Consider the following 143,826-nt stretch of genomic DNA (forward strand, 5'->3'; position numbering starts at 1 on the left):
GCTGTAGTGAATGGTTTTGCACGTAAAAATGCAGGAGGAAGTGCAAAAACCACTCACAGGACCTTCCAGCCATACTAAACAGCAAGAAAGACTAACTGCAATGGGCGACATCTGACTCTGTAAGTTATGCCACTATGGCGTTTATAGACACTACGTAAGCGCTTCACGCAACAAAGATATGCGCCCCGTGGAGACCATCTTCGAAGTGAGTGGCGAAAGAGCAATGACCATCTCAAGCCACGACCCACAAGCTCAAATTACAGCAAGCAGCAGCGAAACCAGCCACGTTCAAGCACTGTTCTATCTTCGCAGCTTTTTACAGGCCGCTATCTTTGTGGTGATAACATTCGTGGTGGGACTGCCCTCGCCAGCTGAATTTCCTGCGGCTGCACAAGCAAGCGAAGCTCTTCGGCTGTCGGTTATCTCCTGGGCTACTTTACCACTGGCGACATCCGCCGATTTGTGCCTCTGGCACCGCCAAACATCGCTATAAATAAGGAGACATCGACGACGGCGCTTCACTCACAGCGGAACCAGCTATACGCTCCAACACATTTCATTCTGTCTTCGCGGGTAAGTCTACTTATTGTACAAACCTATTCCTCACTTTTTGCGCTTCTTTGCCGTCGCTTCTGACACATAGTCATTTCTGTAGTGTCATGGTTACTGATATAGTGCGTTGTCATGAAGTAGTAAATGAGAGTCGCTCTAATCCCCTTATATCTAGCTGACAGTAACACTGTGCTCCAGTCAGGCTCGTAGCCTGAAATTTTTTTCGGGAAGAGCCGAAGGTAACATTTTCTGTAGCGCAGGTGAGCATGCTGGGCGGTACGTGCCCAAAACGAGCACCACCAAGAGAAACGAGGAACTGAAGGGAGGGGAAGGTTCTTGCGACATACTTCCTGTGCACGCAAATGTGCGTGTTCTTTTCTCTTTATTTTTCTCGTTTTCATTTGCACCTGTAGCTCACCTTTGTTTTAAAGCGAGATTTGCTCGTCATTCATCACTACAAGGTGCTGTGTGTCAGTGCCTTTCATGTGCCCTCCAATGCAGTCGTGCCCGGATATATCGAACACGCTTGTTTCGAATTATTATCTATATCTAGCACACAGATTTTCGCATTCAAAATCATCAGTAAAAGTGTAGAAAAGTCGCACTGCATATCGAATTACAATTTTGCTGGTCGTTCTCTATATCGAACTGCGCACCACGTCCCTGCAAGCGGCGCTTCTCTTCCGTTACATTCCGTGCGCTGAGACGAGTCGTCTGTGTGTTCTTGGGCACCTGCTGGCAGCGCTAGCGCTATGAAACCCCGCGACTTGGGAACGTGGGGTGCGCTTTACGGGGGCCTTTGGTCTCTTGCGTTTATTTTAAACGTCGCCTCGCTCTCATGTGGTGAAGCCAATTTAACTAACTAAAGACAGCGCTGGTTCTCGCGAGGCGTGCTTCGTGCTGCCGAAGGTGTTGCGGAAAACAGCTGTACCTTGATTTTAATGAGTGATTATTCTCTTCATAGCGTACCGGTAACAGAGTTAGATATCTAATGGTATGCAGTGGATAGTTCTAAAGCCCTCTGTGCAGCAGCTTCGATGCGAAGCAGGTTAGACCTAGCAACCAATGCTTAACGAGCGGTGCTCTGCCAGGGCACCGGCGGGCGGCACGTCGCTCCAAGAAGTGCGCCACTAGCGTGGGTGCAATGTATTCTCGCTTCCAGGTTAGAGATAAGCCTATCTACTGCCGTTTTCCGTGTACCGAATTACCGATATATCGAACTATGCTCCGATCCCTTGCGAGTTCGATATATCCGCTTTGGACTTTATTTGGCGGAAGGCGAAGTTTTGTTGCTGTTTATTTCAGGCATATGTCAGCCTGAGTGCAGATTCACTCTACGGACTACGTCTGGCTTCGCGCTATTTTTATCTATCTGCTAAGTGAATGCTGTTGGCAGGCCGCCGACAATAGTTACCAACATGCCTTCATTCATTCAACGACTATCTCCTGGTGAGCGTTTATGACAAATCCTGCCTCTTGTTTTGTCCGGGCGACGATTTCGACCTGACGCCTAGTCGAATTTATTTCCCATGGATCCAACGTAAACAGCCTCTTGTGCAACAGCATCACTTCGACCCTGTGTATTAGTGGCTGCTTGCGCGATCAACCGCACAAACAGGGACTGAGCGCCGATCATCACGCAAGACCTTTTGTTTATGCTGTGCCTTCGGACTCCCCTTTCCTGTTTATTTCGGGTCACGGCCAGAACCAAGATTTTGGGGTCATCTTCCCAGCGATTCGAGCAATTAGCGCGATCGCGGCAGCAGCCTGTTCCCAGGGGCTACCCAAGTAGCACAGACAATCGGCCCAGTATTGGAAATGGATGGTTGCACTCTGGTCCCTTGTAGGAGACTGGCCTTTGCCAACACATTTCCAATATTGGGCCGATTAGCTGTGCTGCTGGAGTGGAGGCCACCTCTGCAGAGCTCCAATCTCTCGGATCACAAAAACACACCCGCACGAAGGTCCCGTTTGGCTCCGGCGGGTCACCCGATTTTCTTCTCCGGCTACGTCATGCGACAAGCCCTGGCATAATGTGGGGACAAGGGAAGACATAATGTGGTGACATTTCCTGTCTTTATACAGGGCACCACTGTCTTCCTGAATGCGCAGCATATAAACTTCGTGTATCAAGCTGTTTCTTCTCCTGCAACTTCGCATCTATGCTGCCCCGTGAACAACGTCAAACCAGAGAACCCGACAACATCGCTGCCCCAGTCCCAACAACAGTGCGTGACGCTGGGATCAGCCAGCATAAGATATCCTGGTGTGGTGAGTGCCGCGTGCTTTATTCTCAATTCGCCACACTTCTCCAGCGCAGACTCTTGTTAGCTGAGTTTGGCTCTGTTAGGTTATTGCTCAAAATTTTGTTGTCACAGGCTAAGAATTGGGTTGTTTTTGCATGAAGTTGAGCTGAGGACAAACGACACAAGGTGCGGGGTCAGAAGAGGCAAGTTCCTTTCCACGCGAGTTCTCATCTCTGTCTCCTCGCGCACGACACCAAGCTTGAGACCCCGACAATGGCGCTATACCGAGCACCCACAGCCTACAACAAGCTGCTTACTGTAAAAATGCGCATCACGACCAGTGCGTGGTTTTTCACACTGAATATACTCCTGCATATTCCATGGTGTAATACACTTTGAACAACATAAAATGTTTGTCGACATCTTAGAGGATATATAGCCAAAGATGGAGTGATCTGGAATGCAAAAAGCCATTCTTTCCCCTTAGCCATCGCCTACAGTTGAGGCTCCGGGTAGCAGAATGAGTGGCTGTGCATTGTAGCATTTAACATTTATTTTGAGTGGTATAATGAAGCCAAACTTCACCCTAACTGCTATTTCAACTCTGAAAATGTGTTGCTGCTCCTTTAAGTAGCCACAGAAATCTCACCAGTTGAGAGAAATAGTGCCAAGAACCTCAATTTCCTCCGAAGGCGCACCATTTGGCAGCGGCGTAACTTTTTGGCCTCCGTGCTACTACGAAACCTGTGACGTTGGAAAGCGCCAATTGGCCCTGCGAGTATTTTCCTGCCTGGAAACTGGTGGATGCTCCAGATGACTGTCGCTCACGAATGGGCTAAGTTGGACAGCTCTCGCATAAAAGTGAATGGGCAACTCTGGTTTTACTATTCTGGTATTCATGCAGAGTCAAAAATTTGAAACGACACCTTGCACGATATAGGCAGAACCATTCCCATTTCCAGAACTGGAAATTCCCTTCGGTTTAACTGGGCATCGGCGCCACACTGCTCCCTTTGAAAGAGGGTAGCAGGAGGGCCCGGCGTAGGCCGAAATATTAGCCGCTACCTAGTCCTTCGACAATGTGCCGAATTTATGGTAGAGTCACTGGGTAACTTTTCAGAGTACCGCGAAACTTCTTTCTCAGCCACCATATTTGGAAACTTCATGGCTGGCACTAACATTCCTCGCACTGCAATCACATCCGTGAATCCCTGTGTATCCGCCTTCGCAACGCCGTTACGATAAGGGACAGGTTAAACTTCTGCGTAGTTGGCACAGCCTACTTTTGAGACAACGTGAATGAACGCCAAGAATAGATGGTTGGCAATAATTTTTGGAACACTTTAAAGCGACATCTTGAGCACGTATGCGGGTCCTAGAGGAAAGCCCAGAGGATTTGGAAACCTGCTGCTTTATGAGAAGCCCCTGCAAATCATGGTGTCCACTGTTTTGTCAACACTGAGCGTCGGCTGCCATGATCCTTGCAAGATCGGCGGCGCGAGGAAGAGAAACAAGGTACTCTGAAAACTTAACCAGTGACTCTAATTTGCGGTTGCTAAGAGCGTCCCCTTCCGAAACGGGCTGATGGCGGCTGCCACCAGGCTCGGTACCTATTTACAACGCAGCAATTTGTAGATAATGACTGCTGTATCCGTCGGCGTTGCCGTAGTAGCACAGTGAGTCACGTCACCAGCCGTGATCAGGTGACTAGCGCCTGACGTCATACGAGCGAGCGCTCCACATAACCGCGACGGCAGCGTGACCAAACGCTGTGACATCAACACAAATGAATCCGTCTGGCGCTGAACTTTCTCAGTCACCACGTAACCTCCGCGGCATGAAGTACCCGCGAGCATGCAATCGAAAAGAAGACGAGGAGCAATAGGAAATTCGGAACTCACCAAATCATAAATCGCAAAAGCATACAGCTGTTCTGTATATAGATTTGTAATCGTCCACGCCCTTTCTTTCTCTGTGTGTTTGTTCCAATTTTCTAAAATTGAAAAGCCAAATTTTTAAATTTACCCTTCTTAAATACAAATTCCACTTACTTCAGCATATACCGACTCGAATCCTGAACTTCTATCTTTAGGTCACTGCCCTGCTTTTAAACCGCGAATGCTCCGACCGCTTCTAACTGACGTTTGCTGCGGATGCGTTAACAGCAAAACTCTATAGCTACAGCGCACTGCACATGAGTAATCACCTTGGGCAGTTTTTTTTTTATCTGCGCGGGACCTCGTCCATCTGTGCCGCCTGTAGAGTGTAACACAAAGGTGCTCTCGTGCAGTCTGTGCGCAACCGATCCCCATGTCGCATAAAAGCCTTGCCAGACGACGCAGCTCTTTAGTAGGCGGTATTTAAGCGAACCATACCTCGAAGTATCTCTCAGGAGCCTAGAAAAAGCGGACACGTGTATACATGACGCACGTGTATGCATGCGTGGGGAAGGTCTTCGGCACTGTTTTCCCCACAAATATAGCAGAAGAAGAAGCCAGTGTGTGTGAAACGAGCGCATCATGCTTTGGTTTCTCTTCCTCTCTTCTTTCCGTTCTCTTTTTTTTATCGAGTGTAAATGCATATATATATATATATATATATATATATATATATATATATATATATATATATATATATATATATATATATATATATATATCAAAAATTATTTCTTGGCAGCTGATTGATTAATATAAGATGAAGTCACCATAAATTGAAAAACATAACAAGATTTAATTCACGACGTTTCGGCTGGAGGACCAGCCTTTTTCGAATACTGTAATACACTCGAAAAAGGCTGGTCCTCCAGCCGAAACGTCGTGAATTAAATCTTGTTGTTTTTCAATTTCTGGTGACTTTATCTCACACACACACACACACACACACACACACACACACGCACGCACGCACACGCACACGCACACGCACACGCGCACGCGCACGCGCACGCACACGCACACGCACACGCACGCACGCACACACGCACACACGCACACACACACACACATCAGTTATATTTATACGATAACATATTCAGTAATATTCCCCATTGATCAACACCACAAAGTAGATAAATATTAAAAAAAAATCCCCTGTGTTCCCTTGGTTTCTGTGGCTGTTGGCTTCTCTCATATGTATAACGAACCTCTCATTCCCCTTCCCTTGTCTGATATATATATATATATATATATATATATATATATATATATATATATATATATATATATATATATATATATATATATATATATATAAAGCAGTGGTGTTAAGACCAGCCATTGCAGGCTGTTTCTGCTTACTCTTCACTGGTTCGAAGTAATTCGAGGTAGCAAAGGCTTATTCTTTCTTCACCTTGCTTGTGTTGGTGGATCCGCCGCGGTGGCTCATTTGATTTGGAGTTCCAGTCCAGAGGGATCGAATCCCGGACACGGTAGGCGCATTTCGCTGGGGGCGAAATGCAAGAAACGCCCGTGTGCTGTGCGACGTCAGCGCACGTTAAAAAGACCACAGGTGGTTAAATTATTCAGGAGAATTCTACTACGGCGTCCCTCGATTCTAGCCCATACCGCATACCCAAAGAAAACAGCGCGTAAAACAAGGGCACAGGGAAAAAGAGACGCGCACGAGCGCTGACTAACAAGTTAAATTTTATTTCGGAACAAGGCTTATAAATAGGCCTTAGGAAGGGGTGGAAAGAAAATGTGGATTGCGGCGCGTTCGCCGGTAATCAGTGCAGTCAAGTCACAAAGTAAGAAGAGTACAAATCAGGGCGCACAACTGAACGTAAAAGCGAATGGAACCGACTGTGTGAAGGGCTTTGGCAAGTGAAAAATTTTCAAGCAAGTAAAAGCCGGTATAAACGATAAAACACGTGGCCAAAAGGCTGTGTTAAAGCGTTAAACTCATACAGGCACCAAGCAGAATAAAAAAGGGAACATCGTGGGCAAAGAAAAGGGATTGAACGCCATTAGAGGAACAGGAGACCAGCATAGATGGACATGTGGAAAAGATTAAGCATTTGCCGTTCCATCCAGGAATTCCAGCTCCTTCAGAGACACACAGAGGGAGGGTGTGCTTATACTTTGGTGATTGGCATGATGAATCTCGAGTGCTTCTATGAATTCCAGGGAGAGTTTCTTTTCTTCGTCCTTTGCCCATAATGACGCAAAGATCAAAATTGGGAGTGTAGCTCTTTTCCGATTTTAAGCGCTGCGTCATGCGTAGCTACGAATAGCTACTGCGAACCTGAGGTGTCATGTGCAGCCAGTATCGGAGGGCTGTTATACGGGCGATGTTCAGAACTCGCGCGCCTGCCAACGACAAATGGATTCACATAGCAAAAACATTTTCACACACAAAAAAATTTGTTGCATCTGTTGATGCTCTACAACTTTCTTACAGAAACATTTCGCGTACTGGATGATTGCAATTGTTAATTACCGTCTACAAAAAGAAAAACACCATGCGGGTTTCCTGAAATTCTTCCAGCGACATCGACACTCCTCAGGTTTGGTTCTAACATTTGTAATTAAATACTCAGTTACTTTCCTGATTTCATCAAACAAGACAAGCAATGGTAATCAAAACTAAAAACACCTATTTTCCTATGCTTTCCACGTTGTCAGTGACTGTTGGATGGTGTCAATCGCTGCTTCTGTATTCACTCACTCACTCACTCACTCACTCACTCACTCACTCACTCACTCACTCACTCACTCACTCACTCACTCACTCACTCACTCACTCACTCACTCACTCACTCACTCACTCACTCACTCACTCAGTCAGTCAGTCAGTCAGTCAGTCAGAGAAGTCGAGGTCCGAGACCGAAGCGGTACCTGACGATAGAATCAAGAGAAGGCGCGAATTTTCTGACACATCCGGAGTTTCAGGGTTCAATAAAAAAATATAAAAGCAAGGAAAAAAAAATAAGCAAGAGCAGCCACCGGAGTAAATGTGGCAAGACAGCGCTAGCAGGAAGCCTACAGGCTAGCTACAACTACCGCCATCTCTGAGCAACTTCTGTAGATTGTAAAGTTTTTCTCCTTTGTCTAGTAGATGGCGCCACGAGTTCTACGCTTTGCTGTGTTTAACATGTCTGGCGCGTGCAGTTCACGATAGCACATTAAAAAAAAGAAGGATGCCAGTGCTCGGCAGCGAGCATGCCGCAAGTATAGTTACAGCCCACTGATGTCGCAGAAGTGAATGAGAGAGTGCAGGGTCGTCCACCTGTAAGGTAAACAGAGGAGCACGCGGTTTAGCTAAATCGCGGCTTTTTCGCATTATTGCGTGCCTGCAAGAAGCGTGAAAACCATGTCAGTTCTCCACACTGCGCCTGCACGTTATTTCGCAGCTATCTAACATTTGGCGCTCACGTGTTCACCTTATAAGAGGCCGATCCTGAACGTCTCCAAGCGTTAAAGAGTATGTTCATATGTGACGCAAAAAAAAAAAAAATATGGTCGATTTGCGTAGTTTGGCTACAGGCGGAAAATTTCTTTCGCTTCGCACTAAGTAACCAGTCCTGTAATCTGCTACCTCGATGTGCTCGTAACTTAACCAGCAGACTATAACTATATAGCATTTGCTCCGCCTGCGCTTCTGCCCCTATTACTGAATCGCGGGTATACGTACTGGGAATCGATCTAGTACCAGGCACAATAAGCATATCACCGAGCAGAACATCATCATAATCATCAGCCTGACTGCGCTTACTGCAGGGCAAAGAACTCTCCCATGCCTCTCCAATTAACCCTGTCCTTTGCCCGCTGCGGTCACCGTATCCCCACAAACTTCTTAATCTAATCCGGCCACCTAACTTTCTGCCGCCCCCTGCTACGCTTGCCTCCTCTTGAAATCCACTCCGTTACCGTTAAGGGCCAGCGGTTATCTTGCCTTCGCATTTCATCCCCTGCCTAAGCCCATTTCTTCCTCTTGATTTCGACTAGGAAGTCATTAACCTGCGTGTGTTCCCCCACCCACTCTGCTCGCTTCCGGTCTCTTAACGTTACATCTATAATATTTATTTCCATAACTCGCTGCGTTGTCCTTAAAGGGCCACTGACCAGGGTCCGGACATTTTTGAAAAACAAGCCCACTGCATAGATGAGGCATCGAAGATAACCTCTGCAAAATACTAGAGCCATGCGCGCCCCGAAAAGCTGCGAAAATTCAAATCAAAGCCCGTTCGTTCTTTCCTTCCTTCAAAAACGGGCCCGGCCCACTACTCTGCACCCCGCTGACGTCAGGGGGGGCTACTTTCGCTAAAGGCACTCCATTGGTGCATCGTTCTGACTGACGGGAGAAGGTTGGGCGTAGCCTTGGCGTCGCGTCGTCTGCACAACGCTTTCCGCAGCGCCTTCTGTTCTGGCTCATGCCTACAAACCCGCATGAAGGAACAAAAAAAAAAAAACTGCGGAGGGAGCGTGCGGCGACAGCCTTGAACCCTAGCCATAAAAAGTAAAAAAACAGTAAAACTGAGGGAGTTGGCTCGCCCCCCCCCCTCCCCCCCCCCCCCCCCCCCGCCCCCCCGCCGTGATCCCGTCACGAGACGCTCTGCGTGCGCGCTCCCTTCTCAGTTTCTTTTCTTCTATGCGAGCCCCCCAAAACAAGGTTTTAATTAGTAGTGCAGCAGAGCCTTTCCCTCGCTCGCCCACTTTACCGCTCCGCACACATACCGCTTATCTTTCGTGCATCTTGCGTACGCCTTGACTCCAATGAATGACATATGCTTTGGAGCGGAGAAAAGACACAAACACACAGAACACAAACACGCATGGAGAAAAGCAAACGGGCGGTTGCCGGGTCCGCGCTTCGCCGTGTGTTTCGAACACAACCGACTTCCGCCCCTCCGCTCGTGAAACGGTGGGGAGGCCTAAAAGAAAATGAAAAGGTGGCTCGTTAACTGGGAATGACAAACAGATGTATGAAAGGATGCGCTCGCTAACAAGTCTAGGTGGTCGAGCCGATCGCGCCTCTCGATCGTTCAGTGTGCGGAGAAAATGCAAAAACCAAGAAAAGAATTCTATTGAAGGCGGGGCCATGACGTCGCCCTGTGACGCACTCCACAGACACCACGCCTCCGGCTTACACCGGAGAAGGAAGGGGTGATTTTGCCTTGCCGAGCCTACTCGACGAGGAGCGGGAGAGGAAAATTTCGAGGAGGGAATGGAAGGAGAGGAGGCTCGCTGAAAGAGAGGTAGAGAGTGTCTGCTGAGCTGGGGTGGTCCGTGGCCCTTTAACTTAAGGTGAACCCTTTTCGTTAGCCTCCACGTTCTTGCGCTATAGAAGAGTACTGGTAAGATATACAGCTGTTGTATACTTTTCTCTTGAGGGTTATCGGTAAACTGCCATTCATGATCTGAGAGAACCTGCCATAAGCGCTTCTCCCTATTCTTACTCTTCTAGTCATTTACCTCTCATGATCCGGATCAGCGGCCACTACCTGCCCTGAGTAGACGTATTCCCTTACCACTTTCAGCACCTCGCTACCAATTGTGAACTGCTGTTCCCTTGCGAGGGTGCTGACAATTACTTTGGTTTTCTTCATGTTATCTTTAAGACCTAACTGCCTGTCTAACTCATTGATCATGCTTTGCACCGCATCTCCTGAGTGACTTAGCAAGGCAGTGGCATCAGCGAATCGCAAATTACTTAAGTGTTCTCCATTAACTCTTATACCCAACTGTTAGCAATCCAGGCCTCGCAACACCTCCTGCAAACAGGTGGTGAACAGCATTGGCGACATCGTGTCTCCCAGCCTGACAGCCTTCCTAAGTGGAATTTTATTGCTGACTTTATGAAGGACTATGGTAGCTGTGCACTCGTTAGAGATATTTCCAGTATTTTCACATAAGGCTCTTCTACACCCTGATACCGCAGTGTCTCCTTCTCTGTCTTTGTCCTAGTTTTATGCGCTAGTCTTTTAATTAACTATGTCAAACCAACTAGCCCAGCTTTCCGCCTTGATCGCCTTGGTCTCCATGACTGCTGAGGTTTCCACTGAGTCAAATGCTTTCTCGTAATCAATGAACGCTATATACAGCGGTTGCTTATATTCTGCGCATTACTCTATCACCTGATTGATAGTGTGAATATGGTCTTTTGTCGAGTATCATTCACGAAAGCATGCCTGATCATTTGGTTGATTGAAGTCTGTGGGTGATTCCTCTGCGCGAGGACGCGCAGACAGCGACTCGAGCCAGGTCTGTGTAATAAAGTATTTTATCTCACATGGTTGGTGTCGCGGCAGGGGGGTCAGGCGTCGTTGAGGCAGAGGGTCAGAGGGTCTCCTGGGCAGGTGGTGAGCGGCGCGGGATTTGAGTGAGCCCGCGAGCGGGCCCTACAAGTCTAAGGTTGCCCTGATTCTATTGCGATTACCTTAGTAAATACCTTGTAGGTAACGGACAGTAAGCTGATCAGTTTGTGATTTTTCAAGTCTTTGACGTCCCGTTTCTTATGAATTAAGATGATGTTAGCGTTCTTCCAAGCTTCTGGTATGCTCGAGGCCATAAGGTATTGCGTATACAGGGTGGCTAGTTTTTCTACCACAATCTCCCCTCCGCTTCTCCAAGAGATCTGCTGTTGCCTGATCCTCACCGGCTGCTTTTCTCCTTTGCATTGCATGCAGAACAATAATAGGATGTCCATCACTTACATTCCTAGATTTTGCCTCACAGCAATGGGAAAAGCCATGCCAAATCTATTTCAGGCCTGCGCTGGTGCAGAGGTTATGGCCAGGTTCGCGAGTGTGCCGCATCGAAGACGAGATCCACCGAAATGCACGGGGCAGCGACCGGAAAGCCAGACGCCTGAACGAACTGCTTCCGGGTAAACGGCGAGGCTGTTTGGGCAGTTTGGGAAAGACTAGTCAAGCGCCCAGCCTGCAACTTTGTCTTCTCAAGAAAGTTCGCTTGCGTGGAGTTTAAACCTCCGCGGGTTCGAAGTTAGCGCAAGCTGAACGGACCTCGCTCAGCCGTCGTCAAAAGCGAGCATAGATGTAGCGCGCGCACTGAACCTCGACTGGAGAAAAGTGCTCGCCACAAGAAAAGCTTTAACGTTTATGAAGCGGACTTCTGCACAACGCAGAAAATCACATGAGCCTCATATGCATGCATGGAAATTGCCAGCAGTAATTTTGCAGTTTTCACGTTGCCACCTAAGACATGTGCAGTCTTTGTCAAAAGTATACAGCCCAAGGGGTCTGCTTCTGAGTCCTGTCCTGCATACCCAGGCACCCTGATCTCACGAAGGTGGGAGGAACTAAGTTTCTCAACCCTTCCAAGCTTAGGACAGTGAAATGTGCTTAGGAACCCCGCTATATGGCTGGGAAGCAAACCTCTTGGGCTGTATATTTTTGACAAAGACTGTGCGTGCCGTATACGGCAGCTCGTGTGCTCGTCGCTACTAAAACCATTGTCATGCAGGAAGAATCTGCGATGCTAAATGTTCAAGATTGTGTTATGACGTAGTGAGACATTCACAGCGCTCTCAAAAATTGCACAGGTCGGTGTCATGACGCCCGGCAGCGGCGGCTAGGGGACGCGACGGCCAGCAGAGATGAGAACTCAGTCGGTGCCTTCGCACTCCGGCTTAGTAAACAGCCTTGTTATCTCTTGGCACGTTCTGCTCGTATTTAAGGCAAGCTATCTCCAGTATTTGTGCTGACGGAAATTGTGTACCGACCTCTGAAGTGCGCAGCGGCTGGCATACTCGCCAGGGAACGAGCTTTCGCACCCGGAAAAACACGCATCTTACTGTGACCAGCACTCGACAGTAATACCTAAGAATTAAATCGCATATGTTAGCTTTCGCTTTCCCGGCGAATAAAATGGTCAACATCAAAATTTTAAGAATCTGCTTCATAGCCATGGCAAAATCAATAGTGCGTCAAATTTTTTAGGCCTAGTGCTACTGGCCCAACAGCGATGACCAAGCCGACGCCGCTCCTTCCGACGAGATGGCGTGCTCCACCACAATACATGGGGGAGGAGTAACCGCAAGTACGGAAGTGTGTATCAGCCACTTCTGGGCGAACACCGTCGTTTTTGTGGTGAGGACGAGAGAAGTGCCCTGCTTGCAGTTTTTCCCCATACATAGAGTTCAAACGTTCGCGGATTCGAGCCTGGCGCGACCCGAAGGGCCCCCGCTGAGCCACCGCCACAATAGTGCATTTGGAGCAGCGATGCAGCGTGCACTCAACTTCGAGTGGAGGGCATCATCTTGTCGTAAGAAAAGAAGCTTTCAAGTTGACGAAGCGGATTTCGGCACGGCAGAAAAGCAAATACGGTGGCTCGGAAATGGCAGGAGTAATTTTTCAATTTGCACGCTACGACCAAACGAATTAAGTGCGGCAAGCGGTGCAACTGGAGCAGTACACGGACTTTGTCATGCGCGTATAGCAGAACAATTGCTGCGCTCTCGAAGTGCGCGCATCGAACTCCGATCGCCCCATTCCGGGCAGGGGTCGTAAATATTCTTGAACCAACTTATTTGTAACTATCCGCGTACATGGTAAACCAAAGGAACGCAACGAGAACAAACTCGAGCAGACAGCCTAGCTAGCATGAAATGCCGGACTCTGAAAAACACGTTGGTCAGACCCGTCCTACTTAAGCCTCTTGCAATTCGTACTCTTGTAGTTCGTCCGACGTACTGGGGGAAAAAGTGTACAGTGTCCGCTTGACGTACGTTTAGCCACAGCCTTCAAGTAAATTAAGCAAGCGTAGGTGAGGCTATTGTTGAGACCCCTGCATGCATACGCACGTGTCGATTGCGTTGTGTGCATTTGTATGCAGGATGGAGGTAAAACTTTTTGCGGCTGGATTGCGTATGCCACATATTCCCAGTGTCAATACTAGGTCCCGGGGTATCTCATTCACAGCCAAATAACCTAACAACTTGCAGTACTTGCGAGGGATGCCCGTGGCAGCTCCTTGTTTTAGAGGTCCTGACACGTTAGCCAATGGATATTCCGTTCGGGTGATATTACGGACCTTTGCTTCAGTCACGTATTATTACATTTGCATAATGTTCGCGACAAAGATGGCACAGTGGACGCTTAATTTATAATAGAAGATATCTGTAACGTGGTGCGTTCACCTTCAATTTTTGTTGTGTAGTCACGGATTCATAATTGAATGAAATAATATTCTTTAACATGAAAGAGCCGCAGACTCTAAAAAGAGGGTCTTAGGTTTCGAGTAAATAAGCTCGTGGAAATTCTTCGTTCTGCGGATGTATGCGCAATATGTTTGTGTTGCATGACTTCTGGTTTGTAGCATTTCTATAGCCGATGTAGCCTGATGTGCGTTTCGTATGCGCTTGTAGTTAGACATGTTCGCTATGACAGCCTATAGTACTATGTAGATTTTACCCGTAAAAATGCCAGCACTGGGCAAAGGAACTCCGCGTTTTTAATTAGCTGTAGTTATTTCTTGACGTCTAAATCGCAGAGAATGTAAATTAAGCTTTAAGTATATTTTTCACGTGGACCGAGCAAGTTTTTTCTCTTGGACTCATTTGGACCCATAAAAATCACCGGTGAAATTTACTGTTATTTGACCAAGAACCAATATATATATAAGGACAAATAGATGTCTTTGTTAAGGCCTATGGATATTCTCGGGGACTTTCTACAGACCTCCCTTGGATATAGAGAATGCGGCTAAAAGAATTCTTGAGAGATGTCCAGGGGAGTTTCTCGCACTTCCTGGGAATATCCGCATGTCCTTTCAAGATTTCGCAGGGATGTCCCATGGATGTCAGTGTTGTCATTGGATTCTGTCTACGCAGCGTAGGAAAAACTTTCTTGCTATGCATGGACTGCTCCACACATGAGCTTTCAAGTGCGCTCTCAGATTAGTGTTCTAACCCTTGCGTTAATTGATGTTTCATTGTTTTGCCGATGCATCTGGTACCGTCATGGACAAAAGCTTGCGGGATGCGGATTTGCGGAAAATAAATTCCTCATTATCTCGATTGCTAGCTACTGACCTGGCATTCATGTCAGCAGATGGAGCACACTTGGTCCACCCCATCACGATTCAATGGTTTTCATTTACTGCTTTGGCAGAGCGCGCAAAAACACAATTATGTGCGCGAACAGATATCCTGTAAACTTTTCATTGTCCATGACTGCACTCTCGATTGCTCCTTTCATCCTGCCTGCAAGATGACATGAACGGTACAAATTCAAAGCTTTTGAGGCAGCTGCTCAAAAAAATGTCGTTTTATGTAATTGTTAAGATACAGACTGTTGCGAAATAAACGCGCGCAGTAGAATGCTTCTCTCAGCTATACCAGTGAATTATACTAGCTCAAATTGTGCACAGGAATTGCATTTGGTCGGCAAAATTGTTTTATGCTAACTTGTTTGAAGTAGTTGCCTGAATCGATAAAAAAAAAGTAGATATTGGCATCTTCTGCGGCGACGAGGAAAACAAAACCAGCCGTTAACTTAGCGATTGCATCGGTGACGCTACCTCGTTTTGGAGATTCGGCAATAGAGTGCGGTGTAGGCTGTTTTGCCAGAGGTTTGAAAACGATTTTTCAAATGCTTTATCAACGATGACAAAAACTTAGTTCGGCCAAAACACCACAAAATTTTGAGCTGTTGGTGAAGAGTCGTTTTCAAACCTCTGGCAAAACACCCTCCACCCGCTCCTTTGCCGTATCTCCACGGCCTAAAAGCGAGATGGCGCCACTGGTGCAGTCGCTATGATAACGGCTTGTTTCGTTTCGTCGTCGCCGCAGACGATGCGAATATCAGACTTCTTCTGATCGAATCAGACAAGCACCCAGACAAGATGTGGTATAAAACAATTCTGCTGACCAAATGCCATTTCTGAGCGAAATTTGATCGTAAACAATTTTCCCGTTTAGCTGAAAAAAGCATCCTACGGCGCGGGTTTATTTCCGCAATGGTTTGTAGTTCTACTCAAGTTGCGTTGTTAGACCCTAACTTATTAGTGAATCATTTCTTCGCTTCAATATTTACTAATCCCTTCGCAATCGCTACTCTCTTCAGGCATTACGCGGGAAACTGTGTCCTCACTGCGAATACCCTATTCAAGTTGCCTCGGCAGAGCTGCCACTGCCGTCTTTATTTTTTGGCTCCACTAACGCCTGAATACTGAGCTCAAACGTAACTTCGTTGATGCTCGACGCTTTCGCTCTAACTTCCATTTCGAACGTCCCTCAATGTCTTGCCAACGGTACTGCTCCTGCCACCTGCAGTAGGAAGGGTAAACTACCGAAAACACTTGGTGCCCTCCTTTCGTTGAGATGGCGCTGTCCTTTACATTTGAAACATCGGATATTCACGGATTTGAGCAACTTTGCTGATTACCGCAGAACTGATTATGACGCAGGAATTAGCTAGAGGTACTTGAATTGAGGTCCCCGTGGAAATGTGGTCGTCGGGATGGGCGCCGTCGGGGTGGACGCCGTCATCATGATCATCACCGTCCTTGTCGCCATCGGCCAGATTATGTGACCTGCAATTGGTCCTCTTCTGCGCGAGCTGGAGCGAACCTAACCCAGCCAATCTCTTAATCTAATCTTCTTACCTGACCTTCTTCCACCCTCGCATATATTTTCTTTCTCTTACTACCACGTCTGTTACCATAACGGGCCACTGTTTCTCGACCTCTAGTTCGCATTGCATGCATAGCCCAAGCTCGTTTCCTCTTGATTTCAGCTATGTCTTCATTAACTCGCGTTTGTTCTTTGTTCGAACATAGTGCACAGTCTGAGACGACATGCAAATATGCATTGGTTCTGCCCTTTAACCAAAACTTCAGCACTCTTGAAACCTATAATGTGTGCAAAAAGTGTGAAAAACGCAGAAAGCCTGGAACAAAATTATCGTCTACCACTAGCATAGTATTGTCACCCTGCTTCTGTCTTATTGATGCTAAGTGTGTGTGCCGGCCGGGAAGCCTGTGAGGTGACCGCGCGATGTAGGGGCTTTTGTAATCCTGTGTAATCGGGAGAATAAACATTGCTGGAACGGTACAAATGGCGACGAGCATAAAAACGTAAAGTTATCACCGCTTCCGACCCCCTGCCTCATTGTACCACTGTTACCAGTGCTGCTAAGTTCGCCTAAAACTGAGCACGTGTCACAGTGTCCGTGCTGCCGCATTTCCCGAGCATCACAGTCGATGAGGACATCGCATCTGCTGGCTCTCGCTGGCGTAAGTAGGTCGCCCATTTTGGAAACTTCCTGAGCCCGTGCAACGTCCAAGATCCGGCAAGATGCAAGGCAATGCTCCTTCATTACTCCGCGATGAAATCAGCGATATATACGACACATTACCCAGGACAGACGCAACCGCAATCTCATCTACGAGCACCGCCACCCCAAACGAATACACCACTGCACAAGCACAACTGACTCAGCACTTTGACCCACAAGACAACCGCGGAATTCAACGCTGTTTACTTCGTCAATAACGTTGGTCAAGTGAAGAAAACATGCCTTCCATGTTCATGTACGGAAAATGGCAATGTTATGCGGGTTCACGGACATCGACACTGAGATCAATTCACACCTCATCCAGACTTGTTCGTCAGCCACACACTAGTGGAACTACTGAAATTTGCCCACACTACAGAACTCGCGGAGATGTGAATTGTTAACGCGGGAGCGTTAGTACCACCATGTCGTCAAAAATTATCCGGCGTCGGCGTTGTCGACCGTTTAACGCCTCGCGGCCAGAGCGGCCGGAGCACACAGATGTAACGTGGCGCCTGACAAATAGGTCACGTAACCTTGCGACGTCATCACAGCTTGCCCACTGTGGAAGGTTGCAGTTAAATGAATGATTGGAAGAGCAACCTGCGTCTCACCAGCGCGATAAGTGGCTGTGCTTGAAACAGCCACCTGCGGGGGCAATGACGTTTCGTTTAACCGCTGCACCACAGCGCCAGGAGTGGTATGAAGACTCCCATTCATTTATGAATGGTAAGTAGATCAATTCCACATATATGGGCATTAACTCATTAACGCTATCGCGTCATACCCTTAAGGCGGAGTTTAACTATTCCGTCCAGTTATTTCTTGATCTTCAAGAACGTGTTCTGAAACATTTTTTCCCCATTAATTTGTACCTGGCTTCATAGCTTGCTACTCCTTTTTTCAGGCCTTTGTGTTTTGCATGGTAAATTGGTTGCATTTTTTAAAATTAATCCACCCTCAGGCTATCTGAAATAACTAACTAACTAAATAAATAAAAGTACAAAAAACGCACTTTCGGGTCTAGAGCCTGTAACGATGCATGTTCTTACCAACTGACCGCCATGCCCATGGGACAAGCCTATCGGGGACAGCAGAGACCATGTTTGCGCAATTTCGGGCGGTACATACCTGCACCGTTCCTCATTAAGCCCAGCGTAATGTTGGACCTGCCCCAATTGTGTAAAGATATACCATCTCACACGTGTGTGTAGATCCCAGAGACAACCTCAGCGGCAAAAATAGCTGACCAATGCCATCACAAGCAGTGCATCTTCAGACTGAGTTTTCCAGACTGCTAATCAAGGGAAGCACCTACCCTGGAGCAGCAGTCAACACAATGGGTGCCCGTGCATAAAACTCTCTCGCAAACAAACCTGACCTACAGTACTCTCCACATCAGGTATACTCATTTGGACATCTACAACCACTGCACATCCCTGGTGAATGCCGGGTGAAGTTGACCTACAAAGGCATCATCACCCAGAAAGTTTGTCATCAAGGAGAACCGTTGCTCGCTAGCGACACTGCTAAGCCGTGAACCAGCCACTGCCTTTTGACTGCTGCACATTACACACTTTCTCAGCACCGCTGACAAGTATCCAGAGCTGACAAAGGTAATTGGCAAACTGAAGGGAACCCTCGTGTACCTACATATCAAACCTGACGTAACCCCTGTACCCAGAAACCTCGCTGAGTGCCCTTCCACATCCAGCCGAAGGTAGAAGCTGGTATCAAAGGGCTCTTGGCTGCTGACATTATCGAATCTGTTGAAGTGCGAACGCATGGGTCATCCCAAACATACCTGTTCCGAAATCCTTTGATCCAGGGTAGGTTCGCATAGGTGTCGACATGCGATAAACGACACCCAACGCCCACCCCTCTTGACATTTCTGCAGGGTTGACACTGTCCAGGGTATTCTCCAAGACTGGCTTTAGAAATGGCTATTACCACATGGAACTCGAGGAAGTTTCTCCTATGATCAGTACCTTGACATCACCCTCTGGCCGGTAAAGACGAATTGTTTTTGGCATATAATCAGCAGTCGAAGTGTTCCAACGAGCTATTTCGCATATCATAGCAGACATACCTGACACCCTCAACACCACTGACGACAGCTCTAGTCCACGGTGCTACAACAGAAGAGCACGACCGAGCGCTAAGAGCCACATTTGAACGCGTCAAGTATTGTGGCTTAACAGTGAACCCTTCCAAATGCTCCTTTCACCGAAATAAGCTTGAGTCTTTTGACTTTATCTTTGGCGAGGAGGGTCTTAAAGGGAAACTGCATAGGTTTTAGAAATCAATGAGCTGAAGAGGGTCTAATGTGTGAAACTTGCAGGTAAAGCATGCGAAGTCTTTTTGGGCTAGTACTTAAAATAGTGAAGTAATCGCCGATTAAAATCCGCACGCCCTTCAAGCTTCTCCGCAGCGCACAACGCCAAGTGGGGGGCGCATGATGACGTCATCGAAGGGATCGGTACATTTCAAACGCACAAACGCCTGCCTTGAAAGAAAAAAAAACCAACGCCACCGAAGGCGAACCCTGCCGAGAGTTGTTTGGCAGCGTCTAACGAGTCAGGGCAGAGTGGGGCTGACGACAGCGGTAATTTGAAATCATACCTTCCCTGACGACACTCTGAGTTTCCCTGCACTTCTCCGGTGCATTGAGAAGAAGCGCAAAATTCAATCGTCGATTACGTCACTATTTTAAATGCTAGTGCAAAAAAACTTGGCATGCTTTACCTACAGCCTATATAGATTTCAATCCTTGAATATCGCGGAATCTTCAAAAAAGTGCTGCAGTTGCCCTTTAAAGTATCGCCGAGCAAACTGACAGCACTCCAGAAGGCAACGATACTGAATTCTGTCAAAGAAACCTGAAGTTTTCTTGACATTGCCGCCTACAGCTCTCCTTTAATTCTGAATTTCGCTTCCATCTGTGCACCTATCCTTTAACTGTTGCGGAGGAGAAGAGGGGGAGGAAAAATCTTTATTGAAGGACAGCACTAAGGCCCAGTGAAGAGCGCTTGCTCCGCTAAGGCCCGCTGATGATCTGCCGAGCCCCAGTGAAGCCAAGCACTCCAGGAAGGATGGGGAGGGTAAGCGAAATAAGGGGAAGTAATGGCAGTGTTACAAAAGTACAGAATCTGTTCCATGTCTGCTCTGATCTCTGGACAGTTGGGAAAGCTGTGTCATGCCATCCGAAGTTGTAGAGCATTAATGGGGTGAGGTAAGTGTTAGTTTTAACTTTGCGAAGGACGTGTGCTTGTTACGTGTTGAGTGACGGGTGAATTTGGGGTAAAATTGTGCGATCTTTCCCTGGTGAACTGGCAGTGTCCATCTATTTGCTCTTTGTATGTTGCGGCTTCTTCCACCGACGTTGGATTTGGCCAGGGGATCGTAGGCGCATGCATGTTGTTTCGCGGGGCCGTTGAAGAACCAACTCATCTCCTTAGATCCCAGCATGACCAGGCATCCAACGAAGGGCGATTGTAAGAATGCTGAGGGGCACTGGGATTAGCAAGATGCCTTCGACCGTATCAAGGAAGCTGTTATAGAAGTAAAAAAAAAATGATTGGCGATTACGGTACTCCCTAGCGCGAAATTTGAGCGCAACTTGATTTAGCGATATATTGGGGGAGAAAAATTGGGCGACGATTAAGCTACCCTTTAAGGGACTCTGATACAACTCCCGAGGAGAGCACATCAACTCGCTGAATCATTGCATTGTGTTGTCATCAATACCCGAGGTAAATAATACACTCCAACACGCAGTAGAGAACCCACAATCACGCGCGAAAGTTGGCGAGCCCACGTATGTGCTGGTTGACTGCTCGACCGCCTATTCATTGCTGACTCAGGTTGCGACAAGAAGTTTTGTGGTAGATCTTACGCAGATTACAACATAATCAGTCACTCACCTGTGCGACAATTAAGGGGCCCACAATCTTTGCGCAAGGAATCGCCTCACTTGGAGACGGCAGTGCGTCGTTTTTCACAAACCCTGCCATGGGTGCCGCCTGGAACGGAGGAGTTGTGGGGGTATTTTGCTGCTACCGCATCTACAGCAGTCGCTTATACACAGGTGTTTGCCGTGCACGTTCTAAGCATGACGGCTATCTAAGCGCGTTTAGGAAGTCATTACGCAACAGCCGGCGCCACTTGACTGCGACCTTTCTTGTCTGCCCGCGCAGTATACCCTCCTCCTCCACTTTTCATCTTGCGCTTCCGCCTTCCACCGCTGCCTCCTTCACCGCCTTATCATGCTGGCGCTCCCTTCATTATAGCCCTACTTTTATCCCCCGCTGTGCTCTTCTCTTTGCTATATCTCTGCCGGTTCGCTATGCTCTTCGCTTTGCTATAGTTTGGTTCATGGTTTATGGGGGTTTAAAGTCTCAAAGCGACGTAGGCTATGAGGGACGCCGTAGCGGAGTACTCCGGATATTTCGATCACATGGGGTTCATTAACGTGCACTGACATCGCACAGTACACGGGCCTCTTTTATTTCACCTCCATCGAAATGCGACCGCCACGGCTGGGATCGAACTCGCGTCCTTCGGGCCCCATAGCCATTGAGCCACCGCGGCGCTCGCTTTGCTATAGTTCTGCCGGTTACGCCAAGGTCAGTTTACATAGGTCGCGAAGAGGGAGTAGGATGTGGTTTAAAACCAGGAGCGAACGACATCCGCAAGGGTGTGGAATTGGAACGCCAAACTCAAAAGAGTTTTGAGTCATCGCCTCCAATATCAGGCATGACTGCAGGGTTTGTAGAATGTGGTTGAACCCTACCACGTCGCCCAGCCTTCGAGGCCATATGTCTGAGTATCATGAACGGCTCCCACGAATAGAGCGCCTCGCGGTCTATTCGGTCTATGGCGAAGTGTGCCCTGTTTGTGAAACAGCCGTTCAAAAAAAAAAAAAAACATAGGTGTGCCCGATTCGAACTTTGTGTCAGCTATTTGAAAACTGAAGATCGCATTCGATTCATTTCGAATAATTTTGAATGCGCATTAATTGATTCGTTGAGCCATTTGAAAAGGAGGATATTCGATTAGATATTCGAAAATTTTGAATATTGATCAGATTCTGACGAAGACTCGTGTCCAGTCGAAACGTCAATAAAGCACTGCTGTGTTTTTAAGCGTGTGTCAGTCTACTTTTTAAGCATATGCATACATGCGAGAAAAATAGAAGGTAAGGCCGGTCACAGAACGACTTATTGACGTTTCTGCCGCGGCAGAACATAAGTGAACAACCCAGGCCGGCCCACCGTCTCTGGCGTACGAGCGGTTATTACTAGGGGTGTGCGAATATCAAATTTTTCGAATACGAATCGAATACGAATAATTGGTTCCGAATATCGAATCGAAGATCGAATAATCAAGGACAGACGCATTTAACCACTACAAAACATTATTTGAGCACCCAAGAATATCACAGTTCAACTGTGAGTGATGAAATGTGCCCAAAAGATGTGTGTGGCTGCACAAAAAGCATCAAAGTCTCGAACATTAATCTTAGAGGAGTGGAAATATCAGAGAAGATGGCTAGTACTCAGAATTGGTTAAGGCTAGCTTGCCATAAGCAAAAAAGCGCGTTGCTGGGATGAACATAAAAGGTGGTCGTGATGGAAACCGGCTGCTCCACATGGTCAGGCAGAAGTAGTTAGTTCCCTTCTAGCTGAAGCGACTTCTCCAGCCACAAAAATGCCCTCTCACTTGGCTCTGGGCGCCGCCTTATCGTTATGTCTCTGTCGATAGGACTTGCGGACCGAAATGAACGCCAGTGCTCGCAGTAGAATATTCGGCTGGGTACGAATATTCGCGTCGGGTCGAATATTCGAAACAACACGAATACTTGGATTTCGAATCGAATACGAATAGTAAAAATATAATATTCGAATTATATTCGAAAATTTCGAATATTCGCACACCCTAGTTATTACTTAAAGCCTCTTGTTACGTCGGATCTCTCATTCATAACTTCCTTCCTGGTTCCTTTTTTTCCATAAAGATTCCACTTACTCCCTTACTGGTATCAAGGACCTTAATATCCCGTCTCGTTCTCTACTTGTCACGCTTGACGTTCTTTCGCTTTGTACGAATATATCGCTTGTAGATTGGGTTCAGTCAATGCATATGAAGAGCACTGCTTGAATAGACCCGATGATAGGTCCACTTTAGGAATCCTTTTGAGACTCCTACTTGAATTTAACAACGTTGAATTTAACAATGTACAGAGGGCAAAATGTTTGTCTAGAACACGTTCTGGACGTGTTTCGGGCTGAACACGCGATATATAGCGATAGCGTTTGGTTGAAAATGGTATGGATGTTAGCGTGTGCAGTTAGCCGCATAGGATTTCATTGTCATTTTTTGCCTTCCTGGTCGCAGCGGCTTTGGGAGCTGCGGAAAACACAGTTCGGTTGTTATGGACTTGTGTTTTTCCCTCTGTACTATCAGCACCAAATGAAACGCGAGAAAGAAATCCCAAAAGCCAACATAAAAACAAACATATTCTTTCCTGGAGACGATATAAGAAGTTAACACTTCTACAGGAGAGTATTTGCGCCTTTGAAGTGGAATGAACGTGCAGATAGTATTGAGCTTCCCTCGGCTAAGGTCTTCTCATTGCTGCTCGTGTTTCAATTGTCTTTTTCGCGTTTCGTTTGTTGCTGATGTTACACAGCGTTCAGATTAGTGGAACTTCTACGAGTGTCAAAATAGGGCCTATTTATGGCGATATTTCCCTAAAAAAATTCCTAATAGCCGCATTTTGAAAATGTTTTTTTTTAAAGACGATTTAGTGATGACATCTTCAATACCTGGCATCATGGTAATACCGGATTCAATTTATTGCAGAACTTAACACTTTCTATCCATCACTCTCACTTTCGTAGTCGTACTCCGCTTCAGCTCATGCTTTTGCTTTGCTGAGTCGTCTGCGCGTCTAGCGGCGATATTAGTTCAATAATAGCGAAGGGTGGTTCATTGGGACGTGGGAGGCGCCGGCGACGAATGTTCTTGCGCAAGTAATCGGTGAAGCAGCGGGGCGAGAGGTAGGATCACAAGGAGCAGTTCTCCAGTACGAGCGTCAGCCGGCCGCCTCAAGAGCTTCGTCGTCGCTGGCGCATGATCATCTCCATTCGAGCAATATTAGTCGAGGAAAACGGTGATGTGCAACGCACAGCCCCAGAGTGTGTGTACTAGTTCCATAGCAGTATTCGTTGATGAAGACGACCACGTGGAATGCACACAGCGAGAGTGTGTAGCAGTTTAACTCGAGGCGAGATCGGCTACGGTGATAGCATAGTGCTCTCGCGTAGTGGTCAGGGAAGCTGATCTCGCTCCACCGCGGGTTCGAATCCCCCTCACAGCAGTATTTATTCATTTATTTACAGTTTGGCCAAGGTCACCCTCAAGGTCAAGCTTCACACCAAACTCCGTGAGCCGATTTGACCTCGTGAAGTGGTGTTTCGCACTAAAAATGAAATGCAACTTCACCTCGACACAAAAAACGTAATCTGCCAACTGCAATGTTCCATCTGCACTTGCTGCCGCGGTGGCGCAGCGCTTACGGTGCTCGACTGCTGGCCTGAAAGACGCGAGTTCGATCCCGGCAGCGGCGGTCGCATTTGGGTGGAGGCGAAATGCTAGAGGCCCGTGTACTGTGCGATGCCAGTGCACTTTAGAGAGTTCAGGTGGTCGAAATTATATGGAACACTCGGCTATGGCGTCCATCAAAGCCCGAGACGCGTTGGGACGTTGAGCCCCATAAACCAACCAACCACCTGTACCCGCCGTGGTGGCTCATTGGCTTTGGCGTTGCTGATCTCTCGTTAGCGGAATTGAATTCCGGCTGCAGCGGCCGTGTTGTGTCTTCCTTTCTTTTTCTTCTTGGGGAACAGGGAGAGTGCGTCTTCCAAGAATGGCGTCGTTTAAACGAGCCTGAGTTTGTCGTCACCCGTGTGCCCTCCTTTACGTGTGTGTGTGTGTGTGTGTGTGTGTGTGTGTGTGTGTGTGTGTGTGTGTGTGTGTGTGTGTGTGTGTGTGCGTGCGTGCGTGCGTGTGCGTGTGCGTGTGCGTGTGCGTGTGCGTGTGTGTGTGTGTGTGTGTGTGTGTGTGTGTGTTTCCCTACGCCCGTGTGCGCGACGGGGGGCCAAAGGGGACCGGACAGTGCGGGGACGCTCCCTGTTTTGAGCGCTGGTTGCTGGCCCAGGATCGGGTTTCGTCAGCGGCGCCTGCGAGGCGAGTTTGAGCGCGAAACGGCCTGGGCAAGAAAGAACGGCCGGGCCCCCTCGGCAAGACAGTGGCCTCTTCGACGGCAAGGAAGAAAGACGTTTGTGTTGTGTGCTCCGTCCGACCACTCTTTGTGTATATGTCCGTAAAGTTAATTACAGTTTTACTTGTTTGTTTGCCAAAGAGTTCGTCTCCGTGTCTTCGCTGTCATCAATATTCACCGTCGCAGCCTTCGAGTCCTCTCACATTTCGCAATACATGGTGCCGAAACCCGGGACCGTGGCGCCACTCACTTTTTCCGTTACCGTCGTAGCCTGGTTCCAGTTTTCCGAAGTTCTCCGAGTCCTGGAGATCGCAGTTCCCTTGCTGCATTTCGATGGCGGCGAAATGCAAAAACCCTGGTGTGCTGTGCGATGTCAGTGTACGTTACAGAACTCCAGGTGGTCTAAAAAAATCCGATGTTAAACCCCACATACCATACCATACCATACCGTACCGTACCGTACCGTACCATACCATACCATACCATACCATACCATACCATACCATACCATACCATACCATACCATACCATACCATACCATACCATACCACATTCTATATATGCTAGTTTCAATATACAGGACAAACTACGACGTATTACAGATTGTTTTAAAAATCGCACTGCTTACGGAAGCATCCTTCCAAATCTGCCGTTATCGGAGCATGCAGGGAATGGGAAAATGAGGTGCTCGTTATGACATAAATATGAAGGAAGTCAAGAGTAGGCGAAACCAAGGAAAGTGCAGGGGGATGTTTCAATACTTTATTTTTGTGTTGTTGGTCAATGGGATGAATAGTGCAATTATATTTAGGCTGAACGATAATCGATTAGAACATAGAAGAAAAAACGACCACATGCCGCCAGTGGGATCCGAACCCACCACCTCCGATTTTCGTGTGCGGTGTTTTACCAACTGAACTACGGCGGCGGCTGTCCAATCTTCTACTTTCTCAGGTATTTGTGTTGCGTGTAACCTAACGTGTAACCTAACCTTCAGAGTGTCCACCAGAGCCACCCTCGTTCATAGAAAAAGGAAATCGGGAGGTCTCAACCGAATGCCCTTACCATCTTTCTGGCGACCTAAGAAAGGCCGAAAGCGAGTAAATGCGGAGGTGTTTCTTTCTTTTTTTCCATAATTGATCGTTGTAATTGAGTTTACAGAGTTTTCACAGCGTTATACGCTTCCGCAGATGGCCTTCTTCGGTACAGGATTATAAAAGCAGGGCTATTCAGTTCAGCATAACCAAATAGATAATGCAGGGATGTAAATAGCCCCATACGTTCGAGTACGTTTCGTTACGAGATCGTGATAAATCAGAGCAGCGAGGGCTGCGGCTGCTCCGGCGTTTGCAGCAAATGTTTTATCCTCATGTGAAGGTAACGTGTATAATATGCTTATGAACCGAATGGTGGCGTGACGTGATGGTGTCGTCTGATCAGGACATGGCGATAACTGGTCAACCACTTCGCTCGAGGCGCCGCTATCTACGTAGGCCTGCTCCTCACCTTGGGACCTTGAAAAAGCCGAGAGGGCGTCACCTTCTCACGAAAGCAGCCTTAAACGGTATTCATCTGTAACGCCAAGTACGCGTTCTGCCATGGCGTCCTTGAGGGCATCTCGATCGATATCAGTTTTCTTCGAAAACATCGTTACAGAGGAAAGCGTGAGAATACAATAGGCGAGCTGTAATTACAAAGCGTTTGCTTTTCCGTAGGCCCCGCTCGAGACATCCTGCTACGACGTCCGGGAAACGGAAGGCGGGCATGTGTCGACACCTTGCTTGTCGGGGAGGACCTTTCTGCGCCTTGAGTGGGCGCTTCTCAGAGTAAAAAAGCCGAGGCTGCAGTCTGCACGATGACTCTCTTGCTGTTGCTTGTTTGTGCGGCGTCGTCGCTCGCAGCAGGTAAGATATCAAATTTACAGTTAGACTTGATTGATGCACGTGGCGGTAAAATCTGCGTAGTTGGCAGTAGTAATATGCCAGCTGCTGCAGCTACCTTTCACGGCACAAGTTTTATTTTCCGCTAAAATAGTAGCCGTAAGCAGAGCGCATAGACTTATTGTGAAGAAGTGTCGCGTTCGCCGTGGTCGACTCTAAGTGAATATGTTTCTCCTGGCAGCGTGTGACCAAAATTTTGACTTTCTTTGTTCTGAGGACATATCTTTTTACCTGCACGGTGCACCAAAAATCTCACGGGCGTTTATTTAAATACCTGTCAGCACGAAATATTTAATCTCTAAGAGCATAAAAACACCTCACATTCTTGCAGCCCAAGTCCCATTGGAAGTCATATATTGCTCACTGTGCTCCCACGTAGTCACCTTTTCAAGATTTGTGCAGAAATAGCGGTTCTCTGAGTCGATTGCCTTCTAAGTTTGTTCCTTAGTCTAAATATACGCTTTCTGCTCTTAACGACCAAGTTACTCCCAAGTTTTTCGCGCTTCAGCGTGAAGTTATTTGTGTTATTGATACCGATATGCATTCTTGCATTGTGTACGCTGTTCTGTGTACTATATTCTTGTTGCGCTTGTTGTGTGTACCATAACGTCCTTGTTTTTATGTGCGCAGTATACTATGAAGATATGTCTGACCGACTCGCCCAACAACGCACTCTTTTAAACTATATTTTTTACTGTACAGCCCATTTATTTCAATTAATTTATCAGTAGCCATGACGGGTATAGTTCCAGGTGACTAATCGACGTTTCCTATGCTATTTAGTTTGAAATAAACAAAGTGAGCAGCCCCAGTATGCATCGTATGACGCTGCTGCATGCTTCTGAAGGCTTCCAGACTGGTAGCAAAGAGCGTAGAGAATGCTCGCAGAGAAACAGCTGTTGGACGTATGGCTGCAAACTTTACTGCGTACGTTCGTGGATGCGCCCGGACATGAGAAATGTATTTTGATTAACGCTGGAAAACTAACAAACCAAACAAAACGAGGTTTGAAGAGAATAGGAAAAAAATTCATTCTTGAAATGAGCTTTATTCCAATGAAAGGGACTCAGAAATGGTAAGCGGCCGAGTGCAGATGGGGTGTATATACGGAACAACTGATTTCCGGCGGGAAAAGCCAGCCAAAGCACAAAATGAGGAAAAACACTGCCGCCTTCCTTCGTCGTTTGCTCTTCCGCTTACTGTTTTACTGCATTGCTTTATTCCGGGAATCCTATGTGGGTTGTTTTTCTGGCATTTTCTTCCCTGCAGTGCTTCCTTTCTCTTGCCGCTGTTCGTGAATTCAATGCCTCCGTGATGTGTTTAATTTACCAGCGTCTCATAGCTGAGACCTTGGCTCGCCATTCCCCGCATTTAGCCGTTGTGTGTTTCTCTGCTCACCTGCCCATCAGGTGGCCTACCTGCCCAGGTTGTCCAGGCGTGCGTGTGTGCGTGCGTGCATATATATATATATATATATATATATATATATATATATATATATATATATATATATATATATATATATATATATATATATATAGAGGCTGCTCGGGAAGAGCAACCTGGGTAGCAACCGAAACCAAGCAACCCAAGCCTCACCGATGGCAGCACCTACCATAGAAGGGCAGTGGTGCATCGCTTAACCTCTGCACCACTGCGCCTGAAGGGGAAGAATACTCCCAGCGATCTATGAATGTAGAGAATGACCAATTCCGTAAATAAGGAGATTAACCCATTATCGCTATCCAAACAACTGTCCTCCGTGAACTGGACCTGAACACCTGAAGCGGAGTGAAAACCGAACTCCTAGCACACCTAATTCGAGTTTGGCCTAACTGCGCAAATCCACTACCATTTTTTTTTTACTTCCTCTCTTGCGCTGCCGGCTTTCAGTGGCTCGCTCTCGCTCAAGATATGGATACGTCATAAGTGCCGCACACTGTTTCCTTTTGTTTCAGAACGCTGAAAGTCTGTTTTTTTTTTTTGTACAGTGCGTGCACTGATAACGATGTGGCGTGAACACGGAAGTAAGCGATAGCACTGCGAACATTAATAAAGACTTTTAGCTTAGCGGAGACTTCCTAGCGCAGACGTATACCGGTTTACCCGGTAGGACGCCTCCTGCGCACTTGCAAGGTAGGGGTGGGGCCACTTCTCGTGGCCCCACGTGGCCTGTGTACATCTACCATAGTACGTCTCCGCTTCGCTCAAAGTGTCTAATGCCACTTAATGAATGGTGGATGTAGGGCTTGTGTTAAATGAAAAAAAGCTTAATATGGGTCTTCAGTTGGCAGGTTGATACGGCTTTGGTGGCAGACGGTTTTCACGTGGGGTCGTCTTTACATATGCAGTTTAGTTGTTTTTGTCGGTGTGTTAGAGGCCCGTGAGAGTTAAATACGGGGGCTGCTACATAGCTGAAATAGATGCTTTTCAAGGTTGCTCGTTTATCTTTTGAGGTGGTTTTGCAAAGAGAATAACATCACTGTCACCCACGAGACAGCTGCAGCTGCAAACGACGCCCGTCTGCTTTACTTGTTTTCTTTCCTGCTTGTGATTTCCGTGTCACCGGAACAATACGTTTCATGGATTCAGTACAACACGCGCATGCAGCGCGCTTGCTGTACTGAATATGTGCATATTTGACACTATATACTGTATTGCCTTGCTGCGCACCAAACCGACAAAAAAAGAAGGAAAAGGGAAGCTTGGACGCCAGAAAAGGCAGCGGCTAACTTCTCAATGACATTTTTCATGTTTTTTAAAAGCCCAAGACTCGAGCCAGGATCTCACTATCAGTGCGAACGAGCTCGTTGACCGCCTGCTTCAAGAGGCGAGGGAGAATGAGTTCATACGGGACAAGATTAACCCCGTGACAGTCAAGCATGTGGATCTCGACGACGGCAAGGGCTACGTGGAGGACATCACCATACGCGGCCTTCTTTCCCTGGCTCGCGAGGGCGACGTTAACGTCACTTTAGAATCCCTGCATTCACTTGGCATCATTGGGAAACTACGTGCAGAAGACGTAAGTGGAGGGTGTTCATGCGTTTGGCTGCGTTTCTTTGTATTTCCAATCGAGAAAAAAAATGAACACTCACGAGACGATATTAAAAAAAAGCCTATGAGCTTATTGCAGAACCGTCCTCTGTTTGGAAAGTGCTCAGTGCACAGCCAACATTCAAATCAGCTTGATTCCTCCGGCTTTAAATCGGCCGTGATATAACTCTGAACGGATTTGTGCGTTCGCTCATGGGGCGTGTCGTCCATACCGCATACTTTAGGTCCTACGGCGGAACAAGAGTATGATTTCAAAGAACACTAAAGTGGGAAAAGGAAGAAGATATGTACGTCCCTACACGCTGCTCGGGCGACAAAGGCTTTTGACTCGAACCCGGAAATAACATGACGTGCCTTGGTCTAAGGATACTTGAAGCATCCTTAGCCCATGGCACAAAAAAGGAAAACAAACCGAACCAAAATCAATGCAGGAGCTTTGGTCTTATAATTCCAGCAAGGGGCTCACATTCTGAGCTGTGGTCATCCACGCGGAAAAGCTGGAACCAACCTAGATTGAAGAGAGCTGCAGTCATTCCTGCTTAACTAACATGCAGGTCCTACTCGGTTCATTACTTATATCGCAGTTCTAACTTCATACCGACCGATTATAGCACTGGAAGAACATAAGCAGAAATTGTGAGCTTATTGCTTCACTTCTTTTACAAGCCAGCCATGAGGCCATGTCCAGCAATGCCATTTTCCTTTGCTGTCACTAGTTGGATCATGCTACTCCTCGTCTGAGGTAGCCGGCTTGAGGCCGATCAGCAGCCCCCATTAAATCAAACTATGGAACTGACAACGCTTACGGGACACGCCCCCCCCCCCCCCCCCCCTCACCTCCTATCGAGCCTTCTATCGAGCGTGTAATGTCCATAAATCTCGCCGTGCATGTCGCTTTCCCGAATGCTATGCCGCGCCCAAATGACAACGCTGCGTTGACCATCTGACTACGTAATACCACCTGCCCGCCTCCCTCTCCTTTACCGTATTCCTGCAGCTGCGCACGGAAGGTCGATACTTTTACCGACCGTCCCGGTTCTTCAGACTGCGCGGCCACATCGCCGCCACGCTCAGCTACATCGCCGTGGAAATCGGCATCGTGCTCGACACTGAGCACAAGAGAGGCAATGTTACAGTATTCAAGGTGAGCAGTCGGGCCAAGGCCTTTGTGCATGCACGCAAACCACGACACAGAATAAAAGAGGAACGTGGGCCGCAAAACGAGACACGCTGGATGCATTTTCTTTATTATGTCGCTGGGTTTTTAAATATAGGTGAGGAGCCTGTCTTCTATAATGGCTTTAACTGATGCGCCGTGTTCAATACGTTTGTGCACAGGGTAACGTTTTTTTACTGATATTTTACGCGGTGTTTTTCGGTGTGAATGGCGCTGTTCAATTGAACGGCATGTACGAGAAGGATGGAAGACGTCAGTAACTCCATAATTAAAATAGCGCAAGTGAGGAGGGCTGCAGTCCGATGCTATCCTTTCTACAGATGGACTTGTATTTCTGCTCGACCCTCACGAAGGCTCCATGTGTTAAAACTTTGGTTCAAGACGGTAGTCATCATCCGGTTTTGTCTATTTTTGTTCTGGCAGTTAAGCTATAACTACGGCGTGCTTTCCCATAGCAAAACAGCTGAATATATTACAGCTAATCTGTAAGTTTTAGCTGTAAAAATAACAATGTGAATGCCATGTGAAAAAATAAGTGCTGAAAACTTATCTCGATGAAGATTGTTTTAGTAATACCCATGTCATGCGCGAACTTAATGTGTCCATTAAATTTTCATTGTACTTTTCGAGCACTGTCGAAGCAACGCGCCTCTGCGCATTAATTTTAATGCTTATTGATAAGGCATACCTCGGGGCAGGTAATGCGCCGCTAAATTTGTCTCAACCAGGAAGATGTAGGTAAATGAAAATCCTGAAGGCATTGTAGCGCGCAAGTATTTAACACTATAATGTTATTTTTATTTCAACCATGAGTTGTACATCGCCGTCTGAGACGTGCGCAAGCTTAATGCTCATCAGCAACCGACTAAGCAATGTCAGCAAATCCTCCCATGAAAGGAAGGAAAGTTTTAATGTAGGATAATATATGTTTTGCTATCTGAAACATCTGAGGGCTTGTTTTTCTCTAACTTTCTTGTCCCCATTCTCTGTTTGCTTGGATGAGGTCGGAGGAGGCCGTTTAGCAGTGTTCGACCAGCAGCCGATTTGAACTTAACAGACTAAATCACGAACCGTCGATTGCGCCTGTGCTGCAGAGGTGTAAGCTTTGCAGTAGCGTGTAGTGCTGGTGTGGGGTCGTGTGGTATGGTATATGTGTACGGCTTTGGGTAAGTGGAGTTTAACATGCGAAAGTGACACATCAGTTGAGAAAGACACCGTAGCGGAGGGATCCGTATTAATTTCTACCGCATGGGGTTCTTTAACGTGTACTGTACAAGTTATCACCTGGCATCATCGAAATGCTACACGCTCCGCGGTGTGCGCTGTTATGGAGGTAATCCTCATCTCGGGCTTCATAAATGCATTAGCATTAGAAGCCCACCTGCAGCAATTTTTGTCCGGCGTTGGTCTTTGAAGCCTCTGAGAAAAGCCTTCGTGTGGCCTCGAGCGGGATTCGAACCAGCGGTGCCGTGAACAGATCAGCTGCGTTTGCCGCTGCTTTAGACAACTCGGTCATTGCCGCAGCCTATCTCCCCGCATGTTAAACTGCTTGCCTCTCGCGCTGTGGTTAGGATGTCGTGCATTTCATCAGCTTTAATCTGCACTTGAAGCAGTCCAAACGAGAGAGCACGAAGGCCCTTGCACGTCGGAGTCCAAGTTCGAACGTGCGGCCGGATTTGTGCGACCGCTTAGAAATCCAAGAGCACGCGGGCGCATGGACGCGCCAGCCAAAGTTCGAACGCGTGGCCTGTTTAAAGATTACGCTTGATGCCTACTGGACCTCTGATTTGAACAAATTGCACAGTGTTCTAAATTATTTAAAAGATTTGGAAAACATGCAAAGAAACAATTTGTCAGAACGAAACTTAAATTGGCATCGGTGGGAATCAATTCAATCAGTCAGTACAAATCGTTCACGTGGCTCGCAGCCGGCATGCTAACGCGTTCCCCTCCGCATGAATTGCATTGATTGCCCGTGAAATTTTTGTTGTATCGATCATCGCACCTTTTGATGGCCAAAAGCACACTTCTGACCATCGATTGTTGACCATTGACTAATATTTCTGGGAGCTGCTGAGCTTACCGTACTCAAATTCCCTTATTTGACACGATAACCCTGCAATAAGTAAAATGTATTTGCTCAGATTGGTCTGCATTCGAACTGTGCTCATTAAAAAATGTGTAGGCCTCGCCATACTACTTGACATGACTCAAGTCACTGCGGTCATATTTAGAATTACACAGAAAGAAAGCAGTCCCGTATTTCGATAACACTGCTCACATCGCATCCTAGGTTTATATTGCCCAAGAAGGCATAATGTTCTCCTTTTACTCAAGACAACTGCTTGAATTCTTGCCTAGCTGACAAAAGTAAACTGAGGTTTTGCGGTCGAAGGTGCGTATCATAGTAAATTGCTGTGCGTGTCGCATGTTCTTTGAAATTAACATCGGGTTATGTCCTCACAAAAAGGCTAATGATTGATGCTGCCAAAGAAAGCACAAGGAAACATGTTTTGGGTTTTGCTTTTGTGACCGCATAGTGTGAAACGCTGGATACACTAAGGCAAGCAACTGTGCAATGGTGTAGCGGGCATCCTGTAACTGCCAGGCCAATCTGAAACAAAGTGGAAGTGAGGGATTCGGTGCGCAATAGTGAGAGACGCTCATCGCTCTTCAAGAAATGAGTCGTAACGATAAAGACCATTTCTTATATTTTATACAATGAAGCAGGAGAAACATCACCAGAAAAAAACAAAGTCAGGGGTGCTTCGCAATAATTAGAATGCCTCTGTTGCCAGTGTTGCCGGCTTTTGCTTTTCATCTTGATCTGGTTTCGTAACAAAACGAAAAACATGCGATGGTAATGCAAGAGCGACATCCTGGATGATTCTTTCAGAGCCAACTTCTTGCTATAACAGGACATTGAATTTATCTGAGGGAGACAGACGGAAAGGCGCGTTTGGGTTTCAGAAGCCCACCACTGTTTCCCGGCCGTACAGCGGTACGCCTGGCTGCTCTAGATATGCGACGGACGCACGCGAGCACTTTGGCGCACATGTGCCCTGTTTAGATGTTTTGCTAGTGGCAAACTACAAAAGGTTACTTATAGTGACTTTTGCGCACAGTCCCGCACAATTCTTGCACATATTTTGCATAAGCGTGTGTGCGCTATTTTAAAACTCTCTAATGAGAGAACTAATGTTCTCTCTCCGGACACTACGTAAAAATTAATAATAAAACAGCAAGCAGTGCCGCGCGCAACTTTCAAGGTCCTTATGATATGCTGAAAATTTAGAAAATTGCTGTTTATGGAATGTCCAAGAGGAGATGAGACGCTGCATCAAACGTTGCATGGGCGACGTCTCGTGCAACTAATGCTGGTTTCATGAGTGTGCAATTTTTCGCAGGTCGCTGATGCTGGAAGAATCAAGGTCACGAGATTTACCGGGGCTTCGTTCGCCTTCAACTGGCTGGGAAAGTTTATCGTCAACAAAATACTCAATGGGCGGAGAGTCAGACTGTACGAACGGCTGGAAGAGAAAGGCAAAGAAGCTTTGAACCGGCTGCTGGAAGGACGGGAAATTTCGCTGAACTGAAACGTGAATCTTGTTTTGCACCGTGTAAATTCCCCACCTGCGTTTCAACCATTTTCCTATAGTCATATTCACCATAAGAAGGTCGAAAGTGCGTCCACTTTAGGACGTTCTTGCAGGCTTTTTGGTGCATAGTTTTGCCGGACTGTTGGAGTGGAATGACAGGGACAGTAGAAAGGAAGGATTGCTGCATTTCCTTTTGTTGTAAAAGATTAGCTGCTTCGTATAAGTAAGTGAACTTTCAATAAACCCTGAGTTGTTAGTCGCGCTGTGTCCCGTCTCCTTCGTTTCTGTTGTCCCTGGCAACCTGCGCTAATAGACCGACCACTTTAGGACAGAATAGGAACCTAAGTGTAAAGAACTACTACGTTCGCCCCATGAATAAATGCGATCAATCTTTCCTTGTATAGCACCAGTGAGGTAATTCGCTTCACCTTCAACAACGTGTTTCCGAGAATTCCTCGTAGGAGCATCATCGGCAGCGCAGAGAGAATAGTGGCTCGTGCGAATAATTTGCTGCTAAAATATCCATAGCAACGTTGCTGCCGCACTGTGTCTGTACTCTCGCTCCAAGTGTTGGCGTGTGGGCATATAGCCCCGGGCAAGCAAAGGCGTAAAAAAAAAAAAACGGCTGGTATACAAACAGCCGTTCCTGCGCACGCTGTGGTTCAACGAGGATGCGATTCTGTATCCACCGTTGTGATCATGTTCATGGGATTGCGGCAGTTTACTTGTATTCTGAAATGGAGTTCAACTAAGCCAGCAGTAGCAGATCAATGAAGTGGGGTTTTATTGGTTTTGTGTTGTTTGCTACCATTTTCAAGGTGTCTTTTTTAAGGATTCGACGCGTGCTTAGTACAGCGAATAACGTTGTCGCCATCGTCACCTTCGATCCATATTTTGCATTTAATAGAGTTTTTACAAGCGCTTCCGGTCTCTTTCCTTTTTTCTTCTGACTCCAATGACAGAGAGGAATTGCAAGGAGAACGCAATTCGGTCTCAAGCTAGTGCAATTGCTCAGCGCTGTTGTTACTATTGCATGTCGCGGAAATTTGTTGATCTTAATTTTTCAGGCGTTGCTGGAATGGGCCATTTTGTTTTTTCTACTTGCAACCGTAAAGTTCCTTATGAAGATGTCGAGTCGGAAGCCTTGATGTGCAATGGAGGCCTGTCTGCAGAACACCAATTACCATGAAAGGCAACCATTCATGATTTGAAAGATTTTTTAACAAGATTATACAAATCTCTGAACCATTCCAAGCTTAACGTCCTGGACAGGTTGAACAAGTCGCACCAAACGTGTTCCTTTGCCCGCGCGCCAGAGCAAAGGAAAGCACTCTGATTCTCTCAGGGACACAAACGCAGATTGATCTAGCGAGGAAAATAACTAGAAGTAGAGAAGAAAGGTTCTTCTATTTCAAAAGAAACCACGGAAAAGACTGTCTATACCTTTGTACACGAAAATAATACGGCAATAGTATGTTGATACTACTCCGGTTTTATTTCGTCTTGATTCCTTTCAACTTTCGGCTTTGCTTCGAGCAATGCCCCGCCCTTCCTGTGGCGTGGCGTATGCTAAGGCGTGGTGTATGGTAAGGATAGAAGAAAAGTGATGGAAAAGAAGCAATGTATTACACGCAAAATGACCCGTATCACAAAATTCTCACATGGTCAGTGACCTAAGGATGACTACGAGCTTAGGCTTCGCACGAAAAAAAAAAATATGTCGTCTTTCAGTCGGCATTGGCATTGACTCGCAGTTAAGAGGTGTTATGTATTTTTACGAGACATGAGGGCACCAAAATAAACTTTGCATGTGACTGACGAATGCACCCCTACTGAATAGAGAGAGAGACCTCCAGAACCTTGACATTTTTGGGGCTTATGTACTATCAGTTATTTTTTAGGGGCTCATGCAAGAATGTTGAAAACTAGTATAGGGGGAGAAAAGTGGGGAAGCAAAATCCAAGATGCTGCATAACAAGGATTTATAAAACACCCACGAAAAAGACCAGAGCATTATGCTTAATCGCAGAATTTTTCTTGTGTTAAGTGAAACCTACAGCACAGGTCGCGGTTAATCACATCATTCCACACAGCGGATTGCAGCGGTAAATATAGCAATCACCTTTACTTCCCATTTCGAAGGTAAGAAAAAATTTGCTACACTCAGACTAAGCTTGTGAAGTGTGCCTTACGCGCTTGTTCTGTGTACCCCATTTTGTTTTGCCTAAATTCCTAGTGCAGCGCCTTAATTCCATCAAAAATGAAAACCAGACCACATTGCTGCCTTGCGTGCCTTACGCACCACGGACCTTAGCGTTAAATCATAAAAAAATGAAATAGTAACTGAGTTATTGTGGAGCTGTTCTGTGCTGAACAAAACTAAAAATGGAAGGCTTTTAATGTGAGAAGCTGACAGCCGCAGTCCGTATGCTCAGCTGTGCCTTGCAGCCATCGCATAGTCGTAATGTGGCACCGCCTACTGTGACGCATACGACGATACTTTCCCTGGGCAAGGACGTCAATGCTCACAATGCTACAACTCGGGCGTGGCAACTATATATACCGGAAAATCGTCACTAGATGCGAACACGTCAGCCACTCAGTGAGCGTGTGGTTGCTATTCCCTGAAGGTTTGGGTATATGAACCGCACCCATCATAAATGTGACATCCGTGAAGCCGGTTACCCCCCGACTGAACGGCGTATTTCAGGCCGTAAGTCCAGACGCGAATGTCGTGATGGAAAGAAGCGCCTCCCCTCCCTTTCGATCAAGAAAGATTCTTTGTACGAACGAGGAAAATTGTTACTCAGGCAGAAAACCCTCAACCGTGCATGGACGAGTGGTTCTCCATGGTTCTCCAGATAATCCCTATGGAGAACAACTACTCTTCTGCACGCGTCCTGAAGCGTGCTTCCAAGTAAACTGATTTGCAAAGGTGGGATCATTCGTTAAATAGAGAACGCAGCGTTGTTTGTCTCTTACCTCTGCAAGTTGTCAGACGTTTTGTAGCATTTTAGAGGAAGGCCCGGGCGCGAACAATCGTCAGCTACCCTCAGTAACTGTAGCAAAGAATAGACGGCAGGTGGTCAGGTGCATAAGGAAGCCGCAAGATGCTCAGGATCCGATTTACTTAGCCCCCGAAACTTTCATCCTGACCTTCGGGTTCGTCGGCAAAGCAGCGGTTGTCAATCAGTTGCGGTTGGTCGCCCTCCTCCGAAGCAAGAATCTAACGTCGGACACGACACGTGTTCGCCGCTAAACAACACTTGATTGCGGGTTTTATTCGGGGCATCACGCTTGTCGCTGTGTCTGTCCCGATTCGACCACTTCGGGGCCAATTTCCGGGTGCGCGTGGATAGTTCGGCCCAGCCCGAAAGGTGGGCTTCCGGTGGTGGCTTCGCCTGACAGCTGAATTGCACAGCGCTCCGTCAGGAAGGCCGGCTGTCACAGCGGAATCATACGCCCCCATGAAAAGCAAGATCCCCGAATTACGGCGGCTTCCGCGTTGCGCGGCGCGTGCTTGCAAAAGAGCCGCTTTTTGAGGCCCGCTCCGCGTTCGGCGCGGTTACATCTCTACCGAGACCTGTGGGCTATTGAATGCGCACGGATTTCACGCATGGGGCGGCTCAAAAGTAGACTCTCTGCAAGGGCAGGGCGTGCACTGGCTCAGTTGCGGGCGAGTGCACATTGCAGTGCTATCGGTGTTAACCTGTCAGCCTGCGTACACTCCGGACTTTGTCTTCTTTGCGCCAACTTCTATAAGCGTATACAGGGCGTCCCGCGTAATCTGAGCCAAAAGAGTCACAAAAACAGGGAAATGCTGAGGGAACGTAGCTGACGCAGCATGTTCGTGGTCACCCAGTAGAATCAGAGCTATTTCTGCACTTCAGGCTAAACTTATTAATGCCTAAAATTAATAGTTAACATTTAAATCACTGGAGATATGCAAGGACAAATAGAAAGTTGAATAACATCAAATGAAATGAGATATTGACCAGTATTGCGTATTTTTCTTAACGCTGGCTTTGTTGCGATTTTTTTTCTGCACTCTGAAGAAAACACGTGAAACCGGAAATATTTTGGACCTCGGCGCTTGGCTATAGCATGCGTTGACCTACTGGCTGATTCGCTGCAATTCGCTGTCGTTTGCATGGGGCTTATCGAACTCAACCAGAGGCGATGCCTTGCACAACTCTTCATGCCTTGGAATGCGCATTTAGGACGACCCTGAGGCAGCTTTTTGGAAGATATCTGGAACTGCGTTCGTTGTCTTGGCGGTTTTGAAAAAAAAAAACAGTTTTAAAAAGCCCCCAATGGCTGCTTTCAAATGTGTAGTAGGGTCATTCCATCTCAGTATCACGTGTAGCACTTGACCCATCTAGGAATCGTAGGAAATAATCGTACTTTTTTTTATGCGAGGGGAATAATTCACTCAGAATGTACTTCTGACGAAAAAAGAATAATTTTTCATCGCTGAAGGCATTTAGAAGTTGCCGACTGGCCGGAAAACAAGGCATTTAAAAATTAGAAAGAGGTGGCCATTGGTGCACCACAGAAATCTAGTCCCTACGTTAAAACAAGTTCGGTAATCCTGTGTGTTGGGAAACGAAGCAATCTTCTTCGTTTATTTTTCCTCTTTAGTCTAATGACTCAAAAATGTTGCATCGAAGTCTTTAATTTTCAAGAAACATTATTCTTTATCTGGCTTTTGCGACGATTTTTCGTGGTTGACACATTAGAGAGCTATAGCATAGCCTGATCGGCGATCCGTGACCGTGAACCGCTTCCGCGTGGCACCACTCCGCACGCGCCGATTGGTCCTGACGCGGCAGGCGAGCCCGCAGCTGACGGGCACGTGGAGCCATCTGGTGCGTAAGTGGAACAGCAGCAGATCGCAGGTCGCGCTGTGCTCTAACTTTCCATTATGTAAATAACTACAGTGAATTAAACGTACAGACTGTAACGCCAGTAGTTATCTTCAATCCTCCCTTTTTGATGCGTGTGTTTGTTTGAATGCTATACCTGCATATAGTTGTAAGTAGTAACTGTACTTTCTTGCTATCCCCCTTGTCTTTATTTCGTCCTACCTGTCAACTCGCTATTCCTTTTATTCCCGCTGGCTGCAGATCAGGTGTGCGAAGAACACGTGGCAGCTTCCTCGACCCGCAGACATCCTCTATTATAAGCGATTTCTCGCTCTTTCGGAAGAAAACACACTCTTTAGTCCCCGGAGACGTTGTTTAGTCAGCAGAAAGACCTGCCGAAAGAGGCAGCCCTGCGCAGTTTTCAAAGACTAAATGTTCAGTCATGGAAGAGGACGAAGGAAATTATTTTTAGCCCCCATTATTCAGTTACTCCCCGCTCTTTATACCAGGTGTCACAGTTTAAAGTTACCAAGTTTTTAAAAATCACGGCGTCGCCAAGCCTCAGTGAAACCAACTGAGGGCTGTTGAGAGTCGCATATCCCAGCCTGTAGCATTTTTTTTGTTCTGTAAACTTTGCAATAGTTAAGACTAACTAGCTAACTTTTTATTAATTGGTTACAGGAACTAAGTGTGCGTTCAGAAGTTTCAAGTGCGCTTCATATTTGTTAATGCAGTGTGGCATTCCGAAGGAGAACACCAGACATGGGCGTAGCCGGGGGCGGGTGATGTTTCGGTGTCAGAACACCCTCCGAAATTTTTTGAGCGTCGCATTCCCCCTTCCCCCTCCCTTCGTCCTTTTTTTTTCGCCCATGCTATTTGCACGCCGCATCGACATACTAAATTGTAAAAAAGGAAACAAGACGAGTGCAGGTTTATTCCGGAAAAGATTGATGTACGTTGTTGCGGCTCTATAATAGGAAGAGGTACTTAATGCAGAAAAGAGTCGCTCTTCTTCACCATCACGCAACTTATGGCACATCTTTTAATTGTAGGCGCAGTTCACCCAATTGAACGTGCCTTTTCACGTCAGTGTACTTTTTCATCATTTGCATTGTCCTTAAATGATAATAAACTATCGAGAAAATAAAAAGTGCTGTTCTTTTCTTAAAGCGCCTCTGCGTCCGGGCACAGGTTACCATGCATAGGGTAGAAGTTTTGAAAAAGGCCCTTAGTTCACAGTTGCTGACTTTGCTGTGGAGGAGAAGCTTTTGAGTTACTGTATAGCATGTGCAAACAATGTAAAGAGCCGCGATTTTTCGTACGAGTGTTCTTTTTGTGAGAAAGTAAATATGATTTACGAATCAAGTCTTCAGAGTCCTGCGTGCACTCGTATTTTTATGCAGATAATACAGTGAACGAAACAAATAACCCTTCGCATTTAATAAAGCAGAAAAATGATTAAGATCTTGTTTGGGCGCAGGCTCTCTATCTTCCACTTTCTTTTTTTTTTACTAGCGGCGTCTAACACCCACCGAAAAATATTCTTGGCTACGGCACTGACAATAAAAATATGTCATTAAATAGTAATGAGCACCAGTATCATTCACGACGAATCTCGTTTCGAGGTGGGCAGGAATGGATGTCATACAGTCACTACCAGTCCAACGTTTCTTGAATCGCATCGCTGCAAAGCACTTCTTGGCTATACTTCAAGCTATACGTGCTTCACTTGGGCATTGCATCTTGGATCAGTCTTGAAAAAGTCTGATGCATGCGAGACAGGCAGGTGGTGATCATGGCGCCGGACACACGGAAGTGGGCTGTTTATGTACTACTCTCGCAAGCATCGGCCCGTGCGTCTTGGAAGTGTCGCAAATATTGGCAACTATGTGGGCATGCGTGTGCCTTGAATGCCAGCTCTTGATAAAAACATTGGAGTACTGATGCATCTATCTAAAATATCAGAATTCTTTATCACTGAGCGAATGTGAGCCTAGCACGAAGACTTAAAAGTGAATTAGGCTTGGAATGATTCAATTTCCGGCTACCTTGCACGAGGAAGCCTCTGGGGAATGTTGCACTCTTGTTCCTTTCATGGTGTTACGGGCAAGCGGGCGAGTCTACCGCAGTTGATGCGTATAACTGGTCACTCACATAATCGATTAGTCTGGTGTACTAAGTTTATGAAAAATCGTTAAGGGCTGAGCTTTTTTTTTTTGGAGGTCATGGAAGAAATTTCAATCAGGTTCAATACTGTAGTTCACTTCATTAGGACAAGTTCTTCTCTTTCTTGTCCTGTTATGGATTTGGACAGAGTATTTCTTCTTTGTGTTCACTTTAGAATTTTGATCATTTCGGTATGGAGGTGTTATTATTATTGTAATTACTGTTCGCATTAGTAGCAGTTGCAATGTTTATGGACTGTAAGGGCTCTGTAAGGACTGGTGCCTGAACGACGGCTCACGGGAAAGGAAGCTGAAAGAAAAGTACACGAGGAGAGAGGAAGACAGATAGGCTGACGCAACCTACGTACACGTTAATGCTCTGTCAAAGTTCAATGTGTCGCGCTGCAGGGAATCGGTAATCACAGCGATATGTTTAGCTAAAATTCGCAATTATTGCTATCGCATGGCATATGTGGCAGTAGGGTGTATTGTGGCCTGAGCGTTCACCTACTGATAGGACTTGTGAGTTTCTAGAACGGTGAACCATTAACCAGTGTTTCTTGGAGATGAGGGCTTGGTTGGGTACTGTATACAGGCGGACCGGGAGTTCCCAATGCAGAGGAAGGAGCGCTTCATTGCCTAATCATGCTAGACCTGTTCAGTAGACACTGAACTGTGTGCCTCCACACAACGAAAGGCAGTCGCACCGACTTGCTCTGGGATGAAGTTGATGAATGGAGTCCTTGACTGCGTATATAGTGACTGCTGGGCTTTAAAATTTTTTTCTCTCTTGAACCAAATTTTCTCTGGCTAACTTTTCTGCGTTTGATACTAATAAACCAGCTACCAAGTGAAAGATGCATAATATTTATAATGAATCGCTAATTGGTTTTGTTCACACTAAGAGGTGAAGAACACCAGTGTTTTCTGCATATTGATCCTTATTTGGTGGCTGTATGTCTCAACGCCCAATACTGCGATTATTTTCCTGTAAGCGTACAACACTTGGCAACACCGAAATATATTTAGGAAGGTCTGAAGAGTAAAAATATTTCTTAAAAAGTTGTCAAATTAGCAACATGTTGGACGCATTGGAATAAATGATAAAAATATGTAAAAACTAAATAGGCATTCAACCTCATCGAACAGGATGTGCAACCTTTCTAAACACAATGAACAGGCAAAGAACTGAGATGCGCCAAGGACCTAGTATTCAGAACCTTTTTTTTTTTAAATGCCTTTCTTTCGGCCTTACTGCCCCAACGATGAAATTTTTCTTGCCAAAATTACTTTAGAAATTAACTCATGCCTTCAGGTAAAATGAGTGGAAATTTTTTTCAGAGAAATAACGGAACGTCGAGCACCACACCTACCCCGTTTGAAATAGTTTAGGTTTAGGTTTATGGGAGTTTAACGTCCCAAAGCGACACAGGCTATGCGAGAAGCCGTAGTCAAGGGCCCAGAAATATCGGCCACATGGGGTTCTTTAACGCGCACTGACAACGCACAGCACACGGCCCTGTATCATTTCGCCTCCATCGAAAACTGACCGCCGCGGCCGGGATCGAGCCCGCGTCTCTCGGGTCAGCAGCTGAGCGCCATAACCACTGAGCCACGGCGGGGGCCTACGTTTGAAATGGAGTTGCTGAGTATTTACAAATGTACCGAACGATACAATTAAGTTTCAGTTATGAAAATTAGTGCTAGAAATATAGCAACGATGGTGATGGTTGGGAATTTCCATGGCATTAAGACATCTGGGGCATAAGAAGTATTGTCTGTGAATGCACGTGTCTTTTGCAAAAGCAAATTTTTGCAGCAGATGGTACGTCCTAGCTGCGGGAGTATTCAACAGCGTGGCACGTACTCTTGCGCAAGTATATAGAACATGTTTTAAGGTGGGAGCAGTCAACTCTGCAATACCCCCTTATGGTACCCTGTGATCAAGGCTCCAAGATCCAAGGAACTTAATACTGATCTCGTGACATCAGTTTAAAACAACAAGATTTACTAAAATGGAGGTTTTTAGGCACCAAAGATTCCATTCAAGTTGCGTTTCAAGTTGAAAGATTTATTTAATACAATTCTAATTAGCGAGATAGAAAAGAAACCTGTGACACCACCGTAGTGTTATGAAAAGAGATTTTATTTCCACGTTATGTACAGGTTACTTCACAGCTCTTTATTGCACGTTTCTGAACAACTTCCGCCCAAAACAAGAGAACCGGCCCCTTGATGAGTGCATCAGGCTCCCTTACGGATGATATTTACTGGCGTCCTCAGCGTGATGTGATGGGCCTTCTCGTTCAAGTTGTGGAGCTGGAGATTCGGTTGGAGAATCATACGGCTGTGACAGCGATGAGTTTGTGGTAGCCACAGGTTCAGTCGTGAGGCCGCCTTCAGTATTCACGTCAAGGTCACTAATGGTGACGTTATTCTGGCTGTCGTCCTTCCATATCGGCCTTTCATGCTGTGTCGGAACTGAATCCTCATTGGTCGACACCAGTGCTTCGGTAACCTGAATCTCGTCACCTGATGACGTGTTTGTTGCAGCAGGTGAAACAGTGCCTGAGTTTGGAATTGGTGCCACAGGGGCCAAATCAGCGTCCTTCGGGGCTACTTGAATAAAATCTTTAGTTAGTACACCTATCCCTCTGTGTGGTTCTTCCTCCTCTTGTTTGTGCGCAGTAGTTGTGTTTAGGTCACTAGTGATGTCGTCCTTAGACAAAACCAGTGGTTCTGATTTTTCTTCCTTGACTTCACCTTTTACTGGCAGTACGACACCAGGGAAAACTGGCGCCTTGCCGCTGCTGTGAATATTTGGGTAGTCGCGCGCGAAAGCTTCTTCAAGCTGCCTGAGAAGGCTTTCAGGAGTTTCATCCTCGAAAGATTTGAGCCTGGGGCGCTTTGTGGTCGGTTTTTCAGTGTGCCGCAATTCAAAATCGAAGGGTGGAACTGTCCGTGGTGGCGCTAGGAACCTCTCGTCGTACTCTATGTTCTCTTTTTGTCGACGCGGCGGCACAGTTGGCGCGGGCTGGCGAGTCGCAGGCCTTCGAATAGCTGTCACAATAATTTTCGTTTTCCGGCCTCTTTCCGGCTTTGAGGAGGTCGCTTCCGTTGGCCTGGCCGTCGGGACTGCTCCCAAAGTAGTTCCCCTTCGCCGAGCGTCTCCACGGAGTTCCCAAGGCTTGGGCGGGCTGTCCAGGGCGGGTCTGTCGGTGCGGTAGCGAGCAGGAGTGGTACGAGTCTTCGAGCGCTGCTGGAAGTACTTTGATCGTCTTGACGGTCGAGTCGTGAACCGCGTTGTAGATGGCCTGGGGGTGGTGGTGCTAGTCGTCGTTGTAGTGGTGGTTGTTGTGCTGGTGGTCGTCAGAAATGGGGGCCTGTCTTCGAAATGGTCGAAGAATCCCAGCTCCCGATAGTCCGTGAAATACTGATCCGGAGCGTCGACCTGTGGTGGATACGGATTCGGGTCCTGCTGCAGGTGCTGCGGCGGGTGAGGCGGCTGATGAGGCGGCTGATGAGGCGGCTGATGAGGCGGCTGATGAGGCGGCTGATGAGGCGGCGGATGAGGCGGTGGATGCGGTGGCGGTATGTCCTCCGATGAGTCATGTACGTGGTGCGCTCCTCTTTCAACATCGTCGTCAGTCAGGAAGTAGGCGCTTTCATCGCCTACATTGCTGTTGACGTCGTAGAAAAGGGGTGCCGTACCGCAAGGAATGGCGTCTTCAGGGTACATGCATGTGAGTGTCAGCTGGTCGAATATAGTGGTGTTTCCGCATACGAAGCTGAACAGCTGGTACCTGGAAGGACCCATGAAATTCGGTTGCTCGTGACAAACGTGGAACACTTGGCAGTGATTGTCGACGTCGGCAAAATAGCCGTTGGCTCGACATCGAAAAGAAGTCTTAAGGAGGCCCACGATGAACTCCGAGCCGTCGGGGAGGCTGTACGATGATCGACGGACCTGTTGCAAAGACATCACGGGAAGGAGGACACACATAACCTCAGCAAGGAAGCAAAGGGAGTGAACGGTCATTTTGGAGAGCTCGGTTTCTGATGGGGTATAAGCAGATGGTCTACCAAAACAGAGAACCTTCCTGTTTGACTATTTACATGCGCCTATTACGTTGATTCTGCCAGCCACAAACCCACACACACGACAGTTGTTATAAGCAACGTTATTTTACGCCATTGCTTGCTGGCGATGCACTTAGAAGTTTGAACGGAATTAACAGCCGGAGTGAGAGCAAGGACACATTCCGGGAAAATAGAAGCTTCTCAGGAAAGGACGCAGTAGTGTTAGCAAAGCATCAGTGACTTTAATTAGCACAACAATGTCATTTTGGAACACCTGGCTGTGAAGTGGGGAATATATATGGTAGCTTTCACTCTTTCTTCATGCTTTTTATTGGAGACAGGCGCCAGATTCTGTCAACTTAATATTATCTTATTTTCATCTTGTTTTCTTATCATTGTTCCCTTCTCCATTGTTCTCCGCGTGCAGCCCTCTATATTTAGGCCTTCGGCTATTCATCTTCATAATCCTACGGCCAGCTATATTGCTGAACAAAATACCTTTGCCCTTTTCTGCGTCAGCTGTGACCATCCCACCCACCCCAAACTTACTAATATCAATTTCCCGCCTAACTGTCTGCCACCATTTTGCTACCATTACGTTCTCTTGGAATCCAGCCGTCACCCTTAGGGACCATCGGTTATTCGTTCACCGCACTACGGTAGCTTCAGTAGCTGGTAATAAAAAAATTGGCAATAAATAAATAGATTAATAAGTAGCGCTCTTTGTACAGAGTCTCCCGTCGCATCGCAGTCATGCCGAACGCATGACATGTGTACCGTTCGCAGAACGAGGACGCTTTTACCAGGGCAAAAAGCTAAGTTAGACACCTTAGAAAAGTTGTATGCCCCTAGAAGGCGGGACTTGCGTGGCGGCGGCGCGCTTTTGAGTCCAGCCGAGGCCTCTCAACGCTGTTGCCTCCAATCGCTAGCTGTCTGCTCTAGCGCTGCTGTCACCACGGAAAATTTCAGCGCTGGAGGCATACTGGTGCAGAATGTCCCCAGAGTGTAAATGCTGACGGAGCGAGGGACAGTGTCTGAATGTTGCGTTTATGTAACGTAATCGGTCACGTTTCTGAGGTTTGATCCGAATACGTTTTGTAGAGACAATCGCAATATACTACGCAATAATTGTTGACCAGCAGCGGTGCCGAAATCTCGCATTGTTTTTGCAATAAGGATTACAGGTTACAGCATTTCTGCGGTTAATGCATACTCTGGCATACTAGAAAAACTGCAACAGTTATTTTTGTTGATGCGGTGCGAAAAGATGGAAATCAGCAATGAAGTTTGCTGTAAAAATACACAAAACTGCGTCCGCATCTTACGAAGTATTCAAGATCAAAATATGATTGCTATTCAGGAAAATACTACATACCCGCATGCTTCCTGCTGTTGTACTGCCTAGGAAAACTGAAAAACAAAAGGAACAGGAAGTTAGTTTTTTTTTTACAACCAATTTAGTATAAACAATTCAAATCGAAATATAGTTCCTATAGTTAACCCTTTTCGGTTATACGCGTATTCTTGAGAGGTTCAGCGCCTCCCCTGTAGTAGACACCAGCACGCAAATGCATGCGCGTGCTTGTCACAGGTACACTCCAATACGGAAAACCCTTGCTCGCAGGATGCACTTTGGGTCTCGTCGAAATAGATCTGACAAACAACACTGTGCAGCCCCCTTCTCTCTTTTACCAAGAACCTTGTGGTCGGGGCAGGGGACGGCAGCTAGCTAATGAATTTTCTGCTGCGGCGCACCACGAGGGTCACGACAACTGCAAATATGTACTGGGCATTAAAAAGAGAAATTTCTTAACGCTGTACCGTTCAGGCTCACGTTCTGCAAAAAAAAAAAAAACATGTCGGTGTTGCGAGCGACAAAGCAGGTGGCCCACCTCCTACTCCGGTCACCTCACTTTATAAGGTAACCTGCCCACTGTGACATATAGCAACCTGCCCTGCGGATTTTGAACCCACTGCCCACCGTGGCAGGTGGCAGCAGTGAAATTAATGTTCGGTCACCAGAGGTTGTTCGGGGAGAGCAACCTGAGTCTCACCAGCCCCTGGTCACAGCACGCGCCATCTCAGGGTAGTGGCGCATCGCTTAAGCGCTGCACCACTGCGCCTGGAGTGGTATGAGGACTCGTAGCGATCAATGAATGCAAAGTGGAGAACGACAGTGTCTGCGTAGTCATCTGCAAAGACGACCCCATGCCGCTGAAGGGATCCATTAACGCTATTGCATCAAACTCTTAAGGCGGAGCATAAGTGTCACCTCAAGTTTTTAAAAGTGTAGCCCCGAATTTGTTTTTCGTAACCATTTTTAAAGATGCCTCTATTAGGTACAGTCTTGATGCCTGTAACCTCAAGGTATTTAACTTTTCCGCTATCAAGCCATGGGTTATATATATCGATTATATATGACCGACATTTTGAACCTGGCGACAAAAATTCACGACGGTGCTTTGGGACAAGCTGCACCATCTAGTTTTCTTCTATAGCACTATCTCTTTGTTTTCAGTTTTTTTTTTTCCATTTTCTAACGCGAGGAGGCGACATTAAAATGAAACTTTGACTGGACGTAGTCCGCCGGTCGCCGATCATGGCATCTGGACCGCCGCGCGCTCCTCAAAGGCGAAAGGCTACACTGTGCACTTTTGTCGTTTCTTATGCTGTCTTCTTTTTTCGAGCAGTAGCGGTGACAACCACGTGGAATGGTCGGATTTCAGTTTCGATTGCGAGACTGTCTCAGAGGCCCGGGACATCAGCGCATGCTCGCACGTCTTTCATATTGCCATTCACGTTGTATTTTATGTAGTGTGCTTTATTTGTAAATGATGAGAGTAGTTTTATTTGGTGCTTTATAGTTTTCGCAACATACCGGTAAAATATTTTACCAAATGCACCAGCAGAATTTCGATTATGATGATGTCAAGAAAGGCGATACCACTTTTCACCCACAGAACCCATTCGCTACCAACTGAAAAAAAAAAAGCAGAAAAGGAGGAGCCGCAAGCTTTGCTATAAATAAACAAGAACAGAACTCAGAACAAGTATAATGTTGAGCACATTCCGGACACATGTCCACTTCACGTCCTAACGCGACTGCTTTCTCTAGTGGCACAGCAGTCATATTCCAGACCACGGAGGCCAAAGACCACGGAAAGTGCGGTGTATTATGTATGCAGCTGAAATTCGCAAGAATGGTTGCTAGGAACATGTGCAACGTTTTGTATAGTTTAATGCTCTTGTAATCAACCTCTGACTCAGTGCAGCCGCTTATTTTTGTTTTGCTTGTATTGTTTTGGTTTTAACAGCATATATAACCAACAGATTTTGTAAAAGTGTTGCACACACAACTCTAGCGTCTTTTTTTTCGTTCCGAAGCACAAATACTAAGCTACCGTTGTATGTATTACAACGGGAAGCGCATTTAGACTTCTGGAAGAAATAATTTTTATTTTTAAACACTCAAAATCGGTCATTTTTTCGCAGTAGCCAAAGAGTTAAAAAAACATTGCGGAAGAAGCTAGCACTTGAAACTAGCAGCTGTCTGAACCTTCTTCTCACAGTGCCTTGAAGAGTGTGCTCATCTCCGAGAGCACAGATTACTGCAAAAAAAAAAAAAAAGGCGTGTAACTAACTCCTATTCACTAAGTAAAAAAAAAAAGAAACAACACACACTGCGTCATTTAGTAAGCAGTTCTGAGATATAAGACGAACAAGGAGGAAAGCGCGGATGGAAGTAATAGTCTTATACGTCAAAGAACGAATGCGCGTCTGAAATGTAAAACAAAAAGAGAACGAGTACGCTCTTTGGGCTTGCTTCCCTTCATTAGCTCGTTCGGCTGACATAGTGAATCCCTCAGTAGCAGCATAAATGAACAAATACGAAGATAAACAAACAAGAGAGCTCAACCACAGCGCAATGTTTTAGCATCCCTACGCCGTCTGCACGAATCCTGAGTAGAAAGCATGACAAATGCAATTCATATCTCCTTGGAATGAACTCCGCGGAGTGCTGAGGTCCCGTGCCTTCGCTAATCCCGACAGATGTACGCCGCGAGAGAGCAGAAGGCCCCGCGTGACCATCGATTATTTTCGCGCGCGACCTTTCAGCGGACGCTGAAGTTGCGAAAGACACTCTGTAGGATTACTGCCAGTAGTGTGTCATTCGGCGGAGCGCTCCGGCGGCCCGTGCAACAGCGGCGCTCTCGAAGTCCGCTGCCCGGCACGCTGAGCTGGAAGGATTCGGCGACCAAGGCCACCGAAGAACAGCGTCAGCGCCGGGAAGGAGCCGCTTCATTGCAACTTTCTGTGCTACTCCCCCCCTGTTGGATTTACTTTTGTTTTCATTTCCTTCTATCGGTGTTTATCTGCGCCAGTGGCTGCGGTGAATAGGAGAGTGAACGCGCCATGCTCCCCCGCATTCTTTCTTGGAGGCACCTGGTATTGCTGTTCGTGTTTAATTGCCAGACAACGGCGCCACTTCAAGGACTCCCTTCGCATAACAACTACTTCGCGCTATTGTCCGTGGAGATATCCAGGGGTGAAAAAACGTCCATAAGCACGCATCTATATACACGTGCGTATTCTTGCGGGGAGATGCTCATCCTAAAGACTGGTTCAGGTGACGCCGCTTCGCTGTTACGAATGCTGCAAAAATGTATCTTCTGACTCTCGCCATGATTTCATTGGGAAGGACTAAATCATTCGTTCGATGAAGGCGACTTAGGACACCATTCATGTCGCTTTAGCGTATGCGGCATGTGCGGGATAGGTACGGAGCTAACGCTAGCTTTGAAATTCAAGAGAAGAAAAAAGCCCTTCAAGCAAGGCACTCGATCGGAGCGCCTGAAAGAAGGGCGTTGTCAAGTTTTAAGATCGAGATAAATTCTCGGCTAGGAGACAAAGAGGCGCATAGCCCGCTCGGTACTTACGCAGCGCGAACGTGAGTATGTTCATGGCATCGGCAGCTCCGTGGCCCGTCTGCGATGAAAAAAAATAATAAAAGAAGGACTTGCAACAGCTGATCCTTGTTGCTACTGGACTGCGCTAAATTATCAGCCCTGCTAAGGGTCCATTTTATATGACGCCCACTATGCTGAAAACTATGTGTTAGATAAAGTAACGAATTTAATAAAATCGCGGTCGGCTCCGCATACATGAGATTGTCAACAAGTACAGCCATGAGCACACTTGTCTAGCGCCTTCGAATGGTGCCCTGTCACGCAAGTGCAATTAATTTTTTAAGCAGGTGCCTGGATCTAGACACAGTGCTTGCGCTGCAGCGATGGTGCATAGACATATGAAATGTGCTGGCAATTACACTGTTCCAACAGAGAGCAGCTGAGCCAATATTTCATTTTGTTCCGGAACACATCGCTCCAGCGCTTAAGGTAAGCGTGCTCACGGCTTTATAACTCATACACTAAGCTGCGACAAAAGCCGAGCATTCACAAAATCCATTATTGAACAACAGAAGCGTAGGGGGGTTTTCCTACTTCACTGCTGGCGAGTGACTGCAAGAAACTTTAAATAGTCTCGTGCAACTAGGCATTATGAAGTAGTGAGGCTTGAAATTGTACTCATGGATAAAGACATGGGCTTGGTCGCTATTAGAGCTATCACAGAAGGAAGAAAGAAGAAATTAGTACGTATGCGGAAGAGAATACTCGATAGGATGTTAGGTGAAAATGCACAATAACAGGCGAAAGTCACTGTACATTGCTCCATTCGTGCAGCAATAGTCATGTTTGGGGCGCAGCGTCATGGTGTGGAAATTCTAAATGCACGAAAAACAAATTTCGCAAATTTCGCATTACTCCGACGATCAGCACAATGTTTAACAACAATATTTAGGACACTTCGGAATAGCGAGTACTGCGGCGACGTTTAATAAATGCCAACAAAAGTAATACTGAAAGGTGCTCTTCGCATACATGCGGAGTATCGGTGTAGCGCACAAAAAACCTATGTCATCTTCAGTTTCACAGCATCTTGCAGGCGCACATATTGCTCCGCTTGGCCTGTGGTTTATATTTTTGAAGCTGACCCTGATGCATATCTTTTCTGATGGCACAGGGTCAGTTCTATACTTTATACGCGGTGACTACAGTTAACATAGGCCGCTAAGCTGCAATAATTCTAATGATGGCAGACTACTGCTTGATACGCTGAGGAGATCTGGATATAAGCAAGACGGAAACGTCGGTTAAAGCGTCGCTAACGAACGGCACGCTTTAACCACAGTATCCGTCCTGCCTGGTGAACATGCACGACTAAAGATACGCGCAGTTTTACCTCCTGCCCAGCAGGCTTGGAACGCTTTTTTCCGCGTACAGAGGCGTCCAGGACAAAGAGCTCTCGCACATCTTGGCGTCGAGTTGCGCACTTACCGTTGGCTTGCTCGAGGGGCACAGCTATTCCATGAAACCGGAGCGGGGGTGACAAGACAACTGGCCTCGGAGGCGTTGACACACTTGTCTTAAGTAGCGAGTTTGGCTTCATCTCGTCACGGCCGGCACCTGAGACAGCTGCCTTCGCCGTGGCCAAGACGGAGGGGGGAGAGGGAAGTAGCGAGGGCACACTTGGAGTATTTCGCAGCGTGCATAATGGGGAGTCGAGACGCGGTCACAAGTGGCCTAAAACTGGCAACTGAAATAAAACTCCGCAAAGCTTGGGTGAGGAGGGATAGGGAAGGGAGCGAGGCTGGGTGCAAGAGCCCTAGCGGTGGTTGCAGTCAATATCTCCGCAGTTTTTTGAACGGGCTCAACGCGACGCAGCCCGCGAAAAAATTGAGCAAACGGAGAGCAGGCAGTGTTGTCTGAAAAAAAAAAGAAAAAGAATTTGATCTTATGGTGGCTATTAGCATGCGTAGTTCTACACTGTGGGCTGTTTGTAAATGCTGCATCGCTGTTGCCCTTTTCTTCGTCCCGCGTGGCGTGGTGCACGAAAGTGAAGCGCACCGACGGCACTTCAGCACCTTCTGCTCTTGGTGCGTGATCACAGAAAATAATTCTGCAGCCTCAATCCACATGCTGAAAGGGTGCTGAATAGGCCGAAAAAAGCGGCAAGAAAAGAGTCTACGAGCATCATGAGATTTGCGCTGAAAGTTAAGGATGTAGCATTCGATATATCAAACGCGTCGAAAGGCTTCGATCTGCGGTTTAAGAATAGTTCCACTGCTAGCATGCAATGTACCGACTCCACCTTGTGAAGTAGGCATTGAAATCTTTGTGGAAGAGCTGGTGCCGGAATGCCGGACAAGAAAAAAGAATCCGTCTCAGCGTTTAAGATTGGCCGCACCAACAGCAGCCCCGGGAAAGGACCTTGGCAATACTTCCGTACAGAAGTAGCCGATGCGCAACCGAAAAATCACAAAATGTCCCTGCCGAGACAACTGCTCAGGCAGGTATTTGAAAAGTGCCCGAGTGTGAAGGGGTGATCAGAATGGAGAAATGAGGAAGCATTCTGTATGGCGCGTCGCGTGAAATTTTAAGGGGGTGACTTCAGACGATACTGGTGCGACCGGGGTCGCGCGCTCCCTTGGCTAGAGCATCTGCCTCCTCGTTATTTGTGACGCCTATATGGGATGGCAAACAGGGTAGTTGAGTAGCCCAAAGCTGAGTAGCCCCACAATGAGGGAAGGGTTGTGTGGTATCGAGGCTGGTAGTCTTTACCGGACCAGGCAGAAAAAAAGCGGGCTGATGATTGAGCCCTGCTGCACTTCTGCCTTAATCGGCCGTGGTTTTGCCAGGAAGCTGCTGACAGGAACACTCAAGGAGCGATCCTTGGGAAATGGCATAATGAACGCTCGCGCGAAGCGCGAGGTTCGGGTGCTCTCGCTGAATGTTCTGACTCGGGCACGTTTTACGTGTGCGGGAACTTCTCTGGCATTGTCCATGTAGTTCGTGCGCTTGCTCAGCATGCCATCATGTCGGTGCGCCCTTCACAAGATGGCGCCTATACGTCCTCTGGTGCAGCGAACGCCGCTGCATTTCCACTCGAACGACTGCCAGGAGAACGTCCGGCAACTAAAGGGCACTTAAATCTGCTTGCATTACCGCGGGCTACGATCATGCGGTTTCCAGTGAACAGTGACTCGAGCAACGTGCTGCGGTGATTGCTCGAAGGCGACGGGACAGCGAGCTGCCGTTGCTGCTTCTACATTCAAGTAAGTCGAGACGCGGGTCGAATATGTAAGCGTTGCTTCGTAGATGCTCGACAGCCTCAGCGATAAAACCTTACTGCGCGTATACCATTGACTCTGCAGTTGCAAAATTTCATGAACAGTTCGTCAAGAATATACTTGGTAATGTCTGCCTTAGGTGCAACGTGGATTTCGAAATATCGAAAATGAAACTTTATTGGTCCAAGGGCCGGCATAGGAAAACTCGTGCGCGCCTCGGTCCAGCGCCAGCCGATGAATACTGTGCAGTTCCAAAATGGCAGCATACGGGCTCCTTGTAACGACACACGCAAAATTTCTTGAAGTGCAAAATACAAACGTAATTTCATTTTTTGATGTTTACTGCCACACAATGAGAAGCGTTGTTACTAGGACGTGAGACAGAGTGCAGGCATCTATTGAAGCAATGTAGCTACTTGTGGTGCTACTTATAACAGTCACGTTTCATATCATAACCCAAAATTTCCTCAGTTAGGCCAAAAATTTCCTATTTCAGGCCTTATTTCCCTGTTGCTGCTTGAAAACTTCGTTAATTTGGAAAAAGAGAGACAATTTTCGCTTTTGAAATTCTCTTAAACTGTGTAAAAACTGCCTTTTCACCAAATTTTGCCCATAAAGTCCATGGAAAAGAAAGAATTCCCTGAGTAGATCATCAGAGGCTTATAATGGATGTCCGGTGCATCGGGTTTCTAACGCTGCGTCGAAGTAAGACTGGCTCCCGCTATTTACGTGACCAGAGCCAATTAAGTTTGCAATGCCGCAGACGTCGTTGGTCACTGACCCTCGGCACTGAGCTCGCGCACGAACGCACGCACGTGCGCCTATGAGAATGGAACGGAGCGGAGGAGAAAGATAGCAGAAACAGCAAGACTTGAGTCTATAACTGATGATACTATGGTTATGGTTAATTTTTCTTATGCAAGAAGAATAAGCGAAGCTGAAAATACAAAAAATATTTCTTTTTCTGATTACTTGCACTTTTTTGCAGTTGCACTACTTGCACTTCTGTTTACTTTCTGTTTGCTTCTGTGACTTGCACTTGCACTGAATATGATGTAAAAGCAAATAGAGAAAAACACTCCTTACTACTGAGCAGACAAGGGAAAGCAAAAGAGGGGCTGGGTATCTTTAAACAATTATCGGTAAAGAATTACCCTCGGAGGTCGTGGATTCGGATCCAATCGGCGGCATGTGGTTGTTCGCTTCTGCTTTGTAATCGATTATCTTCAAACAGTTGCCCCATTAATCTCCCATTGATGAACACCAGAAATTAAAAGAAAACGTTCCCTCTGCTCCTTGGTTTCAATGACTCTTGTTTGTTTCATGTACCCCCTCAGATAGGTATCCTAAGGAACGCTTCCGCTATCTTCAGGTTCTTTTGACAAATTGTGGGTATGACAGCGTGCCGTAGTTAAATGCTTAGGTTAAAGTGTCTCTCTCAGCGCCTCTCTTCCTTTAAGACAATGGAAAAGAGGGAAAAAAATGCCACAAATAAAACATCAAGGTTGAGCAACAGGTAATAAAAGTTTTACATTAGGCGGCGAGATTTCCTGCCTTGAGCACCCCGTGAATTCGACGCGTTCTGCGCTGCGCGTGTTGTACGAACTGCACGTGTTATAGGAACTGCGCGCTCGTCGATTTCACTGATTTCTTTTTTTTTTTTTCACCATTTACGAATTTTACAGAAGCCTGCATCTCACACCACGCCAAAGACAAAAGGCCCCGTGAGCAGTTGGTTGTGCAAAACGTGTTCGAAACACGGCGTTGCACGTGTTTCTAGGCGGCGTGGCCGCGGCCGCGCTAAAATTGCGGAAACGCTCGGATCACGACTGGCATTCTTTCGCGCCGCGTGCGCTCGGCGCCCGAGCGGTGGCCGGGCGCGCAAAAACAACGGCGTGACCAGCAGCGTTGCCTCAGCGCAGCCAAAGGGCGGCCCGGGGGTCGCCGGGCCGAGCCGGCCCGCTCATCGATCGTGCCTCCGCGCCGTAGCAGAACGCGAGCATCACGCGGCCTTTCCTTGATCCCCGGGCACGCATGCGGCGCCGCCGATTGGGTCGCTTCTTTAACGATTTCCTCCGCAGCGGTTCTTTGTCTTAACGGAACCAGGCAAGGCCGCTCGGTTCCGTTCAAATTGCTGGCGGGGAGGGCTCAGGGGGGTCCTGTCATAAATTGGCTAGATTATACAACTGGCACACTGCAAACGAAAGCGACGCGCTGCTTCTGCCCGTCTCTGTGGCGCTGCCCCCTCCTCACCAGCCGTTGACTTTGGCGCGCGTCCCGTCGTGCTTAGGGCCGGGCCGGGGCGCCCACACCGACCGCTCATGCAAATTGCGAGGCCTACCGCACTGCGAGATACGGGCAGCGGGAAAAGCGAAAGTGGAGGGAAAAGTGCCGGGTCAGGTAAATACGCCGTACGTCACCTTTACGACGAAGGATGTGTCGTACGCTTCCGGCGCCAGTTGTCGTGCGGGCCGCTGATGTACATGTACTGTACTACACACCGGCCTTAACGGCGTACCTCCAGCACAGTATAAAGGATACGGTGAAAACCCACAGTGTTGTAGGAGAGGAAGGGTGGAGCAAGTAGCAGCCTTTACTTAGATCCTGTGGTGAATTGCTTTCGTTTTCGCTTTCGCACCCCCAGCCGGCGCTAAAAGCATGGCAAATACTAAATCGGGGTACTTTACTGAACCACGTCATCTTTGCATTGACTTTTGCAGGCAGAGTTTCAGAAAGGTCGTAGGAAAGGGGCACTCGAAAAGCGACCTTTACACGAAATGAAAGTATCATGCACATATAAGCAGTGGCGCGCCCGTAACTATATTATTCCTTTAGAATAACAATGATGTTCGCTCGGAAGATGGTGCACGCTTGTTGTTTGTTAAGCAAGCGCGGGTTAACGCTAAAATAACCTCAGGTGAGGACTGTGCATCAGCTACAAAATTATTTGCATATACCACTCCCACTGCTCAAAAAGAGAAAAAGAAGCGGTATTTTACCTCTGGCCTTGGTGACTCTGGCCTTGGTGATCAACATTTCTGCGGCCGGCTTACGGATCAATGATTGGCCACGAGAGGTTGCTCTTCGCGAGTAACATCTAGCGACCAATAATTAATTTAACCGCCACCCGCCACGGCGGTCGGTTTGTTCACAATCCGGTGGGCAGGTTGTGATGACGACACATGGTCACGTGACCTAGGTAGCCCATCTAGGTCACTACTCCGCTGATTTTTCGCTCACAACGTCGACGACGACGCCGACACGAGGCAGCACAAGCCCCACCGGTGGCAGCACATGCAATCGCAGGGCAGTGGCGCATCGCTTAACCACTGCACCACTGCGCCAGGAGTGGTATGAGGATACTAGGCGATTTATGAATGCAAAGATGAGGATGATCATCCACATATGGACAGTAACTCATTAACGCCATCGCGTCATACCCTGGAGCCAAAGTGTCCCCTCCACTTCTTATCCCCTTCCCTCGACTGCCTGCCTGCGTGCCTGCTCAATACGCCGCGCTGAATACTGGAAGGTGTTCACTCCCCGTGCAAATTATTATTTACGTTACATATCATTTATGCTAAACCTAAATGAACGTGGAATTGACCGAAGTCGCCCTACATTGCGCGAGCTGCGCTAAGTGTGCATGTCTCCAATTTACGCCATTGTAACGCGCCAGCCTTAAGGATCCTGCTCTGCTTAAAATCCGGCGTCGTCGTCGTCGGTGTTCTGAGCGAAAAATAGGTCGAGGTAGGATGACAAAGGGGGCCATCCTAACCACCCAGGGTGGCCAACCTATGGCCAGCGCGGGGCACAAGATTCTTCTCGGCCTCGCTCAACCCATCGAATTGTGAGCAACCGCCCACCGTGGAAGGTGGCCGTTGAATTATTTACTAGTCGCGAGAGGTGGCTCCGCAAGAGAGGGACTCACTGGCGCCAACAATGGCGGCACCTGCCAACCGCTGCACCAGTTGTGCCACCTGTGGTAAGAGGACTCCCAGGGATCTATGAATGTACAGTAGAGAATGACCAATTCCGTTTATATCGGCATTAACCCATCAACGCTATCGCGTCGTACCCTTAAAACGGAGCTTAAGCGACTCCTCCAATTTTCGTCGGCTTATTTTACAGCGACAGCTGTTAAGCACCCGCTCTTGGTTCTCAAGTCGTACTGGATGTCGTTGTCAGTCACTGTCGTCGTCGGCGTAACCGATGGGTGCGTTGCCGTGGGAACCACTCGGAGGGTGGTTACCATTAATGGAGGAATGCATCACGTGAGCGGAGAAACCCGTAACCGGTGGGTGGTTACCACAGGAACCATCCAGAGGGTGGTGACCGTGGAAGGAGGAGGGTATCGGGAGTGCGGAGGAATCCCCACCCGGAGGATTGTTACCCTGGAAGGAGGAGGGTACGACGATAGCGTAAGAAGGCTCAACCGGCCGGCAGTTGCCACGGAAACCACTCGAGGGTGGATACCCTGGAACTACTAGGAGCGTTACCATGGAAGGATGCTTTATGGGGAGAGCGTACGAAGGCGTAACCAGAGGATGGTTACAACGATAGCCGTCCGGAAGGTGGTTTCCGAGGAAGGAAGAGGGTGCGGCGAGAGTGTAGAAATCCGACACCGCAGGATCATTACCGTGGAAGGAGGTGGAGGTAGTTATGGCGAGAGTGTGAGAAGGCGCAATTGGTACATGGTTGCCATGGGAACTAACCGGGGGTAGTTACATCAAAAAGAGAAGGAGGGTTGACATGGAAGGAGGGTACGGCGAGAGGAGGAGGTTATAGCGAGAGTGTGTGAAGGCGTACTACGGTAACCATCCGGAACGTGGTTACTGTGGAAGGAGGAGGAAGGGTAGGGTGAGAGCGAAGGAATGTAGCATGGTCACTCTGTGACAGCTGCTACGAAATGCGCCGCCCGAGGAGAGGATCATCGGCAGCGCTGCGCTACTAGATCGGCGTATTGGACAGCAGACCTAGACGGAAAACGACTATATGTGGAAATACAAAAGAGCGCCCAAGGACTATACATATGTGAAGTCGCTCTGATATTCTCTGCCGCTACATACCGTAAAGTACAAATACCTTAACAGCTGTCGTTGAATCTCACGTGTGGTAACTTTCCTGTCAGCTTTTTCTCACCCGCCTGTGCTGCCCTAGAATTAATTTGTGGTTCCCTTTAGCAAAAAGTTCTCCATATCCACGGCTGCAGTTCAAATGCCTTCTAGACGGGACCGTGGGCTCTTCTCAAACTTTCACGAATTTTACCAATGGTACCCTCCACATTTTTGATGAAAAAAATAAAAGTTATTATTTCAATCTTATTAAAAACAGGCCATCAATGAGACGCAGCCGAACCTTCTCCATATGTACCGCCACGGTGGCCTAGTCGTTAGAGCATCCTCCTCGCATGCGGGAGGGATGAAGTTCGATCCCCAGTGCCGCCGGGTAGCCATCAGTGACACAATGGGTACAAGCTTTTCCCTGCCTGGTGCTCGGCTTCTTTAGGGTGAAATGCTTGGGAAACGAGTCCTTGACCCTACTTTGAGTGAAAATGAAAAAAACTGTGCCATGTCGCCCTTTGGGCCACAGTTGCCCTTGCGCCATAAAAATCCATCATCATCATCAACCTTCTCCGCATTCACGGCTGCAGTTGAAACGCCTTCTGGACGGGACCATGGGCTGTTCTCAAGCTGTTTTACGACTTTTACCCGCGGCTTCCTCCACCTTATTGATGAAAAAGTATAAGTTATTATTACTACAATTTTATTACAAACGGACCATCCATGGGAAGCAGCCGAAGCCTACCGGCACAAGCGATGGAGGATTCATGTGAGTAACTGCGGGACGGTTGGGTGGTCTGCACCTAGTGCTGAGCACCTACGCATTGTTATCAGCGTTTACCTTTGAAGATACCTTAAGATTTTGCTTTCTTCCCAGGAATTCTTCACCCTAATTTCTCCTTTCTGGAGCCCCGCTCAGGAAGTAGTCCTATTCTTTCATGGCGGCAGTCGCCGACGCAACTGGTTCACGTGGGCGCTCAGCCGACTCCACTTCCACTGCAATAAAAAAAATGGAGGGGACACATGACCTCCGCCTTAAGGACATGACGCGATAGATAATGGGTTAATGCCAGTATATGCAGAGTTGGGCATTCACTACTTAACATGCATAGGCCCTTGAGAGCCCTCACACCGCTCCTGGCGCAGTGGTGCAGCGGTTAAGAAATGCGCCACTGCCCTGCGATGGCAGGTGCTGCCATCGGTGGGGCTTGTGCCATCCAGATTGCCCTTCCCAGCAACCTCTAGCAACCAATCATTAATTTAACTGCCACCTGCCACGGTGGGCAGTTCGCACACGATCCGGTGGGCTGGTTGTGATGACGCCACGAGGTCATGTTACGTAGTTGTCCCACCTACCTCCTAGGGTGCTTCTCCGGGGATTTTCGGGGATTTTTTGCCTACGGTCCACGACGCCCACAACGCCGGATTTTCTGAGAGACGAGCTTCCTAATGCTATTGCCTTAACAATAGGCATAAGGGAATGGAATCTCCGAAATTTGTTCAGAGAAAAAAATTAAAGGACGCCTAATTGCACTGCGTGTTGAGAATGCGATAGCACTAAAGTCAGAAGTCCGCTCGGCCTGGTTCTCGTCCTCAGTCATTACTAATCGCTGCATACGCTGAGCCTGTGCCGCCGCCGATGCTCCATTTTCAGCGATATACTTCCGTGGGCGCTCTGTCCGCTTGCGGGGACTTTCCCCATACTCTAGACAATACGACATTAATTCTGTCTCCATTCCAACTTGATACTTGGAGCTGTCTAGACACGTCTGCGGACAACGAAGCGCACCTGCCAACTGACACCGACCTCTACACCGCACTCGGCCATGTCATGCAGCCAGTGCACCTTGTCGTGGCGCACAGGCTATCTCGAACCCAGGCTACGCTTGGTAGCGTGTTGAGCCTTCGGGCTGAGGAAAGACTGAAGCTTCGAAGATTGGGAAAACGAAAACAAGCGAGTTTAATGGCACTTTTGCGAAACTTATTTGCATACCGATGAAAGAGAGTCAAAATTTACAAGTTCATAACGTCGAGCGACTGGATGAGCCTTTTCGACAGGGCCCAGAGCATCCTTTTGCACTCAGCACCGTCCTTAAATCCCCTAAGGTTCCCCCCCCCCCCCCATCAGGTGGAGGCCAATCCAATACGAGGCATATTTCCCCAATATGGGCACCAAATTTGCACAACACTGTAGCAGGCGGAATCACTCGTTGCAGAGTCAACCCGTGCGAACGGCAGAGGAGTATTTGCAAGTCCGCTGCTAATTCCTGTAGTGCAGCAACAGTGGTGCAAGCGGCTCCATGCCACCGAAAACACATGTGGTCCTTGAGACGCCACGGGCCTCAACTGCAGCGAGCTCTGTATTCGGTGGGGCCGGCTCCTGAAGGAAACGGATAATCCCTTGATGGCTCAGTTCCTTTATTTCCCCTAGCGGGCGCCCTTGGTTCCGTCCGTCGGTAGTCGCTGTCGCCGGGCGTCCTTCTCCGGGAAGGTCATCCCCACCCAGCGAAGCGTGAGAAAATTCCCCAGGAACTTCCTCAGCGTGGCATCCTTCTTTGGGATCGTCGTCAGGTCAAACGTAGGTCGCAAGCCGAGCCATAACGACCTGCTAACTCCCCGCCTGTCAGTGCACCTGTCAATTTGGCTATTTCACGTAGCCTGATGACGACCCGCACCCCGTCGACCAATAAGCGGATTTTATGACGGCTCTGAAAAACCTTCTGAGGAGAGTACATAAACTATCACCACGTTCTCTCGTCATGAACACCTGAGCCAAAAATACACTTCTACAAGCAGCATAGAACCCACAATCACGCGCTGAAGCTGGCGAGTCTTTTCCGGCGACTTTTTCATGCTCGCGCCCTTCTCCGTCGCACGCTCTTGCGTAATTCTGTTCACAGATGCCTGTGAAGTCCTTTCAGGCGTCACGCAGCTGCCATGGCCACGGCCAGTCAGCGGCATCGCTTCGGCTGGTCAGGAAGCTCTGCTCTCTGGGGAATTCCCGCGCACGTCGCGGGTTGGGCTCGCTTAGGAGCGCCGAGCTCTGAGCGTGCAAAAAGTGACGATAAGAGAGGGAATGGCGCGAAGACGCTGAAACTCAAATTTTGCCTACAAATAACAATACGCATTAAAAAGCTCTTACTGAAGGATATTCGGGAAGCGGCGTTCTTTAATATCCCAGGAATACCACACTTCATTGAGAACCCATTTAGAGCCCCTTACTGACAAACACCGCCGGGTGTTTTCTTCGATGAGACTTTTAATGCTTTCGCATAAATAACAGAAACTTGCCAGGACAGAAAACAACATCGTGTACAAGAGCCGTTTCGTCCTGCATACCGCAGATACAACAGCACTCCAATATTTTTGATGCAAGAAAGGCAGTTGTGCGGCTCATGTGTTGCAAGCAGTGCTGTTAGAGACGAACACCGATGCCTAGTGTAAAAAAGACCCATTGCTGCTGCTGGCACCGGGTGGAGGCAACAGCTGGGGGAAAAACAGAAGTCTTCTGATTTCACAGGGCACCTATGAGGTCGTTCCTTCGTTAACGAAAATCGAGTACTAGCCAGAACAAAATGTGCAAGTACGGAACACCATTTAAACCCCACTGTACCTTTAAAACACCTCGAAACTTGCGTGCTGGAGTCATCTGGGGTACAGTGCTGGAGCGGAGCCCGCAGACACACATGTAAAAAAACCTTTCCGAAATAATGTCCGCGTCTCTCAATGCAACCAAAAAGCGTCCATTCGTAACTAGCTGCTGAGTACTGTACAGAAAAGCATAAAAAGGTATACAACATTAGCGTAGCTGAAATATTTACAAATCGTCACGATAAATATGTATTATGATGCCGGACGTTTCTGCACAGCGTCTAGGCGCTCGATCACTTCGGTATTTCTCCGAACTGCACAGGCTTCTTGTGTAGTGCGACGTGCTGGCGCGTGCGCTACATCTGCTCGCAAATACAGTCGTTCAAACTATACAGCCTAAACAGATCTACATGAAATGCAGTTCTCAAACGGCATAACTAGCGAACCGCTCAATGTAGCTTACCTTACCAGCCCATCTCTTACAGTACAATTTCCTCGGGTGTTCACACAATAGTTTACCCCAAGCTTCCCGCGTTTCAAATGATGCCCAGTCCATGTTCCCCTGCATTGCCTCATTTTTGGTTTTGGGCGTGGGCACCGGGTGCTCATCTGCCAACTCTCGAATTCATTTCTAGCCCCGACTGCCCGTAGGCATAGAATTACATTCCCATCAGTAAGCCCTTTACAAATACCTCTCAGTACCTCTACCTGCTGCACGCCTATAATACTCTATGCTTCACTGTCGTGGCATCTCTTCACTCTTTCGGTCTTGTAGTCTGTTCGGGCTTTCCCATGTATATCTGGTTTAGGGTTTATGGTTATGGTTAAGGGGGGGGGGGAGGGGTGGTTAACGTCCCAAAGCGACTCAGGTTAAGAGGGATGCCGTAGTCAAGGGCTCCGGAAATTTCGACCACCTGGGGTTCTTTAACGTGCACAGACATTACACAATACACAGGCCTCTAGAATTTCACCTCCATCGAAATTTGACCTCCGCGGTTGGGACCGAACCCGCATCTTTCAGGTCAGCAGTTGAGCGCCATAACTACTGAGCCAGCACGGCGGCATACGTTTGAAATGGAATGACCCAGTATTTGCATATCTACCGAACGAAATAATTGTTTAAGTTATGGAGATTAGTGCTGACCGGAATTCGCTTTTTTTACATGACTGTTCCGATGCTTTAAACGTTTCCTTCGTGCTTGGACCAATTTTATTAATTACCAAAATTGGAATTTTATCTATACCCGTGTTGTGCATTAAGAAATATTTGCCTGCGTTTTTTCCAGTTAAGATTGTTCAGCTCTTAATTCCCTTCCATTGTGCTGTCCAGTGCTGCTTCTCTATTCAGAGAGGTCTTACAAACGTCATTTTTTTTAATGACTGAGCTATACCTGATGTAATGTATTTCAGAGCGTCGTCCCCTTCTAAACAGTTTCCATCAGACTCTTGAATCCGTGCATGCTTTCTTTACTTGTTTTTACTCACAAAGCTTACAATGTTGTAGAATTGTCTTGGCCCACGGTTAAACGCATCGCGAACTTCAGACATCCAGCGATCAGTGCTCTGCTTTCTTTTGCCTTGGTTCAGAATCGGTACTTTCAGTTTCTTTTGTCGCTAAGATTCACAGTTTTTTTTCTATTACTCTTGCATCTCAAGAAAGCTTCGCCTTATTTTCCTCTATGTGCTTCTCGAAGCCAACCATCGTTGTTCGATTGCCTCTTTAAATTCCTTATTCAACCAGCTTCGTGGCTTTTAATTTTTCCTTTTCAACGGTGTACCATTTTTACTTGTTTCATTTTCGTACCGATGAGCCCTTCTCACTATAATCCTACTTTTCCATGGAGCGCTTCTCTATTTCCTCTTTAATGCCTGCTATCAGCACTATTAGTTCGACGTTTAAGAATAATTTTTCTTTTGTTTTTGCTGTATTTCTTTTTCGAGCAAATGTCCCATCTGCGGACAAATACTTTTATGATCACTTCCCAAACTGAGCTTAACCTCCTTGTCGACTTTTTATTGTTGCGAGTTGATAATCGATTCCCTGCGACATTAAACAGTAGTCAGTTGTCGATTGACTGTTCGAGAATTCCCCATGCGACTTGCTCTTCACGCTTAGGTTTTCTATTCACGTTGGCCAGCTTGCAATGATCGTTCAGTTTTAGCGTTAGCTTTTCTTTACTATGTTTGTATCCATCCAGGTTTTCGATGTGGCTATTCATATCTCCCGATGAGGTTATCTTGGCATCGTTTCCGAACTGTTTTATATCGTCATTTAGACTGGCAGACAGGCAGATAATTGTTAGCTTCCCCTTTGTATCGGGATGGTGACAAGTGCCACGTAGCCATTAATTCCAAGCTTGCTCAGAGTCTTCGGGTTAACTTCTCATTTTCTTCCCATTTCAAAACTACTCCCTTAACCTTCTCCGCCAATCCTCTAGTCGTCTCTTACTTGCTTCTACTTTTTTTTTTTTTAACTGAGCATGTCAAGGCTATTCCGAAACCCTAGTGCTTCGCGGATTCCGGCGGCGGCTTCTTTCACTGAGGATTGGAGGGCCTTACAGTGGATAAGAATATACTCTATTGGTCAAATGTTTAGGGGAATCCCCCAATGTAGAGTAGATTTGTAATAAGGGAGTAATTACTCACTGACTGTAGCCGTATGGCTGCGCTCGGGTGGATGTCAGTGAGTAATTACTCCCTTATTACAATATGCTCTATCCTTTCCTGTCTTGCATGCAGCCACAGAAAACACCCGGGTGTCAATTTTTTTTTCCCGGTAACACGTGGTCCTCAAGCACGCAGCCCTGGCGTCGAAAAGTAAACCACTCGTTTGGAATTGACAAAGTATTTTTCTCCTTTAATTTTAGATTTAGCCATCCTCCAACGTAGGCTTATCCTGGATTTTCTTTTGCTAGTGAGTATTTTCTGAGGTTCATACATTCTGTTTCAAAGTTGTCTTACTATCGGTTTCTTCCATTTGACATATGTGCTTATTAGCAAGCCATCTAGTTCTTCGCCTAAATGTAGTATCGATGCTGCATAGGTATATGTTCCTGAAAATTTTTGTCAGCCATCACTCCTCATTCATATCCCTCTAGCGCTCTTCATACTGCACCTTACTTTTTGCCTCACGCGCTTCCATTGTTAACCACCGCATATTACCTTGAACGTCTTCATTAGCAGCGTTTACATGTGCAACCACGGTAAGGCTACCCACTGTCCCCTGCTTTCATTCTAGAGTAGAATTTGTTGATTTGGTTTATTGGTTTTTTGGGGTTTAACGTCCCAAACGATTCAGGCTATGAGGGACGCCGTAGTGAAGGACTCCGGAAATTTCGACCACCAGGGGTTCTTAACTTGCACTGACATCACACAATAAACGGGCCTCTAGAATTTCGCCTCCATCGAAATTCGATCGCCGTGGCCGGGATCAACCCCGCGTCTTTCGGGTCCGCAGCCGAGCACCATAACCACTGAGCCACCGCTGCGGACTAGTGTAGAATTTTAGGCAGATCCCAAGGACATCACAGTGTTTGCAAACGTCAAGCCTAGTGCCATTGCGCCTTTCTAGATTCTCCAAATAACTTCATATTGTCATATCACCAGAGCGCGCGACTCACGAAAGCTGCGTTTCTTTTAGAGTGCAGCTCTTAGGCGTCCGCTTCTGCGTTTCGCGGCGTCGCCGTTTCCGTCGCCGTTGTCCGTTGTAACCAGCAGTGAACATCCTTTAAGCTGCGAAAGCAGTGGAGCGGGAGCTTGGAAAGGAGAAAGTAAAATCGCAACCTCCTTCCCTCATTCCCCCCTTAGCAACCGGCGCGCCGGTGGGAGGCGCAGCTGTGCATCGCAACCGTGGCGTCGCACAGTAGCGGTAGAACGAGCGCGCGCGTCGGCTGTGGCAGCTACAACGCCGCTCCTTCTCCAGACGTCTCGTTGCAGTCGAGTGAGTGAGACGCATAGATCCGAAGCGTCCCAGTGATTCCGCGCTAAGCGGTTCGCGGAAGCGGCAGTGGGTTGACCACAAGGCTTTCGCCAAGCATACTTCAGAATTTCTAAAGGGTCTTGTATTTTTTTGAAGAAAGGAAATCCGCAGTATCTGTCTCCCACAGCTGCGAAACCGATAGAGGGGGGGGGGGGGGGGGGGGCTTGGAAAGCAGAGGGTAAAATTTGTAAATTTGTAAGCCTTCCCAGACCAGATAGGCCAGACCGGGCGGTGTGTCAATGACCGGGCGGTGGAACATTTGCGGGCGTTAAGGGGCGGAGGGACACATTTGGCAGAACATTGTGCGAACTGCAGAGCGTGCGAGCCGCGGCTGAAAGAGATAAAAATACTTGGCAGAGGCGGTGATAAGACGGCACGTGAACTATTAGAAGTCTTTCACATCAGGAAGAGGGGGCATGACTGTGTGAGTGACACGTCTGTTAATCTTTTGCACGCGGAGTACAGGTATCTCGAGCACGCATTGTGAACTGACGATGTGTTTCTTTACTGCGCATGTCTCCATTTATGTATATAATTTGCTCTCTTACCTGCGAATAAATCAGATGAAGTTAGCGCTTGTCCTTTCTCTTTCCTCTCTTGTGTGCGTGTTGTTGTGCGCTTGAATTCGTTTCAAAATAAGCTATGCACCATCTAGCCCAAACAGAAGTTTTGTTAAATTACACAGCCTACATCCTCTTTTTCCAAAAAATTGCAATAACAGTCCGTGGCTTACATTGTGGCAAGCCCCTTTCATATCCAAAAACACCATATCCAGTGGTCGTCCTTCACTTCCAGCAATTTCAATCCATTGAGAGCAAGTTGTTGCCTAACCGACATCCTTGTCTGAATTCATTCTGCACTACTCTCAAAACATCCGCCTCTTCAGTCCAACCATGTACTTGATCCTTGATGGCTTGCATTGCTATTCGACATAATACCGATGTCACCGTTAGATGGTATAGAACTCACTGCGATCTGTTTCACCTTTGCCTTTGTATATCAGACTTATTCTACTCTCTCCAACTTGGTGTGATTTCTTTAGATCTCATTACGTCACTTAAAGCAGCATACAAGGTATTTCTTGCTTCTTCACCAAGCAATGGAATTAGCCTTGTTTCTGTACGCGATGCGGCCCTTTTCTCCGCTTTTTCCCAAGGTCTACGTCTACGCGAAAAACCTCCGCTTTGTAGGAGTTAGCACCACGCTGAGTACCGCTGGCGCCATCACTTCATCATTTCATTAACAAGTGTACCGTGCAAAATCGTGGAATATGTAATTTACTCCCAAATCATGCAATTTTTGGATTCAGATAATTTCTTCCGTCCATCACAGCATGGATTTCGCAAGGGGTTCTCTTGCGAAACTCAACTAGCCATTTTTATACATGATATTCACGCCAACCTTGATACTAACCTACAAACTGACTCCATTTTCCTAGATTTTGCTAAGGCATTCGACAAAGTACCTCATCAACGCTTGCTTCTTAAACTCTCCCAGTTGAACCTACATCCGAATATAATTGCATGGATTAAAGCTTTCCTCACGCATCGCTCTCAGTCCGTCGTCATTAATAACCAACTTTATAATCCGCTTCCAGTAACCTCTGGCATCCCACAGGGTTCTGTTCTCGGTCCTTTGTTATTCCTCATATACATTAATGATTTACCCCAGCATGACTCTTGTCACATCCGCTTGTTCGCCGATGATTGCGTCATTTATCGCTCAGTGAGTAACCATTCTGACCAATAATCCCTTCAGGCAGACCTGCGCCATGTGCAAGACTGGTGCTCCCAGTGGATGATGATGCTCAACTCTAACAAATGTAAGTGCATGTCCTTTCACCGCCGTCGCAATCCTCTTGTTTTCAAATAAACAGTCTGTAACTCTCCAGTTGACCTCGTCCAGTGATATAAATACTCAGGTGTCACCATTTGTAATGATTTATCTTGGCGTTTCCGCGTGACTAACCTGATATCATCTGCTAATAAAACACTAGGTTTCTTAAAACGTCACCTACGGGTAGTCCCACAACACGTAAGACTACAAGCGTACATCTCATTCGTTAGAACTAAACTTGAATACGCATCACCCATCTGGAGCCCTCATCAAGAATGCTTAACACACGCTATCGAAGCTGTTCACAACAGGGCTATCAGATTCATTCACTCCTCATACTCGTACGACGTGAGCATATCATCCCTCAAATCGCAGTCAGGTCTAGCTAATCTTTCTACTCGCCGTCGCATAGCCAGTCTTGTCCTGTTTCACTAGTTCTTTTATTCACCACTAAAACAAGAACCATACATTTGCGCACTTCCACAACGCAGGTCCCATCGCATCGGTCATTCTCTTCAAGTTTGGCGTCCACGTGCCCGTACCACTGTTTTTGCCAACTCATTTTTTTCTCGTGCAGCAGCTGACTGGAACGGCCTTCCCCATAATATTGCTGCCATAACATGTTCATCATCATTTTCAAGCACTGTTGATTCCTGCATTTTGTAAACCCCACCCCTTATGTAACACCCTGGAAAAGGGTCTTTAAGGGAAACAAAGTGAAGTGAAGTGAAGTAAGATTATCTGCCATCCATTTATCGGTTGCATTTATCGATGCACCATATTTTGGGCGTGGTTCTTTTGTTTTTTGTGCTCGTTCCATTTGTCTTGAATTTCAGGCAAGGGTCTATTTTATTAGTCTACTTCCCGGTACTGCCCTGCAAGCCGCTTAGCGGATTCATATTGCATCCTTAATATCCACGTCCCACCAACATTTGGGTCTCTTTTTGCTACTCCACCGGTTTTTCTCAAGTACAAAATGTATACTTCTCTGAATTACATTTAGTACTTCATGATACGTTCATGACATATTTGAACCCTTTAGAATGTACTTTTCTACCGCTTCTGATATCGCATTCAAATGACGGTCATTCATATACCGAATTCCGTGCTGCATGTTATGTTTTCGTGGACCAGCTTCATCCTTTCCTATATGCCAAATCATTACGACTGACCTCTTATGGTCGCTGTCAGTACTATTTATTCCTTCCGCATCTATTTTCATTACATTCAGCCTTTCCTATAAACCTCCCGATATTAGGCAGTAGTCAATGCTGGAGGGGGAAAGCGCCGGATTCCCAAGTGATAACTTCCATATTTACTATAATAATTTCACTTCCATGTTTACTATAAGAAGGCCATTCTGGTCACACATGACCAACATCATTTTCTGGTTCAGTCTAGGTATCCATTGAGTTCTTATGTGTGAGCTTTCATATATCCCTGCATAAGAACCTTTCCTTTCCCTCACATTAGCTTGATATCTTCCGGTAGACTTTTGATCAAAGCTTCGTTTCTCGCCTTGCTGTTGCTTGCTCAACACAAGTGCACTACTCCTAATAATTGTTCTTTGCCTGAAATATTACATTTAACCCATGCATACTCCTCACATGGTTCATTTAATCTTTGCCAAGTGAGCCCATGCCTAAGCAACATCTCTACTCCTCCGCCTATTCGTTCTCCAGCCTGCTTATTGTAACCTTCCTAATGTAACCTGGAATAAGCGGAACTTCTTCGTGGTTCCTAAGGTGCGTTTCCGCGTACCTGTAAATTAGAGAAAGGCTAAACTAAGATAACTGAAAGGATAAAAGTCACCTTTCGGTAGTAAAGCAACTATTCTGGCAATAAACTTTTTTGCAGAGCCTACGACAAACTGAGTCCCTCATCACGGGGTCGTGTTAACTTAGGCCATATAAACAGGGTGTGAAAATGCCCATCCACATTTTCACTACAATTTTTTCCACCAGCAGAACTTGGCTCTTAGCAGCCTTATCATTATTATCATAAACCACCGTAAAGTCCATGGCCACGGGCCTGCCATTACGCGTGTCTTCCATCAGCCTCGACTACTTGTCTAATTATCCGCCCCCTTAGATTACATTTACCTGTTGGCTATAAATAAATAACTATGCGGAAGGCAATAACACCTCAGTGCGCGACCGAAAAATGATGTAAGTCATCTTTCCACCCGTTGTCTTTAGTTCTAAGTTTGAACTGACCTCACAGTCTCTAGGTTTGTAAATACATGCCTTCTCTTTGCCCCTGTAACTTTGTCTCGCGTCCATGGCGGTGGGTTGCAAGAGGCAGTGACACCGACACTGTGCCCCAACCTCTCTCCTCCCCCGCCTTTTGCACCGCGTGAGATCTCCCACTGCATTGCCCACATGTGCCAGAGTCATCTCGATCGTATCACCACAATGGCCACCTAATCGCGAGCGTCCACTTCTCCGTCAAATTTGCTTTCCCATTGATCAGCCAGTGACTGTGTCATTTTACGTTTGCGACGTGCTACAGCACCCATACGGACGTATTTAGGTCAGAAAAAAGTGCACCATGAAATTGTCGCTGCAGGGTAACAGCACATTTGATATAAGCCGTGCCTGGTGGCACATTCGTGACAACACTGCGACCTTAACGGCCATGATGTGGCTACGTTATTGGTATGGTTAGGGAACGGATGTAAAATTGTTGTTCATGTCGCCTCCGGTAGGCTGTCGGCGGATTTCTTCAACATACCTTTTCCGTTGGTAACAATGGCCGCGAAGGTTTCAAGGGTGGGCAGAACCTACCGTAATTCGGTGGTCTTTGCAATACTACTAGGAGAACAGATCAACACTCTGTTTATTCTAGTGCACGAAGTAAGATACAGCTCGCAAAAGTGTCCCATGATCCCTCCTTTCCGTCACCAAAGAGTGGGCATCATTACGAGGCCGAGATGGATGCCCATGCGTTGACAGGCAAAACCTGCTTGCGTGAACTTTGCAAAGTAAAACAAAGATCAACGAAAGGGCAAGAACTGTCAAGAAACAGAAACTGATTGCCATCTTTTGCTACACACACACACAAAAAAAACATAAGTACCAGAGAGAAGTCCTCCACCTTGAAGATCAGTGCACTGAGTTTCCGTTCCGTGTCGTTGAGTATGTATTCGCATGATTACTACTCCTAAATGTATTTGTTCGGCAACTGTATTATACGTCAAATCACGTTGCCTTTAATCAGTTGTGCGTTCGCCTTCAGTACAAAGGTCTGTGTATTAAGGCTTAAATACATCACAAAGTGGGCATTTGCCGCGTATATATATACATCTGCTTAGCATAACCCCTGGCTTGAACAGAGAACAAGTCATCACCACAACGAAGAAAAAAAGCAGGAATGTTCTTGCGTTCACCGTCTCCATTTCGGGTGTTTTCCACAGCATATCCCTTGAAGCAACACCCAGCAGCTTCTGCATGTGAAGTATAAATAACTATATTTATGAATAGAATGATTCGATCTAGTCCCTGGGGGGACAGAGCGGGGTGGCCGTTTGCCAAGACAGGTAATGTGCAGGAAATCTGTCACAAATTCAGTAAAGTCACGCGGCGTGATTCCGAGAAGGATCACGACTGAAAGCTTCGAAAGCCCTGATGTGAAGCCATGACATGGGTCTCTGTGCTTGGCGCCAACGGGCAGTAGACGCAGCGCTTCGCGCCGTTTTCAGGAGGCTCGCCATGCGCGATTCTTGCCAGGCTCCGATATAAAATGGGGCCGTGGTGGCCCGTGAGATTCGGTGGGTTCAAGGGTCGACGGACTGGGCACGGGACGAGTCACGTCCCTCTCGGGACGTCTTAGAAAGCCGGCGGCCAAATTGCTCCCGGTCTTCAAGAGGCAGTGTCTCGACGGGCGCCCACGCATCCAGGAGGAAGTCATCGAGGTCATCTTCTTGGCGCTCCCGCGTGCTCGGTTCCTCACGGTGCGGCTCATAAACCGGGACATGGAAGTCGGGCTCGAACAGGTCCTCCAGGAACTCTCCGTCCGAGTTGTAGTCGGAGTCGTCCAGCTCGTTGCCGTGGAGGAAGTAAAAGTCCTTGGACATTTCGCACGGCAGCGACTCGTCCGGGTTCGTGCAAGTTAGGGTTGCCTGCAATTTACGCGACAGAATGCGTAAACAATAGGCCTAGGAGGAATAACAGCCTCTGCGTTGCTCATTTTAAGGTCAACGCATAACCAGATGGGCAAGTTGGTGGCACACTGATAATGAAGTTTTTCATAAATTCGGGTACCCAAAGCCGACGTAGCAACACGTGCGTTCTTTCTTCTTGCTTACCCGCGCTTGGCGTATATTGGACATGTTTTTAGTGAATAAACTTCAGTTGTGAGTAGGGGCTCGTCCTGTGCTTCACTCCCTTTCGTCTCCGTTTTTAGGGCTGCTCCCTAACAATCATTCCAGGGGCTAAGTTGCAAGTTGGTGGAGTTGCTAGTTGGCGGGACCGTAATTATGGGGCCGGCTTGTTGCATCTCGTTAGCGATTAGAGAAAGGCAGTTTTTTCTTTCACACAGTGCTCCACGTTGTGAAAAAAAAAATTTCCCTAAGGCCTTTCTTGGCCATCTGTCAGCAGGTGCTAGGCTTCTCATCTCTCTACTGAGGAAGTGCCAAATAAAAACGCGAACAGCAGCAGTAGTCATTGATACTCGACACACTTGAGCTCACAATACCTCTAAGTAAATTAGAATTAAAATCCTCTTCTACGTTGGGCGTTGGCTGTAGTCTGAAAGGCAGCTATTTTGCAATTGCAGTATTCCTAGTAGCACTGACTTTCTGTGCACGTTGTACCTGGACAGGTACCAACTGTCATGCTGCGCTGAACGAAGCAGCCTTATGATTATGCAACGATTTCGATATTCCATGAAGCAAGCTTGAATGACATGTCTTTCGTGGTGTGATTTTACTAAATTTTTGTCTTTAGTGATGCAGTTTATTAGGTAAGAGATAAAGTTTGAGAGGTTAAAATAATTATTTGCCTCCCCCTCATTTGACAAGATTTATTTTGTAACCTTCAAGCCAATCTGACTTTCACAGCTAGCTGCTAACTGCTTCGAGTCTCCAACAGGACTGTACACTGTGCCTGGTGCATGCACATAGTTGATCTATGGCATGACGCAGCCTTGTTAACTTTTGTTAAGGACATGGGTCTGATTCGAGCCCCCTGAAAGTATTATGCGTGCATGTGTTTCGTTTCACCGTTTTCATCCTCACCTGGAGTAGTCTGCCGTGTAGACCACCACGAAAGCATACGCAGAAATTATAAAAATATACCTCTGCCTCCTCTTCCATGGCAGTCTTGTTAAAGCAACGACGGAGAGTGAAGGTCCCTATGCATCATGCATTTAGAACTGTCTCACTCTATCAGTACGGCGATAATTACCTGGTTGAAGACTGTCTTGTTGTGACACTGGAAGGAGTATCTGTAGAAGAATGTGGACTGGGAACCTGGCACTCGGTGACAGACGTGGTAGAGTCGGCAGTTGGTGTCCGTGTCGGCAAAGTAGCCGACAGTGCGACAGCGAAACGTGGTGCTTTCGTTGACAAATACCAGGGAAGACCCCGAGGGCAGCGTCTCCGTTGGCTGCACAGGCAGGCCCACGCACGCACATTAAAAAAAAAAAGCAATGGATGCTTTCGATTAACACATAATCACATGTTCCCCACACCCCTTTGCGACTACGTACGTTAGGGCCGTTCTGTGAAATATATTTCAGTATCTAAGCTTTGAACACTTGATTGCAGCTGCTGTACAAAAAATTCACAATTCTGAGCATGCCGGTCTCGGTTTTGCACCTTCTGAAGATTGATGATGTAAATCATGAGCCAAACCTGTTCAAAATTCTTTGCTCTGTTCGTCGCCATAAATCTTTATGGCTCATTAATTGCTGTTGATCTCACTGATGCACAAAAATCAGGTTCAAAGCAACGAATTTAAACATAGGCTAGGCGGACTTCGTTAATCTTTTCATGTCAATTTCATACCATAAAGGAACCACGACTTCCCGTTTAAAGTAAAAAAAAATATTTCGTTGATGAGCTCGGTAACCTAGTAGCCTTTTTTATCAGTATCTACGACAATAAAAGCGATTCCATTTCTTGCTGAAGGACAAACGGGCCATTGGCTCCATGTTCATACCTCGTGCTTCGGGCCACTACCGTTGTCGTAATACTTGCTTCTGTGTGCGGCCTCCAGAACTCCAAAAGCACCTGCACAAGGAACGGTGATGTGGTTGAACAAAATTGATGAAATCGTTGTTGTGCATGATTTTCGTAGAAACAGAGGCTGCCCTTGACAAGAATCTTAAAGACGGCGGATTCAGTTGAGGTAACGTCTACTCTACTCATAAGTACTTTAGATCTTTTTCATGCCTGTTGAAGCATATATATCTCTTAAGTAAATGCCGCATGTTTAATACTGGTACCCTTAAAATTATGATATCCTCCGGTTTGCACGTCGTTACTCCCCTGAAGCTCCAATTTGTTTACTGTCTAACATTTAATTTGTATTCTCTTTTTTTTTGCGATATCGTCTTCCTTTTGCTAATGACGTGCATATTTATCTGCACGCTGGGCTAGATCTCTGCCGACTGTATATTTCTTCTTTTACAAAAGCGGCCAACAAATCTCACCGCTAGTTTCTTCATCGTAAATACAGTGTACTAAATGTCTTCAATTTAATTGAATTAACAGCTTAGCCACCTTTAGAGATCAGCTCGCAAGTGTTAGCGATAGTGGTCAACTTGTGTTGTTGGGTGAGTCTGGCGTCCGAGAGAGATCAATTGTTGAACGTGAAGAATTTACAATGTGAAATAATGGCGTCTAGCTTTAATGACATTTCCTCGAAAAGGATTTCTTGGTGTTGATCATACAATAGTCCGTGTTATTATTAACAACTTAGATTCGTTATGTCATCTAAATGTTTCAAACAAGAAAACTGCTGCGCATCTCAAATGAAAAGTGGAATCAAATGTCGATAAAATCAAGTCAATGCCGATTTACCGCCATAATGAAGCTTATCTACGCTGCGTACTTAATAGCTTACATTCATAATGCATAGCTGAGTGTAAAAATATTCGTGTTAAAAAAAAAAACCAACATCTTTTCATGAGACCACCAATAAGAGTTTAACGACATAAACAGATAACTGCACACTATGCTACCTTTACGTGACCTTCTCGCCCGCACAGTGGGCACTTTAGCTTCTGTTGTACGCATGCCTTGAGAGTTTTGTAATTGTTAAGCCGAATTTCTTGATTTGCGGCAAACAGACGCCTATGTACAGAGCGTTTCATTTGATTCAAAACCGGCCTTTCTTCAATGAAAATTGCGCAAAAGATAGTGATCACTGTTTTTCGGGTTGGGCTGTCTGGCCATTTGGCTGAACGTAATGTCTGATTCAGAAGAGGAACAGAATATACGATATCACGCGCAAAAGTAGAAACCTGACAAATGACATCTCGGCTTCTTTTTGCCGCTGACCGCAAGATGAATGTTACATGACCTCTTTTCTAGCGATGCTTAATAGACTAGAGCGTCAGGTCCTCGGTTAGCGTTTTGCTGAAAGGAAAATTTTTTGCTCGGCCCACAACAAAAATTTCCCGGTTAAAACGCCAATAACGCGATGCAGTTTTTCTCGAATGCTGTCTGAAGCCAAATAAAAGAGCCATATAAAATGTACTTCGGGTAGCGACAGAGTATTTAGAAGCTAAAGGTAGGACTCCGTGCGGCGTGTGGTGAATGCTGCATTCTGGATACGTTTTGGTATATTCGACCGCAAGAAGAGAGCTGCGACATCTTGTTGGAAAGTGCACACAGGAGTCTCAAGGGGGCACATTACTCCTGCTCCTTGTCTACTTCAGAGCGCAGTTTCAGAGACATATTTCTCTTTGATTCATATCGTTTGGTTGTCATGAAAAACACAGTGTTATGAACGTTCGTATGTGCCTGTATGGCACATCATACCTATTCACGCACTGACACAGAACATAACCATTCTCTGAATTCGTAGGTGCACCCTTTGCTTCATGAGCTGATATGAAAAGATGACGATTCGTGTAACAAAACTGGACGCATACTGTTGCACTCGTTCAGATAACGCGCTGTTCCACTACCACCGAGGTATGTGGAAGTGAACTGCAGTGTTAAGGTCTGTATGGCTTGAGCACAGGTTTTATTTCACTGATTACCGTAAGTTAAATTACACAACAAGCATGGAAATTTTAGTGCACGAAGGAAATGCCTCAGTTACGTGCTCTTCGACCCGGTGCTCAAGAATGGCCAAAACCTCGGAAGAGTTTGCAGGAGAGTACAATACAAATGGTGGCGGCTTGAGCTGTCCTTAGAAGAATGCGCGAATACTTCGTCACACCAAGCCAGCGTATCAACAGAAACATCAAGTAGCAAACTAGGTAAGGGGAACCCTTTCAACAGATTCACTGAAATGCTCCAACTAGACGCTAAGCTTTTTCGAGGTATTCTTGTTTCAGCGCCCTGTTACCGAACTCTATGAAGCTGTGATGCCATGCATGTTACACTGCTCTGCTCTCACAACATTGTTTTTAACTGGTTCATTTGCTTGAAGAGTTATAGTTAAAAAAAGAGGTCCAGAATAATCTATATGGTCAGGTAATATCACATAGTATTTGGCTATAATTTCTTTACATAATGACATGCGTGAACGTTGCGTGAGCGCGCAAGGTGGTCAGGTCCTGCACGTTTACGGAACGTTTTGAATGGGGAGGCTCCCAGAAATACATATGTCCACATATTACGCCATAGTAGAGTACGCATATGACACCCGCGGGACACATGAGGCATGAAGCGTACTTCGTTTTCAGTAGAAATTCCAGGGAAAGCGGCGGCGCGGATGCGTAACACCGTTGTTAACACCCAGGCCGTGGCTTTTGCCGGCGTAGCAGCACAAGGAAAGCTCCCATCCCAGGCAGCCTACCTATAAGAACGATGATGCAGGCGTAGAGTTGCATGTTGGACATCGCTTGCGTACTCCGGGGAAAGCTTGGGATGATGTGGTCGCACACAGGCTTGGTGTCCGGGCGTACTTTACAAGAGCACAGGGTGAAGATGCGAGTCTTGGAGCTACAACGGCACTCTGCTTCCCAAGAGGCGCTGCGAGACGTTTTTATACGAACGGAAAAGAAAAGCGCAGATGGGCGCCAGCCCCTTTCCTCTTTGCACTGCGTTGTCGGTGCCCCTAGGCGGCAAAAAAGAAAAGGGGCGCTTTCCTGCGGCCGTGTCGCCGCTGGCCGGCTGGGCCTGGCGGGAGCAGAAAGGAATTTTCGTGCAGCGTGCGGGTTTCACAGTCGACCCGAGCTTCCCGGACTGCTGTCGTTCCGCGACACGACATTCAGCGCTGTGACATGACGCGTCGGAGGATGGGAATAAACCGAGCGCGAGCGGCGCTTAGGCGGAATGGTACCAGCGCGCCAGTTCCGTCTTAGCGGGATGCGCTTTCTCCGCGCTAACTGAGCACGAAAATAAAACGACGCTCTTTTTTCGACGCCACGTGCTAAGAAAAAAAAAAGGGCCTTCGCTGCGCCGGACTAGTCCTCCCAGTAACGTCTATTGCACAAGCTTCGGACAGGGCCTTAGATAACGCCAAGAAAGTGACCGTGAGTCTTCACGGGCGGACACAGTATCGTCAACGCGACAAACACCCGCCTATTTTACTGCGTGCGTGGTGAAATAGGAGGAAGGAGGAGGGATGTTTCTATATCCTTCCGTGAGGAACTGTGCTCATGGCCTACAAATGTGCACTTCATTTTTTTTTTTTGTCTTGGCTCAAATTATCTTGCACCAATGTCACCTCCGTCTGTCCACGAAGAGTATACATTTTGTAGTAATGGAACCTGATGTTGATCGTTTCTTTTGTTCGTTGTTTTTAATTCGTTCTATGGGCTCAGAGCAACCAGTGCTCCTCAGATAATCCAGGATGTGTAAGTGTTTAACATTTGATTAAATGAAAAATTTGTGGACGAATAAAGAAAGTTACAACGCAGATGTACTTTTCTTGACTGCAACACAATAGTTTCGCTTGAGATGTGTCACATGCGGTTTGCAGCGTTCATTACCTGGTTTCTTCAATGTTCGCTGGACTTACGCCTTGTAGCTATGTTGCTAGCCGAATGGCTACACTTTACTCGGTGTTCTGAGAATTCAAGCGCCAACTACAAGCATCCCCCTTTTCATCGCCAATGCTCAGGGCAAATATTTCTTTCCGTTAAACAGGGTTGTAGATGCCTATCCATTGCAAATTTTCACAACATCCAGGGGGAGCCTCAGTTGAATATATTATGGCTGCGTTACGGAGGATCGCTTCTGGGGTTTATACACAAGTAGAATCGCTCTTGTTTTAAACTTTCACGATAAACTCGTGCCTGTCTGCTGATGGTGACAAACGCGTCTCAGCCAAACAGTCTGTTTTCTCGACGGTTCAATGCGGGAAGCAGCGATAAACTCACGAAAATATCGAAAAAAAATCGAATGTTGGGAAACACGAGATTTCGTATCTTGAAGCTCTTTTTGATTATATCCCGAAAAATTTCTCCCGGAACAACCCAGAAATGTCTTCGCGTATCCCCTTAAATGCATAACCTAGAGACAAGTAGTAAATCTGTCTGGTGTTAGAAAATGACCGGCGTGAAAGCAGGCCAGTGTCAGCCCCAGCTTTCGAAAAAATACAAAGTTTTTGCATTTAACACTACAGGTAAGCGAGGCTCAGCGACTGCCCTGCTGCTTAGCAGAAAACTAGCCAGAAAAGTTTGCCAGTCACTGTTGCTTAAGTTTTATTTGATAAAGCTGCACTCTTTTGCCTTTCCCAGCTGAATAACTTTATTAACCACGTGCTATTTCATATAGGAATATAGATTTCTAATTGTGCCTACTGATGGAAAGCGAGGACATTTAGAAACGCTTTCACCGTTGCCAGGTGTTCGAGGAAGCGCCGAATGAAAGGCGCAGGCCGGGCGCCTGGATCAACGCACGGCGCTGGCCGCTGCGAGGCGCCACGAAAAGGCTGCATAAAGGTTTATTTACTGACAACGCTTGGTGTCTAAGCATGGGAACAAAACACGGCGTGGTATGTAGGCATGCATTGCCGCAGTGTGTGCGGTCGTTTATAAGCGTTGCACAGACTCGACCGCAAATGTTTTCAACACGAGCAGTAATACAAAGATTTCGCGCATACAACTATAAATAGGCCCTTTTGCTTTCTGGTAAAACCCGGTTTCTCCCGATTCTCGCACCCTGAGCAGATTGTTCGAAAATCGGCTGAAACCCGATTTCTACCCGAAAATGCACGGAAAGTAGTTTGTCAGCACTCGAAGCTGAACGCACCATTCGGAAACTAGCGCGTGCCTTATACTTGTTCTATAACGGTGTTTTGAGTTAACTGTTGATGTTCGTAAAAATAATTAAAAGCTTGGTTGAACCTGTGGAAGTTCGAGAAGTACGTTTTCGAAGCGCACGCGCATTGGCGGGATGTTTCATTGACAGCATGTCAAGCGCTACCCACTCTAATTACACCTTGCTCTAAGGCGATTGAGTATTTTGAACGGCCGCTGTGATCCTCAATGTTTTCGCAGAATACGAACAAAGGCAACCAGTCCCAGCACAGCAGGGCTGTTGCACGCGGGGATGGTAACGTACGTGGTGAAATAATTGTAATAAATGAGATAACATATACCTGACTAGTTAAGGAGCTTCTTGCTGTTAGTCGCCATTCATAGGTTGTTTATAAAAAGTCTGAACAGCAGCAAGAGCATTCCATGTCTCGCGTGATAACGTGCGCTAATAGTATATTATTTTTCCTGCAAAAATGATGCGATAAGACCCCACCGTTCAAACCTTTTGTTCAACAGCCACATTACCACCAGAATTTGTAATAAAAAAAAAAAATAGGGCCCAGTTTTTACACCCAGAATTCCGAAATTTTATTTCAGTAGTTTTTCGCTAAGGTTTCAATTCCGCGGGATGAAGTAACAAGGCAAAGAGGACCCGCGGCCGCACAAGCCGCACCGCGACAGCCAGACTGCCGTGGGCAACGGCGATGGCCGCAGTCATGAGAGGCGGGGCGATGCTCACGGAGGCACTAGCCGAGAAGAAATGGAGAAGAGAAATCGACCTCGCGGAAACGGCAAGCAACTAAAAATTCTGCGTTTATTCCTCTGCTCGTGATACGGTTTTCTGAGAAATTCTTTTGTACGGTCAAATGTATAATGAAGCAAAATTTGAAAAAAAAAAAATCTCAGAAAACATTTAAAACCAAGTTTCAGTAGATTATACCGAGGTGTAGTTGCCACTTTGGGAATTTTCATCGGAGGAGTTTCTCAGATTTAAAAGCGCGCGCCAAGTCGCCTTGTCACACACGAGGAGGAGTGTGTGACGTCAAACACCCTCAACAGCTAGGAAGCCGGCTGTAGTCATTAGAAGCGCGCCGTCGCACAATTTGTAACATAAAACGTGCAACATAAAAGAAAATTCGTTGCACAAATGGTGAAGGCGCCTCTGATGATGAAGTAGCTTTGCATTCCCAGCTCTGGCTTTGCACCGTTAGCGCCAAGCGACAACGAGGAACCAAGGGTAGTGGACGTGCCGGTCAGGCGGGTGGCCTGACATGCCAGACCAGCCACATCTTTAGGTTTTCTGTCCCATGGTCAACCTACAATGGCGGAAACAGTTAAAGTAACGTTACGTCGGACGTTAGGCACACGGGTTCACGTGCGGAGTTGAGGCGGAAGGTTAGCTGTTACGGCTCCATCAAATCGTCATTAGATCAGATATCCTATATATGATATATATCATATATATCATGTCATATATATGATCATATATATGATAAGCGGCGCGATTTGCAGACTACCCAAGCGTTCACCTTCTCACCCTGCATTGAACGTGGGGCAGCTGCAATTTCATGCCAGTTTGCAAACGCGAACGCATGCAAACGCAGACGTAAACGGGAGCACTAGCCCACAAGTAATATTTCACTGCACTGTACTGCGATAAATTATGCTCTGAACTGAACTAAGCGATCGTGAGCGCACATAACTAAACGTTGCGCTGAATTAGGCGTCGCAGTAAGATAACCTTTCTGCTTTCCCACGCTAATAGTGCGTCAGTCTAGATATGAGTTAGGAACCTCAAATTCTTGCAGCGTTGTTATTCTTTCAGCATATAGCGCTCTCACAATTCTGCTTATGTAGACAGGGACGTCAACAAGACATTTTCAGTGGTGTTGCGCATCAGGAGCTAACTGTCGACAATGAAAAATCACAGCAATAAATCTGTTTATTCACTAATGAAAGCGCTATACCCTACACACGCGCGCTAGCTCTTCCTTCCTGCTACCTGGGTACGAAAACAGCACTAACCTCTCTTCCTCTCCTTTTCTCAAACGCGCACCTGGCCCGCTTTGTGTTTTCTTGTGGAGACAAATGGTACAGCGTCGGCCTTTCGGAAGCTGTCTTTCGAACGCTATGGCTATACAAAATTGCAGAAAGTGCCATTTGCGCCTATTTTCCCTCAAAATCTTGTCGTATTTATCAGTTTTACCGCTTCAGCATCAAAAACTGCAGCAGTAAAATTTTATTCCAGTATCCTTTTACAACATGCGAAGAAAAATTTGACAGACAATCTCACCAATTGACGTGGCGAATCGACTGTTGGGTGAGTTGGTGCATGACTCGATGATACAAGGCGCCTTGTATCATGATGTGGCGAAGCTGCGACATCAGTGGGCTTTTGACTTTCGCTTTAAATTGCTCGCCTTCCCGTTGCGTCTTTGAGTTTGATTTCATCGTCAACTTTTGCTTCCGTTGCTACGTGGGTGGAAGCTTCTGACTCTGTGGACGCTTCTGGAGGGTGCAGATTTGGGTGGTGACCTTCTAGAGAGCTGAGGTGGGTGAAGAGTGAAGGTGGTTGTTCTGGTGGGTGGGTTTTTCTCATGGGCTTCTGGTGGGTACAGGCTTCTGGAGAGCGAAGACGAGGGGAGGCCTTCTGGAGGGTGAAGAATGAGTTCAGGAAAGTAAAAACAGCGCTAAATTCTACACAAACCACACAGAAAGACGGACAGGGCAGGCGCTGACTCCAACTAAGTTTACTGAAAGCCACTTCTTCGGGCTCTATATATGCAACATGTGGCTTTCAATACACTTAGTTGGAGTCAGCGCCCGTCCTGTCCGTCTTTCTGTGTGGTTTGTGTAAAATTTAGCGCTGTTTTTACTTTCCTGAACACAATGTCACACAAACTAGCCCTGCAAAAGGTACTGTTAAGTGAAGAATGAGGGCGGATGTTTGGGCAGTGGCCTTCTGTCATATGTATCTGATGTGTGGAGTACTTCTGGCGGGTGAAGGTGGGTTGCGCTTCACAAGCCTTCACTCCTTTGCAGTGACACGATGACGCCAGGATTTTCGCAGCAGGGCACTACTACTGCTGTCGCAGTAAAAAATTGTTCATGCAAAAGGGGAAAACACAGCAGGAGGAAGGAGATGGCTTCGCGTATACATATATGAGATGGACATGGCACCCTCCTTCATTCTCTGCGGCGGTGAGCTGACAATGCATGTAGCGTGTTTCACACTCGGACATATGGTTTCGATGGTGTGGACTGTTCGGTTTCGTAAAAAGAAATCAAAATGGGCGGTTAAGGGTTTAAAAGAATGGTAGAATTAACGCGGATACTAATAAAACTGCACCATCCTGCGCTGCGTCGCTGCACACTTCAGCTATGACAGCTGTCAAAAGTAGAAGGTCCGTGGTCAGCAAAACTTTGCGCGCGTCAGTTGGCAGCATTTGGTATGCCCATCGTAACATGTAGTATGAAATATGTATACACGCCGAAAAAACAACAGCTCGTTCTTGGCTGGGCTGCCACGCTCAACGTTCATATCTCTGTAAAAATATCTGTAAATTCTGGCGCTACCTGAAAACATTTTTATAACGCATTTACTTACGGTGCATGTAATGCACCGTAAATTCCACCCCTAAACCATCAGGAACATCGCTTGTATATTATACGGATGTTCATGGCGGCTCACTGAGTTCGTTAATAAAACACTCCATTAAAATGCCATGCTCATCAATATTAGAAAAAAAAAACTCATGGTAAGAAGGCCCTGAGATATTTTTCGTTGTAGTAATTAAATTAATTACTCACTAAGGCCAAAGCCCGCAATCCAGGAAAACAAAGTATGCGCATTTTTTGGTTTACGCGGTGACACTCCGGTTTGCAGCCGTTGGCTGCGCGGTTTTGTAACAAAATGTCTTCTGCGTACAGGTAGCCCTGGTGCTCTGGCGCTGTATTCTACAAGCTGTGCATTTTCTATCGTCTATTTCGCGTCCATATGGTCCACTGTCCTTGGTCACTCATTCATATACCCGCGGCTTTCAAGTGTCTGGGGGAAGCGACCCGGCCACTTGGCCGTTGGCGACCGAAACTCACTATTTGCTGCCATTGGTTCGACATGCAGCCAATGGTTACGTCCCGTCGCCAACCACCCAACGGTCGGGTGGCTTCCCCCAGACGCTTGAAAGCCGCGGGCTTACGAATGAGTGACCAAAGACAGAGGACGAAATGGACGCGAAATAGATGATGGAAAATGGACAGCTTATAGAATACGGCCCCTGTAGCCGTTTTGCCTCAATTCTTATCTTCTGTCTTTGGCTTTCAGTGGCATTGTTCCGGCTAGTTTGCTACGCGCACATATAGCATGACTCCCAGAAAGGAATACATAAAGTAATTTTGAACACATCGTGTCTCCCAAACGATTTTCTAGACTTCGGTCCACGCGCAGCTCTGCAAGCAGGCTCCATAGACGTTTCCAGCAAATACGAAACTCTGAATGCTACGTATAGCAAGCCGAACTCGAGTTCTTTTTCTCGAAGTGTATGGAAACTAAATGCTCCGGTATATATCTTGACGACTTCAATGCGTACTGCTTTTCATACCTATAACCAGGGAATAGGGAAAAGAAACGGGAGGGGGGCACTTCTAGTCAGTCAGTCAGTCAGTCAGTCAGTCAGTCAGTCAGTCAGTCAGTCGGTCGGTCGGTCGGTCGGTCGGTCGGTCGGTCGGTCGGTCGGTCGGTCGGTCGGTCGGTCGGTCGGTCGGTCGGTCGGTCGGTCGGTCGGTCTGTCTGTCTGTCTGTCTGTCTGTCTGTCTGTCTGTCTGTCTGACAGTCAGTCTGTCTGACAGTCAACCAACCAACCAACCAACCAACCAACCAACCAACCAACCAACCAACCGACCGACCGACCGACCGACCGGCCGGCCGGCCACTCAATCAATCAATCAATCAATCAATCAATCAATCAATCAATCAATCAATCAATCAATCAATCAATCAATCAATCAATCAATCAATCAATCAATCAATCAATCAATCAATCAATCAATCAATCAATCAATCAATCAATCAATCAATAAAAAATTTATTTAAAAAGTGGTTACAAAATATGTTCGTATGGAGTAGAACCCCACACTCAGAATCGAAAAAGGAGTTCATATTTTTAATCCACTCCGTATTAAAAAGTTCCGGAATACAATAAGATGGGCGAGTTAATTTTCGGCTTCCGTAACTACAGCGCATTTTGCAGCACAGAAAAGGGATACAACACAGCGCTCTGTTGTGCGTCTTCAAATCAAATCAATTTATTTAGCATTTCTTTCAATACAGATTTCTTTCAATCTTCTCTGTGCCGTCAAATGCGCTGTAGTTATGATAGGTATTAAAAAGAGGGGAAATCAGCAAAATCGCTTACAATAGAAAAACGATATGTAGATATACCAGACAAGTGGGTTGCATCATTTCGCACTGAAGTCAAATTATAGAACTTCTACACAATATACGTCATGCAAAATAGGCTAATTGCGTAACAACATTGTATTAGAGAAATGTACCAAAAATAGAAACAAAAACAATACACTCCTTATGGCTGTGATACGTTAGGTACGGACGTAATTGTTTGTTTTTTCGAGAAAAGAAATTTTAACACCTATGAAGCAGTTTTTCAGACTTTATATAAGGGTTTGTAGGATTGTAATGGGTCGTTAGTTTCCGGTTTTAACTTGTTTCTCTTTTTAAAAATAAGCGCGTTTTTGAAATCTGAAGATGAAGAAATATTCCACTATGAAAACTGGTGTTATTCACGTTGCATAAGGAAGGTTAAATGTGACTGCAAGCGATTTCAGCGTTTTGGCTGGTAGGAAGTCAAAGCCCATTGAGCCGGTGTTCTTTAGAAATAATATAGCGTCAGCGGCTTCAGTATTTGTTCCAGGACTAAAGCAGAAGGATGATGCTAGAGGCAAAAATTTAATATCTGGAGCCACAAAGTGACTACTCTGTGCTGGAGGAAGCTTGACGGTGGACGCAATGTTACAAAAGTATATATTGAATTATTAGGATATGGCCACTCCGTCTGTTAATATGCCTTTATGGGTATTAATTTCTTGTAAATTGTACCTCCATTTAGCTTTATTAAGAGACTTAATTATAGCCTTCCAGTTAGCACTTGTATGGTTAGCTGTCTGCTCAATGTTCCTGTCGAAATAAATTTTTTTGAGAGATGTTTGCAGCTTTCCTATACACTTTAGGACCTATAATGGGCTTCTAGAGTAACGTTATATATTTTGAAATTTCCATTTTTTTATGTAATATATAACATATGGAATATCGCATCTTGATATTCTAACTTCTACTGCTACTTTTCTTCAATCCCATTATAAGCCGAAAAAAGTCTGATTAAACGCGTAGTTATTTCAGTGAACACTGTCGGCTCTTGAGAAAATGGGGCAAGACAGCAAATAGTGCAAAAGCTGGGTAATACATGGCATGGCCATTCATGGCTAATATGCCATGCAAATAGTCGCCCGTCAAAAACGGAAAGCTGTCGTTCCAGTTCGGCTTGTTTGCTTAAGAACAACAAGCGATAAGGGGAGCATGGTGCGTAGCCAGCATTCCCTGGCGGTGAAAGTTGAAATGTTTCGCCTCCCCTTTAGGACCGGTTCTGAAGACCCACTGAGCGCCTCTTGCGGTGAGCGTGAAGCCAGCCAGCACAAAAGAAGGAAGGACGCGACAGTCCGTATATAGTTCCGAAGACGCCCGCAGTCGTCACCCCCTCTTTCCTGTTGTCAGTGCGCTTACGCGTGGCTGCTAGCTGTGCTCAAGGACATTTTGATCAGCCTTTAAACTTGGTGCGTTAAACGAAAGCAAACTAGATCATCACGTGGTAGCGATTTGGCCGTGGCATTTACTACTAGTCTCATAAGAGCCTTCTCTAAAAAAATTTTCTTAAGGGAGAGCGTGACATAAATGCCAGGCACATGGGCACGGATCAGACGGGGCACATCACAGAAAGCATTTACGTAATAGAGGCATTGTGAATCTCTATCAGGATTCATTTGGCTCCCCGCACGTCTCCGTTCGCAATTGGTCGACATCTTATCTTTTATTTTGCTGGTTACCGTGACTGCTGAACGCACCAGCCAATCAAAATATTCGCCCTAGTTGTCGTCTGTTTGGCCATTGTGAGTGGTGTCTGCCGATAATGAGACGATCCAGCATAGGAAGAAGTCAAGGTTGCTTTGACAAGCCACTGCGTTCACAAAGCCTTTGTGAACACGCTTACGTGCTCGGCTGGCGTCTGGGCGATCTCCCATAATGATAGTCAAGAAATAGGTAACCCAACCCCAGTAACCAATTGCCAACCTTCCGGAACACGAAAGACACTATCCTTAAGAGCTTTTAGTCCAGAAATTTTTCCTGGCTATTGGTATAACAACCACGAATTTATTTTATTGAGTCAATCTCTCATGACGCTCTGTTTCGGAGTGTAGTCTAACAAACCTTTTTAATGACTTCTTGATATACCTATCTTCATTTTCAATTATCTCGTTGGAGGAAACAGATCTAGCACTACCGGATATTTTACCAAACGAAAGTATTGTACTTTTGAGTTTAACGGATGAAGACGAGATCCTCTTCCACAATCATGAATTTGAATAGCAGCAGCGTATGCAACGCTGACAACTTACAAATAGAGCCTGTTAAGTACGCAGTAGGAATTATAAAATCCCTATAAGAGCAAATATTCAACTTTATCCGGTCAACTGGTGTTTTTCCGTAGTCCATGAAAACTACAAAGGTATTTATTATCTTAAAGGCGGAGGCAGAAATATAATGAAAAATTACAGGCCTACCTTAATCTTGCCTATCTTTTCTAAGGCAACAGAAAAGCTGACTCACTCGAGATTATCCAGCTACCTCAATCGCTATTCAGTGTAGCGCAATTTCAACACGGTTTTTGCAAACATCGCTTGACGGAAACAGGGCCATTGATGCTAAAGGAAATAATAATGGAAAGCTTTTTAGACATTGCTTTACCGCTTGGAATATATATAGACCTCTTTAAAGCCTTCGATTCTTTGCGGCATGAAAACCCCCTTGTTAAACTGAGATCATACGGTATACGTGGCGTCGCTTATGAGTTACTAGCCTCTTAACCAAGTCAACGTATGCAGTCTGTGTCAACTGGTAAATTCGTTTCAGACATTAAATGCGTAAAAACAGAAGTTCCCAAGGGAAGTGTACTAGGGCCAGTCTTATTATGCCTCTATATCCATGATTTGCGCAATTTGTTTTCTAACCCACAGGTTTCTTTGATCTGTTATGCCGACGACACAAGTTTACTAATCTCTTGCAAAACAATCCAGGACATAGGAAAGGTATATGATGAATCGCTACTGCTGTCCGCCGCGTGGACAAAGTAAATTTATTATTTGTAAATACAGAAAAAACTAAGGCCATCCTAGTCCGGACAAAAACAAATGCGTTTCCTCGCCTAAGGTTGCGCTCAATGAGAGCCCGATATAATTATTAAATAGCGCGAAGGTTCTCGTTCATTTCCCCAGCAACCTAACTTGGGATAAACATGTTAATGAAGGCAGCAAGAAAGTTTCCAGTTTTCGGCATCATAAACAAAAGTAGATATTGATTATCTCTGAAGATTAAGCTATTGCTGTACAACTCGCTAATGCTTCTTGAACTCACGTATGCCCATTTGCATGGAGAGCAAAAACCAAAAGAATCTTTAACAAATTACTGTTATTGCAAAAGAAGGCAATGACAGCAATAGCTAATGTGGCGTATGATTTCCACACAAAACTTTTTAAAAGATTTGGAGTTATCACGATTTCCCAGTATTATAGTTACCGGCTTACTATATCGTACTGCGCAGCTGCAAACAACGATCATTTCGACCACAGCATTACCACTTTAAAGAAAGCCGTTCTCGCATATAACACACGTCATCCAGATATGGGGTACATACCAACCCTGCTCAACTATGCCCTTCAATCATTAACCTATGTTCTCCTCAGCAATTATGCTCATGAGTCTGTTGATATTACCAGGCTTCCTAAAAAAATGTTAGAAAAATGTGTTCTCGTGATGCCAATATTGTAATAGTGTGAATATAGAGAGCGAACACCTTGCAATTAGAGTACTGCTTTTATTTTTGATGGTATGAACTTCCCAGTGCTGTTTTCTTTCTTGTAAAATACATTTGTGCTTCCGTTTTGTGACTGAGACATTCAGATTGCGCCTATTGCTGCTGTCATGAGTTGGGGCAGTCACCTTATAAAGCTGCTGGTAGCAGTAGCTTTTTACTGCTGCTCCATCTTTGTACTTTGTAAAAAGAAAAAGAAAATTTGATTTGATTTCGTCTGCTCACCACTGTGGCCCTTATCAGCTTTGCCTTGGGGCCCAAATACAACAAGAAGCTTTTCCGTAATTGCATTTCGTGAATGGCAGCCGTCAGCAACTGCTGTAGGTCCATCGTGAAGCAGGCTTACAGGAGATAAATTTTTCGAAGCTATCCCCAGGCACGAAAAAAAAAATTCTCAAGAAAGAGTACTGCGCATTTGACACCATTACCTCTGGCAACACTTCCAGTGCAAAATATACGGCCCGAATGCATGCAGTTACGGTCTAGTTTAACGTGTCTCACATTTTTAGAAGACGGTATCTACATTAAAAAAAAAGTTAACTCTTTGACATCCTGCTCTTACTGTTTCGGGCTTTGGCGTGTCGCTTTCGCTGATTATACACCCTACACTTTTCACTTCAACCGCCGGAACGACTACAGTGTGCCTCACGCAAGACCCTCAATGCCTTGAGCTTCAATAAATGTGCACGGCATTGAAGGTGCCTCTGACTTCCTCCCATCTTTCTTTAATTCCTGTGATGCGCAGCTCTCAATGACAGGCCATCAGCTTATCAGAACTGCTCCACTTCTCGATAAACGAGCGCGGATTGTTGCACGCGTGCAGAATTGAATGGCGCGGTTGAGAACCGTAGTGTCGGCCAAACAGACCACGGCACTCGTACAGCCTCTTCTTCCCGGCCGATGTAACGCTTCCTGAGGTGCGACAGAAAAGAATGGGCAGGCCATCGACGTCGATTGGGCAGAGAGCTCTGCGTCTTCTCCGAAGCGGACACTGTGGCTTGTCCGACAGTGATGACAGCTCTAATGGTGACGTTCACCATGCTAACCCTCACAATGCGCCTGAGCGTCAGGTATGGCTCCACCGTGACTGGGAGATCGACGGTGCAGTCATTTTCGTTGCGGAAGCATTGTCTTCGCGGGCAAGACGCCGCTCCCGCCTTTTTCTCTCCGGACGTCCCCTCTTTTCACAGACAATGCACATAGTTAAAGGGAGGGTCCACTAGTTTCCTGTGTGTTTCCCTGCGACGAACACCGCGGTTGCCTGCAGGTCGTGAGAAACGAAACGTCCGGGGCGGAGTTCTTTATGCCTTTATCCTATAAAAGTTTCACAAGCCAACATAAGTGCTTTCAGAACTTCATGTTGCGCAGCAAGAGAACGAGGAGGAGGTTGTTTGTCGCCTGCAGGCGATCTTGGCTTTGAGGATCAGTAGCGGAGTTGCTCCGCCCGAGCACCGCCTTTACTGTGGAACTGAGCATTGTTTCTCAACTGTTTCCTTTCAGCGCCGGCGTCATCCTCGTTTGTGGATTCAATTCATAAACGTGTCGAAATACCTTTCTATGATTGCAGCTTTTTCAGAACAGCTTGCTAAGGCGAGGATATTTTCGAAACGCTTCCCGGTCGATATAGAGGTTCAAAACGATGCGAGTGAAACTGCTTCGTACACATTTGTTATCACATACAGTAATGCAAATGTTTCGAACGATGTTCACAAAAACACATGCGTGCATACTGGAAACACCTCTCATAGCTTTGTAACCAGTAAGAAAGTTACGGGTACGCGCTGTCCACCGCTTACACTATACACTATAATAAACATATGATGTATGCAATGGCAAATGCATACATCGCCTCACTTAAATGGTGCGGGTTGCGCCTAGACTTACTGGAAAATTGAATTACTGCATTGAATTCAAGGCAATGCGCTTCCTCGTTATTCGTCACCTGGGTGCTGCTCACAGCTCACTCACTCACAGCCCTCACAGCCCACGCCGCTCACAGCCCAGAAATCTTAGGCACATTTCCACCGAATTACCCCTCCAGCTACTTTTCATTTAGGAGAAAAATGATACAGTGCAAAATTTAGATGGCATGTCATCGACGAATCTCGAACTAGCGGATGATATCGTACATTGGAGTTAAAGCTGATAGTTAAGCTACTTGACTGTGGGCGTAGTGCAAGAGATGATCGTTGCCATCATGGCTCACACTATGATGATATTGTAGATTTCGTTGTCAGACTAACGCCGTTCTGCCCACCTGTCCCACTAGTTATTTCAAGCATTTTAAAATTACCTGGCACATTTAGCCCAGTGAGAAGCGGAAGCTGCAAGCTCGAAACCCGCACACGCAATCTAGTCTTAAATATCTCCTCTGTAACACAGGGAACTGCTGCTGAGAAAATGAATTTCAGGTATTGGCGAGAGCACTGCTTTGCGCGTTCTTGAGTCTATTCGGAATTCCTCCGGTTGAAACGGTGAAATAAATAGCTGAAAGTATATGATACTCAACATGGCAATATTACTACCTGGAATAAGTCAACTTTGGGGAATTCCCGAATTCAGTCACTCTGATATCTCAAGTGCGTGAGAGTAGTCTGAACTGCTAGCTCTTTCCATAATTTGCGGAGTGGCAATTCTGTGCAACAGACTTAACTTTTTTAAAGCGTATTTTATCTTGGATAAAATGTATCTCAAAGTTTTTGTACGAAATGAGAAACAGCTTTTTAGTGCGTGTTAAGAAAAAAAATTGCGCTCTATCAGTTATCCCAACGCATGAATGGGCATCAAATTACCTTTAATTACGATGGTGGTGGTCCGTGTTCACACTTCCCATTTACTGCATGCCGGTCAACATCACTGTTGCCTTTCTCATGGCCCGTTCATTTGTTCCTTGCTTCGGCCTTCTTAATCCTGTCTATAAGTGTTTCATGCTTAAAATTGCTTCTGAGCGGCTTCAGTAGACACAAGGCAAAGGTTCCCGCAGGGCCACTGGGTAAACATTTTGGCCTCCTTTTCAATCTGCGACAAAGCTTGTTTTAGTCATCAATGCACATTTGGAATCGTGATACCGAATGTCGTAAACTTGTGATTTCTGACTCAGGTTTTGCAGAGTGATTCTTTGTAAGCTTTCTCAAAGACAGGCTTAACAAAACTGCAGTTCGACGTTGCATCAAGTTGCAGGAAGTAAAATACATCAGGGGAATTTTCTTTTGGTACCTGAGCTCAGATTGCGCTTTTGCCACGTCAAGTGGACTTGACTAACTGATGCAAGCTTTAAGGTGAAATGTATGACAATTACTACCGGCCTGTTGCAAAGAAGACACACAATTCCGTATGCTTGATAGGTCTAAAACGAAACTCTTGCATCCATCGTACTAAGTCATACTTTTCGTTGTACAGGGTAGTAAGGATCGTTCCTACTTACACTGTTTGAAGGCGTCTGATATTTAGCAAAACATGCCGCGTTCTGCTCTGACATAATATGGTATTTTAGCACGCTACCACTATGCAACATCTGCTACTGGTACATTTGTCACTATGAAACAGCGAGTGCGCGTGGCGCACAGCTATAGGCTCGCAGTCGCGGTAACAGTGACAGTACTCGGTAACGGTACGCTGAAATGTTCGGTTAACACTACGGCATTTCCGCGTAGTTTATTCGTGCAGATCGAACTTCAAGACGGCCGGTCCTTCCTCGACCAGGCCTGGATATTTAGTATGGCAATATCCTTAAACCTTGCCATGGAACCAGTTGATTTTTTTTGTGCTGCAAAGAACTGTCATTACTAGTACTAACACCACGTAATACAACTGAAAATAAGAAGGCGACATCTCGTTCGGTGTGCGTGAAATGTTGCAAGAGAGTTATGCAAGTAAATGTGCTGACACTATCTGGCACGAATGGCATAACCTCCTTTTAACCTGCTCGTCTACATCGTAGACGTGCCTTACTAAAATGAATCCTAACACAGAGGAGCGGTTCTTCAAAGAAATGCTTTATGCAAGGAAAATATACAGTATAGCCTTTCTTGTGGTATGTGAGCAATGTACATTTGTTCGCAGCCACCATGCAACCAAGATAGGATACAGCTGAACACCAGACACTTCCGCAAGCAATCTCGCCGCCGAGTCACAGAAATAAAGACAAGCACACATGCACCACAGCATAGTTCCCGTCTGAGTATTTCTTTCATATGCATATAGCTACCCAAAACCAACCAAATCACCTAGGGCTAGAAAAGATTTCTGTTTAAGCGACTGCCTTTAACCTTAGCGAGATACATTGTTCAGCTAACAAGAAGGAAATATGAAGTGCGCAAGAAAAAGCAGTTCAGGCGATATCATACTGTAGGCAAACTGCGTTTGTCGACAAACCTTCAATGAGAGAAATATACACGTGCACGCAGGTGCTGAGGATCACATTAATCTCATGTACGATTGTAGAGGAGGGTTACTATATAAGAAAACTGTCCTAGGTGGCAATGACAAGTTGTCCAACTTTTGGCGCAGAAAGAGCGTGCACCGGTTGAAAAAACCGGGTATCGAGCCAACGGCCTCCTTGAAGTTCTCGCTGAAGTCGATTCACGCTGACTGGCTTTAGCGAGTGACGTCCGAAGGTAAATCACGGGATAGTCCGGAAGAAAAAGGAGTGCGGTCACGGGGCGATGCTTCTGGCCGTCGCAGTCAGTCGCAGGAAATGTTATGGCGGCGAGGATTAATAGCCCTTAGTGGCCCCAGAAAAGCTGAACCCAGCTACGATACTAAGTGTGGAAGAGCGGTGGGGGGGTAGGGTCGTGCATTGGGGAAGCGAGCCTAGAAGGGCCTGCGGCCGGGCGGTGGCGCTCCTCCAGCGCCGCCCTCGCCGAATCCTGGTATGAGTGGCGCCGCCTTCTGCACGTCGGCATCGGTCAGGAACGGCGCCGTCGGGTTGCCGATGTTGTCGTTCACGTAGAAGAAGTCAGGCGCATTGTTGCATGGCACGGCCTCCTCGGCGAAGGCACAGGTCAGACTGAGCTGGTTGAACACGGTCTGGTTACCGCACAGGAAGCTGTACTGCTGAACCTCGGTGCTTCCGTCGTCCTTGGCGACCACGTTGCACACGTGGAAGATGAGGCAGTTGTTATCCACGTCGGCGAAGTAGCCGTTCTTCGCCGGGCACTGGAACGAGGTCTTGACGCCACCCACCAGAAGTTCGGCTCCGTCGGGCAGCTCGTACGCTGCCCTTTTTGTCTGGAACAGCGGAAAAAAACGGGTCTCTTTTTAGAGCTCTACGGAAGTGTTAGAGGAATTTCGCGAGTTGCATTAACTTCTTTGTCGTTTGAATTTCAACACAATGAAAGTATATTATTCGCTGCACGGGCAGTGTACTATATACGACTGCCTGCTTTCGAGGTTGCTTCTATATACCGCTTCCTGTCGCTCAGTCTGAGCCCTCGTGACGGTTGACATTTTCGCCGATATCCAGGGCGATTTTTTTATTCCTTGAAATAATGACTCATATTCTTCAAACAACCTCACTTCATCTTTGAGCTGGTCGTCAATACAACCTGTTCTTGTCATCTACTAACTGCGATGGTTATTATCTGAATTCGCCTTTTAGCGATCCCGCGTTCAATTTCCTAGGAAATATGGATTTTCCTTTTACTACGCAGAGCTGGCAAAAGTGTGTAGCTTTCGTTTACATATTTGCGGCTCCTGGCTGAGTGAATGTTAAATGTTACTTGTCGTCATTTTTTGTTAATTTCTTTTGATTTGTGGTGCGAATAGCGGTGTTGTAGATAAATTAAAAGAATGACCTCGAAGGTTTCTCAGACTGAATCCGTAACAAGTTCCTTGTCGTTAGCTTAATTAGTCGACTCTTAGGGCCTTTTAAGACTTACCCTCGGCAGTGCCAGCGCTACGGTCATTACAGCGAAGGCTGAAACAAAGACGAATGAATAGTCAGGATTAGAAACGCCTAGGAAAGGCAAGCAAGGTAAAATGTATGCAATAAGAGCGAAAGACGACCACGCACTTTTTCTTCATACAAGTCGAGAGATTATTGATTTCATTTTTTTCCTAGCCCAGAAAGTAATCTTAAGGCATAAAGTTTCGTCAAGCATAAAAACTACCTCATGTTCTCGCATTGCTATATATTCTTGTTCTATTTAGAAAACCAAGTCATTTTTATCTAAATGTGCAAGCGACAGGAGTCGCAACACGTTGCTGCAATATTGTAATATGGCCGGGTTGCTTGGAGAGAAACTTGATGAAGAAGCTTACCTAGTAGGAACTTCATTTTGTCCTGGAGGAAAGACAAGACGCAGGATCGTTAGCATTGGCCCGACAGTACCACATTTCATTGTCATTGTGTACACATGCATCGTGATATCATAAGATAAAACAGGGAAAAGTTCAATTCTTACTGAGACTCTACCTATACAGGCCCAAGAAATTTAATCCTAAGCGTGGGGTGCTAAAAAAAGCCCTGTGTTCCTGCTAAGCTCTAATTACGGATTGATGAGTCTTACATACACGCTACTTTGAAGAACAGAGAAAGCGTGATTGAGCACTTTCTTATTAAGCCACTTTGGTTCAAAACTTTGTACGTTGTACTTAATTCGATAATCTACAGTTAATGCGAAATATGCTTGCCCGAGATCGAACGACTCATTTACTGCAGAACTATAAATAATGTTCATTTGCTGCCATTTGGCGTTCATATCGCTCAGATGAGTAACTTTACTTCAGTCCTTTGTGAGAGTCAGATGCTCACAATAATGGTGTAGAATACTGGCTGCTGATAAAGGTTATCTATGACTGCCCAATAAACTTTGCATGATATATTAGGATACTAGGGCTATAGAGGCACTCTTGAGAAGGTTGGCAATTAACAAAAGAGATGTGATTATTCTCGGCGCTGTTTTCTTATTTTCTCTCGGAAATTTCCCATAATATCAATATTTGTTTCCAATTTCATGCGATTTTGAAAGCAGCAATCCGACAAATAGATAATTTCAAGGCCTACGTTTGAAATAGGTCGCGGGTTGACCATTGTGAATATCGCGCTATTAAGTGGCATTTTCCGGAACATATACCTGACAGTTGGCGCTAATCTTAAGGTTTATTGAGCGTATCAAAACTGCGATCATCTGTCTGTTGAATCACATACGGGCACAAATTACGGAGTATTTACAGCCCGTTCATCTGTCTTTGAACATGTGAAAATTTCACAAATCAAACGAAATACTTCTACGATCTTTCGTTAGAATGCCGTATTGCCGGAACAGGAAAGCTGCTCTACTATTCGAGAAATGCCTGCCGCGATGCGTCAGCGGCTTTGGCGTTGGACTACTGAACTTCAGATAACCAGTTGAAAAGAGGTATAAAAAATAATAAAAAAAAACCTTTGCTGCTTATTGTTTCAGCTCTGCGCATAACTAGCCCTTGATGTTTCGCTGAGCAACTGGAGACTCTCTTTAAAAGCTATGAAATCGTTGGCGCATTGCAAAGTTTTATTAATACTGGTAAAGATTATCTTCGCTGTTTAGACCGTAAATTAATAAATTTAGATGAATTCTTTGATCTGCATGTTTGGATACAAATTTAACAAAGATAGGTTCAATGGGATCAGAAAGAAATACAGCATACCCCGTGCTGAAGGAATCGGAGAAAGAATGCTAACTTCTTTAGTGTGTGAACCTAAGTGTTTAGACCCCCCCCCCCCCCCCCCTTCCTCCTCCTCCCTTCTTCCACCCACCCCTGCAATGTACACTTCTATATTCTAAAATGTTAAGTGTGGAGTGGTACTTCTGGGCTTATCACCTGGCGGAGCCTTGGGAAGCTGCTTAGATGGATGCGAACAGGTCGCCCTTCGTCGTCGACACGAAGCCGTGTCTCGGCTGTGCGCATTACGGTGCGTAAGATGGAGCGTCTGCTCCTAAGCTTTACGCCTTTCGAACGCCACGAGATTGCAGCAAACAGTCCAATGTTCTAATCTTATTATCGCCGAGATGAGCGCATGGTTCAAGGAAGGGCACACTGCCGGACTGACTGGTACCTTGGAGAATATGAAGCACGGCTCGTCAGTGCAGCTTAGTGACCATGAAGTCAAAACCGGTCGCGAGAAAAAGAGGCTGCTAGAATGCGACCTGATGAACTATACTGTAATTAACGCTCCAGCGAAGCGCTGCTCGATCGCCAATTTTCAGGCACCGAATTCACGCTCCTGTTGGTACGCAGGGTCAGTTCGTGATCGTTCGAGCTGCTGCGCCGGCAGATTACGGTTACCAACGATACGATGGCCAAGGCACCATTACGAAAACCTTTGTGAATCCGGCTCGAGGAGCCTTACACACGAGGTTTATCGTCAGTAAGATCTATGCGCAATCCTTCGCCACCTTGACTGTCTCTGTGTTGCGTATTTGGCCAGTCAGTATTGGCGGCCGAAAATAACGCATCAGGTATACCTACGAACAGCGCTCTGAATACGACCGGAGGACTGCGGCAGAAAGTTCGTGCAAACCACAAAACTGCAGGTTCGATTGCAGCGGCCGCATTGAGATCGATGAAAAGTGGCGTTGATCAGATATCGCAAAAACTAAAATATTTAGGCTGTTAAACTTAGACCGCACCTCTAGCACGGCTTACCCCCAAATTCTTGACGCTTCCTCGACAACGCAAAGCAGCAGATATCGTCCACAAAGGGGGAAAAAAAGTGGCACCTGTGTATTCAAACCGCTACTGCAGATATGCCACGTCTCTATCGAATCGTAACCTGCGCTTTGCAATGGAATGATTCAAGGCATATCACTTCAATTAGTGCGTCTGAAAGTTGCATTGCTGAAGCCTCCCTTCCATTAAAAGCTATTTCAGGACGAGGTTGAAGAGACAAGAATTAGGCAAAGGATGTTATGAGTGAGCGAAAAGTGAAAGAAGCACATTACACAAAGTCAAATCAGCATTGCGTCACGAGCTTACTTAGAACGGTCGTGAAAAGTAAAAGAGAGAGAGAGAACGTAAACTGCACGTGCAAAGTTGAGCTCCCACCCTCGAGCAATGGTTAGATTGCTCACGGGTGCGCAGAGCTAAAGCGAAAGCGTCCCTCTGTCGAAACCACCAATCAGCCTCGCGAGCTCGGTGACAAGGGAGCTTTGAGCAGCCATGTCTCTGGCGCCGAGGAGAAGCTAAGAGCTGTGCGGCACACAGGAAGACGCGCACACCCGGCACACACAGTGGCACAGGCGCCTGCCCAGCGACGCAGCGTGTGTATTCCAAGGGAGCAGCGGATACGGACTCACCGCGCTGAACACTGCCGGTGGGAGAGCTGTGCTGTACGACTTTTGGCGATTGCTGCGAGGCCCTTTAAGTAGCGGCTCGCCGCCGGCGAGGGCGCGGGGGAGAGCAAGGGCTGGCAGCCACGGCCGGGGGGTCGCGCATAAATTGGGGAAAAAAAAGAGCAAAAAGAAACTGGACTGAAGACGGCCGCATGACAAGGATCGGTGCGAATATGGTGAAGCCAATCATCTCTCCCACGATGCCGCCATTTAAAGTGAGGCGAGGGGCACGTGGCTCGAGCGGCAACGGGGCCGCGAGAGGCAGCCCCGGTGCTTATGTTAGCAGGACACTCTCACTGCTGCTGCCTGTTAACCGGGCGACCCGACCGGGCCTGACCTTCCGGCGTCTGCGCACACACCTCAGAGGAACGTCTGCCGCTGCTTCTGCTGCTGCGAGCGCCACTTTGCGGCTACAGTGGACGGCGCCTGTTAATGCGGACTCCTCCGGTGGCTGGAATTTCGGCCCCGAAGGTAACGACGGCCGGCCGCGCAACTCGTTCATTACGGTAATAGTTTCCGACAAGGTCTTCGTAATTCATTACGCTCCGGAATAGCCCGCAAAGTGCTGCCGAAGACAGGAGCGGATTTGACGGCTACCTCCGTGAAGACATGAATATGCAGCCAGTAAACAAATATAGGAGTGCCACGTGAAGTTGCGCAATATTAATGATTCCTTTCTTCTTTGCGAGCGAAGGTAACTGGAGGATTGAAACCAGATTTAGAGTGCGGGCTTTGGAGCATGTTGATCTTGTGCGCATCTCTAGGAACATCATAGGCCCACTTTGTGGACTACAGAATGCGGGAGTGGACGGACCCCACGCCAGATTTTTCAAAGGCAAATCTTCTCACAATTACCCGAGGGCACTATTTTCGGCGGAAACGTATGACACTGTGTGCTGCTCAGCTGGGAGTGCTGTTATTTAAAACAAAAAAGTTGCATTGTATTGGTGAAGTACTACATTTCTAGCAGAAGTCCTGAGAAAAGAATTGTGCTTTCCTAAAAACTGCCCCAGTATGAACAAACCGTTAACCGTAAGCGCCAAGAAAAGCGAACCGTTGATATTAGGCAACTGTCTACAATACACGGATCACATAGCCGGTGCGTCCCAGGGCGAGAGAGCCCGTTCCGTTTGCCTGTTTCCACTGGCACCGATGAGAAGGTTCAGGGAGACAGCGAGGAGGGTTTATTCTATGCATCGACCCGCACCGGAGTTGAAAGGCCGCAAGGTGTTGCAGCCGCGATTTCCTAATGACCGGCGTTCGTTAGCCCCCGCTGCACCGGCGCTGGGGGGCAAAGGATTGCGCGTGCGTGACGCATTCGCCATTTGTATATTCCGCCGATTAGTGCTGCGTGATTGACCGGGAGGTGGCCACCGACCGGTAGTTTTAGGGCCCTCTCCTGGCGGAAACAAAGAACAAATGTCGCAGTGCGGAAGAAGGCGTATAGAGGTAACCAAGACTAACGAAAGCAAAAGAAAGAACCCGCTCAAAGAAACAAAAAAAAAAAAGCTAAAACAGAGGAACGAAGGAAACGGGGGAATAAACGAGAATATACGTGTCTTTGTTTGCATGAGGGTACCTCGTGATCGGAAATCCGCAACACTTGGGTACGGTGTGTATTCGGGTCATCGTTAAAAGCTTCCGTAGTCAGCGGTGGTGGTGTGTATGCACAAGCGTGGAAGCAACGACTTCGCGCCAGAATAACATTGTTTTACCTGTGAGCCTATTGCCGAGCATTTTATTTGGCCACTTATTCAAGAGCGCGATGTGAATTTTTCGCGCTTAAAATGAACTGCATTTACGGATAAGCCCTTTTAAATTAGTTCATTCTTGTGTACAAACACGTCTCGGAGATGACCCACATCTCGAGTACGCGCTACGTGCTTGAGATAAATGTAGCACACTTTTGTTACTGTCGATGAAACAGCTTAATCAGGTACTTCCACCAGGGCAATTCAGTGGCATCTGTTGTCGGCGTCGTATTATGTCGTAACTAAAATTTTGTGTCTTTGCTTACTACCTGAAAGAAAGTTACACAGCTGGACCTGAACTGTAAAGCGAAAAATGGACAGGGGAGCGGATGCTCTAAAAACTCGGCCGTCTGTTATCGTTAGATTCAGGTGACACTGAGAAATAGCGGATATTTAAGTTTATTCAATGCACATAGTTCATAAAAATGTGTTAGCAGCTGCAGAGCCCCACTTTTCAATTTGGGTTATCTGGTTTATGTCTTCTGCAGACATAATTCTGAATGTTACAGTTAATTACTTAACATTTTCCAGGTAGGTTTTAAACAGGACTATATTAAATCTATTGTATTGAATCAAATGAAACATTCCTGATAATAAATACATCGTCCTGAAATTTGGTTACGTTGAGGGCAATTTTTTTTAGTACATCGTCAGGGAACAAAAAGAAAGCGATGTCACCGAGTACAATAGACCGAAGTCCCCTCTCCGGACCCCCGCCTCAACACTCATGAGCATGATACCGAATATTTCTCTATCCTGGCTTTTTTAATGAGCCGTCCGATGATCATCAGTCTTATCTGTGGGCTATAGCTTGACCATTTAATTTTCCAGTTATAAAGGAATCAAAAAGTAAATTTATTACCTCTGTATTATGAAAATAAATGTGCCCACATTCAAAAGCCACAACAAAAGTTTCTTAGCGCCGTTAAAAATTTCAGAAATCGGTATGCTGCCGATTAGCAATAATTAGCATTTGGAACATTACGTGCTGCTAATCCGAGTTGTGTGAAAAACGAATTCGAAGAGATAGAAATAATAAACAATTTCTATCTGACAAATGTCTCCTTATCTTCTCCGCAACATTGGCAAGAAAAATGAGCGACAAGCAATTGCTGAACGCTGGCCGGAAGTCGCACATTCGCTCCCCGTTTTCCTTGGCACACCTTCCTCACAGTGATACCAAACATTGACTGAAAAGCAGTGGTTAGTGAGAGCATTTTTGCATCAAACTTTGTAAGCAAGCTCCATGCGTTCAAACAGGACACGGCGTTCAAACAGTATATCGCGAATTCGCAACACTGGACAATAAAGGGTGAATTTGGAAAGAAGCTATAAACGAACAAGTTTATGTTCATCTTCAAGTGTCGAAGCCATCAAGCAGCTTCTGCTAACTGGATGGCTTAGTTGGTGTAAAAAAAATTAATTTGCTCATAGAAAATATATGATACCTATACAACGACAGCAGTTGACTTGCTCAAACTGACAGGACGGATCCCATCCGAGGCAGCCGTATTTCAATGGAGGAGAAATACAAAGACGCTCGAGTGCTGTGCGATGTCAGCGCGCGTCAGAGAACCCCCAGGTGGTCCAAATCAATTCGGAGCCCTCAACGATGGCTTACCTCATAGCCCATGTGTCGCTTCGGGACGTTAAACCGCGCAATTTACACAGCACTGTTCTTAAAACTCAGCCGAGAGTTGAAACTCCTCAAAGTGCTGGAATATATATATGAAAAAGAAAAAGAATGTAAGAGGGAAGTACGGCTAATAAAGCGAAACCGAGACAAACTGTGCGGCCTTTGATTATAGAGCGTGAGCTTAAGAAGTTCGAAAATGCTAGCAATTTTCAACGCTGCCGTTGAATCTACAAAGACGGCTCCAGCCCCGTGAAGTGCACAGAATCGGATTTTGAGCACAAAAAAAAATAAATAAATCAGCACGATAATTATAATTCCTACCTTTCCAAAGCGATAAATATGAGCAGAACGATAAGGCACGTTAGAAGTGATCTAGCGGCGCAAGTGGTGGTGGTGTGACACTTTTATTAGAACATCCTTTCTATTAGGCGTTCAGTACGACCTGGGCCATGGCGACGAGGGCACGTTGCAGCCTCAGATCCAGGGAGGCGAGCCACATGGGCCACAGTGGGGGGGGGGGGGGGGGGGGGGGGGGTAAGGCAGGGGGCTGGAAGGCTGCGTGGCACTGTGTAAGGCAGTGTTCTATGTCTGCATATGTGTGTGGACAGTTTGGGCACTGAGGTGTGGAAGCGTACCGGTATAGATAAAGTTTGGCTGGTGTATGTAGGAGATTAAACTTTATTCGGCGAAGAATGCGAGCTTCACGGATCGATAAGGATGGGTGTGGTGGTGGTAAATCAGCTAAGTCCAATTTTTGCTGCGCGTAGTATTCGTCGACAGTGCGTTTGTAATCCCTGACCGCCTGCTCCGTCGGTGGGCTCGTCCATGGGATCCCCGGCGCCCGGTGTATAGTTTCGCACGCAAGCTGGTGAGCCAGCTCATTGCCGGGGATGCCCATGTGACCAGGGATCCACCGAAGGGTCACCGGTCGTGGGCTTAATGCTAAGAGGGCGGCATCTAAGGCCGATCGGGTAGGGAAAGGGAGGGCTCTTTCATGGAAGGCACGCAGAGCTGCCTGCGAGTCTGTATAGACCACGTATTAGGTGTTGCGTTAACATATGTTATGAACTCAAAGAAGCAGGACTCATTGCCGATAGGCAAGTGAAAGCGAATTTAATGCTTCATTTTCCCCCGTCGAGTTGCTCGCAGTCTGACTATAGTTATGAAAACTATTTTGAACAAGAAATATTATTTAAGAAGCGCGAGGAACGTAATGAGATTGTTAAAGTTTGAGGTCCGATGTACGCGAGGTATACACAAGTATGCATTATTGATTTATAAAGTTGCATATTCACTAATGTGATAAAATACTTGAACCATAAATTTCAGTTAACCCAACAGAATAAACAAATTCTATTTAAAATTGCATAAACCTCATAATTTAGTCCAATGAGAAACGTGGTGCATTCATTCGTTTACTTAAGGCTCATTACTTACGATTACAACCCATCATTTTTTGCTATGGTAAGTCGTCCAGTAATTGAATGACTACCTTGCATCTAACCTCACCCCTCGATATTATAGCGGGGTTCAGTAAGATACATCAGTCCAATGCAAGAGTCAACAGAAAAGCATAAACCCTATCTTAAACAGATTGGCTATTCATTTAGGAATGGTTATTCTTTGCGTTAGGCAGCCGCCTGTCCATAATTTCATCATTGCACAATTCATGTGAATTATAGTTACAAAGAGAGCTGGCCAGTCTTTGTGTATTTTTAGCGTTTAGCCTGAAATACCTTGGTCCTGCTCGATATTTCCCAGCCTTTTATGGTCATACTTAAGCCCGATAAAATGAATTAAGTTGGTAACATGGGATGTATCTGACAGAAGTTCATTAGTTTACTTGCCACGCGAGGTACCCGTACCCAAACCCTCATCATCATCATCATCAGCCAGGCTACGCTCACTGCAGAGCAAAGGCCTCTCCAATGTCTCTCCAATTGACCCTGTCTTTTGCCAGCTACGGCCACCATATCCCAGCAAACTTTAATCTCCTCCGCCCACCTAGCTTTCTGCTGCCCCCTGCTACGCATGCCTTATCTTGGAATCCCCTCCGTCACCCTTAAGGACCAGCGGTTATCTTGCCTTCGCATTACATGCCCTGCCCAAACCCATTTCTTCCTCTTGATTTCGACTAAGAAGTCATCAACCCGCGTTAGTTCCCTCACCCACTCCTCCCGCTTCCTGTCTCTTAATGTTACACCTATCATATTCTTTCCATAGCTCGCTGCGTTGTCCTTAACTTCCACATTCACATTCCCTTTATTCCCCTTTCTTCCGGTGCAGAAAAATGCGAGGACAAGGACTAAAAGCTGCTATGTAGGCAACTTCACTGAAACCCTTGCCCCTTTTGCTAGCAGCGTAAAGCGGTTAGAGGTAATAAAGCAATCAAATATCGTGAAGGGGCATAGTTGCAAAATATATAACTCTAAATGTAAGCAATATCTTTACATAATATCAATGCATGTTGCATTTAAGAAGCTCGTACTCACAGTTCACGGATACACAGAGTGTTTTCTGCAGCAGTTGCTGCACTACAGTACAAAAATGTAATGAAATTAATTTATGCACCTACACCCTAAATTTCGTATACCCAGTCGGCACACATATATAAGCGTTAAAAAACATCTATACACTATACACAGAAAATTTATGAACAGAAAGCACAGCATATGCTTACTTAAATACAAGCATTTATACACAAGTTTCTCCAGAATTTTCATGATGGAACTTAAACTGAACCCTTTTCGTTAGCCTGTTTTCGTTAGCCAGAGCCAAAGATCCTTAGCACCCTCCGCTAACCGTCAGCACTATCTTATCTGCCAAATCAGCCTGTCCTAGTCCCGACGAACTGAAAAATATAATGGCTAAAAAAAGGAGACTATTCGAAGGCAGCCTGGTTTATCCAAATAATTACGACGATTGCAACGAAGGGAACAAGCTTGGGCTATTATATGAGCGGTCGTCACAAAGAAGGTTACTTGTAAACAGGTTATGCTCATGCTCGCATTAACTACCGGTTTTGTCTTCCCTTTGGTGGTGTTTAGCCTCCGCATCACCCGTTTCTCCCTCTCGCATTCCCGCAAAACTTCTTGCTGCTGGTCACAACACGCCGAGGTTCGCAAAATGACCTGCAACAACTCCGCTTTGATTCTTGACAAGAAAGCGAAGTAGACTTTCGCCGCTCAGAGAGTTCTAGCTCTGCGTTTGCTTTCCACACTGAGGGGTCTGTGACTTAAAACCTGCCAATCGGCTTGCCATCAAGGACACTTCTTTAATGGCATCATACGTGCCAAAAATAAAATTTTAATTGGCGATGGGATAATATAAGAATTAATGTTGTTACAGGCCAGAAGGAAGTCGCAGCACGTAGAACCACACAGCACTAGGCACATGCACAATGCACACAAGGAACACAAGGTACAGGCCGCCGCATGTATTCGGCCAGCGAGCACGCGCTAAGCACACACAACTTCTGCCGCGTCGTCGCCGTCCGCTGGATTCGTAGCTATATATTCGGTAAAGGCTAGCAAAACTTTTTATTCTTATTCTATCTTAATCTCACGCATTCATGCAACGCCCAAGGTGTACGCCAACTAAACGTAGGCAGCACCCACTACTCTCAGTCGCGCCCCCTCATTGCTTTGTTCGGTATGCTCCCTCATCTGCAAGCAACAGTTGCGAAGCAGGGGTCGGGCTCTTCACATTTTATGCTTTCAAAATTCGGCTAATTTTATTCGGTGTTTATTTCAGAAGAAAATTTTTGCCCAGGATTCCTATGATTCATTCCACAGCACCTCACACCAAATGTTACGTGGCGGCCAGCCGAAGAATGAGGCTCGATGAACGACGAACAAGAGATGATTTAATGGCCGCTGGCTTAGCGCGAGCGCTCCGTCCCGCGCCACTGCCATCTTCGTCTTCTTCGTGCCAGTACGATACAATATTCCACAGTTGTCTCAGATAAAAAAAAAATTAATGTCCAAGAAAGCTGGACTTGTGATGACGGCAGCGATGCAAGTACCGCTCCATCTTCGTGGAAGCCGGAACATGACACTTATCGGGGTCGCCTTTGTGTGGTTTGGCGTTGACGGAGGCTTGTTACGCTTAATCATTACCAGTGTCCTTACTTGCAGTGGAAAAACACCTTGGCCCAAGTAACGACTGTACTAAAGTGATAATAGTCTCTGAGAGAAGGCGCCAAGTAGTAGACGAAATCGACGAGGTAATGGTGCTTCTCGGTCTTGCAGCGGAGTAGTGCCTCAAAGCGTACAACTCCACAAGCTTACAACACAACGATCCCGATGTCTAACCGCGCTCTTGGCTTACGCACTTTGTTAATTCCTTCTTGTGACCTTTTGCAAATCGTACTCAATAGCCAGTAAATGTGGCATACATCTCAAGAATATTGGCCTCATTCAATTAAAACAAAATTAAAAAAAAATGAATTAGGCGCTGGTTATTCGTTTTTTTTTTTCGTTTGAACCGCTACCCCCAACCCCCGAGCATAGGGAACTTTCTTTTGTGTATCCTACTGGCGTCGGAAATTTCGTGACGAGTAATAAAGGGTGGCGTTTTGATTAATTAATTATTCAATCGAAAAGAAGATTGACCAGGGGTCAGGCGTAATATCTTAATGAAGAATATACAGTTAAAACCACGCCTAATAAACGCGAGGACAGCATGGCGCTGCTCTTGTCCTCGCCTTATCTACACGCTGTCTAACGCTGCGTTCAATGTTCAATCAGTAAACCAATCTATCAAACAATTAATCAATTAACAATTAGTTAATATTCTTGAAAAATAGTTCTACAGAGCCGGAAGGAAGGCTCGATTGGCTTTATTCCTGCAGTGCAGCATTCATTTTGAACTTTTTTTTTCAACCTTCAGAACAGTACGCGCTAAACACGGTCGGCGTGTTAATTCTAACCACTAGTGCTCACTGATGGCGCATACGGCTAACAGAACTTCGGCCCTCTATGGCAGCTGCTACTAAGCGAGCGTTACCACGCTTAGAATGTTCATACCAGAGGACTATACAGCTAAAATTAGCGATATTACGCTTTGCATGTCTTTGTAGAGAGGTACATTTTTCCAGAAGAGCTAAGCCGCTGAAATGATTGTTTGATGAAAATTCGGAAAGAAGCATTTTTCGTAGCATAGTAGTAGTAGTAAAAACATTTATTGTCACAAAAGGAACAGTTAGAGAGTAGGCGGTTGGGGATAGATAGATAGATGTGGAGCTTCAGTGGTCGGTCTTCCCTAGTCCAGGATCCCGTTGGCCTCCGCCGCTGCCTTGGCCCTCGTCACCAGCATAAGCTGTGTGCTCGGGTCGGAGTCAGCCAGGAGGGCCTACCACTGCTCTAGACTAGGGCTATTTACCTTTGGTAGTAAAGGGCTTTTTTCACAGCCCCAGGTGGCGTGATACGTTGTGGCGTAGCGCCCACACCACACGCACTCTTTCGCGTATCTGTTCGGCCACATTTTATGATACATGGCTCTGTTTGGGTAGGTGTCTGTTTGTAGTCGTCTGAGCGTGGCGTGCTCTCTGTTGAGGATATCCGCCGGAGCCGAGTACTTCTTGCGCGCTCCCAACAACGCCTTCATTGCCTCCCCGTAAGATTCTGGTGTGCTGAAGGGTTCGACCGGCAAACCCGCCCTCCGGTTCGTGAACCCTCGGACAACGGTGTCTGCCATGAGATTGCCCTCAACCCCAGTGTCAGGGACCCAAATGATGGTGTGTTGAATGTTTGTGTTGTTTGATCATTGTCTGTGTTGGTTTTGTTCGAAGAGAATCCTCGCGACTTTTTGGCCGATCCTTCCATCTCTGTATGCCCTCGCTGCAGCCTGAGAATCCGTCGCTATCCAATAACTCAGTCCCTGCCGATGGGCTTCAGTTAGGGCTAGAGCTATGGCGATCTCTTCCGCTGCTTGTGTTGTCCTTGTGCGCACTGATGCACCAGTAATTATCTTCCCATTGGCGTTCACTACTGCTACCGCCCTAGCGTTTTCCATCGTTCTGTACTTGGACGCGTCAACCTAAAGAAGAAACAGATGGTTGTAGCATAAAACCTTAAACTTTACTTACTTACCTTTTATTTCTTCGTCTACAGGAGCCCTGTGGCAAGGCACGTGGCCTTCAATGGCTTCATCAGTGTATGATTTTTTGATACCCGCGTGATGATCCACACCAGCGAAATCTTCTGAGGCGAAGTCATGTTCGGCCATCTGTGCATCAACAACGCGTCGCTACAAACACACATGCGTCTGATCACGCAGATGTTCAACAGTGTACTCAGTCGTTCCTTGGACAATAAAGCATGCTGCAATAAAGCATCTTGCATTTTGCATTTGCTGGTAAGAAGAATGTCGTCACGACAGCCAAAAAAGGCAACACGTGTTGCGTTGCAAACTTATCAGCACGAGTTGGAGCTCGTATTTTTTCGTGGTGTCATGGTCGAACTAAACAAGCCACTCGGCAAGCAAATTATGCGCAGTACCTTTTGTGCCACTAGAACTTGTGCCTGGTTCGTCGCATTAAAAAAAGAGGCAGGTTTTACCCAGGCCTTTGTGTTCGGCCTGTAGCGTACAAAAACGTTGCTCCCAAAGCATCGCTGCGCGCAAGACTGGCGAATGGCAATGGGCCACAGCTGCCTTTGCTCCTCAGACAGATCAGGGTGTTAACGCAAAAGGTTGCCGTGTCTTTCACTAGTGCAGGTGGGGCCTTTTTAGGCATGCCTTTTCGACTGCAGCACAAGGTAAAACAGTGAAACAATGTAGAGCAGATGTCTGGGCAAGTTGGTGTTGATTGAACATGACAAAAACAGCCCACACTTTGACAGCACAAACAGTGCTGATGGTGTCTTCCTTCTTGTCTTCCTTTTTGTCGGCTATGTCATGCCTTTCAGTGTGAAAGCACTCATACGCTCACCAATTCCGATCAAGAATCTTGTCACTTACACTGTTCTTGTGCCGTTGCCTAGCAACCGCTACGCCATGTAAACTTAAAACACACAGTTAACTCCAAATTTGACCCAGCCGCGCCCGAATTTGAATACGCTCAGCACGATGGTGGCCTCCAAATTTGACCCGGGTCATCCACAAAATTTTGCCCCCCCCCCCCCCCCCCGAAATTTTACCCTGGCATATTTGGACCAAAATTAACGTCTAGCCATAATTTACCACGTTCAACACGATGATGACCTCCGGTGGCCCAAAATTTGGCCCACCTCTGAAATTTGACCTTGCTGGATTTGGACCAAAATAGATGTCCAACCATAACTGAGCGTGTCCGACAAGATGGTGACCTCCAAATCTGGCCCGGGCCATTGCCAAAATTTGACCTTGTCGAGTTGGGAATGCCTTCGAACTATAATATGTCTAACGATGTTAAAACCCTGACATTTTTTTTTCATTGCCTGTTGGGATCCCAACGTTCTTTTCGGGGGAGGGTATCACGGGCGCCGGGAGGCGCTCTTCCATCTCCGCGCTTACCGGAAGCGGGAGTTTATGGACTGCAGGGCCGAGTTTACGGCGCTACCTCGTTCATTCTAACCGAGTTACGCCGTCACGTTTGTTCGTTGTATCTGAGATGCAGTACCATTGATCTAATGTATAATTTCATGGTAGCAACGCCCTCGTTCGTAATAAGTGAGCGTTCACTATAACTGCTGCCGTTATCAGTAGGCTCGACTTTATTCATAAAATATTAAGTAAATATTTAGAATATTTACGAATGGCTGTACGTGCTGAGTACAGAATAGAAAGTGATGGTGTTTTGTTCGTCATTCAGAAAATCAGGATATATTCAGCAGTCATTATACAATGCCCCATATAATTTTACAATTTTACAACGGGATGAGAATATTTATATAGCCATTTTCCCTTCTACTTCGTGTTCTTGAGGCACAGGTGCCACCTATTGGCTGCAGTCACGCCAAGTGACGATAATGAAAAAATGACGGCTGATTTGGCGTGGTTAGGCAAAATGTAAATGAGGTGCGTTAGCACTTCATTTTTCACTTCAGTTTAGGTTTGAGGCATGGTTTCAAGGGCAAACAGGCTTCAGACAGAGATCGGACGAATCCGTGAGTGGGGGCCCTAGTGCTAGCGCACTAAAAGTGGAGGGGACACTTGAGGTCTCCCTTAAGGGTATGACGCGATAGCATTATTAATGGGTTAATGACCATGTATGCGGAATTGGTCATTCTCTAATTTACATTTATAGATCACTGAGAGTCCTCACACCTCTCCTGGCGCAGTTGTGAAGTGATTAAGCGATGCGCCACTGCCCTGCTATGGCAAGTGCTTCCACCGGCGAGGTTTGTGAGGCTCTTCCCGAGCAACCTCTCGCGACCAATCCTTAATTTAGCTGCCACCTGCCACGGTGGGCATTTTGTTCACAATCTTATGGACAGGTTGGGATGACGTCACAAGGTCGTGTGACCTAGGTGGTGCACCTGTCACCTTAGTAACCAATGGGTAACCGGTGGGTAACCGGTGGATCTGACAGCTAGTGGGGACATTGGTGAGGGGGGGTCTTATCACTATAACACTAAAACAAAAAAAATAATGAAAAATTGCGAATGATTTAGCGTGGTTAGGCCAAATGCGAATTAGGTGCGCTAGCACTTCGGTTTTCACTTCGGTTTCGGTTTGAAGCTCGGTTTTCAAAATCAAGGCGGCTTCGGACAAAGACCGGCGAAATCGGACTTAAGCTCTGCCTTAAGGATATGACACATCAGCGTTAAAGGGTTAATGCTCATACATGCGGAACTGGTCATTCTCTACTTCACATTCATAATCACTAGGAGTCCTCAAACCACTCCTGGCGGAATGGTGGAGCGCTTAGGCGATGCGCCACTGCCATGAGATGGCAGTTGCTGCCACCTGTCGAGGCTTGTGAGACCCAGGTTGCTCTTTACGAGCAACCTCAAGGCCATGGAGAGGCTATGGACAGATTATTACCGGCGAAATCAGAGAATGGGGTATTACTGCCCGTGCACTAAATCCCTTGGATCCCCTTGCCCTGCAGCAAATGCTGCCTGGGACAAACTTGGCATTGCCTCAACGAAAGACTGCCGGTGCACCAGGTGATAGATGGCCACTCGGCTTAACATTGTAAGCGGTGCCCTTACAAACCATTATGCATACAAAAATAGAAGAAAAATGGCAACATTGGGAAGGGTGAGCACCAAAATAAAGGGAGGAAAATCCTTGAAGCCCTGTACACAAAAGAGGCTGGAGAGAAATGCGTGAGCATGTCATTTGTCGCACTCGGAAATATGGAAAGACTCTATCTTAAACGTACAGGCGCGGCCATAAGTAAACGGAGCACGCTATTGCGTTCGAAGTGCAATCACGCTTTCTCCATTGGTAATGAAGAAGCGTTGTTTGTCTACAAGAAAGCCCACCAACCTCCTCTACAAGCATGCGCGTACCACTGCTGGAAATCTAAATTAGGTGACGCATGAAAAATATTCGAAGACAGTTTCGTGCTCCGTTTACTTTTGTCCGCGCCTGTACGTGGCTCACTCCAGCCTATAAGTGCGGGGATTATTACAGCATTAGCTATTATGTATACCTTGTGTCTTTTAGAGCGAGATCACTACTTAACGGGGTCAAACCAAACCAAGAATCTTGTGTGAAGCCTCGGAGTAACTCGGGTAAGTCGGATTTGTTCGAAGGAGCGTCACGCAAGCTGCAGCCGAGTGGAAAGAGGGGGTGACAATGAAGAGCGAGAAACGCGGTTGCTTGCGCATGCAGATGCCAGAAAGAAGAGGCGAAAAATGAATACGTGCTTTCGCACGTCTTCAAATATGTTAAAACCCTACCACATTTTTTCATCCGGTTTTAAACTTCTTTAGAGGTCTTCATCATTTTTCCCATCACTTCTGGCTAGGCGCGCTCCTGTTTTTTTTTTTTTTGAGATTGATTTGGTTGTACCTCCTTTTAAATTCGCCTTTTACATCTTTTGCACATAAGGACTGCTTAAACGCCTTTTTTCTTGTCGCTGCCCGTTTTAACGAGTCCTTTTCCTTGAAGCATATCTTTTAGCTGTATGAGTGGATGCGTTTCACCAAGCACTCCTTTAGTTACTGCACAATTTTCACCGCTTTTAGTTTTTTATGCGTGTCTTTCCCATGTACCTTTCAATATCACTATCACATCATAATTTTATGCCCTTTCGGTGCTCTCGCGCCTTTGTCTTGTTTCTAGTTTCTTTTCCCTGAATATGATATCCTCCATCCATCCTTCATGTTATGCGTCGCCACACTTCCAATGTCGGCTTTTATCGGGTTTACTAACGGTCATATTTTACACTGATCGCGTCATTCACCTCGTTTTTTTTTCTGATTTTGTTTTTGCCATTTACTGTTATTTTTGCTGTTGCTGTTTTTTTATCGCCTGACACGACTGCAGCTAATAGGTGGCACCGGCGGCGAAGAACAAGAATATGAAGGAAAAATGATTGTAAAAATATTCCATTCCGTAGTAAAATTTAGTGGCAAGTCTAGCGTGTATCTTGTCGCATCTCTACTATCCGTGTCTTTTTGCGCTAGTTACTACGTCTGGATACTCTCAACAGTTCATAACAAATGAGTGGTATAACTCACGGAGTGGTTAAATTTTTGCCGCCCTTTTTGGTCATCATGTAAGAAGTGAGGCATCCATCACCAGTAAAGTGGAATAGCTGAGGGTTCCACATAATCCTTTCTGGTGAGAGGCAAGTGCACAGATTCAAGAAAATATACTTGCGCCAGAAAACAAAAATTATGGCTTTAAAAACAACGGCGTTTCAGGGCTCATACAGGTCCTTTGTGCACAATAAAGAATGATTGTTCGATGCAGCTTCATATGAGTGTAAAGGGAGATTGCCCTTCGTCCTTTTCGCAACATTCTTGGTTGTCAGTTTATGAAAAAATTATGAGAGCAAACGTGAAGATAAATATTTTCCTCTGTGTCCAAAAAAATAGTGATGTCAATCCAGTTTGTGATGCGCTTCATCGCTTGAGCGTGTTCTGCAAGGGCGTTGGAGAACGTGCGGGCTTTGGTGACATCGTTCTTAGGATCGATTATTTTTTTGCAGTTGCCTGACTCGCCAATGTATGACGCATCATAGACTGTCAAAGATCCTTGCATACTAATCGGGGTTAACGTTGACGCACCAGACTATCTTTTATATGTCATAGCTTTTGTTTCAGCTTGCTGGATGGCATGTGTTCAATGTGCACGTCGTATTTGGAGAAAATTCATGTCATAGCCTTGCTTGTAACCCGAATGTCAGGCACACTCACGCACTTATGTAGCGAAACCTGTTCGTTAGCTGCAGCAGCCTATTTTCTCTTCGGCGCTTTTCAAGCAGCTTACTTCCTTGATTGATTCTCGTTGCTCCTTTTGACGCTTAGCTCAGCCCGAGACTTCCCCACCATCCCTCACCAGAGGCGCTCACATATAGCTACGAGGCTGCTCTGCGCTGACGTGATCCAGCAGCGGTGCGAAGTGTGGCAGCGGCTTGGACGAAGGCTTGTCTAAAAGACAGGCATTTTTCCGTATGCCCTTCCAATTAATTCGTACGATTCTGATCATCATGGCCGTAGTAGCTCTTTCCATGCCTGTGTAAGGCAGCCGTTAAAGTATTGGACCGCATAATCCGTTCGCATAAATTGGGATCTTGTAATGTGCTCCTATCACTACACTCTCTTTACCTCCCCCTCCCTGTCCCATCGCCCATAGACGCCACTGCATTCAATATGTCCTCTTTTCGCAAAGCGGGTTTATTGTCACTGGCACAGTTTTCTAAATGCCCGGCAGCATGCTCTCCTGCAAGATGCTTCGGGTCGGCGAGATTTTCGAAGGCCTAAGTGGCCATCGGTAGCCGCGTGCGTAGTTTCGGAGATCTTTGGCAAGCATAGCTGTGAGGATGCAATTCTAAATCAAAAACGACACTACAGTGCAAGGAGACTTTATTCTATAGGGGAGATGCAGCTGAACAGCAACATAGCATCTGTAGAATCCGCTGGAAATCGTGCATAAAAATGAACCGATTTTTTTTTAAGCGAGTTGTTTATGGGATCGGTATTTGGGCATTTTCTGATGTCCTGTGCAGCCACTACGGGAGAGAATGATATCTATGCGGCGCCAAAGGAAAAGAAGATATAATACAATCTTACCCAGGTGTACTCGTATATGGAGGAAGCCTAGTTAGCACAAAACTTTATATAGTTATTTATTTCTTATCAATATAAAATGACGTCATGTGTTCTGTGATAACGTTAAGCTAACGTTAAAGTTTAATGTAATGATGCATTAACGTATTGTTTCAGATATAACTGGACAATAACATTAGAGACAAAAGCATTTGCAACAAGCAAATGCAACCGATAATGTCTGTTTTTACCATTAACAATTAATGCTCAGTGTTCAAGCCATGACGAACTGTAATCAAAGTCAGGTCAAAAACTTATTATTAACATTCCTGGTAGGTTTTGGTAGTGTTTTAATTCGTTAAAAAAACCCTATTTGAAAAATCTGACCGTCCGTTCGTCCGTCCGTAGGTCTGAGGCCTGGGTCATAGCATCATAACATCTATGTATATTCCTGCTTTTCTGGACGACTCTTCAACTCAAGAATCAATTGTAAAAAAAGCCCGCTGCACACATGGCCAAAATCTCCATTTTCAATAAAACAGAGCAATAATTTGTCACGTAGAGTTACTTTTCAAAATGTGAAACTGCTTCCTTTACGCACGAAGCAATATTATAACGGATGCCAAGTTGCCAAGTTTTAACGCAGAGGCTGCTCCTAAACTGTAGAGCTGAAACAAAGAAAGGCTGTAGACACGTGGTCGGTGCAGACAGCCCCTGCACTGTCATCCATTCCAGGGATGAGCAGTGAGCAAAAAGGATGAGACGTGCAGCCTTTTGTCCAGCTGTCTCCCCAAACTGCCAGTTAAATATTCTAGAAAGTGTCAACGGTGCCTAAAAGCCTTAGACGAACCTAGGCCAGTTCGAAAACCACGCCATGGTGCATCCTTCTCGAAACGAGCGCCCTATCGTAGTCCGCACTTGACTAAGATTACGAAAAGGCCGAGAAGCTAATGCTCCTCACAGTAACGCGCGTTACCCCTTATAATCGGATACCACTCAAGAATGCAGCGATGAATGGTCCTCCATGGAGGCACTCCAGCCAATGGCGTCTACCGGTTCCATTGACATAGCGGCTAATCTAGCGTGACATCGCAGGTGACTGGCAGGTGCCTCCGTAAAATCGGATTAACCGCGATGTCCTGACAATCGGTCGACGTCATCGGCGGGAGGGCCTGCTTTGAGGGGTATCTGCTGCTGCGTTCTTGAGTTGTATCTGACTATAGCTAGGGCGAAGGAGCAGGTAATATAACCTTGCATTTCGTTGAGGCGCACATGCAAGAAGGCCCCTATAGCTCGTATCTGCTTGCCTGCTGTTTCTTGAACGACGAGTGCCGTTAAGTGATATGAGCTAGCACCTCACCAGAAAGAGAGACCTAAAGTGATCAGAGGAACGGGCCAATAGTTCGGCACATTTCAATTAACTCATTTTAACAGTCTCAATCTGACTCGTACAGATACAGCGGTGTCGAGATAACGAACGCATTAACTTGGGCATGACACATCACCCGACTTTGCGCTAGGGCTTCTAGATCACCTGGCGTTATCAGGATACCAATTACTAGCATAAGAAAGATACGTTTACCATTCGCGTTAAACTGGAATAAGACTCAGAAATATGAAAGCCTCCCTGGGCCTACTTGATTACCTCACTCGAAACCATTCAGGACCGGGCAGCACGCTTCATCACGTCTCAGTATAGATCTGGGCTCAGCGTTGCTACAGTGAAATCGTTTCTAGGCCTGAAACCCTTAACGCTTCATTGAACAATTTCAGTGCTTTGTTTTTTAGTCAAATTATATTTCAATGTTCTAGCACTTCGTGGAGACCTGTTCACGTTCCTTTACACTCATTTCTCAGCTTAATTAACTGCTTGAGCATACAGTGTTTGCGCGGCTCAACCAATGCTTTCAAAATTTTTTGTTCCCATTGCCAAGAAGAATGTAATAATCTTACACAACGCGTTGTTACTGAGTCATTGCAGATTAAGACAGGTACTGACTCGCCGCTTCAACATACAATAGCTATTTTCACTCGCACTCCATAGCAATGCAATTGCTTTTATTACTGCATTCTCTTCTATTTTTTTTTTAGTGTTCCATGTGTTGCCAAGTTTTGTTTACCACTGTCCAATTGGGCTGTATTGCTACGAGGCTTGCCATGTTTTTTTTTTGTTTTGATTTGATTATTTAACGTTGATACCCACAGTAAAGATCAGGTTCTTCTTCTTCTTCTTCTTTGCACCAGAGGTGCACCGCCAGAGACGGTTTGTTCCAACTTGAAGACTTGAAGACACAGGGATAAAAAAGGCAATAACTGAGGTTTATGTACAGATATTTACAGCGTACAGAAGTTTAGACACTCGAGACAAATTAAACGGCACAAAACAACCAAAAGGTGGATCTGGCTAATACTAGGGGAGGCCCCTACTCGGCGTTGCCGAAGATGCGTTGCATCTCACCTTAGCGCAGAACCCCGCTTCCAGCTCCGGGGCCCGTTTTTAAAGCCTTAAAGGCCCAGCCCACATTCGGTAACTTCCAATCATGTTGTGCTCTCAACATGATTGGCTCTCAAGGGCATGGCCAGCCCTCCGGCTTCAACAAGGTAAAACCACCCTCTCCACCACAAAATAAAAACAAACACAAATAGACGTTCGTGCCAGCACGTGCGCGAATCGATACCGCGGGGCGGGGGACACCCTACTTCCAGAAAAACAAACGCACGGTCGTGTCAAATGAAAATAAACACAAATATACATTCGTGCTCGGTACCGCGTGTCGGGTGGACCCCCGTACTTCCCGGCGCGTTCGCGAGCGGCCGCGTTCCAAGAACGGAGACGCTCCGCTTTGAGTCCCCCCAGCCGCGTTCCGATGACCCCCGCGAACGCTACCGATACCTTACACCCACTTTGATGGTCTTGCATAAATATATTTTCTGCCATTATTTGCCTTTTTGCATGCTTTTGTATGACCGCTGAAAACACCTGGGAGGCTCCACCTGCTTATGTAATGTCCCTAATTGAACCTTTAAGGAATAATAAATGATGATGGTAATCGATATGTGATGCCTGAAATCAGTTCACTGTGCCTCAGTTTGCATGAATCCTATTTCTAGTGCAATTGGAGGAAAATGTTTAAATGCTATTATTCTTATTAACATTTCAATTTGTCGTACGTGCCGTGGTGAATCTTGGAGCATAGCGTTCAGTAGCTCAGCGCGATTTCGCGGGTTCGGCCATATTATGATGAAAGCGGTATGCAAAAGCGCCCGTACGCTATGTAGATGCACGTTAAAAGACTTAAGAGGTTCGAAATTATTCTTAAGTCCCCCACCGGGCAGTGCTTCATAGCCCACAGTGCTGCCGGGGCACGTAAAAACGTCCATTTCAAGGTGCTGTGCAAATACGAGTACTCTCTATTTGTCCGACGCCCACATCTCATAAGCTGCGCTGGATGAGAAATAGGCGCTTTGCAATTTTCAGTAGTACTCTGGGCACGATAAACGCAAAAAACGTTTCAAGGGCAAATCTTTTAAAATTTCAGTTCTTTCGTGGCTTTTTTTTTTTACTTCAGAAAGAAACAAGCTTCTCGAGAAATGAATGATGAAGTTTATGCGGTTACTATCGCTTATGAAGTGTATTATCTGGGCCTTAAAAATTCTGCCTAGAGGTAAACTTAAATGGTATTCTGCACTTTTTAAGATTCGGTCATACTCAATAGAATCTTAGGAGGGTAGATGTGTAGGCCAGTTGGTGAGACATGAAGGAGCTAGACAGACACCGCAGCGGACACGGGACAGAGAAAGAAGACGACACAAAAAGCCAGTGTCTTTAAAAAGCCGTGAAGTTTCAAATAAAATTTTAGTTGCAAGTACCGCCCTGTGTCGTCTTCTTTCTCTGTCCCGTGTCCGCTGCGGTGTCTAGCTCCTTCAATAAAATCACCACTCACTCTTCAGAAAATTACTGAATATTAAGTACATAAGAGTCTGGCTGACGTCCACACTTCCAGTGAATAATATATTTACCGTAATTTCATGTGCGTAGCTTTATATAGCCAATTAAAGTGCATTATCTTAAATTTTGGCCTTCAGTATTAGCACGGCAAATTTGGTTTGTAGCTGCAGGTGTGTCGAGAAAAATAAAAATATTATTTCGGTACTACTGCAGTTCTTTACCTTCGACAAAATCTTTTATATATGAACTGTAAGATGAGTACGACACCAAGAATTTCCGGAATAGCCATCAGTATTGCTAGCGCGTTGTATTTAGTAAGCTCTGAATTAGTTAGCTAAGGCACTTTCCAAATTTTCTGTCCATGTCAATAACTCCTTATTTGTACCATCAAATGCGAACATTAAATTTAGTGCCCCTCTTCATATCCCTGCTCTCACGTATGTCCGTTTTTCTCTTGGCGCTAGTTGCACGAATCTCTTGTTTTGGAGTGTTTAGCTTCTATTATGCGTTCTTAGGTGTAGCTGAGGAACCTTAGGATAAAAAAGATCCTTCACCTAATTTGGCCTCGTGCATTTGAAGTTCACAATTAGTATAAATACGAGCGATCGATGCTTTAATCATAAATATGTATTATTAAGAAACTATGAACAAATAAAATGGCACGTTTACATTTCTTGTAATACACCCTAGTAAAGTTTATTACGTTTATGTGCAGGAAAAACTCGGTTTCACGGCAATGTTAACCTTCAATTGACTCCAATAAACTCGTCTGCTTTGTTGGAATGCATGCAGGAATATTAGGAATGAACCAGACTGGAATCATCATGCGGACATTTTATTGGCAGTGTTAGGTTTGCTAACATACTTCGCATATGAACTGTACAACAAAGGGCATGCACAGCACGAGAGAAATGGTAGAGCAACCAGTGCGTCTATATACATAGGGCAAGACCCACAGCCACAACAAAGGAGACACGAGACACCGCATCGAAACGTGAACAACCATGAACATGACCACCACAACGCGCCACGATGAACGACGTTAGAGCACAGACGAACATGAGAACAGCACCACCAAGTATCCCCTGAAGCAATGACTATATGCGCGTGCGCTTGCGTCGCGTCTCTGAGGTGAATCACAAGCCAAGCGTTGCGGGAGCATGCAAGCTCTAACAGGCTGCGCCGAAGGCTCGCTCAGTTTGCTGAATATCCGCCAGTCTAGTTTTTCACAACGAATTGTGGCCTAGGCTGCTGAGCAAGAGCCGACCGAGTGCATGCTGCAGAAAATATGCCTATGACGGGACTCTTCTGCCGAAATCGGAAGCTCTCCATCGAGGCGCATTTATAGTGTACTGGAATATTTTCCCGAGCATTACAAATCTTGTATCTAAGGCACTTACCAATCGTCTCACGGAGACGTTTGCCATCATACCTGCAGAACACTCACAATCACAGTTTGTGCTATCATTAACAAAATGCATATGCACAGCCCACCATGAGGGAAACAGCACATGCTGACACATATCGTCATATGGACTCGATTATTTGAAACAAATGAAATGTCTGGGAGGTCTCCTCCACGTGCAATTCTGCGCTCGCAGCATGCTCGTCTTTCCTTTTTGCAGTTTATTCTAAGCAGTGATGACACCCATGTGCCGCGCAAGCACAAGCCAAGCTTCTCACAAAGCAAAACTACCAGCCCACGCCACCAATTTCAACTGGTTAATGTTGCTTACATAACACTGCCACTCGCACATGTGCGTCGCTATCGAGTTAGCAGCGTGAAGCAGTGCGCACCATGTCCCGCTGGAAGAATGCGTGAAGCACAAATACGACCCACGAGGGGCAACACGTCTACGGATTGTATGGCAGTCCTTAAACAACAACGACAACACAAGAAACTGGTGTTGTAGCTGGCGCAAAGTTTGATGCCTTCATGCGCTTTCAAGCTGTCTTCGCATTAGGTAGAGCAGAGCTCAACGAGTGAACCTCATAGCCTGAAGCTTGAAGCTCTTTATACTCCTTCGCTTGTCTAGACTAAAAAAAAAGCAACAAGTGCAACCTCCCCCAACAGACCTCGATGAGGCGAAGTTTTTGCCCATCAAGCTTGAATCGTATTTTCAGTTTAGTTTGTTTCGAGTAGGAGAGACAATCTCTTAACATTACAAATGCCCACAACGGCACGTCATCACACAACTCTGCGCTGCCTTTTCTCCGCCCGTATGCTGGAGTGCGCTGTCTACTAGCTACTTCCTACGGCATCTGATTCAGCCTAACGGCGAAGACGGTAGCACCCACGAAGGCATCCTGGCAGGACAGGGCACCGCAGCATGTACAAAGGCATGCACTATCCCCGGCGCGTGGCATCAAGCACTTGACGTTTGGCAATCAATGACGTACGGCCTCAAGCCTTGGCCTTGTAAGAAGGAATCAACTGCGATGCCCGTTGGACGTCGTTGTCGGTGAGGAATGGGGCGGTCTCGACTCCGATGTTGTCGTTCACGTAGAAGAAGTCGGGCGCGTTGTTGCATGGCACGGCCTCCTCGGCGAAGGCACAGGTCAGGCTGAGCTGGTTGAACACGGTCTGGTTACCGCACAGGAAGCTGTACTGCTGAACCTCGGTGTTCCCGTCCGCGTGCGTGACAACGTTGCACACATGGAAGATCTGGCAGTTGTTCTCCACGTCCGCGAAGTAGCCGTTCTTGGCTGGGCACTGGAAACCCGTTCGGAATCCACCCACCAGGAACTCTGCGCCGTCCGGCAGCTCGTACGCCGCCCGCTTTGACTGTCGGAAAAAGAAAAAAGATAATGGGAAAGACACAACAGACTTGTCAGTGCCTCAAGCACCCCATGTGTTTTGATTCGATCGCGAATGCAGAGTATCTTCTTTTTATGAGAGTCCGTAACTAAACTTCTTTTCTTAAACTGTTCCCTCTGTGTCGACATCGTATTCTGCACAAACGAATGGTCATCTGTGATAACCAGGAGGAAATGTTTTCTGTATACGTTATGATGTAATTAAAGTTTTAAGAAAATTCAGCACATGTTAAGGACATCCAAGCGAAGGTGACCATGCTCCCAAAGATGCTATTGGCAGAGATAAACCATGACTATATTAAAGGCCTAATGATATGGTTTGTTGTGGTAATGCAGTTTAGGCTTAATGATTCGCGTTAATGCAGCTTCCGTTATCCGTTGCACTCACTTTTTTTACAATTAAAATTAGATTTATACATTGAATAAATTTACGATTAAATACATTTAAGATTAAATTGATATCTAAGTTCGCGGGAACCACGATCTTATTAGGCAGTTTATGTGCTGTGATAACAATTTCATAAAGCTGCAAGAATTGTCGACCACTTACCCTTGGCAAAGCGAGGGCAGCAACGGCAACAGCAGCTAGAACTGATAAAACGTTTTGTTAGGAAACCAAAGTACAAGTATTCAACGCACTTAGGCAGATGCGAACGCCGTCGAAAGGGTTACTTGATACCACATGTTTCTGCTCAGGAATTTCACCGTTCTTAAGAAAATGGATGACCATCTTCATAGCTTAATTCTTGCGGATGTACGAACATTTACTGTATCTTTCGAAGCAGTTTTCATCCGCCTCCTTGATCCACTCGCAATGAATAGGAGCGCGCCCAGGGATATCAGGTTAATCTCAGGGCACGAGAATCCTGTTTGAATGAATACTGCCCGCATTAAGTGAGGGGACAGAAAGATAGGCTCAGCACGCCTTCTAGGCGCTTAAACACCTTTCCGTTAAAAACTTCACTTGTTAAAGTTTCATTCACCCCAAGTGTACCACATGAGGACAATGTCACTGCTTAGCATTACGCCGTTCGGCATAATATCCACCGTCAATAGATAAAGTCCTAATGTTACTTACCAATGAAAGCCTTCATTTTGGATGATCGGGACGGAATGCTGAAAAATAAAATTAGGTTGGACATAAATAATGATGAAGGTACTCAGCTTTCTGTGAAACGAATTACACACATCCTCAGTCAGGGTCTTGAAGTTCAAACTATTTCTGATGGTAGAACTACTTAGTGACGTTCGGCGTCCTTTCACATTTTCTCCCTGAGAGTCTAACAAGTATCTATCCATCTTGCTTATAGAGTATACGAAATTTCCGACCTGCAGCAGCGTTCACCAAGGTGATGAAATTATAACATTATCTCTGGAAGTTTTCTAAGCCAATAAGCCGTTAATAGGCTGAAGTCATACATGCATTACTAAAAGGGAAAATTTACAGCACATTACATCCAGTTTTACATCCAATTTTGTAGACTGGTGATCCTGCACAGCACGTTTCGCTAGCTGTAGACACCGTGATAATGCGCAAAAAGTTGAGAACTCCATTCAGGACTTGCTAAGCGCTGGTTATATAACGAGTTAACTCCACGCGCCAGGGGTCAATAGAGTACCTGAGGTAATATTTATTGTATGCATCCACACGTACGCAAATAGTTTGCACGACCTTTCGCTTATTAAGTAGTTACCAGTCATCTATCTTATTGACCAAGGGCACCGCGCGCTGTGGCTGACAGTGACGTCTAGCGCTTTCTCGGGAATGCTAAAGAAAACACGTTCAGTGCTCTCATATGAGACGGTCTACAGTAGCTGCGGGGTCCAAGTTCACAGATCACAGCAGCCCCGACCTGTGGCGAGCAACGCGGTGAAATTTCGGGAGCAACCCTGCACGGGAGGAGAGCCAAACACGGAGGCTACGTGCTGGACGCTCCTCCACTTCAGGGTCGCCGTTTCCTACGGAGCAGTGTGCTGGACGCAGCGGCGGAATCCTCGGGGCAAAGCGCAAATCGAGCCCGCGGCGTAGTCCGGCAGCGCGCACGCCGTCCCGTCGAGACACGCGGCCGCGGCACCGACGGGCGCGCCCGGGCCGCACCGGCGCGCACTTGCGAGGCGTTATTCCGTGGCGGGCGAGCCGGCGACTCACCGGAGCGGATGCAACGGCCTACGACGAGATGTCAGTTCTAAGCCGGGACGGACCGGGCCACGCTTTTATAAGCGCCGTGGCGCCAAGCAGAGCGGAATCGGGCACAACCAGCTTTCACTCGGAAGAAGACGAGTCGGGGAGAGGCCCGCGGTGGGCGCGTGGAGAGGGGAGCACTCTTGTTTCAGGAGCGCTCGGGTCTCGGTGCGGTTTATGTTTTGCTTGTAACTCGATTACGGAATAACGGAGCCCCGTCGTAGCCCCGAGAGAGGGAGAGGACGACGGCGATGAGCGGAGGTCATTCACGACCTGGCTGGCCGGCCGACCGGACCTCGGAAGGCCCGCTGACCTTCTGGTCACCCCGAGGAATCCGTGTCGTGGGAGGAGGGGGCCGGGCCGAAGAAAGTGTGCACGCACGCGCGGTTCCGATATATCCGCCACGCGGGCAGAAAAAGAAGAGCGCGCTACACAATGCACAGCGGGACCCGACACTGCTCGTCTCCTGTCCAGCCTGCGTGGGGACGCTCGTCGCGGTCGGCTTCGCTCGGCCGCGCGGTCCCATTCCCGCCGATAAACGCGCCCGATCGCGGCTGCTCATCGTGGCGAGGGCGATTCAGTGGGCGGCTCCCGACGGAATTGTTTGCGCTTGAAGGTGTCGGATCAGAAAGGGCTGATCCCTTGCTAAGTATGGGAGCACGGGAAAGTGTTCTGTCGCACGTGTCAGCCGATACGTACGCCACCAGCACTACGGTTCGAGCTTCAGCGAGTTTCCTGCAGTCAGTTATTGGTGCTATCTCGGCCACAATTCCGTTCTCTGGATAGAACAAGAACGGTGACTAAATAGCAGCTTGCGCGAGCTCGTGACTCTGTCGTGTATGTATACTGGAACAGTGAATATGGAGCGCTTTCTTAACGTAGCGAACGCTATATATACGGCCACTCAGCGGATTAATGTAATAATAACCAGAAAGAAAACTTTCTTCCTTCTTCAATTGGAATGTACCATTAAGATTGTCAAGCCATGAAATTCTGGAGAAGTGTATTTTTCCAAGAGGAAATTGTTTCTGAACGCTGTTTTCTCGCATGACAAAAGACTGCAAAATCAAAATATCCACAGATTTCCGCTCGGGACGCTTGTAGTTATATTTATTGTCAAAAGCGCACCCCATTGGTTTCCTATCCCAGTCTTTACTCGCAGCGAGCGCTGCAAAAATTTTAAACGCAAGATTTTGCTACACATCGGAAGCTTGGAACATTCCCATCAATGTGTTCATATCAGCATCTTACAATATTCCACCGAAGCCTCACGATTAAAAGTGGTGTCCAACAAAGCTGGACTTGTCAAAGTTTAACCGCGCCCTCAGTAGAGATGCGTGTAATGTGCCCTGTGGTCTTGGTCGCGGTGCCGAATGAATAAAGCGACCTTAGTTGACAGCTTGTATTACCACGGTTCGGTACGCAGCGGCTTTCTAAAAGCAGTGGCATGAGGTAATGGAGTTCGCACGTTGCGTCGTACGCTGACTATTGACACCATTGTTAACTCGTCTTTCACGCCTCCCCAGCGCCATTGCACAACGCCATTGTTGTAAACGTTTCGTCACCTCTATAGACTCACGTGGCGGCCGTATACTAGTCGTGTGAAGCGACCTTCCATCCTGCAAGCTCACGCACGATATCATTCGTGATCGCGATTTCTTTGCAATTTCTTAGTACCGCGATGTCGAATCTGCCGCTCTCATGTGAACTTAAGCAGTCTAATTCTTAATACTTTTCGCGAGTTGGTATTGTCCATGGCTGGGCGGTGCCTTGTGTGTCTTACACCATGTTATCACGATGACCGAAGTGACGGGCACAGACAGTCGAAAGCCACTGTCACGTGCGGCATGCCGTGTGCACCAAGCCCCTTTACAAGCGTCAGCTTCCGCTTTCGCACCGACAGCACATTGTGGGACAGGGTGAAGCGACAAGTTGTAACGCAGTTAGTTACTTGTAAACAAACAAAAAAAACTTGGTACCTTCGTCAAGACCTTTTTTTTTTGCTGTAAGATAATCCACACGTCCTGTCTTTCCCAAGTGCACGAACCTAACTTCTGCCAGTGGCACGAATTGCATCTATGATAGGAGTTTGCTTGCTCGGCTGCGAGGACAGCTACCCATTGACGGTCTGGGGGGATAGAAGCCGCGACATCGCCGCCGCTTCACCACACTTCCCTTTCTTGTAAGATCCCCACTTAAATGATGCGGCCTGGCTTCCTGACTGTTCGGTGAAGGTCACAGTATGTTTCGGCGCTCTGGTGTCCTGAAGGCAATGCTGCGGGGAAAAATCTCGTTGTTGAACATCATATCCGTGGCTTCTTGTGTCACGGAAATTTCCAACGGGTGCAACCTGCTGTCCAGTGAGCGGTATTACTGCGGCCAGTTGCGCCACGCGTTTTTTCTTTCTTCTTGTATACTTGATCTTTTCTTTTCTGGCTTATCCCGGAATATTCCCTGCAGAACTTACAATTGAAGAGAGCAAGCTGCCGGGCTAGTTGGTGAGGCATTTTCTGAAGAAGTTAGCGCAAAAAACGGACGAGGGACAGAAAGAAAGGACACATAAGACATTCACGAGCGCGACAGTCAACTGTTTATTCATGCGGTCGTACAAGGCGTATAAAAAGGAAAAACGGCAAGCATGCGCGTAGAGAGGGCAGAACACAGCAGTCTAGCAACAAGTTACTAAAAAAATGAGTCTAAAAAAGCATATTCAGCGGAATACACGTGAGCAGATGTGTCACTCACACAACGCTCGGACAACTTGTTGATGTAATAAGCCTCTAGAAGGAGCCTAGCCTTACCATTCCCGCTCTTGCCAAGAATCGTGGTCTTCTCAAATCCTGCCCTACACGTGCTGTCACATGTAGCAAGGTGTCGCACGAGGTTCGCATTTGTGTCCTTATTTTCTACGGTATTAGCATGCTCCCGTATCCGGTCATTAATGCAGCGGCCAGTTTGGCCAACGTATGAAGCCCCACAAGAGAGGGGGATGCGGTAAACCACAGCTGTGGCACATTTCTTGTTGCAGCCCCTGCCTGCACAACCAGTGATGCGAGGGCAAAGCTTTGACAGCTTATTGGGTGCAGAGAACACCAAGGGCACATGGTGCCTGCCAGCCACTTTTTTCAGGTTGTGGGAGAGTTGGTGGACATAAGGGACCCCCACCGGCTTTGAAGGGGGTTTAGTTCTTTTCCGGGCGCCTTTTTGTTTCTGCATCAGTGTTTCAGCGATAGCTGAAATGACCGGTCCAGGGAAACCTGCTGTTAAAGGCCGATTCACACGACGGACCGTTCGCCCGCGGCCCGCGCACTACGTGTTCATGCGTCAGCACTTTGAGAGGCGCTCTGCCGGCCGCGGCCTGAAGTGCTGACGCATGAACACGTAGTACGCGGGCCGCGGGCGAACGGTCCGTCGTGTGAATCGGCCTTAAGAGTCGCGAAACCTGATCATTTATGCTCTGTTGAATTTTATGAGGGCTAGATTTTTTGAAGAGCAGAATCCAAGCAAAGCGAGGCTACAGCTCTTTTTACCACCTTAGAATGTGCCGAGTCACAGCTGAGCAACTCTTTGTTGGCTCTGGAGGAGTACAGTCGCGAGCAAAAAATATTAGCACATATCACTGGCGATCAGAATTGGGATATCTCACCACGCGGCGCTGCGGTTCGCAGACCTGCCTATCGGGCCGTTTCCATGTTTGCAGCCCACGGCCGGATGGCAGGAAGTAAGCTTTATCAAGCATGCACCGCCCGAGCGTCGAAGTGCCGACCCTGCGTGACTGAGCATGCATGCGGCATTTATTTTGGCTCGGTTATCATGAGCAAAGATGGCTTCTTTTTATTACTGTTTTTTTTAATGTCCGCAATGGTTTGTCAAAAGGAACTCGCGGGAACAATAGATGATAGCGCTGCTTTTAGCCGGTAATATTGCTGGTCCGTGACAGTCCGCTGAACCCCCCTAATACTGTAGAATGGGAACGGTCCGGCACTCTCGTTATCAGCCTCTTCGTCACCTGCAGCGCCAGGCGTTGTCATTCCGGCGCTGCGGTGTTCGTCATGTGTGCTAATCTTTTTTACTCGTGACTGTACATCCAGCAAAGATGGTCTCGGCAGAACATAAACTTCAGGTCTAAAAAACGCAGCACCTGATTGTGCGGAAGTTCATGGGTAAAAACTGAACCTTTCTCCAGTTGATTAAAAGCACTTAAAACCAGTGAAACAATATGGTCAAGGGATGTAAAGTTCCTTAAGGTCAAGGAACTTTCTTGACCTTAAAAGAATTAAAGAAATTATCAACATACCTAAAAACTTAAAAAACTGGCCCCCCTTGAATAGTCTGTGCAAGAAGGCGGTCAACTGAAGATAAAATGGGAGCTACACATGAGCCTTTACGCTATACAAATGCCTTTACGCTGCAGAAAAAAACTTGTTGACATGAGAGATAAAAGTGACCTGTAAATAGCATTCTAGTAGTTTTAAAAAATTGTCTACCGAGCGGGAATGAGAGCGAGAATGAGTGAGAGCGAGAATGATAAGGCTAGGCTCCTTCTAGAGGCTTATTACATCAAAAAGTTGTCCTAGGGTTGTGTGAGTGACACATCTGTTCACGTGTATTCCATTAAATGTGCTTTTTTAGACTACGTGTCTTAGTAACTTGTTGCTAGGCTGCTGTGTTCTGCCATCTCTACGCGCATGCTCGCCGTTTTTCCTTTTTATACGCCTTGTACGACCGCATGAATAAACAGTTGGTAGTAGCGCCAAGGTAGCGCTCGCGAATGTCTTATGTGTCCTTTCTTTCTGTCCCTTGTCCGTTTTTTTTTTTTTGCTCTAACTTCTTCAGAAAATTACAATTTAGGCATTACACGGAGTCGTCGTCTTATCGCAGGCCCTCACTGAATACTTCAGTACGACACGAATGCTGCCGCAAATGCAGAATCCTCCAAAGGTGCCTGAATTTTTCTCGTTACAAATTCCTTCGACAGTTTTCTTTGAACTTTCCAGTGAATCGAAAAGTTTAGAAACATTCGTATAGCATATTTTTAAACCGTATTCTGAGAACAACCTTCAAACTTACCAGCTGCAGTTAGAAGGGAATTCATCGCTGTGCAAGATGCAGAGTAAGTGAAGGCAAAGAAGTCAGCGCGGATACCAGAACCAAAGCTACAGAGCAATGGAATACCAACTAGCCCCTTTTGCCGCTTTTCTAACAAAAACGAGACCGCAAAGCGAGAGCGAACGACAGCTCTCGGCGTATTCCTGAGACAGGTTTGCTAGCGAGTGCTGTTCTTGACTGAAGAAGAAACACGATAATAAAAACTAATATGATGAGGTCAGACCCACAGAAGTGTGTTATACAGCAAACTATGCTCCAGCCATACGTGAGCATTTGCATGCCTGATTGAGGCCTACTTTGTGGAAGAACATACGAAATGCGCATTTGGGCGTCTGAAAGGCTTGAAGTGTCTACATTAGCTTATTGTAATACCAGAAAAAGCGCTTTCGTACCGTTACTTGTAGAAACTGATTAGATAAAGTTATGTGACGATCGAGGCAAAAGATCTATAAATGTCGTGATTGAATCGTCGGGTTTTTCATTTGACTATATATTTATAGCCCAGCAAACTGTATTTGGCGCTTTGTCTGAAGTCATTATTATTGGTCAGCGTTTCTCTTTTCTTTTCATCACTGCCGCGCCAGCAGATCCCGCATGACATGTCAACACAAGTTGGAGGGAGTAGCAGCCACCCGCTAGCTCGCTACTGGCGACACATCCTCGGGAGTCCCGACCATGCTCTCGTTGTCGACATCGCAGCTCTTCGGCCTGTGTTTCGTGTCGGGATGACCCGCGCTGGACAGTCGTCACGCCACCCGTAGGGCGTCGCGGTTCCTGTGTCCTCGCCGTCGAATTGTCAGCGCTGCGAGGCGAAGAATGATGCGCTCGGTGCCGGCGTGTTGTGGTGTGCAGCGGGAAGACAGAACGCTCTTGCAAAACAGGCTGCCACTCGGGAAGCCCACGTTGTCTCGCTGTCCTCCGATAACATCAGGTTTCAACAGGGTACTATTGCCAAGAACGCTTGTTCTACGTACGGCGACGACATGCGGCCGCGCCTTGTCATCCGGCTGTCTTGTTCGGTGCTTCGTGGATTCATTGAACGTCAGATGGTCCGCAGTCCACGCACTTTTTTTTCCTTTCTATTTTCGTTGCATACGCTCATTTCGGAAAGGCATCTTGCCTCTGTGGGTCTCATTTTGCAATAAAACTCTTTTTCAGAGGACCGTCGAATACTCGCCTTTTGTGCGATGTTAAGCGGAAGGTTTCGCATTGCTGCTTATACTATACAGTGCATCAATTCTTTCATGCCGCTTCATCCGGAAGCCGCAGCCTTATTTGAGATGGACTTTCAACTGTAAACAGAAACTCTCCGTTGCCGTCTAGCGATATAGAGACGAAGTAAATCATATACTTAGGCACTTCAAAGCATTTTTGCAGCCCTCCACCAAAAGATAATATAGAGAGAAATGGTTGCCTGAAAATTAATAACCAACGGGCTTCAAAATGCTTTTGTTATGCAATAATAACTAAAGCAGTTGAAATGATCTGTTACTTTTTTCTCCTTAGACACAACTGGCGACGCGTTGAGAAAATGCGATTGATAACAACAGAGTTGGTCGATCAGGAAGGTCGATGCCAGACTTGCGAAGTACGGGTCCGAAAGAACGAAAAGAAGTTCTTTATGGTACGAAGCAGTTCATATCTCGTAAACGGAACTGATTAGTAATGAAACTGTAAAAGGAGAAGGCGCAGTGGTAGAGTGTAACAATGTGGGGTAAAAGAGTTTGTAAAACACGGACGAGAAAATTCGCGACGGCATGCGGGGAAAGTTAGCTGCGGAGAGATCTTCAGTCCTTTACGCCAGAGGTGGTATTATAGTTGTGAAGAATGCAACCAGTGGCCTCTTTTTGGCCCAACTCCAGGGAATAAATTACGGTATTACTGCTTTGCTCCCAATCGGATGCGGAGTATTCAATCTTACTGCGGAATAGTGATCTATGCAACAATTGTTGCACTCTCACAGGGGCTGCAGAAACGTTACGGCGCAGGTACCGCAACGTGAGCCTGGCACTGGTCATTGATTTGCTAATATTCAGCGGCCACGTGAGAGATGTAAGGTGTAAGGAGTGGACCACACATAACGGAGAACACTTCAGCGTGTGGTATTGCGGATGACGCACCTCCAGCTGCGGTTCACTACCACAGACAACGTGACCACACAAGTATTATGCTGAGGCCGCGCAAGAAGACTTTAAATTATAAGCCTCCGCCTGTACAGCGTGACCATACGGTGCGACAGAGCCCAGACGATGCGGCAAATGCGCCAGATGCGCAATCCACCCGCAGTGGGCGGTACCACGAGACACCGCAGAACAACCCGCTCAAGGGTTCCCATTGAGTGTGGTCCTCCCTGCGCGGTACGCCGAAATAACAATAACGTGAGATGAATTCAAGGGCACAGTTAGGAAGAGGGCAAAAGGATGTTAAGGTAGCAATGCGAGAAATACACAAACTTTCGCACTTGCAAATGAATACTCCCGCTAACCAGAGGTTGCAATAATCGTAAGTAATGATGTGAAGGAATACAACGACGTCATTCTGGTAGTCAATTTCGTAGAACAATTATTGCCTGAAAGATGTCAACAAATACGTGTATGTCAAGAATGCAATTGGATGGTCCATTAATATAAATTAGGAACAAAGGGGGCACATTAACACTTCTTTTTGGGCGAGTTGGTGCATACTTGATTTGAAGAAAATAGCACCAGAGCATGCAAACCACGAAAAGACAAGGACGAGACTCGTTCTTGTCTTTTCGTGGTTTGCATGCTCTGGCGCTATTTTCATCAAATCAAATTAAAGGGGGCACAGCACCGAATTCTCTGGTACTCCACAGTGGACGAGACTTTATGGCGAGTTAAATTTACTAGCTGATCCTCTGCGAGAGCTTGGTTGCGATCTGAGCGACGCTAGAATCTTGCAGTTTTGGCTCAGCTTCCTTAGCTTAAAGAAACAGTTTCATGTTACTCACTTTTTACAGTGTTTCCGAAAAGCCAAGGGAAACATAGCTGGACCGGTCGGCCAAGAATGTCATGAACACGCGTTACGTATCGTTACTAGGATAACTGGTACTCGCGTACCGTTTGCTTGCCCTGAAGGACAGAAGGTGTTGAAACATACTGAGGGGGCAACGTTGCTAAATTCACTGAGGGGGAAGAAAATAACGCCCAGCATCGGTTAAGTTGCTTTTAGCTCCGCGCAAGTCGACCTTCGTAAATTTATCTTTCATTTATTTTCCTCTTTTAAGCCGACAAAAACCCAAACCACAAAATATGCATCGCTCGCTCATACGAAGGCGTACCAACGCCCAAGCGATGGAAGTGGGCGTCCGACCAGGGCAATTCGAAGAATCTGCTCTCTTCACGGCGCATGTACTGCGCGCGCGGGGGGAAGAGGCGAGCGGTCGCTGCACGGTCGCTATCAGCAGCCGGAGGATGCGGCGGCAATCTCGCGCCCTCCGCCACATGACGGTGGCGTCGGCGCCGCCGAGGCAAGGGCGAATCGCGGCCACGCGGATAATTGGAAACTTTCTCGATGCTCGCGAACAGGTCGCGATGAGCGAGCGTGGGATAACGCCGCGCTACCTCTCAATAAAGCGTCGGCCCCTCTGGCGCCCATTCAACAACAAGCCGAGATAAGCGATGGCCGCGAGCGTGCGCGGCACTCCTGGCACGCATCGCGGTTGCGGCTTCTTTCTTCTTTTGCTTTCATTCTTGCAGCCGCCGGACTGCTGCTTTGCATTCCGCGCGGAGCCTCTTCGATTAGTTCGGTTCTCACTTGCGGCGGACACATCTGGGCTCACACTAATTTATGCGGTGTTTGTTACTGAGTGCTCGTATTACAATATAAGGATAGGCCACAACGCGAATTCCATCTTCGTATGATGCACTGTTTGAGTAGCTGAACGTTATGTGCAGGGATGATTGGCGCAGTCATGGAGTCATGGACAGTTGTCGTCGACCACTAACCAGTTCCGTAGCATTCTCGCGACATATCTGTCGCCAAAGCTGCCTCTGGACTCCCTAAAATTTAAAAGTCTACACATCCTTCTCCGAGTTGAAGGACGTCCGTGCCAGCTGCACTTGTTTCCAGTCTCAGACTTTTCTCTCAGCCGGAAGAAGATAAACTGTTATCGTCTCGAGCTCGTTATGCTGCGGCATCGTGCTACGGCATTTACATATCGCCATCGACGCCTTGGCGCACGATTCGCCTGGCTACGCATATAGAAGGACCCAGCCCCAGCTCCAGGTATTTTGAAGTTGCTAACGAGGTTGCCTGCGATGAATATTCCCTGCGTTCAATGCGAGGATTATCCGAAATTCTGCGACATGAGGTAACGGCTGCTGAGCTGTGCAGAAAAGGAAACACACACACATCGGCAGGAAAAAGAGTAGTAAAATCTGCATCGTTTGCCATAGGCACGAATGTTAACACCGCTCAAAGTAGACTGAACCCCTTCTTTATTAGTGCCCCAGCTGCACCTCCGCTTGTTGGTAGCCCAAGTTTCTTCGAAACGCTGCAGACGGCTTCAGTATAAAAGAAGGTGTCGTTAGGAGGACGTGGTCCCTGTGGTCAGAAATCGCTCGACCAGCTATTCCGTTGTGCTGAAACTTTTACTCGCAATTTTTCAACGACACATGGCTAGTTTATCGTCATTCTCTACTTATTTCCGTATTGCTATGATCAGCAACAGCTTGTTATGTTTCTACACTGAAGCGCTGCAGAGGACGTTTTCGCATTGTTCTTTAGGAGATTCCATGCAGACGCGACTCACATCACATGTCTACCTGACCGTGTGTATATCGTCTTAAGCGGAAAGAAGCCAGAAGGCCCGACAAGACTGAGGTGTTCACCAACCGAAGGTTACCAGGTACCTTGCTTTTCAGACGCTGGGTATAGTTTATTTATTTTTGCGATTAGCTAGCCCTTTCACACGGTTGCCGCCATGACGTCGGCGGAGAAAACGCAATGCCTAGGCAACGTTGGAACGTGGTAGTTAGACTTACTCAATTATTTATAGCTCCACGATTCGAAGTGCTTCAAACTGCTTCAAAACAAGGCAATAAAGAATCCTCGCGCTTCAATGCCACCGCAAAGCAATAGAATGCGGCGCCCGGCAGTTTGAGCGACGCTTCCCGACAGCGGCCGCATTGGTGGCGTACGCGCGGGGCCCTTGAAGTTGTCACCGGCGCGGTCCTTGGATGCCACCGCGTCACGCGTTTCGCCGAGCGGCGCGAGTACGCGTTAGGGCAAGCGGGGACATCATAGCGGCCTGTTTGTGCCGCTACCGAGCGCCGAGCGAAGTTGCCTCTTAAGCATGCAGAGATCCTCACGTCAGCAGGGCACAACTCGGCGGATGCATACGGTATGCGCAAAAGGCAGGCAACACATGAGCAATACTGCGTCTCGATAGCGTCGGAATCGGACATGTCGTCGCGGCGACGAGGCTCCCGTTCCGTTCATCGAAGATTTCGAAAGAACACTTTACCTCTGTAGACGCAGCGCTCAGGGCACGAGAAAATGCCGGTAATCGTGTTGGCTGGTTGCGCGAAGTAGGCTGGTGCTACAGTAACACTCTGTATATACAACCGCGCGTGTCATCGCTGTTGCAAACGGTCAGTACGCAGCTGCCCCGCTGCGCACCGTGATGGGAGGGGAGAGGCAAAAACACGCTACTAGGGCACCTTTGTGCACTCGGACAGCCTCGCTTCGGAGAGCATTATTTCTTCGCTGTGCTTTGGTGTACAAGACGGCGGCTGCGAAATTTCGTCATGTGGGTGACCACATCCTGACAGACACGCTCCGGGCGCCAACGTCGCAGAAGTTGGCTTTGCGACCATCAGGTTCGCCTAACTTCCTCACTCGTTCACTCACTACCTTTCTCTCTTCCGTCTTACAGCCGCGAATTCTACACCCGAGGTTTTATGCAAACCTTGATTGCAATTATTTGACACAGTGTGCCTTCTCTGTAAACCATTTGCATACTTAAGTACTATTGTTGTATGGCAATGCTATACTAACAGTAACCACGTGAAAAAATGGCAGCCCTGCCAAAGACGCCACCAAACGTTTTTACGCCATTTAGGGCAAAATTTGTCGGCGTTTTAGGAATGAGTGATGAAAGCAGGGCCTGACGGGCGAATGACAGCGTGAACTACACAAAATAGTAAAACTTAATGGCAAGGTCTCTAGTGTACAAGTAATACACAGAGCTATAAAACATACACATAATATGCGGCTATTCTGTACACACGACGCAGCCATTTGACAAGGTGTTATTTTGTTTTCGATGTGATTTTAGACGAAATCATGTTTTTACCAGACATTTTTTAGCTGAGCTTGTTTTGGAAGTGCACATTTTTGAACATCTAACTATTCAGCGCATATCTGAGTTAACTGTGTAAGATATATTTCATCTGTCTTGGCTTATATCATACAGTATAAACAATGAAATCCTTTAAATGAATCTGAAAAGATCATCCTTAGCAGGGCTGCTGCAAGGGCACTCGTAACTAGTTCACTCGTAAGAAGTTGACTACCAGTCGTTGGCTGATCCAGGGTGCTTTCCCGCTCCACAAAAGCACCTTGGCGAGCACCCAGTGTCAAAGGGCCCGGGCAAATACGACGTCAGAGTAAGTGACAAAGACACGCGGAAACAGCTCCTGCCACGAGGCTGACGTATTGGCCTCCGCAGCGCCCGGCTCCACTCTGCACCGCTCCCAACCTGGATCTGAAAACGGGGGCAGTTTCACTCGTGCGTCACTAACTACGCATTTCATCTCCGTTCCCTTTCAAAGGGCAGCCCATTAAAGGCTGAGCAAATCTCTCGAAGAAGGTTCCTGCTCCTATTATAGCGTGATTTCAGCGATGGCAATGGCAGCAGCGAATAGCTCGTTGACAGCTATTTAGCAGTCCTATTAAGCGGAAGAAAAATGAACGGCAATAGCTCCAATGAACAGAAAGCACTGCATCAATGGAAGTTTTGCAGCAGCTAACACTGATGGTGCCATTCTTTAATACGGAGCTATAAAGCGACACAGAGGACCAACATCTGCGTTCAAGTGGCGTTTTCTTGAGTCGAGCTGGCACATTGTGAAACAAGCCCGGTTTGCTTCAGTACGTCTCGGCTGCCGTACAGCGCTTCGCTATGCTGAGTTATGCGGTGCCGTTTCGTAAAGTTTTTTTGCGGGCAGATTATAATGCGATCGTTATTTTAAACAGGTTGATTTTACCACGTAGCGAAGCAAAACTGTCCATTTTTCTTTCTAAAATCAGCGGCCGTCTTAAGCCTTCAGAGCAAATCATCCGGATTTGAATAGTTCAGTAGGGTTTTTACATTGCAGGCTGAGGCCGTCATGCACAACCGAATTCCTCAACCTCGTCACTAGTTCCGCTTTTCGGCCGCCACCTGCTGCGCTTCTCTCCCTTTAATATCTATTCTATTGTTATAATAGGCGAACCGGTGACTGAGTTCCATACGATTAGTAGAATGGAAAGCGGGATAAGAAACACGAACATTAGTGCAGAAGGTAGGGCGATTTATTTTGCTCATTCTAAAGTGCGTAGTTTGCATACAGACCTGAAAGGGCAAAATGGCTTCTCATTATGCTTCGATCAAGCTTAGGATTTTTGTTTCATTTAATTACAGGGCAGTATCAGATTTATGCGACGCATACCGCATGTTTTAACTAAATTAGCGCAAAAGTTTAAAAACCAAGTAAAGCGTTCAAGAAAAATGAAACTAAAATAACATTTTGATCTTCTTTGGAGGGGCCAGGTCGCAAATTACATTTTGAAATCTAAAATCCTGTTTATTTCTCTCTTGAAATAAAAAACTACGGAGAGAGGAGCTGCAGGAAAAGCTGGTGAAAGTCGCAGCTCTGTTCGCTTGGCAGCGGCTAAACAGCGCGCCTTTATACAAAACCAAATTAAACAGCAATAACAGATGTACACATGCAAAAACGAACAACAATAGTAACCTCAAATATTACAACCGCACAGCTTTGAGAAAAACGACATATATATGGAACACTGTAGCAATACACGCGTTCATTATACTCGCAAACCAACATTAAAAGGACTACAAAACGCGCAACTGGTTGCATGACTAAGACAACGAATAAAAAAATAGCTGTTGGTTGAAATGTGTTGTATATTGAAGGAAGATTACATTCTAAATGTTGTCTGTCTAAATTGACACGGGCTGTAGGCAATCTCCAAGCGTGTTCTTTGCACCGTAACCCGATTCATGGGCGTGTAATTGAGCAAGGTTACATATGTAGAACATATGTAACCTTATAGAAGTTATGACTTTTTACCACACCACTTCGAAGAAACACTTTACACTTGGCGCACCCTAGAGTACAAAATGTGCCGAAAAAACTTATGTGCAGTATACATAACTGAGGACAAGCAGGCGTCACTGTGCCCCACAAGGGACAATAGTTTGAACGGGTGTACAAGAGCAAAATAGAGGAGGGTCATTAAGTGTTCTTGAAAAGAAATATCTTAAGTGATCTACATTCCCAGTTATTTGAGCCAGCTTTATTACCATGTGGGACACATGGCGTCCCAAGACACGTCGGCAAATAAAATTATCTCCAGACAATTAAATTGGTCCCAATATGACGCGAGTTTTTTTTTACCTGAAGGTAAGACGTTTTTCTTTCGTCATGTGCAATGTGACGCCTTCTGCTTTATTGTTATTTGTGCGCATACCGCTGGAATCATTACTGTAGCGCAGTCACTACACGTAGCGCAGTCATGTACATATCTATAAGCTTATCGACGTGATTTAAAGGAAAAAAACTAAGTGTCACCAGCGTAGGTAATAAATTAGCCGAGCAATTTTAGAATGTCATTAAGGTATCAACAAAAGTAAATGGACCTAACTACACCCTTTCAGCAAGCCACAAAGCACGAGTTTAATTTCACAATATGCATAATTTAAATAAGCATCCTCTTTTATTTAGAAATAGGCATTTAGAAGCATTTCAACCTCAGCGCGAACACCGCAACATTATTATTTTTATAAGAACATTGTAGTACAGCAAATCGAATGCCTTCGAGAAGTTACGAGGACTCCAATAACAAAAGCTTATTTTCAACTTCGTTAGAATGGATTCTTTTGTTCGAGTAGCACTAACTGAATACATTTATTTCAGCAAAAATCAAATTGATTTGGATGGAAAGGTTGTTTAATAATGAAAATTGGCTACATTGTATACGTTATTTTCTCAAATCCTTTAAAAAAATAGGAAGCATAAACAACATTCTATAATTTCCTAACCCACTCTAATCTCCATTTTTATAGAGGACAATTATTTCAGCAGTTTCTTCTTGCAGAAAATTGTTGCAGATAATTAAATTGTCTACAAGAATAGATGCAACAGTTCCAGCAACTTACTTTTCAGGCTGTATTTGACTGCTAAAGATATCACCACTACACTATCGTTAAGGTTTTTGTCACAGATGTTACTTCTGTCAGAACGGTCAAAAAATATTGATGGTCATGGTGAATAGTAATGTATTCGCTGCTATCATGTAAGGGGTTGGTAGTGGAAAGGTTTGTACAAAAATATGTTAAAAGCATTTGCCAACTCAGTTCTACATAGACCTTTATGATTAATTTTTAGATTCCGCAAAGCAGTGTGTGTTTGCTCATTCTTCAGGATATTTCATTTTTCTCACAACAAATTATACCGGCCGTTCTTAACTTCAAGGCAAGCATAGCAGTATTCTGTGCAAGCCAATCGTAGCCTCTTCGTTTATTTGTTTCTGTAGTGTACGAACATACTCAAATAATTTGTTGACAGCTGCGGGCCTGTGACGCCACTGTTGAGTCAGTACCTCGCCGGCTCTGGTATCAGAGGCTGGGCTGAACAACGTCAACAGGCAAAATAATGAAGCAGGAGTGTTTTTGGCGGGGCCTCTGCAACTTCCTTATTTGTTTTATATAAATGCTGTTGCGAATATTTATTTATTTATTTGAAAATACTCCAGCCCCATTCTAGGGGCTATAGCAGGAGTGGGTACATAAAATGTGGTACAATTCCACGCATAAAAAAGTAAATATCTGAAAAGTTGCCTAATGACTGTACACCGCTTTGTTATTCTAGTATGCACAGCGAGAAAAAAAAAATCACCCAATCGCTTCTGCACGCTCCGCCTGCAATATTCATTTAGTTTAATTTCATAAAAACACTTCGCTTTTTTCCTAGTTCTGCAGTCACCGTGCATTTTTGGCAGGGGCACCCGCTATATACTGAATACTGAAGGGAACAGTCATTTGCGTTAACGGTATTAAACCGCAACACGACAGATTAAATACTTATATTTTTCAGACCTGGCCTTCAGTTCTGGGTGGTTTAGCTACTAATCTAGCAATGACGACGACAGTCTCGCGTTGACGTATTGTGTCGAACTCAAGTCTTGCCGGGAGAAGTTGACTGCGGGTGATGCGGTATATGTGCAACTGGGCATACGTTTGGGAAGACTGGGATAACAGCGGACTGCTGCTGCCGATAATGGCGATGATGACGATGCTAAGGATGCATCGGCGAGGCTGTTTAAACGCGTTTATTTCGCTGGGACCGATGACCAAGACCCCGGCTAATCGTAAACTGTTCCGGCTTACGAAAATCTCTGGCATGTGGCCCCCGGTTGTCATGAAAAACTGTACCCACTACTGGCGGCCACTTCGAGGGCACCCAGTTTCCACGTGCGCCTTAATTTCTCGGCTTTTGCTACTCAACGCGGTGGAATCTTGCCGGGAGTGGATTACCGTTTCCGCGTGGGGTACTCTAACACGTGCGAACACGCAGTACGTCAGTTCTTGCTTGTTTTTTTCCTGAAAGACGCATGACAATCCGGCTGCCGACGCTGTCGGAAGCATCCGCGTAGACACCGAGCCGGGAAAGTTGTTTCAGCAGGCCCGCACGCCTGAGAAAAGAGGCGCCGGTGATGGCGTCACGCCGGCGGTCGCAGAACGTGGCCTGGCTGGACGCCAAGAGCCCTCAAGCACGCCGTGCCAGGCGGAATACACGTGCTTACACCTTGTGCTTTTGTTAACTAACAAGGCACTCTGCACGTTTCTCATTTGATGGTTTTTGGTTGTCTACCAGAAACCATTTTTTATATGGGCGCAATTTTTTACCGTATTTTAAATTTTTTTTTTTAAGAGCAGACGTCATAAGGCAGGTTCACAATATGGCGAGTCGCGGAGGTCGCGCAACATGTTTAAATCGATTTTTTACGCTGCCTCCCCACTTTCCTAGTGCTTCGGGAACTGTAAATAATTGACCGAAATTTGTCGCACGACGTTTGCGACTCGCCAGTGTGAACCCGCCTTTACTCTTGAAACTGCAGTGCTTGGATGGCTGGATCTCTGATCGGGAGATAATAAACAATATATACTTTTCTTTCTCCGCGCAGATTTATCAGTATATCCTTCAAGAGATGGAAAGACACAGTAGTTCTGAGACTCCACTTCCGAGGTGGCTCAGTAGTTATGGCGTTCGGCTGCTGACCCGAAGGATGCGGGTTCGATCCCGGCCACGGCGGCCAAATTTCGATGAAGGCGAAATTCTGGAGGCCCGCCTATTGTGCGATGTCAGTGCGCGGTAAAGAACTCCAGGGGGTCGAAATTTCCGGAGCCCTTCCTCCGGGGCTGCCGTTCACTACGGCGTCCCTCATAGCCCGAGTTGCTTTGGGACGTTAAACCCCATAAACCAAACCAGATCTGAGACTCCAATGAGTTAACGGGCTTCTTTCTGCACGTCGTTGAAGGTTCTTTTGCTGTCTTCTCTCAGAGTTTTATAAGATACCGAATCGTCTTCAGTGACAAACAAGAATCACGTGGCTTGAGCTGACAGCGTGGTGTGGTTTTTCGTTAAGGAATCGTGAATTGCATTTGACTCCAGGAGCTGGGATGAATGAGCTTACATGAGATCAGGGCCTCAGATATAGTTTATCATACATTTCGATTGTTGTCGTCCTCATTCCATCCGTCTCTCTCTCGGTGTTCGTTTCGGTGCGCGGAAAGGAAGCAAGGGCAGCCAGCGCCTTCTGTGCGCGCATCTCCTTACCGCTTGTTGAATAATAAACAAAAACTAAGCTTTCACATACGCATTCCTCTATCATAGCATTGACCAAACAAGTGGTGTCAGCGCAAGTTGGCTACCCGCGGCTGCTTCTGAGCCATGCTTATGCCCCAGGTTTTCTCAAGGCCCTGTTGCGCCAGAGTTGCCAGTTATATCACCATATCTGGTTCTTTTTACCGGCATCAGTTTTAAGGTGAAAGCCTTTAATGGCTCATACTGTCGGCCAAAATTCTGTCATACTATAGCTGTCACTCAAACTGATGACGTCATCGGTGGTTCTTACTGCGCATGTGCCTGCTGCCTCACAACTTCGAGCCACACATGATGGAATTCAGCGAAGATACATCAGCAGGGTGATTCAGCCAAATGCATCAGTAGGATGATAAGAACTGGCAACAGAAGCGCTATCTTTCATTCGCAAACAGCGTACAGTCAGCAACAGAGGCAGTCAAATCGGCGCGAAAAGGCTTTCGCCTCGCGCACTTTAGATCGTCAAAGTGCACCCCCATTTTGTTTTTTTTTGAAGCAGCAACAATTATTTGTCCCTTTGTCTTTGGGACTGAATTCATTTCTAGCCTTATTATAGCTGCCTGCTCAAATTAGCACAGGAAGGGAACCACTGCACCAACCTCCAGCTCTGAACTTGCACCATTAAATGCCGTATTTCCTCACTAACCTGAAACTGATTTGTACTGTCAAGGAACACAGTGAAGAAAGCTGATCGCAAAGTTTTCTTACGAGGAGGACGGCCGGCTAGCAATAAAAAAATACAATCTTCCGCTGGTTTTTCGGCTGCAGGGCAGCGCACACTGGTGTGGGTGCAGCGACCGCCGCAGCGCCTATCGTGTCTGCCTCTGGGTCCCCAGCGGCGCCTTTGTCTCCCACCGGCGCGTCGTAACGAAACGCGCCGCGTTCGACGCGCATTCCGCGCGTCAGTGGCACCGGGTCGGCGATGTCCGCGGAGCTGGTCGCCAGGAACCGGCCATTGTGAGCTGATCGTTTTCGCCACACACTCAGCGCCCCGTTGTGTAACCTGTTCGTTACTTAGCCGCCTTTGCCCGACACGTGCGTGTTGCAAGCACTCCCCCTACAGCTCGCCAGGGGCCTGCCTCTGTCCTTGATTTAATTGCGTTACAGGAGGCTTGGACAAGACTCGTCTGCCGGTGGTCAGTGCCAGTCACCCAAGCGCATTCTCTTCCAGCCCCCTCCGCGGTGAGTGCTATACGACTGCCACTTGCCCCTCAGCAGTCTGCGCATCGCTACATAGCCGTAAGCCGGCTGCGACCGGCTCTTTCGGAGTCCTGCAGTAAAGCATTTAGGGACGATTACAAATGGCGGCACACCGAAATCGTCATTGCATTTTGCCTAAGTGTCTTGGCACTGCTTGTTCAGGCGATGTTTTTAGAGCGCTGGCACTTATCCCCCGCATTTGGGCCTTGCCTTGCCTGCGATGAAAAACATGCTGCGGAAACGAAGGTAACAATCAAAGTAAACAAATGAGTGGGTCTCGCACCTGTCAAGTGGACCAACAAAAACACGGTAATGTAATAGAACGTACGATGAACAAATCAACCGTCATGCCGGAACCAATGTGAGAACAGATTTCTCAACAAGGTCAATCAATTTTTCAATAGTTGGCTGCGCAGTAATCGACCGGTGCAATTTCTTTCAACCTGGAGCTGTTTGCGAGAAAAAAAAGAGCAATAACAAGAAATTGGTGGGGGCTTAGCTTTGGTTAAGCCTGGCAGGTTGCGAAAGCAGGTGTTTTATACTGCATATGCAGCGCCTCTAGTGGGAAGAGCGCGGCGCGCCGTGGCAAGCGGCCGCTGTTACCCGACGAGCCGAGTTGGTAGCCCGTCTCTCGCTCCTGGTATGACGTCGCGCTGTGACGTCACTAGGCATGGTATAACGTCCGGAGTCATTCTAAAAGTCAAACGTGGCAAGTGGCCGCCGCTACGCGAAAGGCCATTCTTGGAAGTAGTATTGCTTTCGCAATAAAAGTATTATTGTAACAAAAACATTCTTCAAGTGCGAGCGCACGCCTGTGTCGAGTTCAGCTTGTATGATTAATGTTTACAAAGTCTTTAAAAAATATCTGAAGTGAGTTATTAATTGCTAAATACAAAACTTTGAGATGAAATAATTTTCACCGACTAGGCAGCGAGTCAAGCCCCTTTGGAGCGTAGAAGACCACTGGGAGAGCGTGTACGTCGGTACCGGTTGTAGATAGCAAGGCTTTTCTATGTACCATTTCGAACATTCTGGCGTTAACTTTAGTGAAAGAAAACCTGGATATCCTCGCGTGTTACAAGACTGGGAGGATAAATGTGGTATATAGCATAGAAGTTTTGCAATGCGCGTGGAATGACGGAAACTCTTTTGAGAAAGAACAATTTGGCCAACGCTTTGCTGGTTACACTTCACACATGCGCTGCCCAGTTTAGCTCCGATGTGATTTTAAGCCACATGTAGCGATAATGAGATACATGACACATGGCAAGTCCTCGAATTAAAAAAAAAAACATGAAGGCTCACAGTTTTTGAGGAGCACATATAATCTAATTTAGGCTTCTTCATTGTAATAGACAAGGAGGCTGTTTTCTTTCTGAATTAATTGTCATCTACCATTTATTGCATCCCCCTGCAACTTTTCCGAAAGCACTGTGGAGACTAAATTGCTCATCTGTGTCCTTTTGTTTGTCTGCAATCGCCGAATTTTAACATTTGATATTTTATTTATAAATGGCAGCAACAGAAACGGGGCTAAAATTGTGCCTCGAGGCACTCTTGATAGGAATGAAACTTTTTCCGAGTCATGATAGCACTGGGGAAATTGATAGCGATCTGACAGGTAATTATTTGTCCATCGTATTAATGGTCCATCATCAAACATATTTACGAGCTTAAAATGAAGTTCTACATGAGAAGAGAACCTCAATCGTATGCATCAGACAAATCCAAATAATTGTATCGATCTGCAACTGAATAATGAGGCATTGCGCAAAGTCGTGAAGAATTTTCACTAGTGGTGTGCCAGTCTACAAGGAACTACGAAATCCATTTTGATTCCTGGGGATTATGTTACTGACAAAATATCGCATGAACTTTAATATTATATGCTGCAGTAATCTGCAGCACGTATGTGCATGTGAGGGGAATAGGCCGATAAGTAGCCGCAGGTAAAACATTCCCGGATTTACGCACCGAAATGTATTTTGCGATTTTCCACTCAGCAGGAATGCGACACTCGCGGATTGATTTCTGATATACTAAACAAAGATATTTCCTGATAGGTTCAACATGTCATTAGAGAAATCCATTTGGAATTCCATCTGATCGGTCCAATTTTCTTGTCGTAAATGTTTAAAAACACAGAAAGCAATCCTGCTTAAGACATTGTCGATGTACCTGTT

General features: G+C 46.5%; 5 protein-coding genes across 7 annotated transcripts; 1 reads left to right on the forward strand and 4 right to left on the reverse strand.

Moving 5' to 3' along the window:
- The first annotated feature begins 420 nt into the window (after positions 1-420).
- On the forward strand, positions 421-36,018 carry LOC149351250 (uncharacterized). 3 transcript variants are annotated; one of them, XM_089580532.1, is made up of 6 exons: positions 421-573; positions 2,638-2,823; positions 27,038-27,226; positions 30,028-30,287; positions 31,317-31,463; positions 34,904-36,018. In XM_089580532.1, exons 3-6 carry the CDS (start codon positions 27,178-27,180, stop codon positions 35,090-35,092), a joined length of 645 nt encoding a protein of 214 aa, XP_089436658.1. In that variant the 5' UTR covers positions 421-573; positions 2,638-2,823; positions 27,038-27,177; the 3' UTR covers positions 35,093-36,018. The 3 variants fall into 3 exon arrangements, with proteins under 3 accessions (XP_089436658.1, XP_089436660.1, XP_089436659.1); XM_089580534.1 differs by lacking the exon at positions 2,638-2,823 and having other exon boundaries at positions 436-573; XM_089580533.1 differs by lacking the exons at positions 421-573; positions 2,638-2,823 and having other exon boundaries at positions 26,940-27,226.
- Positions 36,019-44,280: 8,262 nt separating this feature from the next.
- On the reverse strand, positions 44,281-52,723 carry LOC149351251 (uncharacterized). Its single transcript, XM_089577003.1, has 4 exons — positions 52,601-52,723; positions 51,143-51,191; positions 47,581-47,615; positions 44,281-46,092 (listed from the first exon to the last, which is right to left on the reverse strand). Exons 2-4 carry the CDS (start codon positions 51,165-51,167, stop codon positions 44,380-44,382), a joined length of 1,773 nt encoding a protein of 590 aa, XP_089433129.1. The 5' UTR covers positions 51,168-51,191; positions 52,601-52,723; the 3' UTR covers positions 44,281-44,379.
- A 19,914-nt stretch (positions 52,724-72,637) lies between these two features.
- On the reverse strand, positions 72,638-77,871 carry LOC149351252 (uncharacterized). Its single transcript, XM_089575601.1, has 4 exons — positions 77,838-77,871; positions 75,024-75,094; positions 74,268-74,468; positions 72,638-72,982 (listed from the first exon to the last, which is right to left on the reverse strand). The coding sequence occupies exons 1-4, from the start codon at positions 77,869-77,871 to the stop codon at positions 72,638-72,640; spliced, it is 651 nt and encodes a 216-aa protein (XP_089431727.1).
- Positions 77,872-93,686: 15,815 nt separating this feature from the next.
- LOC149351253 (U-scoloptoxin(01)-Cw1a-like) lies at positions 93,687-95,682 on the reverse strand. The gene is made up of 3 exons (XM_089577004.1): positions 95,667-95,682; positions 95,285-95,322; positions 93,687-94,634 (listed from the first exon to the last, which is right to left on the reverse strand). Exons 1-3 carry the CDS (start codon positions 95,680-95,682, stop codon positions 94,218-94,220), a joined length of 471 nt encoding a protein of 156 aa, XP_089433130.1. The 3' UTR covers positions 93,687-94,217.
- Positions 95,683-119,023: 23,341 nt separating this feature from the next.
- On the reverse strand, positions 119,024-131,421 carry LOC149351254 (uncharacterized). The gene is made up of 4 exons (XM_089580535.1): positions 131,284-131,421; positions 122,100-122,137; positions 121,572-121,612; positions 119,024-120,989 (listed from the first exon to the last, which is right to left on the reverse strand). The coding sequence occupies exons 1-4, from the start codon at positions 131,316-131,318 to the stop codon at positions 120,609-120,611; spliced, it is 495 nt and encodes a 164-aa protein (XP_089436661.1). The 5' UTR covers positions 131,319-131,421; the 3' UTR covers positions 119,024-120,608.
- Between the last annotated feature and the right edge of the window lie 12,405 nt (positions 131,422-143,826).

Source organism: Amblyomma mixtum, chromosome 3, assembly GCF_055824585.1.
Source record: "Amblyomma mixtum isolate Tamu chromosome 3, ASM5582458v1, whole genome shotgun sequence".
In the NCBI taxonomy this organism is placed as follows: domain Eukaryota; kingdom Metazoa; phylum Arthropoda; class Arachnida; order Ixodida; family Ixodidae; genus Amblyomma; species Amblyomma mixtum.

Excerpts from the sequence above, each read along its gene's own strand:
- LOC149351254 (XM_089580535.1), bottom strand. The coding sequence starts at position 131,318 with ATGTTTCCCTTGGCTTTTCGGAAACACTGTAAAAA. Across the intron at positions 122,138-131,283 it reads TTTCGGAAACACTGTAAAAA|CATTCCGTCCCGATCATCCA; the intron begins GTGAGTAACATG and ends TTTATTTTTCAG. Across the intron at positions 121,613-122,099 it reads CAAAATGAAGGCTTTCATTG|TTCTAGCTGCTGTTGCCGTT; the intron begins GTAAGTAACATT and ends ACGTTTTATCAG.
- LOC149351250 (XM_089580532.1), top strand. The coding sequence starts at position 27,178 with ATGACTCTCTTGCTGTTGCTTGTTTGTGCGGCGTCGTCGCTCGCAGCA. Across the intron at positions 27,227-30,027 it reads GGCGTCGTCGCTCGCAGCAG|CCCAAGACTCGAGCCAGGAT; the intron begins GTAAGATATCAA and ends GTTTTTTAAAAG. Across the intron at positions 31,464-34,903 it reads GCAATGTTACAGTATTCAAG|GTCGCTGATGCTGGAAGAAT; the intron begins GTGAGCAGTCGG and ends AATTTTTCGCAG.
- LOC149351253 (XM_089577004.1), bottom strand. Across the intron at positions 94,635-95,284 it reads TAGCGCTGGCACTGCCGAGG|ACAAAAAGGGCAGCGTACGA; the intron begins GTAAGTCTTAAA and ends CCGCTGTTCCAG.
- LOC149351251 (XM_089577003.1), bottom strand. The coding sequence starts at position 51,167 with ATGAACATACTCACGTTCGCGCTGC. Across the intron at positions 47,616-51,142 it reads CATACTCACGTTCGCGCTGC|TTTTCCTAGGCAGTACAACA; the intron begins GTAAGTACCGAG and ends TTTGTTTTTCAG. Across the intron at positions 46,093-47,580 it reads CAACAGCAGGAAGCATGCGG|GTCCGTCGATCATCGTACAG; the intron begins GTATGTAGTATT and ends TCTTTGCAACAG.
- LOC149351252 (XM_089575601.1), bottom strand. The coding sequence starts at position 77,871 with ATGCAACTCTACGCCTGCATCATCGTTCTTATAG. Across the intron at positions 75,095-77,837 it reads CTGCATCATCGTTCTTATAG|GTGCTTTTGGAGTTCTGGAG; the intron begins GTAGGCTGCCTG and ends TTCCTTGTGCAG. Across the intron at positions 74,469-75,023 it reads GTAGTGGCCCGAAGCACGAG|CCAACGGAGACGCTGCCCTC; the intron begins GTATGAACATGG and ends CTGCCTGTGCAG.